At 34.2% G+C, this 137,761-nt stretch overlaps 19 protein-coding genes, 1 long non-coding RNA gene and 1 pseudogene across 33 annotated transcripts in view; 12 read left to right on the forward strand and 9 right to left on the reverse strand.

Moving 5' to 3' along the window:
- Positions 1-7,054: 7,054 nt before the first annotated feature.
- On the reverse strand, positions 7,055-8,061 carry LOC107175613 (uncharacterized). The gene has a single exon (XM_015527215.3). The coding sequence runs from the start codon at positions 7,931-7,933 to the stop codon at positions 7,337-7,339; it is 597 nt and encodes a 198-aa protein (XP_015382701.2). The 5' UTR covers positions 7,934-8,061; the 3' UTR covers positions 7,055-7,336.
- A 3,838-nt stretch (positions 8,062-11,899) lies between these two features.
- On the reverse strand, positions 11,900-13,773 carry LOC107175612 (GDSL esterase/lipase 6). The gene is made up of 4 exons (XM_015527214.2): positions 13,525-13,773; positions 13,283-13,428; positions 12,315-12,780; positions 11,900-12,198 (listed from the first exon to the last, which is right to left on the reverse strand). The coding sequence occupies exons 1-4, from the start codon at positions 13,754-13,756 to the stop codon at positions 11,954-11,956; spliced, it is 1,089 nt and encodes a 362-aa protein (XP_015382700.1). The 5' UTR covers positions 13,757-13,773; the 3' UTR covers positions 11,900-11,953.
- A 926-nt stretch (positions 13,774-14,699) lies between these two features.
- LOC102623790 (uncharacterized) lies at positions 14,700-20,717 on the forward strand. 2 transcript variants are annotated; one of them, XM_025095615.2, is made up of 13 exons: positions 14,700-14,999; positions 15,686-15,795; positions 15,887-15,997; positions 16,129-16,186; positions 16,455-16,544; positions 17,220-17,314; positions 17,590-17,643; positions 18,879-19,016; positions 19,305-19,362; positions 19,458-19,572; positions 19,924-19,993; positions 20,180-20,251; positions 20,346-20,492. In XM_025095615.2, the coding sequence occupies exons 1-13, from the start codon at positions 14,837-14,839 to the stop codon at positions 20,361-20,363; spliced, it is 1,152 nt and encodes a 383-aa protein (XP_024951383.1). In that variant the 5' UTR covers positions 14,700-14,836; the 3' UTR covers positions 20,364-20,492. The 2 variants fall into 2 exon arrangements, with proteins under 2 accessions (XP_024951383.1, XP_006468805.1); XM_006468742.4 differs by having other exon boundaries at positions 14,702-14,999; positions 20,415-20,717.
- A 5,226-nt stretch (positions 20,718-25,943) lies between these two features.
- LOC102623501 (vacuolar-sorting protein BRO1) lies at positions 25,944-32,180 on the reverse strand. Its single transcript, XM_006468741.4, has 8 exons — positions 31,315-32,180; positions 29,560-30,510; positions 29,111-29,200; positions 28,353-28,421; positions 27,857-27,997; positions 27,221-27,269; positions 26,848-26,951; positions 25,944-26,716 (listed from the first exon to the last, which is right to left on the reverse strand). Exons 1-8 carry the CDS (start codon positions 31,999-32,001, stop codon positions 26,171-26,173), a joined length of 2,637 nt encoding a protein of 878 aa, XP_006468804.1. The 5' UTR covers positions 32,002-32,180; the 3' UTR covers positions 25,944-26,170.
- Positions 32,181-32,366: 186 nt separating this feature from the next.
- LOC102623020 (CAX-interacting protein 4) lies at positions 32,367-35,390 on the forward strand. 2 transcript variants are annotated; one of them, XM_006468739.4, is made up of 3 exons: positions 32,367-32,532; positions 33,178-33,266; positions 34,073-35,390. In XM_006468739.4, the coding sequence occupies exon 3, from the start codon at positions 34,132-34,134 to the stop codon at positions 35,182-35,184; it is 1,053 nt and encodes a 350-aa protein (XP_006468802.1). In that variant the 5' UTR covers positions 32,367-32,532; positions 33,178-33,266; positions 34,073-34,131; the 3' UTR covers positions 35,185-35,390. The 2 variants fall into 2 exon arrangements, with proteins under 2 accessions (XP_006468802.1, XP_006468803.1); XM_006468740.4 differs by having other exon boundaries at positions 34,107-35,390.
- A 760-nt stretch (positions 35,391-36,150) lies between these two features.
- On the reverse strand, positions 36,151-38,998 carry LOC102622727 (fruit protein pKIWI502). The gene is made up of 5 exons (XM_006468738.4): positions 38,251-38,998; positions 37,523-37,622; positions 37,336-37,431; positions 37,166-37,246; positions 36,151-36,330 (listed from the first exon to the last, which is right to left on the reverse strand). Exons 1-5 carry the CDS (start codon positions 38,790-38,792, stop codon positions 36,268-36,270), a joined length of 882 nt encoding a protein of 293 aa, XP_006468801.1. The 5' UTR covers positions 38,793-38,998; the 3' UTR covers positions 36,151-36,267.
- Positions 38,999-39,263: 265 nt separating this feature from the next.
- On the reverse strand, positions 39,264-43,212 carry LOC102622423 (ATP synthase subunit beta, mitochondrial). The gene is made up of 9 exons (XM_006468737.4): positions 42,665-43,212; positions 42,117-42,192; positions 41,911-41,999; positions 41,629-41,746; positions 41,430-41,533; positions 41,166-41,324; positions 40,833-41,057; positions 40,432-40,743; positions 39,264-39,752 (listed from the first exon to the last, which is right to left on the reverse strand). Exons 1-9 carry the CDS (start codon positions 43,142-43,144, stop codon positions 39,639-39,641), a joined length of 1,677 nt encoding a protein of 558 aa, XP_006468800.1. The 5' UTR covers positions 43,145-43,212; the 3' UTR covers positions 39,264-39,638.
- Positions 43,213-50,184: 6,972 nt separating this feature from the next.
- LOC102621733 (histone chaperone ASF1B) lies at positions 50,185-52,807 on the forward strand. Of its 3 annotated transcripts, none has more exons than XM_006468736.4 (4): positions 50,185-50,504; positions 51,017-51,123; positions 52,078-52,193; positions 52,292-52,807. In XM_006468736.4, exons 2-4 carry the CDS (start codon positions 51,069-51,071, stop codon positions 52,637-52,639), a joined length of 519 nt encoding a protein of 172 aa, XP_006468799.1. In that variant the 5' UTR covers positions 50,185-50,504; positions 51,017-51,068; the 3' UTR covers positions 52,640-52,807. The 3 variants fall into 3 exon arrangements, with proteins under 3 accessions (XP_006468799.1, XP_006468798.1, XP_006468797.1); XM_006468735.4 differs by having other exon boundaries at positions 50,186-50,504; positions 51,012-51,123; XM_006468734.3 differs by lacking the exon at positions 51,017-51,123 and having other exon boundaries at positions 50,190-50,504.
- A 225-nt stretch (positions 52,808-53,032) lies between these two features.
- On the reverse strand, positions 53,033-56,124 carry LOC102621442 (protein DETOXIFICATION 16-like). Its single transcript, XM_006468733.4, has 8 exons — positions 55,617-56,124; positions 54,489-55,033; positions 54,314-54,400; positions 54,153-54,209; positions 53,790-54,028; positions 53,582-53,700; positions 53,410-53,496; positions 53,033-53,266 (listed from the first exon to the last, which is right to left on the reverse strand). Exons 1-8 carry the CDS (start codon positions 55,908-55,910, stop codon positions 53,201-53,203), a joined length of 1,494 nt encoding a protein of 497 aa, XP_006468796.1. The 5' UTR covers positions 55,911-56,124; the 3' UTR covers positions 53,033-53,200.
- Positions 56,125-59,353: 3,229 nt separating this feature from the next.
- On the forward strand, positions 59,354-62,265 carry LOC112496424 (protein DETOXIFICATION 12-like). Of its 3 annotated transcripts, none has more exons than XM_052435236.1 (8): positions 59,354-59,696; positions 59,990-60,534; positions 60,636-60,722; positions 60,828-60,884; positions 60,964-61,202; positions 61,301-61,506; positions 61,703-61,763; positions 61,868-62,265. In XM_052435236.1, exons 1-8 carry the CDS (start codon positions 59,430-59,432, stop codon positions 61,879-61,881), a joined length of 1,476 nt encoding a protein of 491 aa, XP_052291196.1. In that variant the 5' UTR covers positions 59,354-59,429; the 3' UTR covers positions 61,882-62,265. The 3 variants fall into 3 exon arrangements, with proteins under 3 accessions (XP_052291196.1, XP_052291197.1, XP_052291198.1); XM_052435237.1 differs by having other exon boundaries at positions 61,087-61,202; XM_052435238.1 differs by lacking the exons at positions 60,636-60,722; positions 60,828-60,884 and having other exon boundaries at positions 61,087-61,202.
- Positions 62,266-63,942: 1,677 nt separating this feature from the next.
- On the forward strand, positions 63,943-66,761 carry LOC102620679 (protein DETOXIFICATION 14-like). The gene is made up of 7 exons (XM_006468730.4): positions 63,943-64,413; positions 64,788-65,332; positions 65,456-65,542; positions 65,683-65,739; positions 65,836-66,074; positions 66,177-66,382; positions 66,499-66,761. The coding sequence occupies exons 1-7, from the start codon at positions 64,120-64,122 to the stop codon at positions 66,565-66,567; spliced, it is 1,497 nt and encodes a 498-aa protein (XP_006468793.1). The 5' UTR covers positions 63,943-64,119; the 3' UTR covers positions 66,568-66,761.
- Positions 66,762-66,915: 154 nt separating this feature from the next.
- LOC102606614 (protein DETOXIFICATION 12-like) lies at positions 66,916-68,821 on the forward strand (annotated as a pseudogene).
- Positions 68,822-76,649: 7,828 nt separating this feature from the next.
- LOC102620219 (uncharacterized) lies at positions 76,650-79,522 on the forward strand. Of its 2 annotated transcripts, none has more exons than XM_006468728.4 (4): positions 76,650-76,795; positions 76,908-77,001; positions 77,462-77,671; positions 78,678-79,522. In XM_006468728.4, the coding sequence occupies exons 1-4, from the start codon at positions 76,715-76,717 to the stop codon at positions 79,394-79,396; spliced, it is 1,104 nt and encodes a 367-aa protein (XP_006468791.1). In that variant the 5' UTR covers positions 76,650-76,714; the 3' UTR covers positions 79,397-79,522. The 2 variants fall into 2 exon arrangements, with proteins under 2 accessions (XP_006468791.1, XP_006468792.1); XM_006468729.4 differs by having other exon boundaries at positions 78,681-79,522.
- A 459-nt stretch (positions 79,523-79,981) lies between these two features.
- LOC102619941 (sec-independent protein translocase protein TATC, chloroplastic) lies at positions 79,982-84,006 on the reverse strand. Its single transcript, XM_006468727.4, has 4 exons — positions 83,577-84,006; positions 81,231-81,538; positions 80,744-81,034; positions 79,982-80,411 (listed from the first exon to the last, which is right to left on the reverse strand). The coding sequence occupies exons 1-4, from the start codon at positions 83,839-83,841 to the stop codon at positions 80,202-80,204; spliced, it is 1,074 nt and encodes a 357-aa protein (XP_006468790.1). The 5' UTR covers positions 83,842-84,006; the 3' UTR covers positions 79,982-80,201.
- A 751-nt stretch (positions 84,007-84,757) lies between these two features.
- LOC102619263 (origin of replication complex subunit 4) lies at positions 84,758-89,484 on the forward strand. 3 transcript variants are annotated; one of them, XM_052435243.1, is made up of 16 exons: positions 84,758-85,032; positions 85,186-85,252; positions 85,382-85,438; positions 85,601-85,648; positions 85,782-85,832; positions 85,921-85,964; positions 86,072-86,135; positions 86,351-86,437; positions 86,710-86,801; positions 86,879-86,960; positions 87,294-87,379; positions 87,478-87,587; positions 87,710-87,802; positions 87,886-87,950; positions 88,060-88,203; positions 88,480-89,484. In XM_052435243.1, exons 1-16 carry the CDS (start codon positions 84,920-84,922, stop codon positions 88,507-88,509), a joined length of 1,233 nt encoding a protein of 410 aa, XP_052291203.1. In that variant the 5' UTR covers positions 84,758-84,919; the 3' UTR covers positions 88,510-89,484. The 3 variants fall into 3 exon arrangements, with proteins under 3 accessions (XP_052291203.1, XP_052291204.1, XP_006468787.1); XM_006468724.4 differs by having other exon boundaries at positions 84,760-85,032; positions 85,162-85,252; XM_052435244.1 differs by lacking the exon at positions 85,782-85,832 and having other exon boundaries at positions 84,759-85,032; positions 85,162-85,252.
- On the forward strand, positions 89,265-92,239 carry LOC102618961 (pentatricopeptide repeat-containing protein At1g22960, mitochondrial). Its single transcript, XM_006468723.4, has 2 exons — positions 89,265-91,837; positions 91,932-92,239. The coding sequence occupies exon 1, from the start codon at positions 89,492-89,494 to the stop codon at positions 91,679-91,681; it is 2,190 nt and encodes a 729-aa protein (XP_006468786.1). The 5' UTR covers positions 89,265-89,491; the 3' UTR covers positions 91,682-91,837; positions 91,932-92,239.
- A 3,754-nt stretch (positions 92,240-95,993) lies between these two features.
- Positions 95,994-99,036, forward strand: LOC102618665 (palmitoyl-acyl carrier protein thioesterase, chloroplastic-like). Its single transcript, XM_006468722.4, has 6 exons — positions 95,994-96,674; positions 96,820-96,953; positions 97,099-97,212; positions 97,345-97,513; positions 98,021-98,089; positions 98,185-99,036. Exons 1-6 carry the CDS (start codon positions 96,285-96,287, stop codon positions 98,527-98,529), a joined length of 1,221 nt encoding a protein of 406 aa, XP_006468785.1. The 5' UTR covers positions 95,994-96,284; the 3' UTR covers positions 98,530-99,036.
- Positions 99,037-99,360: 324 nt separating this feature from the next.
- LOC102618383 (CDP-diacylglycerol--serine O-phosphatidyltransferase 1) lies at positions 99,361-106,019 on the reverse strand. 2 transcript variants are annotated; one of them, XM_006468721.4, is made up of 13 exons: positions 105,621-106,019; positions 103,860-104,055; positions 103,451-103,513; positions 103,280-103,339; positions 102,799-102,889; positions 102,583-102,637; positions 102,349-102,428; positions 102,087-102,203; positions 101,891-101,975; positions 101,176-101,267; positions 100,178-100,431; positions 99,972-100,060; positions 99,361-99,842 (listed from the first exon to the last, which is right to left on the reverse strand). In XM_006468721.4, the coding sequence occupies exons 2-13, from the start codon at positions 104,030-104,032 to the stop codon at positions 99,724-99,726; spliced, it is 1,278 nt and encodes a 425-aa protein (XP_006468784.1). In that variant the 5' UTR covers positions 104,033-104,055; positions 105,621-106,019; the 3' UTR covers positions 99,361-99,723. The 2 variants fall into 2 exon arrangements, with proteins under 2 accessions (XP_006468784.1, XP_024950950.1); XM_025095182.2 differs by lacking the exon at positions 105,621-106,019 and adding an exon at positions 105,428-105,553.
- A 15,554-nt stretch (positions 106,020-121,573) lies between these two features.
- LOC102617914 (mitogen-activated protein kinase kinase kinase 5-like) lies at positions 121,574-125,083 on the forward strand. 3 transcript variants are annotated; one of them, XM_052435361.1, is made up of 8 exons: positions 121,574-121,975; positions 122,077-122,164; positions 122,696-122,756; positions 122,846-123,011; positions 123,333-123,408; positions 124,064-124,123; positions 124,199-124,268; positions 124,624-125,083. In XM_052435361.1, the coding sequence occupies exons 1-8, from the start codon at positions 121,797-121,799 to the stop codon at positions 124,905-124,907; spliced, it is 984 nt and encodes a 327-aa protein (XP_052291321.1). In that variant the 5' UTR covers positions 121,574-121,796; the 3' UTR covers positions 124,908-125,083. The 3 variants fall into 3 exon arrangements, with proteins under 3 accessions (XP_052291321.1, XP_052291323.1, XP_052291322.1); XM_052435363.1 differs by having other exon boundaries at positions 121,577-121,975; positions 124,199-124,342; positions 124,624-124,770; XM_052435362.1 differs by having other exon boundaries at positions 121,578-121,975; positions 124,199-124,324; positions 124,624-124,891.
- Positions 125,084-127,736: 2,653 nt separating this feature from the next.
- LOC102617632 (DExH-box ATP-dependent RNA helicase DExH5, mitochondrial) overlaps positions 127,737-137,761 on the reverse strand; it is a 10,511-nt gene continuing 486 nt past the window's right edge. Inside the window, exons 2-19 of one of the 2 annotated variants that reach the window (XM_006468718.4) lie at positions 136,491-136,645; positions 136,310-136,397; positions 135,708-135,953; positions 134,787-134,882; positions 134,460-134,648; positions 134,189-134,348; positions 133,978-134,108; positions 132,702-132,869; positions 132,318-132,590; positions 132,014-132,208; positions 131,292-131,495; positions 131,041-131,110; positions 130,789-130,937; positions 129,901-130,206; positions 129,531-129,590; positions 129,244-129,396; positions 129,013-129,123; positions 127,737-128,808 (exon numbers count right to left, since the gene is read on the reverse strand). In XM_006468718.4, coding sequence (XP_006468781.1) covers positions 128,347-128,808; positions 129,013-129,123; positions 129,244-129,396; positions 129,531-129,590; positions 129,901-130,206; positions 130,789-130,937; positions 131,041-131,110; positions 131,292-131,495; positions 132,014-132,208; positions 132,318-132,590; positions 132,702-132,869; positions 133,978-134,108; positions 134,189-134,348; positions 134,460-134,648; positions 134,787-134,882; positions 135,708-135,953; positions 136,310-136,397; positions 136,491-136,645 — 3,216 coding nt within the window. In that variant the 3' untranslated portion in view covers positions 127,737-128,346. The remainder of the gene's footprint in view (positions 128,809-129,012; positions 129,124-129,243; positions 129,397-129,530; positions 129,591-129,900; positions 130,207-130,788; positions 130,938-131,040; positions 131,111-131,291; positions 131,496-132,013; positions 132,209-132,317; positions 132,591-132,701; positions 132,870-133,977; positions 134,109-134,188; positions 134,349-134,459; positions 134,649-134,786; positions 134,883-135,707; positions 135,954-136,309; positions 136,398-136,490; positions 136,646-137,761) is intronic. The other variant, XM_025095208.2, reaches the window with a different exon arrangement.
- The window catches only part of LOC127900399 (uncharacterized), a 544-nt gene continuing 478 nt past the window's right edge, over positions 137,696-137,761 (forward strand). Inside the window, exon 1 of the long non-coding RNA XR_008052477.1 lies at positions 137,696-137,761. This exon is cut by the window's right edge and continues 84 nt beyond it. This is a non-coding gene — a long non-coding RNA (uncharacterized LOC127900399).

The following is a 137,761-nucleotide window of genomic DNA, read 5'->3' on the forward strand; positions in this document are numbered from 1 at the left end:
TTCTATATTTGTCCCAATATTTGATTGCATATTTCATAGGCTAGCACCCAAAAACTGTTTAATAAATCAATCCTTTTCGAAATTATCGATTATTTACAAGTCAACTCAAACCGCCTCCACTTTTTAATTTTGTGTCATCTTTTTACACTTTTTTAGTAGTGATTACTGATTGGAGTCAACCTACCATGCAGCGCTGTATCTCATACAGCACATGCATGCAACCGGTACAACCGGTTTTTAACCGGATAATATAATGAAAATTATATTTTTATTTGTTTTTAATGTGAAAAAATTATGAAAAAATTTGGAAAAAAAAGAGTAAAATTTTAATTAAATAAGGAAAAAGATTGTAATAATTTAAAATTTAAAAATAGTACAAAAAATATAAACATATCACAAAATGGTTACATTCCTACTTATTTTGTCACATTCCAATATTTATAATGCATATTTCAAGTTTACTTTTCAAATTCCTATTTCTAGTAATGATTTATCTAAATTTTTGTAAGTTGTTTCAACTCATTTTCCCACTAGCTTTTGGTTCTATATTTCCACTCTTTTCATCAACTTCCATATTTTTTGATAGATATTTCAAGTTTATTTTCATATCTCTACAATTTGTTAAACTTTATCTAGTTTTTGGTAAATTATTTCGATTTATTTTTCCACCACTTTTTTGTTCTATATTCCTACTCGTTTTATTAAATTCCAACATTTTGTTTAGAAATTTCAAGTTCAATTTTTAGATCTCTATTTTCTGTTAAAATTTATCAAATTCTTGTTAAGTTATTTCAACTTTTGGGTTAACTTCTTCTACTCTTGTTTCCACTACTTTTTGGTTCTTTATTCCAATTCTTTTAATTGATTTCTAATATTTTGGTTAAATATTTCAAGTTCATTTTATAGATCTCAACTTATTGTTAAACTTTATCATATTCTTGTTAAGTTCTTCGAACTTTTAGGTTATGCTCCCCAACTCTTGTTTCCACCATTTTTTTTGTTTTATATTTCTACTCTTTTCATTGAATTTAAGTATTTTTCGTGAATGTTTCAAGTTTATTTTTTGATCCCTAATTATTGTTGGATTTATCATATTCTTGGTAACTCTTTCCGAATTTTAGGTTAACCTCTTCAACTCTTTTTTCCACCACTTTTTGGTTTTATATTCCTACTCTTTTTATTGAATTCCAACATTTTATTTGGAAATTTCAAGTTAAATTTCTAAATTCCCACTTTCAATTAAAATTTATCAAATTCTTAGTAAGTTGTTTCAATTTATTTTTCCACCGGTTATTCGTTCTATATTTCCACTCTTCTTATTGAATTCCAAATTTTTAGGTTGATTTTTCAAGTTTATTTTTTATATCTCTATATCCTGTTAGACTTTATCTAGTTATCGTTAAGTTGTTCCAACTTATTTTTCCAGCACTTTGTGGTTCAATATTTCTGCTCTTTTTATTGAATTTCAAATTTTGGGTAAATATGTCAAATTTACTTTTTAGATCCCTACTTTGCGTTAGAATTTATCAAATCTTTGTTAAGTTATTTCAACTTTTGGGTAACTTCTTCCACTCTTGTTCCCACTACTTTTTGTATTTGTATTCCAATTCTTTTAATTAATTTCTAATATTTTGGTTAAATATTTCAAGTTCATTTTATAGATCTCAACTTATTGTTAAACTTTATCATATTTTTCTTAAGTTCTTCGAACTTTTAAGTTATGCTCCTCAACTCTTGTTTTCACCATTTTTTTTGTTCTATATTTCTACTCTTTTCATTTAATTTAAGTATTTTTCGTGAATGTTTCAAGTTTATTTTTTGATCCCTAATTATTGTTGGATTTATCATATTCTTGGTAACTCTTTCCAAATTTTAGGTTAACCTCTTCAACTCTTTTTTCCACCACTTTTTGGTTTTATATTCCTACTCTTTTTATTGAATTCCCACTTTTTGTTTGGAAATTTCAAGTTTAATTTTTAGATCCCCACTTTCCATTAAAATTTATCAAATTCTTGGTAAGTTGTTTCAATTCATTTTTCCACCAGTTATTTGTTCTATATTTCCACTCTTCTTATTAAATTTCAAATTTTTAGGTTAACATTTCAAGTTTATTTTTTATATCTCTATATCCTGTTAGACTTTATCTAGTTATCGCTAAGTTATTCCAACTTATCTTTTCACAACTTTTTTGTTCAATATTTCTACTCTTTTCATTGAATTTCAAATTTTGGGTAAATATGTCAAATTTACTTTTCAGATCCCTATTTCGTGTTTGAATTTATCAAATTCATGATAAGTTATTTCAACTTTTAGGTTAACTTCTTCTACTCTTGTTCCCACAACTTTTTGGTTCTGTATTCCAACTCTTTTTATTGATTTCTAACATTTTACTTAGATATTTCAAGTTTATTTTCTAGTTCTCGACTTATTATTAAACTTTATCATATTTTTGTTAAGTTCTTCAAACTTTTAAGTTATGCTCCTCAACTCTTGTTAAACTCTAATAATGGTTTTATGTTCCTATTATTTTTATTATATTCCAACACTACCAGTACATGTTTCAGGTTCTTTTTTTTTACTAATAATAAATTACTTGTTGAAAATAACAATAATATCAATAAGGCAAATTATGGTTGACCCCTTACTATTTTAACAAATATCAATTTACCACATAATACTAAGAATTTTTTTATTGCAACCCTTCATCATTTTCAACATTTTGAGTCCATAATCTAAGTCCTTTTTTTTTTCATCTTCATTACTTCATGCAATCTTTTGAGTTTGATTGTATGTATACTTGAGCTTTTAACTTTTATACATATCTATTCTCATTGTAATCATTTTAATTAATAGCGTTTAATTATATTAAAAATAAATCTATGCATTTATTTTCATCTTTCTCTTTACTTTTCAAATTAATTGCTTTAGTTTTTCATAACGTCAACGGTAAATAAATAAATAACAAGTAAGAAGGATTGCAATTGCTATGCTTCTAAAGCTATGATGATATAAGTTAAGTTACAAAAATACTTTAATTTACAAGATTAAAGTTTAGTTAATCTATTTTAGTTGAGCATCTCTATTTTTTTTTCTGTGTGCTTGTTGGATATTACTACAGTTATTATTATTAATATCATATCCTGTGGGATTTATAATTAAATATAATAAGAATGTACATATGTCCTACGCTATTTTTGCACTCGATGGATATCATTAACATTTTGATTATGCAATTGATTTTTGCAAGTTACAAAAGAGTGATGATGTATGACAAAACTTCCACGGATAAATTTGTTGTGACCATTCAAAATCTAAAAATTCATTTTTGTAATTTGTAAATAATATTTTCATTGAGGCGGTAGTTTTACTTGCCAAAATTTTTCTATGTATAAATTTTACATAAAAAAGATATATTTTAAACTTTTGTGCTAATATAAAATTAATTTTCTACAAATATATTGATAATTTAATATAGATGAGATATATTACTTTGTAAGTATATTAATAATCACGTTGTGGGTACTAATTAATGCAGTTGTAAATCATTTGAATTAAAAACAAAATAGTTGATGTTTGAATCCATGGGAGTAAATTTAGTTGTTATTAAGCTAAATTAGCCACTTAGGCTTTAGCCCAGTGGTGAACCATTGACCTTATGGTGCGTTTACGTCATAGAATGAGAATGTGGTAGAATAGGAATGGGCTGGGAATGAGAATGAGTTGGAATGAGAATGCGATTTTAATGTTTACTCGGCAAAAATAAATGGGAATGAGAATGTGCTGAAATGTCATTGATGTATTTACTTGACAAAATAAATGGGAATGAGGAATGTGAATGAAAATCAATTTACCAAAATACTTATAGTATTAATAATTAATAAAAATAATTAATTTATCATTATTAACAATATTATCATTATTGTTGTTTTTATTATTACTATTATTATTAACATTTATTATTATTAAATTTTATTGACTTTATTATTTTAGTTATTATTAATTATTGTTATTATTATTTTTATTAATATTATCATTATTAACATTTATTATTATTATTATTAAATTTTATTAACTTTATTATTTTAATTATTATTAATTATTGTTAATATTATTTTTATTAATATTATTATTAACATTTATTATTATTTTTAATTAATATCATTTTTATATCTAGATAATGAAAATTAGATTATTATTACTATTAAATTTTATTAACTTTATTATTTTAGTTATTATTAATTATTTTTATTATTATTTTTATTAATAATAATAAAAATAATGATAAATTAATTATTTTTATTAATTATTATTTTTATCATTATTTTTATTGTTAATAATGATAATATTAATAATAAAAATAAAAATAATTAATAATAACTAAAATAATAAAGTTAATAAAATTTGATAATAATAATAATTATCATTAATGACATTTAAAATAATAATAAATTTTTGATAAATTAAAATAATAAAATTAATTGTGATTTGAATGAGGGTAATTTAGAAAATATGAAAAAATTAGAGGAATACAAAAGTAAACATATATTTCATTCACATTCCCAACCCCCGGGAATGAGATTCCCATTCCTTATTCCCAAATTGTGTGGGACCCACACATTTTATTCTCATTCCCAAATTACATTTTGCCAAGTAAATATATGTTTCATTTTTATTCCTTCATTCTCATTCCTCATTCCATGAAGTAAACACACCATTAAAGTAAAACATGACTATGAGGGCAATAATTCGAGTCCTCATAGACTCAAACTCCCTTAATTAAACATAATTATATGGAGATTATTTGTAAAATTTTTCTCCCTTACGAAATACAAGTGGAGTGGAGACACTCCTCCTCCGTGAGGGTTATTTGTCTGGGCACTTACTTCATAGAATTTAAAATGTAATAATATAAGTCTCAGTTTGTATATCTAATTGTAAATATCAGTGTAATAATCTGCTGTTATAACAGTTGTAAATATCTGTGTAATACAGTAACATGATGCTTAATCAGTTAAAAAAAACTAAATTGAAAAAATTATATTCAAATTCAATTTCTTTTACCACTAGAATAAAAGTATATAAATTAAATTTAGCGAGAATTACAGTGAAAACATATTTCATGTGGCAAAGATTATAACAAGCTTAAGACGTATAAATAAAAATGAATTTAAAAGACTATATTTCTCCCCAATGGCATAAAATGTTTTAAAAGTAAATTTAGTAAAACATACTGCTTACTATGAAAATGAATTTATATTTTTCATATTTTTAAATAATTTAATTTTTTTTGGTTGTGATATAAATTAACTTAATTTCAAAAAAATATAGATATAAATTTAAGATTGAACATATTTTATAATACTTGCACATCATTTAGTAGACAAATCATGTACCCATATAGTGAGTGCAATGTTACTCAAATAATTTAATTTAATTTAGAAATATAACTGTCATGCTTAAATTATATAACTATAAGTATAACATAATACAACATTATTCAATATTAGTTGCATTCAAATTGTAATTATCCATGTTATGTACCATTATGAATTTGATTAATGTTTAACAAAAAAATTATTATAGCAAAAAGGATTAAATAAAATAATTAATCTCACTTAAGATAGTATGAATTAATTTGCACAAGAGATTGATTATGAGTTTTATTTAAAAATATCAAATATTAGATGCTTTATATTTTTGTAATATATGAATATTTGTTTTAGAGGGTATACATAAAACATACTAATATTGGCCACTAATAATAACAACAACAACATTTGAGGGGTAATTACGATGTTTGGAATGATAATTATTTGATAGTTGGATAAATATTGTCCTCATTTTAGTAGGTAGGGATTTAAGTCCTTGAATGTGAATCGTGAGATCCTGGAATTGATTTCTTCTAAATATCTGGAAATAAATCGATTTCGTTATATGTTTAGATACTCGGATTCTAATGTAATTAAAAGTTGATAAAATTATTTTGATAGTTTTGTAAGCAAAATATCATTATATTTATTACATAATATTAAAAATAGTGCAATTAATAAATTAAATTTTTTAATTAATATATAATTATTTCCATTTATTATATTTAAATAGTATTCTCATTAGTACATAAGTTACATTTTTTAAGGCAAAATATCATTAAATTTATAATGTAATATTAAGAAAAATAATATAATTATTTTTATTTAAATATATTAGTCCAATTAATTTTATTTAATTATGTTTCTTTTAGGATATAAGTTAAATATATTAACTATATTTTCCATGAATCAAAAGAAAAAGGAAGTATTTTTTTGGTGTAAAGTTGAGGGGGTCTTTGATAATTTACTAGTTTTGAATTGATTATCTTAATATTTCCTAAAATGAGGGAGTTCTATGATAGTTTCTTTTAACATTTGCCGCTTTAAGCGATTAAAAGGAGCGAATCGGTGGCCGGTTACATCCGCATTATTAAAAAAATAATAAAGGCAGCTGCATGACATGCAGCACTGCATTACAGCCCGACCCTACTGATTGATGGCATCAATGATGCATCATCATATTTTCTGATGCAATATTTTAATGCGCACAAGTGATAATCTTTGGGGTCAATGGGGTGTACTTAAAATTATCCAATAAAGTTTGGCAAAACAAGCAAGGTAAAAGCTATGAAGGCCCAAGTCCAAAATTATAAAACGAAGCCCTCTTATATTGTCTCAAAATTATAAAAAGTGCTCAATATTTATTATCCAAGCCCACATACATGCACAATTCAGAAATCAGAACCGAATCTGAATAGCGTGGTAACTGATCTGAATAATCCATTTGACCGGATTTTTTCTTCAACAATAAATGGGGAAAAGGAGCGTCCAACAATTTTCTTGCTCAAGTCATCATATTTTTAACAAATTAGAATTGTTGGAATATGGAAAATATATGCCAGAGCCCAGAAACAAAAAGGGAGCTAGATAGAATTTTACGTGAACAAATTTTGATCGTATCAAGAGCATACGAACAAATTAAATGGAAGTAGCAAAAATGAAACAATTAAATTCAAGCCAGGCAATACACAAAATTTTCAAATTAATTAGTAGTAAAACAATTATTAAATTTAATTAGAATAGTTAACAAACATGCTCCCCAAAAACTATCAACATATTTCTAGATCACAATCTCTGTCTGTTCTTTTAATTTCTCTCTATCTACATAGATTTATCATCACATCACACCCACTACATAATTATAGTTAATTAACATTCTCTCTTGGTCGGTAAACAAATCTGAGAGAAAATACAATTAATTATCTCTCAAAATTAAAACATATAAATGGCCATCAATCATTTCATCATCACCTAGAACAAACTGGCTCTTCCTTTATAGTTTCCAACAACGGCTTCCTTGACCTACATGAAACTAATCTATACTTGAACTCCGGCACCGGAAAGTATCCTTCATGATCACCCTCCAAGCTCAATCTTGATGCTTCTTCATTATTATTATCATCATCATCAACTTTACCACCATCATTCAATCTTTCTTCCTTCTCAGCACAAGAGGCGGCGGCGGCGGCGGCGGCGGCGGCACCAGATTCCGGTGACACCCTCACAATCTGTCCACCGGATATTCTCTTGGCAGCAGAGTGCGCAGCCATGAAAAGCGAAGCCATGTCGGCTGCGGTCACCATAGAATTGACCCTCTTCATAGGGAACATAATGTAAACGTTCCCGAACTCCAGCTCCTCGTCAGCGGCGAGCGCACTGAATCTTTTTCCAATGTGAAGAGACTTGGCGTTTGTTAAGAAGAAATTGGGACACTCGAGCATCACCTCCGCAGCTTTCACGAGCTCCCGGAACTGCCTTATCTCGCCGCCGGGGAGAATGACTCTGGCCGCCTTGGGGCTCTTCATCAACGGGGTCGGTAAAGTGCACGACACGTAATTGCCCATGATGCGAACACAAACGCAGAGATATATAGAGGTAGCAAGGCTTCCTGAGAACTTGTTGAAGATTCGTTAAAATGTTTGTTGAGAAGAGAATGTGGGTGGGGGATGTTAGGGTTTATATATAAACGTAAAACGGGGGGTCAAATGGTAGGCGGAATATTTTGACGAGTTAACCAAAATAATAATAAAAGTAATAGTGTGGGAAATGATCGTGGAAGTCCTGCGGAATAAGGGGAAAAAAATAAAAAATAAAAAATAAAAAGAATATTATTCAGTGGGGAAATACCGTGGGTATCTCTAGGATTTTGTACAATCAAATATATAGATATAGTTTACATTTTGTTTTCATATAGGTCCCTTTCTTATATTTTTATTTGGTTGGCTATATGCTTTTGCGTAGATAAAGTTGTAAGCTAATTTGAATAGCATCATCAAGATCTGATGGCGTAATATATGTAGATACAAACTATAAAATTGTGAGTTAATTTTTTATGAACATTAATATTTATATATAAACATATTGATGACATACTTATTCATACGGGATGTATCTCTTTAATCAAGTTAATACGGTTTAAATCAATTATAACTAATTCACTAAGAGGATATGATTAATCATAAAGAGACATATATAATTTCTCCTATAACTCAAGAGTTACGTATGTATAAAGAGTGTGATGAACAATCATCAGTGAACTAACGACAATTCTTTTAGGATTACTTATACAAAGGCAAACAAAAGAATAATTCTCTTAGTCATGATATAAATTAATGTTTTATGCTAGAAGATAATGGAACAAATAAGTCCTTCAATAATTGAGGGGCAAAATATTTAAATTATAAGTTTTACTAACAAACTTCTAAAGGAGAATGGAGCTAATTTTTCAAAAAGTTTAATTATGGTAAATAACCTATGTAATTAAATTATACTCTGAACTTAATTATATTTTCTTTTTTCATTTAAAAGGAAGAGAGAGTATAGACGTGCAATTGAATTATTTTCTTAGAAAATAGTATCCATATTATAATCTATTAATATTAATTAGTTGTTCAAATATGTTATCCTTAAATAGTTTGAAACATAACGATCCGTTAGATAAGCTTAAGCTTAGTTGAGGGGTATATAATATTTAAATTGTTGATTTTATTGACAAGCCTATTCAAAGTGGATTTTGACCATACGGCGGGGGCATGTATGAAAAGACTACGAACCATGTCCTGACTTAGGGTTGCACGAAACCTCAGGGTCCCAGAAGTTATTGCCCGATAAGAAAATTTTAACTAGAAGCAGAAGAAGACGCGTTAGGCTTTTACTAAGAAAAGAGAGGGAAGGTGTTTGATTGTTTGTTTGTGCACTGTGTGTGTGGGTTACGCTCACGCTATGTAATCAGCTTCCATTATTCATCAATAAATAAGTTCTGGCCATTGTTGGCTGTGAATGCGCGTGGGTCCATTCCATCTACAAAAGCTATTTCGACATGATTTCCAGGTTGCTAGAAGAAATCAAAGAAAGTGTGGAATTTTCCGCTGTTTTTTTATTTATTTTCTTTTTATAAATTTTAATTTCATGGATTCAAGAAACAACGCCAGTTGGAGAGGAGAGTGAGTTGTTTTGTTTTCTTTCTTTCGAGTTATATATGCATGTGTTGATTAGAATAAAGTCAAATGTGGTGGCACCCTCGTTGCTTCTGTATTCCCCACTTGTTTCCTTTCTTTAATCCTTTTGATCGTCATGGTGTTCGCTATTATATTGAAGTTCTTTTTCTTTTTTCTTTTTTCTTTTTTTACCAAATAAAATAATACATTGAACATTAAAAAAAAAAAAAAATACTTCTATGTAAGGATAGTAATATGATTACATCTCAATTGATGTAGCATTCGATGTTAAAAAAATATATATATCTTTTTAAGAACTTAAGTTATCTTTCTAGATTATGCGGTAATTTTTTTGATATATAAATATGTCAGTGCGTTTCTAGATTTAGTTATTTAGTATTTTAATCTTAATAATGTCAACGATCTTCACTTTATCTCAACTTTCGTTGTAACAAATATATGGATGTGATTAGTAGTAACTAATAAAATAAAATACACACAAAATTGAGACATAAAATTATTTCTCAAATTGGTAGTGTACACTTGACATTTATAAAAAGGATAAGGATCATTTCTTAATTTAATCTGCCAATCACATGCATCCTTATACTTGTGGATGTGTCATTTTCAAGGAGACAACTAGATTAATTTTATAAGTGAAAATAACAAAAGAAGAGTTCAAATTCCGCTCTCACTAACTTTCGAAAAGATTAGTTAAATTTTAGGTATGATGGTGCAGTGTAGTGTGCATTAATTAAATAAATAAATAAAAAAGTATGGTGGTACCCTACCTGCTTCTCTATTGCTTGCTTGTTTGGTGATATTCCTTGTTGTTTTCATCAGGTTCGGTCGCTTATCATTTAAGGAAATCAATTTTTTTCTTATTAAAAAAAAAAGAAATCAATTTTTTTTCTTCTAATTATTACCACCCATTGTGGAAAATAAACATCGGAACCTAATTCAATAATAAAATTATAGAACGTGAAAACATTCAAACTTGTTTGTCTTAAGCACCATGAAAAAATGTATTTAAATTTTACCTAATATGTGTGATTTGTAAGTGATATGGTACCTAAATTTATTGTAATTTTTATTTAAGGTGAGATGATCATAAGTTTCTCCACCCAACAAAAACAAATTCCAGGTAAGTATATCATGTTGGCGTAAGAGTGATGTAATAATTAAAGTAAACACTAATTGCATATGACTCGCACTAAATTCATTATTACATATGTATATTAATTTCTCACAAAGTCTAGAGTAAAAAAAAAAAAGAAAAAAGAAGAAGAGCAAAGTCGTTATAAAAAATATTGACTTAGGCCTCAAACAATTCTGGAAGTTGGGTGCGTGTGCAGTACTGTGGGGGCTATTAATTGCAACAATTCAATGTGTTAGTCACTGAATAATGTGAAAAATTACCAACAATTTAGGCAGTCATTGTACCACAATCTACGCCCAAGTCTATGATACCAAAGCCAGCTAACATATTCCACAAAATTGATTCATTCGTCAACCATAAACTCTTTTGTATATTAATTTGAGGTGCGATGACGTAGAATGGTTGTGCATCATGAGCGGGATAATTTTTGGAGGGTATAAGTTGAACTATAAGTATTTATTTTCGGTGTATAATATAACATTTCGAAACTAGCGATAAGACGAACCAAACCCAGAATTAGTCGAGTTAGAAATTATGTTTCTTTCCTGATCATTTTTCAGTTTTAAGATTTTTTTTTCCTATTTCTTCTAGGATTTTTTTTTCAAGAATTCGAATTTAAACACCGTTTGTTTTCCTTTTCTTATTTAGATTAGAAGAATTTTATTATAAAATAATATCTCGGATCTGTTTATTTTGGTAAATTCGTAATATTTAAGGTTATTATATAGAAGGGCCAAAACCATAACTTTGTCAATTTAGAATCGTTTAATAAACTTCATTATTCAGAAACTTTGTTTCAACTATCTTCAGGTTTTTACATTTCCGTTTCATCATACAACGTCCTTCATAAAATTAATCATCTACATTTATTTGTATTTATATTTATGTTGAAAAATAGACAAACAAGTGAGTTTTTGTTTTAAAAACAAAATCTACATATCATATTTATACTAGATAATTGTATTATCCTATAAGTACTTAGAGATTTTATTGTCACACTTACTTAGTTAAGGTGAAGTATTTCAAATGGGATACTTTATAGCAACTATCGTTTCATCTGAGTATATTGTGTATGCTAACTCAGGTGGAAACATATTTTTCTTTTTTCCCCATTTTGATATTAGCTTACAAGAAGAATGGTTTTGTAAATTTTAAATAATTATTAATTTCCTTATTTTATTTTTATTTTTAATAAATAAAACATGGGTCTAAATTAAAAATTTTAAATAAAACTTCTTAACAAAATAAAATTGATACATTGCTCGAAATTAATGGATAGTACTCAAACTAATATTATTGGATAGAGTCTTCAAATTAACAGGCCTGATTACCGAATCCTTTCCATGCCATAAGGCCTTGGAAATGAGCTTGTAAGCATGCTCAGATGGATGAAAATAATCCCAGAACAAGAATGCATTGGGATTCTCACAAATCTTGTAACCTTCCTTCCCACACTGTACCAATCCTCCAAGAGTTCCATCACCGCAGCATGCACTTGAAACATCACTGAAACCTGTTTGCAATCACAAGCAATGAGTTATAATTAATTTACTCAAATCATTGAATTATGCAATTCTAATCCTAAATTAAGTTGCTTAGTAGCAGAAGTAAATGCTTCGATAGGATTACCATAGCGTGTTGGATTTGCTCTAAATCTCTGAACGAGGTTGTATACCCCTCCAAAAACTGCAACTGCACCAGGGTAATTAGTGGGAACATTTTGGACCAAACTCTCCAATCCCTTGTTGTAATTCTTAACCATCACATTCATTTTCCCATAGCATCGATCAACCGGTGCACCGGGCAATAGAGCCCTGGCCGGAACGCAGCCAACCGGGCCGAGTGAAAACACGGCAATGCGGCGAGCTCCAAGACTGTGAAGCTGGTCAATCAGCTTTGCCACTTCTGCTAACATTGCTTGAACATAAGCATCTGGGGCAAGTGCTGGGGTGTCAAATTGCAGGAAATAGTTAAAGATATCATTGGAGCCGGATTCGAAGAAGAAGAGCGATTGCTGGACTAGATTTTTGTCAATATGGCTTTGTTTTACTAGTGCCTGGAATTGCTGAAGCTGGTCCTGGATTGGTATCACTCCCTGTGACAAATTGAAATGAAAGTATAGATCCATTTTACTTTTCTAACTGATCAACTAACTAATTAAAAGTAATAGATGCATATGTTTGGTGATGCTAACAATTTGTTTTTCAATTCTAGCAATCTTTTTACTGCTGTTATGATGAAGCGCGCGCACAATTCTCATGATAGATACAGACTCACCAAATGCATTAATTTGTTGTATCTTTACTTCAACTAGAGGTGTACTTTATGTTAAGTGATGATTTGCCCTGTCTTCGCTTATTTCTTTTCATGGGGCAGTTAAGATAGTTATCATATATTGTACCATGGAACCACTAATAATGGACTTATATTTTGTTCGCGAAAAAGAAAAACACAGATCATAAGGGAATCTTGGTCCCAATTACAAGACAAGTTGGTTTCTTGACTATTTTAAGAAAGAGAACAAGACTTGCATGTTTAAAACTTTCTTAAAATTTACCCAACTCACCACTTCTCGATAGCAAGGTAAAGTGTCTTACCCAGTCCTTATTTGTCTCCGTAAGTACACCACTGCCAGCACTTGCAAAATTTATGCCATTTGCTGGATAATCCTTCCTACTTCCGTTTAACACAGCAATTCGTGCCTCTAGATATGGCTTTTGTAACTCAATGCCGATGAATTGTGCTGCACGTCATCGATTCAGTAAAAAGTAAACCAGTATAGCAAAAAGATCATGTAAATGGATATAGATATATACATATAAATAAATTATAAACTCACAAATAAAGTCTGCAACTGTTCTGCCATTAGTGAACCTCCCAGTGGGGTGATGAAAAAAACTGGAACCATAAGGAGGGAAATCAGCCTGAGCAGTACAGTTTTTGTTAAAGTGATTGTTTCCAGCATCGAAAATGGAGTCACCAAATGTGATGATTGCTGGGACATGGAGTGAAAAAGAGACTGAAATAAGTAAAGAACTGAAAAAGAAAAATGTCAGAGCAAGTCTCTCCATGAAGGAACAAAAAATAAGCTGCAATTATATCAAAACAGCTGCACTGGAACTGCCGGGAAGTGCAAGTTTTATTGTGGAAAGTGGAAAGATCAAGACAAAATAATGTAACAGAATGCACGAGCATGGGCATCAAGGTCCGTTTGCTTTATTTCCCCTTTATGTATCATTTTGCCGAAGAAGCAAGTTCCCATTGACATTTATGATCCCATATCGTACGTCATTTTGCACCAATCGGTGCCTTTTAGAAGGGAAAAGAAACGTAAAGTAACCAGAAATATGAACACTTTTCTATAAACTGATCCACAGTTTGTTCGAAGTACGGCAGAATGATGTACAACAGTTTAGAGTTAAATTATTTCAGGAATATTAATTTTGATTTTTGTCTTATTTAGTTCTCTTCTTATAGTCTATGCTTTTTCTTTTCTTTTAAATGATAAAAGGATAATATTATATTATGAAAAAAAAAAAATAGAACAACATAGTTTTGTGACAGTTTTTATCCCCGTTGTTATCTAAATATAATTTTTGGTTCAAATATATAATTTTTTTTTTTATTTGTGATGACTTTGGAAATAAATGAAGTAAATAGTGTGATTTGTTTTTATAATATTTTCTAGTAATAAAATACATTCTTTTCAGTCACAATTATTTTTGTAGTTAATTTTGGTACAACTTGTGAATTTAAAAAATATTTGCTTAAATTAAATAAAAAATCAGCAGTTGAATGTTGGTCTTTAGAGTTTTATATTTTCAAATATAGACATAGTTTTGGCCATTTGTATCAAATGAATCGCTGACCTTGATGAAATGACCAGAGTATCCTCATATTTGTTTTGCCACCTCATAGAGTATTTCAGTCATTTCCTGTGGTATAGAACACATCACAGCGGTTATTATTTTATTGTAATAAAGTAATAGAATAGTGTATCTTCAAATCCTACGACGTCGTTATTTTCAAGAAACGTTTGCCTACTATTCTTCTCTCGTCATTGGCCTCTGTTTGGTGTCCGCGCACAGGCACGGCGAGAGTTGGTTCTCTTCTTCCACAGTGCTCACTAAAATAAAATAAGTGACCAAGCAATGGAGAAAGTGGAAGAAGATATATGGGCAAGAGCCACGAAAGCAGCTGACGATCTTTACCATGTCAAAGAAACGTTTTTTCCAGCGAACCCAGATGACAAAGTATCCAAATTGCAAAACGAATCGGATCTCGCTCTCAGACTCCTCGATTCCGTCCCTCCCGGTACCTTTTCCACTTTCTCTTCATACCCTTTTCGATTTTTCTCTCATATTTTTTGTCACTTTTGCATTTGTTCCTGTGTCCTTTAGATAAATGAATTTAAGACTATGATTATTGGAGCTTAGTGCAATGCAAGTTATTTGTTTGATTAGAATTTGTAATTTTCTGTTGATTCTTATACATTTTAACAATTTATTTGTTTGATCAGAATTTTTTAATTTTCTGTTGATTCTTATACATTTTAGCTGTAAAATCAGTGTCCGTAGACTATGATTGAGGTGATAAGGCTTCGAATCCGCATTTTCTGTAGTGTAGAATTAGCAGCTGCAGCTGGCAAGTGTAATGAGTGGGTGATTGGTAAAAATTAGCTGCCAAAATTGGGCGTTTACCAAACATGTTAGCTACCATGCCTTCAAATTTGAGTAGAAGCACAATCATTACAAACATGCCCTTAGTGGAATTGTCGTAATTTATATTATTTTCCAGACAATTGTACTTGGTGGTCTAATTTTTGTTTTCGTAGGTTCAATCTATATTCTTTGGGTCCCAAGCAACTATTTATGTGTGGCTACTTTAGCTGCAAATTTCATCTTTGAGGATATCATGTCACATTTAGTAACAAAAATTCATTTTTGTGAAGTTTTCTTTTTCTGGTGCTCATGTGATTGCTACTGCGGATTTGTGTACAGAGCAAAGGAAGTCACCTACACAACGGGCGACATATGAGTATCTTAAAGGGAAGATATTGGATGTAGTACCTGAGTACAGGAAAGATGCTGAGGATCATCTCTCTAAAGCTGTGAGCAAGAATAGACAGTTAAAAATTCTTGTAGTTTAATTTGCTTCAATGCACTGGCTCAGATTCATGTTTCAAAGCTTTTATTCCCCAGGTGAAGCTGAATCCATCTCTTGCAGATGCTTGGCTATGCCTGGGTAGCTGCATTTGGAAGAAGGGAGATCTACCTGCAGCCAAGAACTGCTTCAATCTGGCTTTAAGCAAGGTTATATCTGAAATTAGATTGAGATTGTTTTTGACATTTCAATAATTGTTGTTGTATTCACTCCACGTGTGTTTATTTTCTGGATTCAGTTACAATAATCACTATAGATATATTTTTTTGGTCTAATATAGGGTCCAAACAAGAAGATACTTTGTCAGTTATCAATGCTTGAAAGAAGCATGGCTCAAGGCAAGAAAATTCTCTTCCTTAGCGTTATGTTGTTTTAAGTCTTTTTAGATGCTCCAGGATACAACTTTTAAAAGCTTTCTTTTCAAATTACATGTTTTTAGCATCTTGGCTCCTTCTTTTACTTATCTGTAGATAAATAAATAAATATACACATGGTCATAATAATTGAAGTATTGGATCCCATTGTTCCATATTTAATGAAAGGAAGCATGTTCTATCTTGACCTTGATTATGAACTGTGTGGCAAACATATTTCTTCTTTTTGTAGGCTCTGAGAATCAAGCAGAAATTGTCGAGGAAAGCATTCAACATGCCAAGGAGGCTATCACATTGGATGTCAAGGATGGGAATTCTTGGTGTAAGATCCTACATCAGAATTACTTTATGATTTGATCTCTTTAGTTTGTATTGATTTTTGAAATTAATTGACATAACTGATTTTGCTTTTTTTTCATTTAGTTTTAACTTCATATTTTAATAATAGTTGATGGTTAGACTATTTCTCTTCTAGCTGCATTTGGAGAAAAATATTTAGGCTTTATTTACTGTACATACATGCAGAGAGATGTGGTATTTCCACATTAAGCTTATTCTAGTTTTTCTATTATGCTTGGATTCTTGTTGAACCCACATGCTTGCATTTACCCTCAAATCTAACCATACAATATAACTTACAATCTGATTATTTTAGTGTTTGAATATGTTTCACATGCTGCATGCTGACTTTATGTGGACTTAAAAATCTAATTTGTACATCTGATGCGTTGCTGGAGTTCTTGGGTAGCTTCTAATGACAATGCTAGTTGATGATTGGTCACTTTGTTTATTGCTGCTTATGGAGAAAAGCATTTAGTTTCTGTCTATTATACTGTATTACTCGTTTTACTATTCCTCTATGATGGTTTGTTACAAATTTTTGTTCATTCTATATGCAGCATTTTTTATGCTTACATGTAAGAAACTACTTTCTAATTTTCTATTTTTTTCTTAATTTCTTCAACCTGTAACAGTATATGCATCTTCCTACTGACAGATAACCTTGGAAATGCATGCCTCACAAGTTTTTTTGTGACTGGATCTTGGGATCACAGCAAACTTCTGCAGTCTTTGAAAGCTTACCAGAATGCCGTGAGTTAGCAGAGTAGAGCTTTCCCTTCCAATACATTTTTGTATCTCTGTGGATTTCTTCAAATTATATATTTGCAATATGAATTATTATTGTTATTTATTATTACTATTTTTGTTTTATATTGTTTCATTTGTGAAGAAATCTCTTGATTAAGGGCCGCCAAGGAAGCATTTTAAAACTATCTACATTATTTAATTAGGATCATTAGTTTACCCTTCATTTTTGCAATTTAGACTTCCATTTCGTGAATTTGATTGTTGGTCATCTGTGTCAGGAGAAAGATGAGAGAATGAAGTCCAATCCAGATCTTTATTTTAACTGTGCCACTGTAAGTTCTGTTTTCCTTTCCTGTTTTCTCTACGATAAAGTTCCTTGAAACACTGAACATCAAAATGGATCCAGATCTTTGTCTTTGTTACTGTCAGATCAACTCATATTAGTGTCTTGTTTCTTATATCTATCGGATTGCTTTTTCCGTTTCCTTAAGTTACTAAAATTTGTTATGTGCTTCTCGATCCTTAGTCACGAGAATATATTAACCCCATTGGGTTGTATGCTTGTTCCTTTGCCAGTTTTCTATTTGAAATTTTCTTAAACAGCAAAAGAATTATGTAACCCTGATCTTTATTTCTGTTGATATCAGGTGTAGTTGTGGTATTATTATAGTCTTTCTCTTGTATGACTGTGTTTCCCTTCAATTCACTAAAATCTTGTTGTACACTTGTTCTACAAAACCCATTTTCATAATATAGAATCTTAATTCATTTCTTCCTTTTTTTTTTCTTTTGCTCCAATGGCGTATCACATACATGAGTTTTTCCAATTTTTTTGACATGAGGGCAGCACTTGACTGCTGAAAAGGAAGAGGAGCTGTCCTCAATCCCATGTTTCCTATAAAAAATGAGTTGTCCTCTTTAGCCTAAGGTGTGCTCTTCATATGGCCTCCTTTCTTTTGTGGCCATCAGCTGCTGACCATTGCAGATTAACTGGTTGTCAGTTGCTGAAATACTCCACAGATTTAGAGGTTAAACAAGTCCTCTGGCTTCTTGGTGTCTTTCTGAAAACCTGCAGGAACTGCTATCTAGCAGGAAAAAAGAGAATATTTCTACATATTGGTAACTCTATGTTGCCTTTTCTGTCACTTTGAATGATCTCCCATACTGTCTATTTAAGCTTCTTATCCAATTTGCAAGATAAGTCCTAGCACTCAGAAATGCTTGTGATTCTATCTTCGGTGACTCACGTTATCAGTGTAAAGATTATGCTGCAGGCATCAATCATCACAACATAGAAATATAGAACTTGTGACTTATTAGAGGCTTTGGGCATCAGCCTTAAGTAATGAGAGTGGGTGATTTTATAAATGAAAATATATCAACAGAAAAGAATGAAGGAAAAATAGTTTAAAAAAGAGTTGGATTAACTGATTGATATATATTTGTATGATATCACTGATGTGAAAATGTCATTGGATGGTGGATGTTAATCCTACCAGTTCAGAGCAAAGTACTATTTTAAAATTCATTGGTGTACATTAATTTTTCATGGACTTTCTGTTTACAGGTTAACAAGTATTTAGAGAATTACGAGAGAGCCCTCAGTGGGTTTGAAGCTTCCGCTTTAAAGGATCCTAGTCTTAATGCTACTGAGGAGGTCCAGATGATGGTTAATCTTCTTGATAAGATAGAGAACTTGTTGAAGGTAAATATATTTTGTATTATTAGTAGTTGCTGAAAACGCTTGTGCTTTTCTCTGAGGAAGACTCTATTTCGTGCAACTTCTTTTGAAAAGACAGATGTTATGAACACACTTGCACATTTGATGCTAAATCTTCACTAAATATTGAACTTTTCAGGAAGTAGTTGATTTGGACCACTTTGAAGTTATTGATACTAAATACCACTCCTAATTCATTGTCAAAATTCAAGATTGGTTGATCTAGTATAGTTTTATGCATTATTTCTTAAAGAATGCATGTGGTTTTTACAGGGCCATGCTAAAACTAAACGGGTTGCATCTTTGGCATCATCCTTGGCTGTTGTCAAGTGTAAGCTATGTTACTCTACCTTTTGTTTCAGTCTGTGATTCATTTGGAAACTTAATATGTATATTTGTTTTTTTGCATACTTGGTATTTGGTTAGTGAGTTCTTCACATAAAAGAGCTACAGTGGATTTGCTGTCAGAGGGCCTCAACAAAGCAGTTGCAGTAGTGGGAAAGGTGCTATTTTTTGTGAAGCATGAGAATGTCACTCCCCTGTGAGTAGTCTGCTGAGCAACATTTTCTTGCTATATTTACTGCACATATTAAATTTATGTCATAAAATTTGACAAATTGTTCACATTTTGAACTCCATGGAAAAATTGTATCTAGAGATACTGAGGGGTGGCAGATAGTATGCGTCTTTATTTGTTCTTTCTTTTAATAGGATTCTTGGTTGGGGCCTTAGGATGACTTTTGGGAAATAGTTGCTTCATACTTTTATTTCTTAAGCACCATCTTGCATGTAACTTTCTCATCAAAATAAGATCACCTTCTGTTCTAATTTTGTATAAGCTATCAGCATGTCGAGAGCACATCCCAACTCTTGTTTCTTGTTTCTCATGCAGGTATTTTTTGGTTTGTGATTCAAATCAAACATGCTTTGTTCTATCTGTGTATGGTATGCGAAATGATGCGGTAAGAGTTGGTTTCTTGACTATTTCATTTTTTATTCCGTCCATGAGAGGTGATCCTCTTCCTTCCTATAACCCATTTTTCGACATGAAATTTGGCAAAATTGCAAAGAAAATTCATTGTTTTCTCTTGGTCCCTCTCATGCACTTTACAAGTTCACTGATAAACAACTGAACCTTCTGGTTGCAGATTAAAGAAGGCGACTTACTAACGCTGCTGGAACCTTACTACCGTCTTGTTGATTTTTCTTGGAAAGGAAAGGTATGATCTCTTTCAAGTTTCAACTATGGATGCCTTAATGTTAGAGCGCACAAGACTGTCCAAGAAACTAATAATTCACTTGCTCTTTGTATAGATCTACCCCCAAGGATGATGATGATCAGATTCCTAACTTTTAGTTTTTATTTCTTGTAAATTTAACCAGTGTCACCAGTTCAAGTCAATTCGAGTGGATTTCTTGGAGCAAGTGCTTGTAAATGGAAAAACCCTGCCTCCTCAACTATTACTTCGATCATCGATCTATGCCCAACATAAACCATGAAAACAGTTGTTTTAAGTAGAATTTTTGTGAGTTCATCTCTAATGGGGTTTTGTTGATCTGCTCATTAATTTCTTTTGTTGTAATGTGTGTAAATAGAATAGGGATGAAAAGGAAAGGTAAATACGTGAAGGTGTGAATTTTTGCCCAAGTTGTCAAATCAAAACAGAGAATTGTACATTCTATTGATGATTTCATTGCATTGCCTCTTTCTTTTGAGTTTTAACATCGTGCATATAACCGCCCCCATAAATAAAAAGAGAATTGGGGATTACTAACTGGGGAACCAAATAGCATGCCTGACTCCCTGTGCCACACATTTTTGGTTTGATAAAAGCTTGTTTTCAGGAATGGTCAAATATTCTTTTTAAGACAATTACGTCATTTGATTATAATGACTTAATTGTATTTAATTTGGGTATAATTGACTAAAATAATAAAATTCTGTGTAACTTAACCATATTGCTTCATGATTATTTCGTCAAACAGAGTCATTTCCCAATCCTTAAATATGGGCTTTTTCTTCCTTCAATTGCTTAATTGTTATTTGCTTTGCGCTCGTCACCACTTTATCCCGCATCAAGCTTGTAAAGGCTATCGAAGGTCCCTGTTCCTGAAGCTGTCCCTGGAAAAAAAAAAATCTCCAGCTTGGAGCAAAGAATTAGCATCTGAAGGAAGGTGTAAAACAGTAAAAGCTCACACTGAATTTCTCGAAAACGTTGAAGCTTTCCTAATCTCTGAGTTTGCAATTCAATTTCAATCTCCTTTAATTTTAACGTAAAACATGCATGCGAGTGAATCGTGATACACAGACTCTCTTGGTTTCGATTTTTACATATCACTCAAAATTTATTTAAAAGTAAATTATAAATAGAAGTTATCAGGATGAAGAAAATGGGACTTTATTAGGTGATATGTAATCTTTTGAAAACTCTTTTAGTTTTCAGGTTGTTGAAGAAACATGGAAACTAGTGAGCGGAACAAAAATGTTGCTTCAATTAAATTTTATCCCATGAAAGGCCAAACTCTACCTTCTAAGTTCTGACGGGTGACTTTTTTAAAAAAATAAAAAATAAAAAATTCTTCTCTTATCTTCTCTTTACATTAACACTCTCAATCCTCATGGTAGTTTCACCTTTGAAAGCTACTTCTATAGTTTACTTTTATTCATTAGCAATCAATCACATGCCTTAGCATATTTTATAACAATGAAATCAGCAAGAAGTTTGACATAAAAACTACTGCGTACTTGACATTCAAATTCATTCAACATTGCAGATTTGGGATATTCATTTGGACACTATTCAATTTTGAAAGTCCAACGTATAATCCAAGCAATAGAACTCAGTTGCCAATCCAACCAGAACCTGAACCCCAGTAGTTAATGTTGGATCAGCACACTCTTCTCCAGATTCTCATCCCACGAATCAAGCCAAGTCAGCTGATTCTCTGGATATTCTCATCCCACAGTGCAAGCCATGTCAAATGTAATGACGTCAATCTAAGATTGTGATTGTATCAATTATTGTAATTGTATCTCCAAGACTTGAGGCATAAATTTATCCTTACTGTAAGTAGCTCCAGTGAGTATATATAAGTATTCACATCTCAATGAATAGAAATATGTCCATTTCATCACTCAATTATTTTATTTATAGAAACACAAGAGTTTCGAATCTTCTTTAATGATCACACTTCCAATGATTTCAACACTCTCTTCAAATCCCTCCCTCCTGAGAGAAACTACTTTGCCGCCAGCGTGCCGGGAGCATTCTATGGGGCCCTTATTTCCCAAGGCATCATTGCATCTGTGAATTCTTCTCATTCTGTGCGATGGCTGTCTAGTGTCCCAAATGAAGTTGAAGGTAAAGGGTCGGCTGCATGGAACAAAGGGAGGATTCTTCATGGTGGAAGCAAAGAAGCAGCTAGGGAGGCTTAAGCATGTCAGCTTTGCTAATGACACGGAGAAACTGCTGAGAACAAGAGCAATGGACCTTGTTTGTGGAGGTTTCATGGCTCTTCTCCTTCCAAGTATACCAACTGGAGCAAATCCTTCCGAATGTTCTATCATTGCAAGTTTTGAAGTTTTGTGCTCCAGCCTTATGGATCTCGTTAAGAGCGTAAGCTTATACACATTCCACATACTCTATATATATGTGTGTCCGAGCGCTTGTTATAAACTTATGGTTAATGTTATACTCACGTAGTTTCTAAGTGAAAAGAAATCTTGTGATATCATATTGACAATGTAATATTATATTACATTAATGATGAAAAATATTAAATTCAACTAACATTTAACTCATGATATGTGATGATTGGTGATCGCTAAGGATATAAACTATGTATAATTGGGTCATGCTAAGTTACATTATATGTAACTTATATCAATCAATGAGTTACATCCAGGGTGGATATGGGTTGATTTGGGTTGAGTTTTAAGTCAATCAAAACCAAACCATAAAAATTTGGGTTCAACCCAAACCAATTCAAATATTTTTAACCCAACTCAATCCAACTCATTTAAGTTTGGTTTGGGTTTGGTTTGAATTTTATAATTAAAATATTTTTATTTTAATAAATTTAATTATATCAAATTATAATAATTATTAATTAATATTAAAATACAAAAAAATGTAGTGGATAAAAATTATGAATAATGGATTTTACAATAACTTTGTTCTTAAGTATTAACAATATTACAACATAAATTCTAACAATGTCAATACAAATTAAAGTAAGATAAGATATCCAACTCAAGTATCAAAGCAATCCATCAAAATTAAATTATTTAAATTTTATAAATTTAAATCTTTTGAGAAATAAATCAAAAATTTATTAAAATTAGAAAAAAAACACCAAAATTTTAAATGCAGTAAGAAAAATTAGACATGAAATCTAATTAGGTTTAAATTTAATTAAAAAATAACAATAGAATCATATTTTATTTGTTAAAATCTTATAATTAATTACATTTTAAATTTTAGTAAGTTACAATACAAATAGGATTATAAAATTATATTAGAGGATTTCATAAAAATATTGTTTGAGTAATTTATTAAAATGTTAATTTAGTCTTTTGACTCAAGTTGAGAATGCAAAAAATTGTTATATAATAGTGTACTGTACAACCAATTGCATATGTATTTGCTCACTTCTATTATTATTATATAATAATAATTAGTAGTAGTATAGTTACTATATAATAATTATTATTAGTAGTGTAATTATTATATAATAATAATTTTGATAAAAATTTATTATTAAAATATTGATTTAGCCTTTTATTTTGTTTAATTTATTTTTCATTAATATGTTATCTTGAATCTGTTCATGACCCATAGATAAATCATACCAAAACTATTGTAAAATGGTTTCTTCCATAAAAACTCAAATTTAACCCATTTTATGATTTATCCAACCCAAAATATTTTTATTTAGTTTGGATTTGGATAAACTCATGGGTTGTGGGTTTATGCCCGCCCCTAGTTACACCCAATAATTCAAGTATAATTTAATTATTAACATGTCTTGAATTATTGGATGTAACTCTTGAATTGGCTGTAAGTTGCATAATTAATATAACTTAGCCACACCTTAATTCCTATTAGTTAAATTTTTATTGTCATTGTCAATATAAACGGTATTGCAAGCCCCACTCGGGCAAGAGTTGTCTCGATCTGATGCCATGTGGAAACTTGTAGGATTAACGCATATTAACAGCTATCTGATGAATTGATTTTAATGTGGTTTCTTTTGTGCCCGCTGCGTTAGTTTTATGTGCCTCAAACGTGTAAATGTACAGGGACTAGTGGACGAAGCTAAAGAGGAGTCATTCAATCTGCCATTCTTCTTTGCATATCCAGCACAGGTGGAGTCTTTGATGCAAAGAAATGGTTGCTTTAAACTTGAAAGAATGGAGCAATTCTTACGCCCCTGCCATGGCTGATATAACCAGAGAAAGCACCTGCAAGTTTGCAGTGCGTAAAAGAGCTGGTTTCGAAAGGGTTATTGAACAACATTTTAGACTTGGCTTGACGAGCTCTTCAATTTTCACACACAAACTTATCCAATCGGGTCTGTTTTCAGGTTCCAACTACGTTCCCATGTTTGACTTGTTTGTCTTTCTCAACCGCATTGACATTGAATAAACCTATTTGATTTTTTGGCCTCAAAGCCTCAGTTTCATGGAATTCAACCAGCATCTTTATCTTATCAACGTGCACATGTGCTAGCAGCAATCTTCCAATGGTGCTTTACCACCATTATCAATAAGTAGTTGAAATGAAAAGAATCGAAATAGGTTAGAACCCGAGAATCAAAATAAAATATTTTTATTAACCATAAAAATTAAAATTAAAATAAATTATATTACCATTAATATGTTTACTTTGTTACAGAATTGGAACAAATTATTATAAATTATTAAAATGACCTTAATTAATTATTGTCATTATTTATTATAATAATCATATCATTGTTATTATTACCCAAAATAATTAATAATAATAATAATAATAATGCATATCAATTATTATTATTATTACTACTACTATTATTAAAAAAATGCATATCAATTCATTTGCTCATTCTCATTCTTGTCTCGTCATGAGAATGAAATTTCCATATCACATTCTGAAATTTGTAGAGTTTCACTCAAATTTTTACTTATTCCTTCATGTTTTTAATAAATAAACACTATTAATAATCCTCATTCCCAAATCCTATTCCTCAATCCCACAAATAAATACACCATAACCTTATAACACGTAAATATTTGTTCGGACTATAGATGCATGCTTTGATTCATTTAACAAATTCCGCTTTCCGCACGTGGATTTTGCTGAACAAATGATACAAATAAAATCGAATTGAAGATAAAAAAAAAAAAAAATCGAATTGAAGATACTTAAAAAAAAATAAAAAAAGGAAAGCATAACAGTAACAGGCATCACAAAAGGTTGTTGGTGAATTATCGATCACCTACATGATATAGAACAACATTAAAATGTATCCTAAAAGAAGAAGAAAACAAAAGGTGGAAATAAGTTATGAACGAAAAACAATGTTATGTAAACATGAAAATAACAGAGCTAAGAAATGGAGAAACGAACCCATGAAATTGCCAAAATCATCAACATAACGTCTTCATTTCACGGTCGGTGGTAACAGCAATGTAGTAAAATATAAGTTCTTTTAAACATAGTCAAGTGTGCACCTCGTGTATTCAAAAAAAAAAAAAAAAAAGTGTGCGCCTCGTATTTCTCAACTCTTGAAGTACCCAAACAATAATAACCCCTTATTTTAGGTACTCAAATGACAAATCTACCCTAATAACAGATCAAATCATTGCTTAACAGCTTAACTTTCCAAATAACAACAACAACAACAATAATAATAATTGGACAAAATCTATACCGTCAAATAAAGGACATTATTTATTAATTAGACCAAATCTATATCAAGCATATTTCTCAATCTATAAAATCTTCAGGCTACACAGAAAACTTTGGTCCGAAATTCAACGAATGAAAATAAATACAAGCAAGATCTAACTAAATCGAATCATTCCACTGTCAGCTGGAACTAAGTACAGATTGTAAATAAACATTATATAGCAGAAAAAAATAGAAACTACCTGATCATTGCTTATAGTAGCTACTTTGGTTGGGATAAGTATATGGAGCTGGAGCGGCATAAGGAGGCCGAGGAAAAGATCCAGGTTGTTGTCCATGGGCATTGTAGTATGGGCCCCGCCATCCTGGGTAGGCAGGTTGTCCATACTCATGGCTTGGTGGGAGTGGCTGTTGTTGGGCTTGCGGAGGAGGGTAAGGAGCACCAGGCACAGGGGCTGGCTGGTAAGGATGCAACGGCTGTGGGTTGCCATAGGGGGGAGGAGGGTGACCATAACCAGGCACCATTGGCTGCTCCGGAGGTCGGTAGTAAGGAGTTTGGGGATGAGGTTGAGGTGAATTCTGGGGATCTCTTTGCTGTGGTGCACTGGTTCTCGGAGTTTGGTGAGGTTGTCCAACTGTAGGATAGCTGCCATCATACGAACCCGAGGTTTTACGATCCTGAAAATTAAGACCTGCCATCTGTCTCTGTACATCTTCAATCATTTCTCGGCACTGGATGTTTCTGGTCATCACAAAGTCACTGCATTGCTGCTTGATATTTGTGATTGCATCCTGTTTTAGCAGATATAGACATTTTAAATATCCACCATACTCATGATGGTTTCATGTAACAGCCACTCACTCTCTAAGATGGCTAAAAAGAAGTTGAATAAACGGTATGCTGCAGATGAGAAATTTCTTACCTGAAGAGTAACATAAAACTTCAACCCCTCATTAATGTTTTCTTTAATTTCTCGATACTTAGCTATGGCAGCTTGAATTTGCTTATAACACTTCTCTCGAGATGCTGAGACAGAGAAACCAGAATGAATAAAATCAAAAGAAAAGAAAATTAATAGTAGACAAAAGCACAAATGCAGCACATAAGCGGGGACAAAAAATAAATAAATAAAAAGCAGCCTCATCTATTGATCAAAATATAAAGACCACCCAAGCTTATCATTGAAACTCAGACATTTAAGAAATGGTGATGTAGTCATTTTGACCACAATGCTAAGAAACATTTCCATTCAAGCATATTTTAGACCAGTTAAACCAGAAGAAAAGGTAACCTACCTCTGTAGTCTTCAAGATTAAAGATGGCAGAGAACTCTTCATTTTGAGCCTGTCAAAGAATATAACAGAGAGCATTTATTTACATGCATTAATTCCAGAAATTAGCACTTCAAATGTGTAACAGACGGAAAGCCAAGAGAAGAACATAAGAAGTAAAGAATACCATGCAGTTGATCGAGGATGATTTAATTCTTAAGATACAAATAAAGAAGCAAAATTTCTATTGACTAAGATTACATATTTCTCTGAACAAAAAAACTACACCAGAGAAAAGCTGGCACAAGCTTTAACAGTGGTTATATATCACCTTCGCCAACCATGTGCTTTTCTTTTCCTCTTGCCTTTTCAGGCCTAATTCATATTTAAGGCACCATCTAACCACTTTACTACCTGTCCATGACCTCGGGAATTCGGTAACAAAAAGCAACTTTAATCCTTAAGTTGAAATGAATGTGACATAATAGTGACAACAGACATAATATCTTCAATTCTTAGCAAACATTTTCTAGCAGCCATTTCCTTTAAACTAGAAGGCACTGATAAACACAAAAACATCAAAAGTACAAAACTAACGAAAATATGAAGCAAAAGAGGCAAAGAAATTTTAAAAAGACAAGATAGGAGAGAGAAACAGACCTGAATTTGCATCAGCAATTGTTCCTGTGCCTCGATATTTTGGGCAATTTCTTCACAAATGTGATCATATTTTGATATCTCCTTCCTGAAGAGATCCTCATATGATCCAACAGAGGTCATCAACTTTGGTAGAATGTCATCCTGAAGCCATTTATACAAATAATAATAATAATAATAATAATAATAAGTAAATAAATAAACTAAGCCAAGTGTACACTAAGTGCAAATTCAGCAGCATAAAAATTGCCAAACAAAAGAATTCCCAAACCAGTAATAATATCCATGGTATGTTCAATTTCAACCATTCACAGGGATAAATTAGAAAGTAAAAGGAAAAAACTTCCAACATGTAAAACAGAAATAAACAAGAAGCTTAGTATCCAAATTTCAACCCAATCCGTAGTTGATAATCAACACAACTCCCACATTTATCTATAAATAGTAGATCTGATTGTATTAGTGCCTATAACATATTTATTCCATTAAACAAACAAACCTTTCTTTTCATCTCTTTGAGCATGTCTTCAAGACCTGCCCTTTGAGCACCAAGAGTCTCCAATTGCCTCTGCACAGATAAGTCGGCAATTATTAAAAATAGTACTTGCACATTGTTTTAGTGAGCATATAATTAATTCTACATTTTACCTTGCTTCTAAAGACTTAAAAAAAATTTATGATCCTAGATAGCATTAAATAAAGGAAAAAGATCCAGCTAGTAGAGATTCCATAATGCGGTAATGGATGCGTTGTAATAACAAAACCCACTCCCCCAACACCCAAATAACCCGTCCAATCATCTTTTTAGTTTTAGATTTACTCCACTTTGCCCTATAATATCACTAGGTTTAATTAGTCTATGAAGGGAAAAAGGCATAAATATGTGATGTTCACTATTGTGATGATAGGACAAATAACAGACTTCACAACAAAAACTTCAACAACCAGAAGAGAAAAGGAGGAGGGGGGGGGGTGGAGGACGAGGAAAATCAAGCATGGTCCTAAAAGTTGATCGCAGCGAACACGAGACCTAGACATCCTTCACTGATACTGGAATAAGAAAAATGGTTTCTACAATCAAGATGGATGTCTGCTATAATCAACAATTGTTTTTCTTATTTTCCTTATTTCTTCTACTCCTTTTTTTCCTTGGGAGTGAGAGATGGAGGGGAAAGCAATTAACAAAATATAAATATTGACAGGCCATAAAAGACTAACAAAAAATGCAGAAAGCTCAACATGGAAAGAAGAATTTACCAAGCTTTGCTTCAGAGCCCCAACAATAGCATCCTCAGTGGCATCCAAAGACATTATTGGCCTAGCCAAAGTAGGAAGGGCCGATTCTATCTAATAAGAGCAAAATACAGATGAGTTATAACACATGCATTACCCCCACAGGCAAGGAAAAGCGATTATTTAAATTACAAACCTAAAGAAAATTTCCAAATCGACAGGTCAACTTGAAAATAGATGATAAAGAAAAATAGCAACAAATAATGGCAAAAGCTAAAGCATATAATGTGTGAATGAGAACAAACTAAATCAACAAAATCATAGATCTCATTCACCACCATTGTAGAAAGAATCTTCATACCATGCAAATTCCATCTTATTCAGTTAACCTCTACAAAAAATGTGAAAAGCCAAGGAACCAAGAGACCTAAGAAACACATATAAACTGAAGTTAAAAGGCTGAAAACACATACGGGACGGCGATCAAGGATTGACATGAGTGCAGAATGATCTCTCACTGAACGCTCAATTCGGGCATCACTTTCGGCGGCTTGCTTTAAGTTTCCAGCAAATCTGTTTAACCTATCTTGCAAGTTCTTTGTTAGAGTGCTGGACTGTGGCCTAGTCCATCGAGTTCCAAATTGGCTTCTAAATTGAGCATCTTCTGTTGCTTCTTTCTGCAAAAGTTCCTCAGTCTGCACCAGCAATTCCTGGTTCACCCTCCTCAGATCCCTAAGTTGCTGTAGCTCAGCTTCCAAAGCAGCCGGACCACCGCTGATCTGCACTGCTTCCACTTCCTCTTTAAGATCCGCAGGAAGAGTCATATTCCCCTCCAAAGCAAGAATAGAATCTGGTAGGTCCATTTCCTTGAGCCTCACTCGGGTTAGTTCACTTCCTTGCTGCAATTTTTCAGCTTGTGTTCTGATGACATCATCAACCATTTCAGTGTACCTGGAAAGTGCTTTTGCACTACTATCTGGAACAAGACTTGCAAACATCTTCTCCTTGCTTGCATCCAGTACCTCATTCATTGCCATTGGCTTAACCATGGAAAATGCTGGCAGAGGTGGTAAGGAACTGGGAGAAGGAACCCTCATGAGGTAAACTCTATCATTTTCCTTCACAGCCCTATCAAGGTTGCGATTAAGATTGGCCTCCAACTTGGAAATTGCATCCAAAAGCTGGGCTGCAGCACCTTTAGGGGATTTCTTTGCCTCAGTTAAAGCACTAATCCCACTCTTCAACCGTGCAATTTCTTCTGCTATCTCTTCTTTCTCATGCAGCTCTAAACTATACCTATAGCAAGCCTCAGCATAGAACAGAGCAGCCTTAAGCTGCACGTGAGTTACCCAGGCCTTGTCAAAGTGATCCTTTAGTGGTGCAACAGTCAATGCCCCTAAAGCTTCCTCATAGTATAATCCAACCTGTAATAACACCCATCATTACGCAAGTTAAACAAGTGATTGCCCGTTACATTTGAGTTTAAAAAAAAAAAAAAGTTGATATGGATATATGTTCTTTTTTTTTTATTATATATTTAACACACGAACAACAGTGAGGCTTGAAACCAGGATCTAAGGATAGGAAGGCTGCTTCTTACCACTGAATCTAGATCCTTGGCCTCGCATGGATATTGTTATGATTCAAAACAATCCAAAATTTTAAAAGTAGTTCCAATGCATCTATGAATATGGTCTGCTAATCGTGGATTTTTCACAAATGATATGTATCAAGTGATCACCTAAAACACACATTTTAGAAGTTATGCACTAGAAAGTTCATAAAATCTACAATCTTAACAAAATCAAAATACAATAAGCTCAACACTACATTTAGCAGCCTTTATACAAGTTTTCACTTCTTATATCATCAAGTGTACCAACAAAATCCAGTAAAATTTCTAATCTAATCCCTAAAACTTACCCAGCCTCACTTGCATATCTTATTCCAGCTCAACAAATAGTTTCACAACCCATAGATAACACACAGCACCTCAATTACATCAATCACTAAAATGCACGTATGTTTGATTGAGAAGTTGTGAAACCACAGCTAAAGCGGAATGAAACCACTAGCTGTTCTGTACAAATAGTAGCATCCACATACATATAGCATTAAAACTTACAGAATCACTTACTCTCTAAGTGCGATTGAGTGGGCGATTGGAAAACATTAGTAGTACAAACAACAATTACAAAACATAACCTCAGCAATCGTTAAAGACTCACTTGTCTAGATATTTTAGCACAAACACCAGGCGTGCTTCCTTTAGCAATCGTATTCTCAAAAACGCACTCTTGAGCCTGTGCCAGCATCAACCTTTCCAACATTCCAGCACATTCAACACTAATATCCACAGTCGTTGAGCTCCCAACACTCGCCTTCGTCGCCGCATTATCCCTCAAATATGCAAACGCACCAGCTGCTGCAATAAACGAGTGGGACGCCAGCCGCCGCCCCTCCACCGTCGTCCGATCACACGACAACCCTATCTGACTATAAACAGCGCCCAAATTAAAAAGCACCGCCGCCTTCTCCAAATGTATGTTCTGCTGACTCGCCTTCTGCTTCTGCTTAAACGCATCGAACCACAAAAACGTGACCGTATTAATGTGGTCTTTGTCGGGGGAGATAGGGAACCGAGTTTCGATCAAGCAAAGGGCTTTAAAGTAATTTTGTAGCAAGTCGCGGCGCGTGCTCGGGGTAGGGTCGGGCACCCGCTCCACGTCAGATCGAAGTTGTTTAACGGTTTCGAGATCGTCTTCGAGATTGAAGGCCTCGCGTTCTGAGTACGTGAGAGAGATGTAATTTCGCAATGGACGGTAAAGATCGATTGATGAGGTTTTCTTCTCGTAGATTGCGAGCATGATGTTTGTTGTAGCAGCCACCGATGATGACGACGGGGATGCCGCCATGATTGCAGTGATTAACGGTGACGATCAGGAGATCAGGAGAGAATTTGATTTCTTTAAATGATTGGTGAAGTTAACGAAGGAAAACAAAGGTGACGAATTTGAGCGTATCGCGTGACGCGTATTGACCTGAGTTTTTTTTTTCCTTCTTAGCGAAGGAAAATAAAATTTACATAGCCCCACTGAGAAGACGGGTTATGTGGACTTGAGCCTTTAATGTGCTTAATGGGCTTTTATTTGGACCGATTGTCACAGACAGCCCAGGAAACGACGCCATAATGAGCGAACAACGCGATCAAGCACGTACTGGACACGCGCCAACAAGCACATGACAGCACGTCATGTGCGCGTGCAGTCTTCAGACTTCAGAAAGAAAAAGAATTTATAAATAATTTAGAAAAAATGCAATAGACGTTTCTCGAACGGAGTGTACAACCTGAAAGGAAAAGTCAGGCCCTAGTTTTTTAAGCAAGGGAGCTCTGAAATTTTGAGATCTCTCTCGCTCTTGCTCTCTCTCATAGATCTTGAGCTCAGGTATCAAGTCTTGTTTTTGTTGATCTTTTTTTTTATATATATATAATGCTTTCAGTGTGAATGTGATTTGTAATGATTGTATTTTTTAATGTTCATTGACTTTATCTAGGGTTTTTCAGTGAACAAATTTCCTACTTCTTGGGCTCTATTTTAAACATTAATTGTAGTCTATGGTTTCTTGGATCAAGGGTTGGTGGATATAGACTTTTCTAAGGGTACAAATCTTTGCTTTAGTTTGCTGTAACTGTTGTTTAATGGTAAGATATGTTTATTAGTTTGTTGGGTTTTAACTTCAGTTGCTTTAACCTCCTAGGGTTTTTCACGTTCATGGGTTTTTGAAGACAATTCTAAGTTTGTTAAAACTGTTGTATTATACAGCTGGATTTGTTACGTGATATGATTTCAATTAGTTTTAGACCATTGGGCTTGTTCTAGTTTGATTTCTGATCATGGGTTTTTACTAACAAGACTGTTGCTTTTAGTTTAATGTATGTGTGTTTTGCAAATATTTTGCTTCAATTTTTCATGACTGTTATTTTGCATTTAGATTTCCTGTATTATCAAAATTTGGTTTTAGGCATTTTCACAGGCCAGGTTTATGATTCTGATACGTGACCAAGTAATGTTTTTGTTTCTTGTTTATAGTTTTGTGAAATTGGTCTGAAAGGGACTCCTGGTTTTTGGCTTTTGAAAGCAGCCTTTTGTCTGGGTAATTTGCCACTTTTGCATATAAGGTAAGAAAGTTAAAATTAATTCTTTTTTTTTTTCTAATCATATAGTTTTATAACATCCTTGTTTTGCTATATTGGGCTAAGTAATTCTGTGAAAGTTATTGATTTGCGTGTTATATGTGAATTATTAGATGAGTGTATGTTCCTTTTGTGATTGTTATATAATGTGAAACACTTTCTTTTGTAGTGAACAATTTATAATGCCTTAATTCTTTTAGGATATACATGATCCAAATTTCTGAGTTGAAATCCATTGAGTCTTTTAAAATTTCATCCATAGATTGTAGGAGCTGGTGATTTTACTTTTTAGCACGTTCTTTACTGAAATTGACTTTTCGTGGTCTTTAAATTGGAGACTGTCCTTAACTCTAAGCTGGATTTGATCACTGAAACTTCAGGTTTGATTTAGGTGGTAGTTAAACTTGATGGTGCTTTTGGTATGTCAGAGGATCCAGTATGTTCTGAGAAAGTAAATAATGGGTACTTTAACTAAGTTGATGTAAAAGACCATCATCTACTTGTTTAATGGCTGTCTTATTTGGCTCTATTCTATGTGGGTGTAATTTGTAAATCTTTCTGTTGTCATACTCTTTGTAGGCATACCTTATAAATTGTTTTTTATTATGTACCATGGTATTGATTCATGCTTCATCGCAAGGTTGTTTCGATACTAGTAGATCATGTTTCTCCCATGTGTGTATGGAAAACTGAATACACGTGCCCCTCTTATTAATTATATGCAACTGCCTATTTTATGAAGCTCTTCTTTGATTATGGAGGAACTAACATTGTTTTTTCTCTTCTGTGAGATGTCCATTTGGCCATCATCATACCATAATGCAGGTTTTGAGCTGGTTTTTGTATATAAATGGACTGCAAGAAGTTCATCCAGTTGGTCGAGGAGAAAAAGAAGAGAGCTTTGGAGAGGAAAGAAGCCCCTTTGAAGTGGGAGCAGAAGCTAGAAGCTGCTGCGAAGGCAAAGGCTGATGCTGAAGCCAAGGCAAGGAAGTCTAAAACTGCAAAGCGTAAAAGAAGATCTGTGTCTGATTCTGGCGCTGACAGTGATAGTGAGAGCAGTGATGTGGGTAGAAGGAAAAGGAGAAGAGGCCACAAGAAGCACAAGAAGCATAACCACTCTGATTCGGGTGACAATGAGAGGAGGAAGGAGAAGAAATCAAAAAGAAAACCGAAGAAACGATCCTCTAGCTCAAGTGATGATAGCAGTGACGAATATGAGTGGGATTCCAAAGAAGAGAGGAGGAGGAGGAGGAAGAAGCGAAACCACAGAAGATACAGACATCATGATTCAAGGTCTGCTTCTGATGCTTCTGATTCTTCAAGTGATGATTCTGATGATAGTAGAGTTAAAAGAAGTCATGCAAAGCATCACAATCGTAATTGGCAGTCAGAATCAAGTGGTTCAGATTCTTCAAGTGAAGATGATGATGGTAGAATTCGAAGAACTCATGCAAGCCAATTCAAACGCCATCACTGTTCAGAGTCTAGTGCTTCAGATTCTTTAACCAATGAGGATGCTGGTGCAGGGAGAAGGAAAACCCATAAAAAGCACCCGAAACATCCAGGGCGAACACACAGTGAAGATTCAGAAACTGATGATTCCGGTGGCCACAGACACAATCGGAGGAGCCGGTCTCTAGGAAAGTCTTCTGATGATAATCATGATCAAGCAGGTGGAAGAACAAGACACAGAAGCAGCCACCACTATCACCATCACAAGCATAAGCTCAATCACATGGTTGACAGAAACTGGCAACTTCACTCTGATGAGCAAAAAATTGAGCACCATGAGTCAGATGGTGAGAAAAATAATCTGCTTCAAAATTCTTCAGAGCTCAACGGGAAGCACAAAAATGAGCAAGTGCACAAGAACGGATCTGAGAACAGAAACGATGCTCAATGAACTTCAGAATGGGTAAGGCATGTGAGCAATGAAAACATTTCTTGGCAATTTTTTTTCTTTATATTTTAGTGACCTTGTGGTTGGTGGGAGATTTTAAGACCTTGATTCGGACTTGTATTTGTGATTGATTCTTGAACTTCGTGGAGGCTCATGAGTTGCGTTGTGCTCTAAAAATTCACTTTCAAGACTACTTTCATGTTTTCACAGATATGATTGTCCTCCATTTCTCTCTCGCACTCGTTAATTTTACTACATATCCTGTACTAAGGCTAGTATGTAATAATGATTGTGACCTTGTTTGACATTCATTAATTAATGTCTGGTCACTGGAGGAACAAATGATACAGTTTCTGAAGACGAATTGTATTAGAAAGATGCTCTGTGTCTTGAGCACGCTCCCAAACACTGATAAAGATTTATAGGATTGATAAAAACTAATGAGACTTTTGAGTTCGCAGGAGCACGTTTGGCATCTTCAAGGATTGATAAAAGCTTATCCTTTCATTCAATGCTTTCAGCTGGCTCTAATCTCAGATGCATTCGCCGTATGTAAAAGGAATTCAAGAAATGATCAGGTCCCGTGGAGAAAGAGTTCGGGATTATGAAATAACTTTTGAGTGTAACAAAAGGCAACTCCAATTCATCTGGGGAAGTGCTCTCGAGTAACCATAGAATGATGCTACAGTTACTAATCTGTGCCCCAATACTAGATGCAAAACGATGTGAAATCATATCGAAGTGAGAAGTCAATTAGTTCGTTATCTAATCATTCAAAAAACAAATCTTGAACAAATACCATGTCATGGATAAGACTACTCTTTCAACAAAAATGATCATGTCACTGAAACTCTGAAAGCGAATACCTTGGAGTTTTTAAGTTATGAAAAAATGTCGGGTGCCTGTTTTACACGTGTAAACCCACACATTTGCATATAATCCTATTAGTTTGTTTTTTGATACTCAAAATTTCAAAACTGGTTTTATTTGCTGAGAGAAAATTGATCCTCAGCAGTGGGATAAAAGAATCACTACAATTTCTGCTCAACAATAATACAACAATACAAGGACCCCATGTGAATTTTTTCAGAAGTTCTTCAGTATCTTCTCGCTCGAGACTCCTTCCGCTAATACAATTGAAGTTACTTCCTGCAAAATAAGTGGACAGCTCATATGTTACTTATTGCAATCCTCATGCTTACATGGAGGAAGGATGAAATCATTTTCAGAAATAGAATTCCATGATTAATTAAAAATGTGGAATTGACTTCTAGCCGCCATATGCCACAACTGGCCTGTCAGTAGGAATAATCAAATCCATGTCCTTCCTGTGGTAATTTTCTATCCCATAGAAGGGAGATCCCACCAAAGAGTTGGATTAGTAACCACTTGTTTTCTTTCCATTCCAATCCTATCCCAACAAAAAGCTCAGTCTAATACCATCCTCTAGTGAAGGCTAAATTTAGACCTGGCAATGTCCGCCTATCATAGACTGAAATAAATATCAAGAGCTTATTATTTTAACTCTACAAACAGCTTCATGCACATTAATGCAATTCTTTAGGTATATTCAGAACCACTTCAATAACAAAGGCAAAAACAGCAGTACATCATCAAGAGGTACGAGTGAAAGAAACATATAAACATGTGGCAATGTTATTAAGCAGAATTTGTTATCGTAGACAGAGCTGAATAAAGAAAGAGAAATCAAGAAGCTGACACAGTATTTAATGAGTTATTGAGCATACAATATGAATCAGTTAATCCTCATCACCGAAAGTAGGAAACTTTTCCAAGGATTCTGAATTATGTATAGGAAGTTGTACATTGTAACAAACTTAAAGACTAATACTCACATAATGGTTCACATAAACGGTTGTTCCTATCTTCATATCAAAATTCAACGTACACCAGAAAAAGAGCAGCTACCCTCAGGAATTATATTTTAAAATGCTGAAAATTCCAAACAAAAACAATAGCATACCTCAGCCATCTGTTTTTGTCCACAAAGCACAACACCGGTACCTTGGGGGTTAAAAATCTTCTTAGCCCTAGAAAAAGCAGCCTGCCAAACCACGAGATCAGAAGCAGATAATTTTAAATGGCAGGCATAAATCAACATAAAGTTTACACAAGCAGAGCATAAGAATGTACCTGTACATAGCCAGTTTCACCAGACCAATTACCATCTGGTTGCGATAACACTGGTACAATCTTAACACCAGAAGATTCCCATTCTTTAAACTTATCCTATAAAAATTAACAAACACAATTTCAACTTCAATAAAATTTTCTTGTTTTGCAAATACGGAAATAAAATTTTAACACGTGGTAAACAAACCTGATAAGCCATTCTCTTAAGATTTCTAGCCCCATAATAGAGTCTTACGTCGGATCTCTCCTTTGAACTAAATCCTGACTCTATAAGAGACCGTATTGGACTGCACAAAACAGAAAATTAAGTCAAATCAACAGCCGCTGGGGAATGGATCACTAGCCATCATGTATTAAGTGGGTGACTAGCTGGTATACATAAGCTTCCAAGTAAAACTGCGTATTTACGGAACATTTAGTTGTTATGTTTCAAAACTATGCAAAGCACAAAAGTTTCAAACATACCCTCAGAGTGCTTTCACAATGCTTTTGTGTAAAAAAAGTGCTTTTGAATTAAGCTGTAGCAAAAAGCATCAGAAAGCGTCTTTGGCTTTGTCCAAGACCACTTCATATTCTATAATCAAAACTACTTTCCAATACAGCACTTATGAAGTGCTTCAATAAAAACATTCTAAATGCTTTCATGATCTCCAAAGAGCACTTCCATCTACTGCAGCCAAAAATTGACAAAATCCAAAAACGTTTCTTTGCAGGCAAATACCAGCTTCTTCAAATAGAACCCGCTAGGAGATGCTTTAGTTGGAAGCACAGAAGCAGTTCCTTGAGAAACACATTAACTACTTTTGAGAAACGCAACATCACCTTTCTTCAATCCACATAAACAAGGCTAAAACAAGAACGTGAACTAATAAAAGTATATTTAAATTCAAAGAAATTTGAAATATAGATTCTCACCTGATTCCCGATCCGGTAGCAAAAATCAAAACCGTAGGATACTCATCCGGCGGCTGGATTCGATCGACATCGAATCCTCTCCCCATAACTTGACTTATCTCAACAACATCACCTTTCTTCAATCCACACAAAACCTCGGCCGTCGAGCCAGCCACGCTCTTCACAAGGAACTCAAACGCGCCACTCGCAGAAGCAAAAGACGGCGGAGAAGCAACAGCAAGGAAAGTAGGCTTTCCCACGTCAGCAACACGGAGCTGAAGGTATTGACCCGCACGTGTGTGGGAAGACCCGATGTCGGGTGCGTCGGAGATGTCGATAGATATGTGGAAGAGCGACTCAGCAGCGGGAGAGATCTCGACGAGCGGGGCGGGTGTCCAGACAGTGGTGTCTTGGCGTACGGCGGCGGCGGCGAGGGTGGCGAGGTGGCGTCGTTGGGGTTTTAGGTTAAGTAATGAAATGCGGCGTAGGATAGACATGGGAGGGAAGGTTTGGCTAACGTGTGCATGGGGCAAGGAGGGTGATGGAGAGAGAGCAAGGGCCATGTTTGGTTTTAGAGAGAGAGTATATGTCAGTCAGTGTTTGTTGGCGCAGACTAGAGAATGCCGGCGCTAAAGGTGGTCGGGCTCGTGATGAGGTGGCGCTTCATCTGAGGCATCGATGTGAAATTCGGGGGACGGTTGGACGACTTCCACGTGTCATAATGGATGAAGGATCCTGCATTGGCGGAGATAAGTAGTGAAAGCTTTTGGGATTGATCCGCCGTACGATAAACTTTTATAGGTTAATTACTTAATTATGACCATTGAAATTTTTTCGTTTTCTCTTTTCTTTCCTTAATTGCTCATTATCAAACAGCTCATTATCAAACCTCCACAACTTTGCTGTTCTTGCTTATAAACAAATAAATAAATAAGACTCAGATGGGCTTGTTACCACTTCGGTATAGAGAATGGCATACCCACTTTTTAGCCGTTCAGAAAGCGGCTTGAGACTAAAAAATACAAGGAAAGACGTAAATAAGGCCAGTAAATTGCCCATTCAAAATCAAAGGCACATTAGTCAGATGTATTTTCGGTTAAAATGAAAAGAAAAGCATCTGATATTCTCTGAAAAATTGGCAAAAGAAATATACACGTCCGCATTCTTTTTTTTTTCCCTTATTAAATAACAAGAAAAAAGCAGACTTTAGCAGGAAAGGCCCCAGTTCTGTTCCTATTTCACACTTTGCAATAACATTAAAACAGAAATAGAAGCTTCTGGCACATTTGGTCTCAAAAAATGAACATCCCGACGCCGGCGTGGCCAGCACCACCTAAATTATTGATTTTCGCAGTAATCAAGCTAAAAGCATTGAAAAGGAACAGGGAAGAGACGAGCATGAGATTTGATTAGGCAGCTGATTCCTTGGCAATCTTCTCGGCCTTGGCAATGACCTCCTCGATGCCTCCAACCATGTAAAATGACTGTTCTGGAAGGTCATCATATTTTCCATCCAACACTCCCTGTTCAAAGCAACAATATTAATTTGAATCAAGATCATACATAATGAGATCAAATTATGCACAAAAGAGTCCTAGTGAATCATTGAGGCTTTTTTTTACAAAGGCCAAAATGAAATGGTACTATGTTTCATCGCAATTATCTACAATCAATAACTCAGATTCTTGAGGGCTAAACAATTTGTTCTCACATACTGATACAAAATTCAAACAGTAATATAATTAACAAAATTTGAGTCATCCTTGAATCCTAACAAGAAGATCAAAGTGCAAATTACCAAAAACCATTTGTGCAAGTTGTCACAATACTACATTTACACCGTACGTGAATCCACACAACAATTAAGTGAATTCACCCTCCCACCAGCCTTCAACATGCTAAAACCAGTTTTGCTTACTACATAAAATATTCAGGTGCAGAAAAATTATCTTTTCACGAAGCTTGGCTAACTATTTGCTTGGAAAAATGGTTCATAACTGGAGCTCCAAATAATTGATTGGACCAGGGATACTTTTCAGGAGGAAGGACTATGCAAACCGTGCAACATTAAAAGAATATCAATGATTACTGTACACGAGTATACTCATATAAAACATTGACGTGATGTTTACGATTATCTATGCACATGCATGCTTGTGTATTTGTGGAAGCATGTGAGAGTTCAAAGATAAAGAAAGGTACCTGGAAACTGGCAATGCTCTCCTTCAACTCCACATACTTGCCAGGGGCACCCGTGAAAACTTCTGCCACATGGAAAGGCTGGCTCAAGAACCTTTGGATCTTACGTGCTCGAGCAACAGTCAACTTGTCATCTTCACTAAGCTCATCCATACCCAAAATGGCAATAATATCTTGCAGATTCTTGTAGTTCTGAAGAACCTTCTGCACACCACGAGCAGTGTTGTAGTGTTCCTCGCCCAAAATGTGCGGAGAAAGCATACGGGATGTGGAATCCAGAGGATCGACAGCAGGATATATACCAAGCTCAGAGATCTGTCAACAAAAAAGAAATCAAATAAATTGTCAGATGTTATTAGCGACAATGTTTAAAGATACATCAAACCAGATGTATCCATCCTTACTTGACGCGACAACACAGTCGTGGCATCCAAGTGAGCAAAGGTGGTAGCGGGAGCTGGATCTGTCAAGTCATCAGCAGGGACATAAATAGCTTGTACAGAAGTGATGGAACCTTTCTTAGTGGTTGTGATACGCTCCTGGAGGCCTCCAAGATCCGTAGCCAACGTTGGTTGGTAACCAACAGCAGATGGGATACGACCAAGCAAAGCAGACACCTCTGAGTTAGCCTGCAGGTAGACAGAAGAAAGAAGAGCACAAAACATTTACAACAACAGCAACATGGAATGCACAATATTGGTGCCACAAAATCTCTATCATAAAAGTATAAAACTCACTTGGGTGAAACGGAAAATGTTGTCGATGAAGAGCAGCACATCTTGCCCCTCAGCATCACGGAAGTGCTCGGCAACAGTAAGCCCAGTCAGACCCACACGAGCACGAGCACCAGGTGGCTCATTCATTTGACCATAGACAAGTGCACATTTGCTGTCAGCCTGATATAACAAAACAATAAGAAACACCAGGATGTAGAAATTTAGCACATAAGTGCAGCAAACAAAGTAGAAACTGGAATTAAAATGTTAACAGCATATCATGACCTGCTTGTCCCCTAGCTTAATAACACCACTCTCAATCATTTCCCTGTACAAGTCATTACCCTCACGAGTACGCTCTCCAACACCAGCAAAAACTGAGAAACCACCTGAACAAAGAAAACAAGAAACATTCAATAAAACAAGGAGAGGAATTGGCATGCAAACAAGAAGAGCCATCGGCATTTTTTTTTTTTAAACAAACCATGAGCCTTTGCAACATTGTTAATAAGTTCCATAATAAGCACAGTTTTTCCTACACCAGCACCACCAAAAAGCCCAATCTTCCCTCCTCTTTGGTATGGAGCAAGGAGATCAACGACCTGTAGGGGAAAAAAATTACAAATTGAGTAAATTTGAGTCCAATGTCATTATCTTTCTATATTTGACAAAAAAGGAAAGCATAAACTTTGTTCTTTTAAGAACTGCGACTAAGATACAATCATCCAATTGCATTCACCAGATATAATTGAAATAGATTAAGTACCTTGATGCCAGTGACTAGAATCTGTTGTTCAGTTGCCTGTTCAACGAATGCTGGAGCCTCTCTGTGGATGGGCAAGTAATGTTCAGTTTCTGTTGGAATATTTAACAGAAGTGTTAGAAAATTTCATTACTTACACCAGCAGTACAACTGGGAAAAAAATTTAAAAAAACACTGATCAAGTAGTTACAGGTTCTCCAGAATCTTACTGAGATCGCCTTTCTCATCAATAGGCTCTCCAATGACATTCATAATACGACCCAGAGTAACTCTCCCCACAGGTACCTAAAGCACATGTATAGAGCCATTTAGAAAACAAAATAGTCAAAATACAACATACTATTGCAAAACAAAACCCAATAAACTACTTAGTGCCTAAAGAAAAATAGTAAACACACTATTACCCCTACAATATATGACATGAACCCTAACATTTTTAAACTCATTAAACACACGCGGTCCTTCACATTAAATTTTCTTTTTTACTTCAGATACACAAAAACCAAAAGAAAAAAGAAAATTCACTTTCAAACGCCCTACAAAAATTCATTATCACACCACAATAACCCAGCAACCAGTTCAAAAAATAAAAATGCAACATAACTCAGATCTAATTCGACAACAGTCAACAGAAACACCAGCATTTCACAACAAACAATTATAGATTCGATCTATTTGACATTTCACATATAAAGTTCCGATTCTTTTTCAAACTTCAGAGCTAAAGATAGGATTTTGATCAAAGAGGTTCAATTACAGTGATTGGAGAGCCAGTATTGAGCACGCGCTGGCCACGAACCAACCCTTCAGTTCCATCCATAGCAATAGTCCTAACAACACCCTCACCCATGTGCTGAGCCACCTCAAGCACTAACCGAACCGAGTGATCTACCACTTCAAGCGCGGTCAAAATCGGAGGCAACCCCTCGTCAAATCTGACATCAACGACGGCACCGATGACCTGACAAACCTGACCGATCGAGCCCTTTCCAGTAAACTCATCGGTGATTTTACCACCGCCGCCTTTCTTTACATCCGACTTCGGAGTCTGTGCCGGTGGGGCAGTGGCGGCTGCTGAGGTCGCGTACTCTGAGACGCGCGAGAGGAGGTGCCCATAAGGAGACGCGCGGCGCGTGGAGGCAGGAGAGAACACAGATGAGTTAGAAAACGAAGATTTGGAGGGAGATCGGCGGACAGATGAGCGAAGGAGAGATGATAGGAGTCTACGTGAAGCCATTGGTCAGGGCTTCAATGTTGAGAGAATGAGAATAGTGTGAGTTAGGGTTTGATGCTAAAGTCTACTAAAGCTCACTTTATATCGCTGGTTCTGTAATTTTCAATTTTATTTTTTTGGGGGTTTTTCCTTTTTTACTGTTACGTGGCTTAATTGAGAATATTCTGAAATTTCGTTCAATGATTTTACTTTCGCGTGTGCTAATTTACAGCCTTAACAGGAACCTTGATGACGTGAAAGCAATGTAGTGCCCTGTCAGGTGGTTGCTCACTCCGTTCCTCTAAATGGGGTAACGATAAGTCAACGATGTTTTGTTCTATCTATGGACTTTTTTAAATAAAAAGAATTAAATTGATTTTGTCTAATAAAAAAATATAGGGTTATTTTTATTCATTTTGAAGTGGTCATAACAGGGATGACAATGGTATCTATAAATCCATAAATTCATCCAAACTCGTTTATTGTAGGTAATGTTATGGGTTGTGAGTGAGTTTAGTATTATAAATTGAAATCTCGTGTTGCGAGTGGATTTGGTATTAGCCAAATATCTGGCTGATACACAATTTATAACTTTTTAAAAATATTTTAATTTAATTTTAATAAAAAAAATTTAAATCTTAAAATATATAAAGTAAATAATGTAAAATGCAAACGTATGTACAAGTTATAACATGCATAAGTTCTAACATACTTTAACTTAATGCATTGATTATTTCATTATTATAATTTTGTTCTTCGAATTAGTATTTAAAAAGTATTATTCTTTAGAAAATATTAATTTTAATTATTATTGTAAGAATCGTGTTGGATGGGTGCTAATGGCTGTGAATGAAACGAAAATCTTCTTTTAGAGCTTATGTTGAATGATAAAATAAAATGATAACTGTTATTTTTAGATACTAGTTTATGATTTTTTTTGTAATGGATTTGTGTATTTTATACTTAAATTTGAGAATTTTTGTTAGATTGATGTTGAAGTTTTAATTTTCCATTTAATTTTGGTTAAATTTAGAATTGAGTATGTTATGTGTAATTTTAGATTATTATTATAAATTTACATTTTAAACATTTGTGATTTTAAATGTGGAAATCCGTAAAAATACCTTAGGACCCATTGCAAGTTTAGTAATTGTCAAAACCCGTAACTGGTGAGTTTTTTTAAAAAAAATTAAAATCCACAGCGGGCTACGAGTGAGTTTGATAATTTAAATTTTGTACCAAACCCACTCAAGTGGTGCCCATTTAGAAATGACCAACGGGTCGTGCTGCGCCGGCCTAGCCCATCAAGGCAAGGACCATGCGTGCGCGTGCTCGTGCTCGTGTTATACTGTGCCTACTATGTGTTTCGTGTCGTGCCGTGCTTACTTAATTTTGTTTGCTTAGGCTCGGCCTGACACAAGTGTCGTGCCTAAGAAAAAAAACGCAATAAGTTTTTTCTTTTTTTAAAATTTTTTAAGAGCGCATGTCAAGTTGTTAGTGTATTTTTTTCAAGTTTATATACTTTTTTTAAGTCTATCCCTTTATTCCAAATTAATAAAATTCAAAATTCAAAACTTAAGTCCATATTCAATAATAATAAAATAAAATAATATTAATTACTAAGTTTGACCTTATATTATTATAATTTTTTTTAATACTCAACAGTAAAAAAAATTCTTAAGGGTTAACTTAATTGTTAAGTTGGACTTATATAAAGTCATAGATCATAATTCACAATAATAGTAATGCATATTTATAAAATCATGATATTTATAATTTTATTCATTAAAATCATGATATCAATTGTTTATTTAATAAATTATAAAGATAAATCAATTATAGTATTTTTTAAACTAAGAATTAAATGAATTTAAAAAATTCAATTTCAAATTATTTGTAAAATCATAAAATTTTAAATTTACTTTCATTAAAAAATAAAATTGTGCTTATTGCGAGCTTTTTCATCGTGCAGTGTTTAGCCCATCTCTAATCGTGCCGTACTTTTAAAGCCCGCATGCCTAAAATTCTAAGCCCTAGCCCAGCCCACGTGCGTGTCGTGTCGTGCCACGTACCCCACCAAAACATGCTCGTGTCGTGTTGTGTCGTGCCCGTACTGCTCTATATGTTGTCCGACCTGTTGGGCATCTCTATGCCCATTGTCATCCCTAGGTCATACACCCAGGTAATATTATGAGAAAAAAATATATGTGAATACACAAAATTTACCTAAAAGATGAAATAAAATGTAGAGACGACCACCATAATATATTTTTATTGGTATAAAAGTAATTAAATTGAAATGTACTATAACATGATTATATAATGGAATTAAAGGGAAATTTTGATTTATATATCACACATATATTCGTTATTATTTTATAGGTAAAATGGTAATAACATCAACTATTTGTGAATATATTTTTTAAAAACCTATATCTAGAAAGATCATTGTATTTCATCATGTCGTTCCTTCTTAATGAGTCTTTCACCTCATTCCTCCAAATGAGGCTTGAACTCGACCTTAGCTCTAGGAAAACTACACTTTTACCAATTGAGCTAGACCTTCACTTCATTTGTGAACATATATATTTGAGGTAAGTTTTGTGAATTGTGAAAAATAATTAAATATAGTAGAATTTATTTTGACTTACTTATCATTTCAAATGCATGAATACATATAGCATGTGTAGTTTGAATGAATAAGAAAAAAGGAGATGAGAGTAAAAGTAGAGAGGAAAAAAAAAAAAAAAAGGAAAGAGAACGAATTCCGTGGTGAACCAAGTAATGAAATTGAGATTAATCTTTTTTTATTTTTTATTTTATCTCTTCTTCTGTCATTTTCATTCCTCTCTTCTCTTATTTCTTCCAACCACACATTGAGTAAATTCCTTTATTCTCTTTGTACTGACACAACACATTCTTATATATAAGGTGTTTTATTGATTGATTCAATAAACATTCATAAATGTTAATTTATATTCTAAATAAAGGAAAATGTAAGAAAGTCTAAAAATAAATAGATAAGGATTGGGGGTGATATGCTTATTCGAAGGAGGGAATACTCGATAGTTTTTTGGATAGGGCCAAAGAAATTACAGGAGCTCTCGAGCTCTATTCAGTCTTTCTTTTCAAACCCCATCGACTAGATTCATCGTTATTATTAAAAGTTAAAATAAATCACCCAAAAAACAAAACATAACAAAACAACTTGAATTGCTTAAGAAAATAAAAAATATAACAAATTAATAAGATTGAATACTAAATTTTAATGACTTTGATATTTATTAGTTAAACTGTTGATATTTGTGCATATTTAACATATAATCAATGGGAGATCCAAAAAAACATTTTTTGATTTCTGAATGTGAAAGCATAGCACAATGAAATTATGTTGCTTTCAATTCAATTAGAGACGGAGGATAATCTCCCGGAAAATCCTCATACTACTATATGCTTATGGTCAAAGGATAATCATAATAAAAGAAAATTCCCTCATATTACATTGTAAAAGCTCACTGCTCCTTTCTGTTATTTTTCACTCTGCGTATGACCATTAAGTGTCTTTCATATAAACACACTTAATGTATCTAAATTAGATGTGTGATATGTGTGTGACTTCATAATTCTTAAAGTTCAATTAGACTTTTAATGGTCATATGAAACTCTATGTAAAAGAAGCTTCTATATTGTTCTTTATGTTGGACCGGTCTAGCTCATCATGGGTGCCAATTCCAACATGAACAATATCGTATTATTACATACAATGGTACAATAATAACCACATCTACACGTTGATGTGAATATAAAAACTACTGATATTGTTACATTTGTGTGGTCGAGAAATGTTACAATATTGGGATTCTCTCTTTTTTTTGTTGTAAATTATAAGAGAAGCAGTAAGCAAAACTACAATTCCACCAGCATAAAAATGTGTTTAAATGATATATATATAATCATACTTTAAATTGGAATAATAGTCATGTGGTCATAAAAATTATGATCCTAATTTAGCCTAGTTGTAAATAAGAATGAACTCCATATTGTGATAATTTATACTTTTTCTTGATCTCATCTTAAGAAAGTTGAATTTGCATAGTCATAATTATTTATATATTGCAAAAATATGGGTTATGTTACATTAATGGTTTAAGATGAAATAAAAATATTTTCTAAAATTAACTGAGATGATGATTTATATTTTAGAGTTGTTATCACATATCTGAACTTGGCAACTTGCGAGTATGTAATCACTTACCAACATAAACACTATTTGTTGAAACCAAAATATTTTTAGTCTATTTATTAATTAATTATTAATATAGTACGTACACATTTTACCTCTATATCATTTGCATTGAGGTTCACAAAGTCAAAATAATAATTATACTAATCACACCTTTATTAAGTTTTTTTTTTTTGAGAAGACACTTTTATTAAGTTATAACATCTTTATAGCAATAAAATTAATTGTTTTCAATATTATGACTATAAAAAAGTTTTATTGTATTAAGAGCATAAGTAGAGCTTTTAACACACCTCTAAAATCCTTAAAACACCCATTTTAAATTTTATTTCATAAAATACCCTCTTTAATTTATAAAATACAAATCCATATATTAAGATTAATCATATTTCCATAAAATTAACTCCAAATAAATAGCTTTTAAAAGTTTTATTTATAAAATACATATAAATCCTGAAATTTTAAATTATAATCTTCTGATTAGATAGTTTTGTATTTCCATAAGTTTCAACTCTTCTATTTTTTTTAAATATTTTTTTATTAAAATATAAATATAAATATAGCATACTTTTCTTTTAATTTTTAACTTATCTCTATTTGAGAGGATGTCAATAGAAGATCAAAATCTCCATAATTAAAAGAAAAAAGTATCGCCTAGGCATTATCCGAAACCAAAACATATTTCGTGCTAGTGATAACAAATTTTGTAAGTTAATTTATTTGGAATTTGATGTAGAATTATTAATTATTCAATTTTTTTAATAGATCAATTGTAGAAAGTTTTTGGATAGATAAACTTGTTCACCACCGTAGTAACTAGCAATATGCCATATCACTTTGCTGTGTCTGTATCGTACCTCAATGGCTCAACGTAATAGATAATTCAATATCATTAATATAAATATTTGAAATATTTAACTTATCTAAATTACTAATATAAAATCTTAGTTCAATAAATCCAGCTCTATCAAAAGGGAAATTGCAAATCCCCTCAAATAAAGTAAGAAACGCTTATACTCAAATTTAAATGGCCATGACATTTACCCCCTTTAAATTAAGAAACATCACAGTTAATTACACTTCCCCCCTTATGAACAAAAGTTGATACATTCTGTTGAATTATAATAAAAAATCTATAATGAATATCATAAAAAGTCCATATTACCCTATTTATTTTAAGTTGGTTTATAAACTGTAAATATCTATTAAAATGAAATATTTTTATGTGCTATGACAATATTGTCCCTAATAAGTTAAGTTAATTACCTAATTTATGTATTTATTAAATTGGACAAGACAATATTTGAAGTTTGGTAAATATTATTTTATGTGTTATTTATGAGAGAATGCATTGTCTTACGAGAGAAATAAAATTAATGTATAATCCATGATATGACGAAAGTGGAATGAAATGAAGATTTTATCTGAAAATTCAATATACAAATAGCTTATGTTTATGCTAAAATTATAAATTAATTCATCAACCACAAGATTGTCATATCACAATGAGTTTTTTCAAGCTAATAGATGTTTATGGTTTATAAAATAATTTAAATTGATTGGGGATAATATAAACATTTTATTATAATTAACATAACATATGACTCACGTTAATGTAAGTGGGTTAAGTGTGGCATTTTTAAATTTAATTGGGAAGTGTCTGCAAATTTCCCATCAAAATGATTACTAAGATAGGGATGTCAATGTGGCAGATATGAGTTGGATCTACTCTTCTCCATATCTAGACCCATATTTGGATCCATAATAAAAATTAAGATCCGTATATACTCTAGATCCGTCATGAATCCATATTTTTCGCTCCATATCCAGATCCGAAAAAGAAATAAATATCTATATCTGCTCCAAATTAAAAAAAAATTAAAATCTAAATTTGCTCTAGATCCGTCATGAATTCTAGAACTTAGCAATAAAAAAGTAATAATTTTTTAGAATGAAAATTGAAGGCTAAAATATATTGATAACAAATAAATTATATAATTTTTCTCAAAAATATAATAAATATTGTAACTTATACTTTTATACCAAAATAACAAATAAGAAAGATAATAAAATATCATTCAAAAGTAATTGTAGGAGTAAGATCAGTCTAATATTCTATTGTCTTCTTCATCGTCCTAATATCCACGACACACCCACAATTATTCCTACAACATTAGATAATGACATATAAATTAAATATGATTTATATTTAGTGTTTTATTATTTTTATTATGGTCATATTTGACTAATATATTCCTTAAAAATTATTTGGCCAATATAGTAAAATAAATTGCCATGTTGTATTACTTGGCTTGCAGTTTGAATATTGCATGTACATGCTTTGGGGCTGACTGACCTTTAAATTTACAAAACTAACCTTTAAGTTTTAAAATTTTAAATGCATGGTAAATACCACTAATATGTTATGAGCAAAATTTATTATTATTATAATTCCACAATTGTTAAGTAACTTTTAAAATAAAATAAAATAAAAAATGGGTGGATGTGGATATGGATTTATATATTAAGATAGATCCAAATCTGCTCCAGATCCGTCTTAAATCCATATATTGATATCTAAATTCGATACAAATTCATTTTAAACCGACCTAAATTCGATCTGATTAAATTTGGATCACGTAGATTTTGGGTCAAATCCAATCCATTGACATCTATACTAAGATGGATCTTTGTTATCATTTAAAATAATTTCACTACAATGTTTGCATCAAATGTTAAAATCTCCCGCCATCTCGCAATTTCCTTTCCCTCCACACCGCCCACCGGCTACAGCCGGTAACCACTCCAATATAACCATTCTTCAAACGAGCAAACAAACGAACACTTCCTCGACAAATCAACCGTCCTTTGCACCGCCATTTCCCAGTCACCGTTTCTCCTCCTCGAAGACTCTATTTCGCCTTTCGCCTCTAGCCTCTAGGGTTTCTGATTTCTTCGATGAAGGATATCGAATCCAGGAATAGAGCCAATCAATCCACGGAATCATCAGAATCCTGTTCTAACTCAAGACTATGAGCGCCGTAAATATCACAAACGTCACCGTTTTAGATAACCCTGCTGCGTTTCTCAATCCGTTTCAGTTCGAAATCTCGTACGAGTGTTTGACCCCTCTTAAAGACGGTAATTTTATCAAAATCCCTCCATTTTTTAAATAGTTTTCGATCATTTTTGGATTTTGCAGTTTGAACTTGAGCTTCAGGACTAGGGTTTTGTAAACAGTAACTTATTTGATTCAATTGGTGCATTCCCTATCTAATTTTATTATGCAGATGAATTTATAAGTAGGGGTCGAACCAGTCTTAAGTCTAACCGATTATATTAGAGTCTCTATAACAAGATGTACGATTGAATTTCCATGAAATCATAGTTGATTTGTTGGAAGTACAAGTTATAATGAATATTGGATAGTACTAGTTAATTTGTTGGTTCGTTATAGAATTTCTCTTTGGATAATTCAATTCCTACAAATTGTATAAATGATATTCTTACTGAAATTACCTATGTGCTGAAAGCAATTTGAAATTGCATGTAAATTCTTGAGGCATATATATGGTGTGATTTTGACATTTAGCAACACTAGGTGGACTTCCTTGCATTCTCATATTTGGTTTTGTTTTTTATTCTTAGGAAAGAAAGGAAACTTAAAGTTTATGTGCCAACAGTGATTAAATTGTTCATTTGTCCATGTTGGCTCAAGCATGCGATCAAGCTGGAAAGAAGCTCTATCACATTGAAAATGGTTCTATTTTTTCCATTTTTGATTGCTAATTGCTGCACTTGGTGGATAAATCATTGTTTTCTTGTTGGTTAGACTCTAGTATAGTAAAAGATGGTATCATAAGTATTTTGTAAATGCCTGGGTCTGAAATTTAGTATATTACATTTGCCCATCCCTGAGGTAGTTCTGTGTTTGTTTGGTAGAACATATATGAAACCTGGATTTTCAGAACATACATGCAACCTAGATTGTCAGTAATCAGAAACAATGAGAAAATAATTCTGCTTTTCACCTGCTACTGTTATGGATTGTTCATTCAAGGAGACATATGATTAAAGGTGTAGTCTTATCTTTTGATAAATATTTATTAAATGTCTGGAATTGTGAACATAATTACTAGATTGAATTGCTTTATTTCATAATGGCATGAAATTTATCAGAACTTGCTCATTTAAGGAGTTAGTCATCGAAAAGGTTTTTGATACAATAAGCTGACCTTTGGAAGTCTTTTTGTTAGCTGCTAATGAGATGTTTGGAGAGGATGGACTGGCAGCAAATCCCTGTCCAATTCAGAAAATTATTATTGAGATAAAAGGATCAGAACCATTGAGGGTAATAATTGTTCTAAATAGCAGTTATAAGGATTCAGATGGACTATTTAATTCGGACTCTTTTCATATCATTGCAATATGCCTTTAGCTGTGTTTCTTGGATTTTTATACCAATTTTCTATATAAAGGGTATATGTATCTACCTAATGAAAAAGTCACTTATTAATTATGAATTTTATGCTTAGTATTGTAATGGTGTGTCTATCAATATGGGGCAACCTCATTTTACGTAAGAATTTTCATGCTTTAATCTGTAAACTGTCCTAACATCTTCTGTACTCAACTTGAAGCAACTCTGGAACCAATCTTGTTTGCTAGAATATTGCTTTTGTGATAACACCCTATCATAAACCCTTTGTTACAGACTTGGAATGGAAACTCATTTATGTGGGATCTGCTGAGGATGAGACTTATGATCAACTGCTAGAAAGTGTGCTTGTTGGTCCTGTTAATGTTGGTAACTACCGTTTTGTCTTACAGGTAATTTGATGAGTCTTGTTGATGTTCTTAAATATTCTTTCAGCATTAATCTGCATAATGGACTCATATTAACTTACTTCTTGTTGGCCTTGTAACAGGCAGACCCTCCGGACCCATCAAAAATCCGTGAAGAGGATATAATTGGTGTCACTGTACTGCTTTTAACATGTTCTTATATAGGACAGGAATTTGTTCGAGTGGGGTATTACGTGAACAATGATTATGATGACGAGCAGCTAAGAGAGGAGCCTCCTCCAAAGGTTTTGATAGATAGAGTTCAAAGAAACATATTAGCTGACAAGCCTAGAGTCACAAAGTTCCCAATCAATTTTCATCCTGAGAACAATGAGCATGGAGAGGACAGTCCACCTGATCAAGCTACTGAAACAAATGAGAATGGAGAAGAACAACTTCCTTCACCAGATCATCCTTCTCATGAGCAGTAGTGAGCATGGTGACCTAGAAAGGTTTGTTTTTGAGATTTCAAAAATACACCATCTGAGAAGCTCGGCTGTAACAGAAAATACTGTAAAGTTCTGATTGAATTGTGTTGTAACATCTTGTGCTCTTGGATTGATAAACTGCTAATGGAAAATTAAAAATTTTTGTGCTCATCTTATTTGGGTGTGATCATCATTAGCACATTAGTTTTTCTTTTTCTCTAACTTAAACTGGAAAAAGGAAAACCGAAACAGCCTGAGGATCAGACAACTCTGTAACTGCAGTTTCTTGAAGGAAATATCTGCCCCATCTTTTGCATTGGGATTTTTTTCTTGCAAGTTGCTAGATGGTTTGATAGGCAGAATAGAACAATGTGTATCTGCTAAATAGTTGTCATGTAGGCTGCAAAGTAAATCACAGGAAACTGATATTATGCACAAAATCAATTGCCATATTGTGTACACACCAGGTTTCTGAGATTCAATTATCTCTCATTGTTTTGCTTTCCTTTTACTGAAAATGCATTCTTTCTAGCTTAAACTGATTTTCTTAATTTGCTGCAAAATTCAACTCTTCATTGCCATGTTGGTAAGACGGTCAGTTCTTTGAGCTCTATGCATGGCATTTGTTGCCTGTAAGAAGGGAAGACAGCATTCAATCAAAATGAGTTTTTAACTTCTTACTGATCTTTTTATGATCAAATTGAGAAATGCCCTGCTTGAATATGTTTACATTTAGTTTTACTAGTTAGCTTGAGCTAAGAAAATTGACTTACTTCATGATCCCAGTTGGTCGTGGCAATTACTGTAACAAGTGCAATAATTTGAATAGAAAGTCCACATATTATTCCCATCCAAAGTCCCTGCTTATGACAAAGGAAAACTTTTAGCAGTAAGCGAGTCATTTGTGTGTGAGATACAGAGAGATACAGAGAAATAGATGCCCACCATGCCTCCAATATGCAAGAAAAAGGCAAACAGCACTGCCGAAGGAATTCCCACAGCATAATAAGCTCCAAGATTGATATAGGCACAAAGATTTTGCCATCCACATCCTCTGGCAGCCCCTAGTTAAGAAATCAACAGATTTTTATCATAATTATATTGACCATCCAGTGCAGAATTGAATTTACTTCTGATCGTAAGAGATTACAACCAGAAAGCATGCACTGGAACCCATCCAAGAAGTCAGATAATGCAAGCAGAGGCATCATTTTTGCGATGTATTTGATCACTTCTTCTTCATTGCTGTAGAGTTTTCCCCAAACATTGCGTACCAAAATTGTTGTTATTCCAACTGTTGCACCTTCTGTAATGGCTATCATGATCATGACTCGGAGAGCCAATCGTGCACCTTTTGAGTTCCCTGCTCCTAATTCATTGGATACTCTTGTACTTTAAAACAGCAGAACAGATGGTTATGTTGGAAAAAGAAGATGCACAATTCTGATTACAGGGGAAGGAAGAAGTGATGATGTTATCAAAAAGGAGAATGTGTTAGTAACACCGTATTACTGACCTTATGGCACCACCAAGACCAACAGAGATCATGTAGACCATCCAGCATGTGTTAAGGCTGTGAAAGTGAACCATTAATAAAATTTGTGAGAAATTTCATTGGATTAATCTGTTTTCTGTTTTTCATTGAATGAATGCGACAATCAACGAATCAATGGATACCTTATCGATAACACAGATGTCTCTAGCTTCGGATTTGGAAGAAGACCGGATAGAAGAACAACCATCTCAAACGACCAATACTCCAAGCTGCTTCCCGAGAACAGGCAGTGTTACCAAAGGCAAAATGGAAATCATTTCCAAATTAATTATAGTTAAGAGAAAAGAGGTTAGTTACCATATCATAATAGCAGAAGGAAGAGCAAGCTTTATAAAGCTTATAATATCATGCAGTGCTTCTGCTGAAAAACCTGTCCATGTTTTGATACAAGCCTGAGAGAACTTTATGTACATTGCCAAGAAAAACACGTTAACCCAATTGGAAATGGTAATTGACAAGGCAGCTCCTTTGCTCTCCAGGCCAGATTTGAAAACCAGAACCCAGCAAACAAGAATGTGTAACAAAGCTGTGATTGCTGAGCAGATCATCATGGGAAAAACATTGTTCTGGGTTTGTAAAAACCTGTTTAGACATTGAAGGATGCCATAGGCAAAAAGGCTAGGAATCATCCAGCGATTGTAAGTTCCTGCTCCAGTAGATATTTCGTGATCTTGGCCTAGAGCTATGAGAATGTTGCTTGTGTAGAACCATATTATTGCAAGTGGAATGCTTACTGCTAGAAGAGTTAGCATTGCTCTCTGTGTGTGAATACCAAGCATACGGTATTGCTTGGCTCCAAAAGCTTGTCCACACAGTGTCTCCAAAGCGCTTCCCATCCCCAGCTACATGGTGAAATATTTTGAAACAAAAAGTTAGTTTAGAAGCGCTTCAATGCGAAGTGATTCTAGTCATCAAAGAGTGTTATTAAATTCTGCAAAGGATTATAAAAGATGGGGATACGTGTGCAAGGCAAGGTATTATTGAGACCAATTATTTATTTATAGGTGTATTTCCAAGAGCTTTTGATAACATCAAAAAGTGGTCTCGTACTTTGTGCGATGAAAAGTGCATATTTGTGGTATTCAGCTGGAATAGAGAAATTAATATTTAGAATTATAAGCATAGGTTTGAGTGTTTTTCTAGGAACTGATGTTGCCCGATAGTTTTTAAATTTTTACGCACAACCGATTTCCTTAAAAGCACTTTCAAATATAGGATAAAAATAGCTTTCTATATAAGCACTTCTGACATATTTTTGGTCGGTGTATATAATTGCGGAACTTTATTATATATCGTAACCACGGATTATCAGAATTCAGAACTTACAAATGCCCAAGTATTTTGCAAGGCTATCAAACTCACGATCACAGCAAAGACACCAATTTCCAATAAATTTTTGAAGAGAAACAAGAAAGCCCCACTTACCAGAACACTGAAACCAGAAACTGAAGCAAAGGAAGATGCTATTGAAGCACTGGATAAAGCCAGCTCTCCGAGGTGACCAACAAACATAATTGATATCACTTGTAAGCAATACTGCAGCAAACTTACTGCAATAAGAGGCCCTGCCAGCCATAGTTGCTTCGTTGCCTCTTCAATAACATTTGCACTACTACAAATACTTTGCCGTTGAGATGTTTCCCCATCAAATTCATGGCCTCTTTCATTGCTAAGAATAAGGGGAGATTGAAGACTCGACTTTTGATCTCCTCTTTCCATTTTAGCTGCTTGGTTTTATGGTTCATTTAGCATAGACCATTTCTACCACATAAAAGAATAGTCGCTTCATACGCTGTATACTAATCATATAATTAGCTCTGCTTGCGTATTGCATTCAATTTAATTTATAAGACGACAAAAATACGTCACAATCGAGAAAATACTTTGGCAAACAGTGGGTTCCCACAAATTTGTCTCTGTTTGCTCCATGATAATATAAAAAAACTGCAGACGGTCAATGGTGGATGATCTGAGAGAGGATGTCGAAGCAAGAAAATTTGTTGGGTTTTCAAAAATCTAAAATAAAAAATCATACAAATTGAATCCATTTGATTTTGATGAATCTGATCACATGCGTGGTGGTATTTTCTCACTATGGGGAGCGGTGTCAGCATGCGTGCATTAATATTCCTCTCATGGAGATACTGCATCTATTTTGACTGATAATCAATGTGACTACCTAATTGGCCCCTCCATTTGACTTTCAAATAATAGACACGTGACATCATTTTCTCAATGGTCGCTGGCAAGAGCATGTACTTTTATCATCTTAAATGTCGGATTGAGACATGACACCAACTTTTGTACTAAATTTAGGTGCAGCGTGAGCAGCCTCATGGCCCGAATTTAAATAAACGAGAGCGCACCATGCCAGTCTATCGTACAATTACAACTCGTGTGAATTGTGATACATACCAAGTTTCTCTTAGGGATGGTAAAAATTCTCACGGAGACGAGTATTTTTGGAGTTTTTCTCATTCGGGGGGATATGGGAATAATTTTATACCTAATTTCTTATTCGGGGAGGGAATAAAAAAATTTTTTTACCCAATTTTTTATTCGGAGAGGAGACGGGGATGAGGTGGAATCTCCATCCCCTACTCATTTTCCCATTTTAATTTTTAATTTTATTTTATTTTTTTTAAATTACTAGTAAATAAATAATAAAATTTAAATTATAAAATTATAAATATTGATAAAAATAAAAAATATCAAAATATTTATATTATTAAACTTTTAGGCCTAATTAACTAATTAAAGTCCTAAATTTTTATTTAGGACATTAAAAAGACCAAGTAGATTCTATTAGCCAAATATTTTTTTTAAATTTTAATATTCTTTAAATATTTTAAACTTAAATCTATTTTTTTATTTATTTTTAGATGTTATAATTGCCCACAGCGAATCACAATTTTAATATCTAATCTAATCTAATATTTACTTTTGATTTGCTCCGATTTAACTATTGTGTTGTAAAGGGAATAATCCACATTTATAAAGTGTCCACGCCACCATTGAAAAAGTTAATTTTGAATCTAAATTCGATTTTATTTGTAACAATTTTGTATTAAACTATTAATTTGTTCATGATAGTTTGTAAAAGAAGTTTGTATTCCTTGCATATTGCGTTACTTACTAATTTAATGTATGTGACTTTTGTAATAGATATTAATGTAAGATATATTTCGAACTTTACTTTTATTTTAATATGATTAACTCAAAATTGAAAAAAAAAATGTATTAGTTATTCGGGGATCGGGAACCCTCGGGGATCCCCTGTTATTATTCGGGGAGGGGATGAGGATTCTCTCAAGTAATTCTGACGGGGACGGGGAGGGGACGGGGACATACGCAAAATATCGGGGATGGATACGGGGAGATCGGTCCCCTCCCCTCCCCTCCCCATTGCCATCCCTAAGTTTCTCTTATGATAAATGCTTCTTTCGAGTAAGATATGTGTGAAAGTGATTGCTCCTTAACATATAAGAATATTAAAAGGATTAGATTATGTTGAAATCGCTCTAAGGTAGAGAGATAGAGCATTCTTTCATAACTATATAATTAAAATTATAATGAATTTTTTTATTATTTATCAGTTTGTGTGAATGATTGAGAATTGTACTATAACGTACATCAGCTCCAATATAGCCATAGTCATATTAAAATATCCTTAAATCTCAATCATATAAAAATTTAATACGTGGTAAAAATATATTAAAAAATTTCATTCCAAATTTGATAGGAGAATTCTAATTTGTTTCACTCTTTTAATTTAATAGCTATTTATAACTAACTAGCAAGCACGAGCTATTTATACATTAATACATAAGATTTTTCAATAATGGTAAGTATTTTGTTTTCTTTATATTTTTGTCATCTTTTATATTTGCTACCATATTATTAATAATAATCTACCAATCAATTATTGCAATAGTGTGAGGGAGTTGTACCTTTGACTCGAAAACTACCGTCATTAGTGGTGGCTATGATGCTGTGATGGAGATGATGGGGGCTGTGATAGACGATATAGGGGATGAGAACGATAATATAATCTAGGCAATGGTAAGTTTTTTTTTGGACAACACCACTAGTTGTTCTAGATTTGATTGGTTTGTTTTAAAAGTAATTTGGTCCAAATCGAGAGGATAAGGCTATAGGAGATTGTTAATTTCTTTTTTACTAAAATCAATATATACCATCTATTTTCTTACAGTTTTTATAATAGCCAAAAAGTCATGACGCCAAAAATTTAAAGGAAAAGAGGGTGGATAAGTAATTTGTTTGATAATTTGTCTTGATAATTTGTTTGATAATTTATCTTGATAATTTAAAGGAAAAGATAAATGGTAAATATTGATTTAAGTAAGAAGAAATTGACAATCTCCTATAGTCTATTATAATAAAAAAATTTGTTATATGCTTACATTTTAATAAATATTTTTATGAAAATGACTAGACATGTAAATTTTCCATATCTTTTTCTGCTCATCCAAATAAACAAATAACAAGAGATACAAAATATAATAAAAACTTTCCGTATTTGTTTTCCCTTCATTTTCTATCTTTTTCTCCACGTCATAATTTGTCGAGCAAAAATGGAAAGCACGACCAAGCCATATGCATCAGCATTAATTCGGAGGTAAGAGTAACGAGTGGGTTGAGTGAGGACCACTAATTAACATCATGAGACATAGATAGCATTTAACATTTATAACTTTTAATTATTTGTTAGTCGTTTAGCCATGTGGACTTTTATGTGTTAATTAAGAGATTTTTGGATTTGTATGTATCACGTATCATAATTAAATGTGAAAAGAACAAAATCGAAATTTTACAGATGATGAAGGTTCCTGTATCAGATAGTGTCTTTTTTTTTTTTTCACCTTTTAAAGAAACATATATTAATAATAAAGAGACGTATTTCATTCAATTATACGTTAAATTATCGATTGAAATTAATTAATTTACTGGTGTTACTAACCGCGTTTTTGTGGTGTATGTAGGGCAAATTTTACACAGCTGAAAACATATACGTATAATATTCTCCTGAAAACTTTATGAGACTCACTTACTTTACCATTTTAACATTTTAGCCCCGGAAACTTCATATATCTGATGTTTTGCCCCCCGGGCTACAACTCCCCTATATAAATCCGAAGACCTGGAAGACGACCGAACCTGAACAAGTCTCCCTCTTAAGTCTTCGCAAATTTTACAGAGAGAGAGAGAGGGGCGGCCATGAGAGGCAACGAAACAGAAAAGAATATGGAAGAGAGTTTATTAATACCAAAAGAGAGTTTATCCTCATCATCTACAACATGGGGTGTGTTGAGTGGAGAAGTGAAAAAGCAGGGTTACATAGCAGCACCAATGGTGGCTGTCACTTTATCACAGTACCTGCTTCAAGTTGTTTCCATGATGATGGTTGGTCATCTTGGTCAACTTGCTCTTTCTAGCACCGCCATGGCCATCTCTCTGGCTAGCGTCACTGGCTTCAGTGTCCTTGTAAGTCCTATAATCCATACATAGTTATATACAATATCAAGATCGTGACACAAGAGGATTTGTCTCTTTTGTTTTGTTTGTTTTGTTTATTCTTTCTTTTGATGGGTATTCGCGTTATTGCACGTGGGATTTAAACAAATAGATATGCCAAATTTCTGATGTTAAAATGAAAAACATACAATTAACTAATACCCTGTTTGTGAAAATGCCCTTAATTTTTAATGGACTTGAAATGCTTTTTGTTTTTTTATTCCACAGCTATTTTGAATTGTGTAATATTTACTTTGAAACAGTTAGGAATGGCAAGTGCACTGGAAACATTATGTGGGCAAGCGTATGGAGCTCAGCAATATCAACGAATTGGAACTCAAACTTACACTGCAATATTTTGTTTATTCTTAGTTTGCTTTCCACTTTCCTTTCTATGGATTTACGCGGGAAAACTGCTAGTTTTGATAGGCCAAGACCCCCTGATTTCACATGAAGTAGGCAAGTTTATGATCTGGCTTCTTCCAGCTCTGTTCGCTTATGCAACAATGCAGCCGCTTATTCGATATTTTCAGTCTCAAAGTTTGATCATTCCCATGTTCTTAAGCTCCTGTGCTGCTCTTTGTTTGCATATTCCCATCTGTTGGAGTTTGGTATACAAGTCTGGACTAGGGAACCTCGGAGGAGCATTGGCAATTGGTATATCGAATTGGTTGAATGTAACTTTCTTGGCAATTTACATGAAGTTCTCCACTGCTTGTGCAGAATCCAGGGTTCCAATTTCAATGGAGTTGTTCCAAGGAATTGGAGAGTTCTTCCACTTTGCTATCCCTTCTGCAGTAATGATTTGGTATGCTAATTATCTTCTATAGTTTCGTGTTCCCTTCTCATAGATATCGTAGACACATCATAAATTCAGATGCTTTTTTTTTTTTTTATTTAATTTTGCAGCCTAGAATGGTGGTCATTTGAATTGCTCATTTTAATGTCAGGGCTTTTGCCTAACCCACAGCTTGAAACTTCAGTCCTATCTGTATGGTATGTTGACATAGACTGTATCTGAAAGTTCTATAAAGAAAAGCACCTATCAAAGGAATTAGAATTTCTTTTTACTGCTCATTATTTGTCAACTTCTTTGAGCAGTCTCAATACTATTCAAACCCTGTATGCAATCCCATACGGACTTGGTGCTGCAGTGAGGTTTGTTCTCAACAGTCATTTAAATAATAATTATTTTATATCAACTAATTAGCAGATTAACCATTATCTCCTTCTATAGTACTAGAGTTTCAAATGAACTAGGAGCTGGAAATGTGCAAAAAACCCGTGTAGCTGTGTATGCTGTGGTTTTTATGGCAGTTACTGAGACTATGGTAGTAAGTGCAACTCTCTTTGCTAGCAGGCGTGTTTTTGGTTACGTTTTCAGCAATGAGAAACAAGTTGTGGATTATGTCACAACCATGGCTCCTCTGGTTTGTTTGTCTGTCATCATGGATAGCTTACAAGGAGTCTTTTCAGGTTAAATTAACATCTTCAACTCTGTCAATTGCTAATTAGTTCTCTCTAAATATAAATAAATTTTTTCAGGTTCATAAATTCTTTTTATTATTTTTAAGGTGTTGCAAGAGGATGTGGGTGGCAGAATATAGCTGCTTTTGTGAATCTTGGGGCTTTTTATTTGTGTGGAATCCCAACTGCTGCCATTTTGGGTTTCTGGTTAAAGTTTAGAGGAAGGGGGCTATGGATTGGGATACAAGCTGGTGCTTTCACACAAACACTTCTGCTTGGCATCATAACAACATGTACAAATTGGGAAAAACAGGTCTGTTTCTCCACATTTAATCCCTTAAAAATTAGAGAAGATTATTGGACTATGTATGTAAATATGTAATAATTTGATATTCAATTAACAAAAATGCAAAATCTTTTGAAAATTTGCTTTTGCAAGAATTATTACCATTTTCTAGCTTGTTAATCGTTATGAGTTTTGTGTTTCTAAGGGGTTTCTCATATTGCAGGCAAGTAAAGCAAGGGAAAGAATATCAAAGGGAAGATCTTTAGCAGATAATAGAGTAGTATGTGAGTAAGCAGAGTCAATCAATGAGCTGATATTTAAATTTTCCAGTTGAAAGAGCTAATTATTGCTTGAGAAAATGAGCTGATCTTATGTCAATTGATGGAAGGTTCTTCAATCTGATGTAAGCACGGCACGTCATGGAAGTCTGTTTCTAGCGAAAAGAAAAAATTTAACAGCTTCTTAGGATTGCAGCACCTGGTGATTTCAGCATTTCCAGTATGAATGAATTATTAAATAGACGTGCTGCAAAAATGAATATAGATATAATTAAGTAAGAGAAAATGTTTGAATGTTATTATTGAAACTTTTTCGAGTGATTGCAGAGATAATTTTCTTTGTATTGAAACTTTCAACATCTGAAAGTTTAGGGAAATATTAAAAGGAAAAAAAATCTTAAATTTTTATGTCATTTTAGCAAAATTGAATTGTGATTATGCACCAAAATGTAACGTGGCCTGTGGCCTCTGGTTAATACACAATGTGATACTCCCATGTATTTTGTAATCTGGATGCAAGCTATTAGTCTTTTTAAATTTATAATCTTTGATCATTTTTAACGTAAACAGCACCTTTCATTGTGGCAGTGGAATATAGAGAGATTTGCACTCTGATTTTTGACTACAAAAGTAATGTGACACATATCTTTCTTTCAGCACTTCTTCAGGAGGATAAAATAGAGACAGTGTTGTCTTTTTCCTGAAGCAATTGCATGTGCATGAATTGTTGTTGTCTGTTAATCTGCTGCCACCAAACAACTAACGCTGGGTGTTACTGGGGTGTTTCTTTTTTTTAAAAAAATAAAAATAAAAATTAGACACTCAAATAAATCCCATAACTAAAGTGTTTCTATCACATTAGATAGGTCTACGGTTTGATTTTACATTTATATCATATATACCGAGTGTTTTTTATTCTTTTATTTATTGTATATGAAATTCTCAAAATCATGCTTAATCTCGAGCAATTGTAACACCCTAGGTGAATTCTACATTTACAAAGTACGGAAAATATATTGGGTTTATAAGGGTGATCCACTCCTTAATTGGCAAAATGCGTTTTGGATTTATTAGGCGCCCCAAAAACAAAGTCACAGATAATATCTTGCATGGATAATATCTTTGCAGATCTGGGTTGGGTTACGACAGATGGTATTAGAGCTGAGTCCCTTAGGGGGTGCTCTTGAGCAAGCTGAGTCCTTTAGGGGGGTGCTCAGTGCTCTTGAGTGATAGTGGGGCAAACCTCAGCAAGGACCCTGAATTTCAGGGTGTATGAGCGCCTCAGAAACAAAATCGTGTAGGTCTTGTTTAAGTCCAAAGCTGACAATGTCTTCCCAGACCTGACAAGATATTGTTCGCTTTGAATCTTAATAAGGCCCGCACGACATCACCCCTTATAAACCTCGCATCTCTTCGGTTAATGTGGGGATTCGCCTAGAATACTATAGCAACAATATCTATAATCAGTATACAGGTCAAAAGTGAAAAAAAAAAATATATATATAAATGAAAGGAACTGTTATAGACTATTCCTGTTGCATGCTTTTCGGAGGGATTGCATTGTCCGCAGGATCACAGCATTTGGACTTTGCTTATGATTCAATGGTATTTAGAATTTGGTTTCATCTGAGATCATATATAGCTTGATTCTGATATCTTATTTTGGAGGGGTTCAGATAAACTGAAGATGTTTGATGTTCCAGCGCAAAGGGGGATTGCTGCAGATGCTATATATAATTCTGTAGAGATTTTTTTTTTTTAATTTTCTTTTTAATTTTGTTTTTTAATTTTTTTTAAGCGATGTATTCATGTACTGTCATCTTTCTATCTTTGCTTAAACCCAATTGCCCATGATGGAATTTCTTTTCAAGTTTTGTAATCTTTTTCCTTTTTGTTCAATAAAATATAGATGATGCTCTACCATTTAAAAGATAAAGAAAATAAAGAATCTGTTACAGTCTGCAAATACAAAACAATTATGGAGAAAGAGGAAAATTTTGACGTATGTGAACTGAGTTTATCATCTTCTAGTAAATGGCTAACCAATGCCAAAAAACAAGTTTGAAAAAAGATAACGTGTTGAAACAATCTGTCTAGGGAACGTGACTAGTGTCCGATACTGATGCCTTGAGTTGTGTAGGAGAAATTTTTTTTTTTTTTTATTTGTCTTTACTATAATTTTCTGTTCATAGACAAGTAAAATAGTTTCAGTAAATAAATAATATTGAGGCCCGACAAATCTAAACAAAATAATTTTCCAACATCTAAGCTAAGTTCATGATATGACATAAACTCTTGCACATCTCGCTTTAAAATCTCCCTAAATACTGCAGATTTTAATTCAGTGAGAGATAAGGAGGAAATGGATAAGGGTTTGTTGGGTAAAGATGAAGTGGAGAGTAGAGAAGATTTAACTGTCTTGTTGGCTAAAGATGAAGTAGAGTGCGAAGAAGATTTAACTGTCGTTATGGCTGATGTATACATTGACGAAGTGAAGAGGCTTGGTTCTATAGCAGGACCGATGGTGGCCGTGAACTTATCACAGTACTTTTTGCAAGTTATTTCGGTAATGATGGTCGGTCACCTTGGTGAACTATTTCTCTCGAGCACCGCCATAGCTATCTCTTTCAGTGCTGTTACGGGCTTCAGTCTTCTTGTAAGTGTTTCCATTTTTAAATTTTTACGAGTTTCATAAGTTGTCATTAATTTAGCGAACATCGTATGGTTAATCCTATCTTTTCTTCTGCTTTTTCTGAGGTGACTTGAATTTAATTCTACGCTTTGGAAGTCATGTGACAGCATATGCAACAAAGATTTAAACGTTTAATTCGATTGAATTAGTTGCAATTTAAGTGTAATAGTGCTTTAGATTATTGTACTTCTTACTCCAAGCTTCATGTAGTTATAGAATAGTAGCCCGTCCAATCTGTCGGTCAAGGTGAAGCCATAATATTGTTAGAATCATCAATACGATGGGCAAATCTTCTCAGACAGCTGAAGTAAATTCTTTGATATGTTTATGACTAACAGTTTGGAATGTCGACTGCAATGGAAACTTTGTCTGGCCAAGCTTATGGAGCTCAACAATATCGAAAACTTGGAACCCAAATGCACACTGCAATGTTTTGTCTACTTCTTGCCTGTCTTCCTGTGTCTCTTTTGTGGGCTAACATGGGGAAACTTCTTATTTTAATGGGCCAAGACCCTGCAATTTCAAGTGAAGCAGGTAAATTCACAGTATGGCTTATTCCTGCACTCTTTGGTTATGGAACTCTTCAGCCACTTGTTCGATATCTTCAAGTGCAGAGTTTGGTCACTCCAATGCTCATAAGCTCTTGTGCCACTGTTTTCTTCCACATAATTATCTGTTGGGCCTTGGTGTTGAAGTTTGAGCTAAATAACATTGGAGCAGCTTTAGCAATTGGCACGTCATACTGGCTGAATGTGCTATTACTCGGACTATACATGACGTTCTCTTCGGCCTGTGCTCAAACCCGCGTACAGGTATCTATGGAGCTATTCCAAGGAATCAAAGAGTTCTTTCTTCTTGCCATTCCTTCAGCATTTATGGTTTGGTAACTTCTTTTCCTCTTCTTATTTTTTTGCATGCTTCTGATGAAAAAGTTAATGATTTGTATAGTAATTATATTTCTGGGTATGATCTTCATTAATGCCAATTGTCATGTTAATGACTGCAGCCTTGAATGGTGGTCTTTTGAGTTTCTAACCTTGCTGTCTGGACTTTTACCAAATCCAGAGCTCGAAGCCTCGGTTCTGTCAGTGTGGTATGTTCCTATTAGTATTTCACCCGGAACGATTTGATAATCAAAAGAAAAGTGGAAATGGTGTGTAATTTTCTATCTTCATGTCCTTGTAGCTAGACTGCTGATTTTATTGATCTTTTCCTTTTCATTTTGTTAAACAGTCTGGCCACCATCACAACACTCTTTACAATACCAGACGGTCTAGGTGCAGCTGCAAGGTTTGCTCCAACAAACAAAAACTCACCGAATGCATAATGTACTTCATTGTTCACGTTTCTCATCATTAGTCTTTCTTTCTGCCCCATGTTCTATAGCACAAGAGTCTCAAATGCATTAGGAGCTGGGAATCCAAAAGCAGCTATAATAGCTGTCCGCGCTGTGCTATTTCTTACGGTCTTAGAGACAGTTATAGTAAGCTCGATCCTCTATGCTAGCCGGCATGTGTTTGGATACATTTTCAGCAATGACCATGAAGTCGTGGATTATGTCACATCCATGGCTCCTTTAATATGTCTATGTGTTATCTTAAATGGATTACAAGCAGTCCTTTCAGGTCATTTCTTGTTCTTCCCCAAAAGCTGCAGTAAACTCTTTATTATTATTGGATTTGCATTGGGAATTCTTGAGCAATTTCATGAGTGTTTCTTGCAAACAGGTATTGCTAGAGGGTGTGGATGGCAGAATTTGGGGGCTTATGCTAACCTCACAGCTTACTATCTTTTTGGGATTCCAGTTGCTGCAGCTTTGGGCTTTTGGTTGAAAATGAGAGGAGAGGGACTTTGGATCGGGATACAATTTGGTGCTTTCGTGCAAATCGTTTTACTCTTTCTCATAACAAGTTGTCAGAATTGGAAGAAACAGGTTTGTTTCCCCAATCCAAATTTCTCTATAAGCCTATGATCTTGGTCTAATTCTAGAATATCATTTGGCATCATCCATTAACTATTCATAATATCATTTTCTGTTTTTGATTGCAGGCAAGTAAGGCAAGAGAAAGGATATTTGAGGGAAGATCTTCACAAGGAGAAGAGAATTTTATGAGCTAGTTTCTATGACGTAGTTGTAGAAGATTATTAATCATTGATCTTTTCCATTTTATGAAAGGACTAAGATTAGCGGCTTTTTCCATTCCTCTTGGCAATGAAGACTTGGTGCTATGGTAGTGTGTATAGTTTAATTAAGAACTGCACAATTTAGAATTGAGTTTGAAGCTAAAGGAATGTGTACATCGATGTGATGACATCATATCTCTGCTGAAAAAGAGTTTTCATTGGCGATAAACAAGTTGCAGTGCATAGTGACCACAGAATGGTTCGTTAAGAAAGCTGGTAATGCAATAAGATGACATGGTGCTGTAGGGTGGTTGGCTTTTTGGCACCTTTATTTATTGTTCATTTAGGAATTTAATCGCACATACACGATCAGTGGATTCTCTTTTATATGCAAATATACGGAGAAGAGAAGTGAATTTTATGCGTTTCATCGAAAATACTACATGCAAAAGAATTATTAATTGCACTAAATAAGAGATTTACAAATGATGCAAAGCTTATATCTTTTTCCCTTAGTTCTCCCATCTTTCGAAATCTTGATCTTTTCAACCTTCTTTGTCTCTCTTGTTTTACTCTCTTTATATCATCTGTCAACAGGCCAGTCTTGTTTTTAACTAAAGTTGCCATTTGTTCCTAAAAGAACGGTGAATAGTACGCTTAATGGTTTATTTATGGGCTCAGTGTTGAGGTGTTTTGATTTTTAATCTATAGTTGTGGAATGAAGCCAGTAGCTGTGGGCATTTTCCAAACATTTTAGGTTTTTCCCTTCCAAATATGTGGTTGGTGTATCAATGGCAGTTTGGAATATCTACCGCGCTAGAAACACTAAATATCCAAGCATACAGAGTTCATGCAATATCAAAAGCTTGGAATTCAAACTTACAGAGCTCTTCTCTCTCTCTCTCTCTCTCTCTTCTTCGCTTGTTTTTCTCTTTCTCTCATGTGGGTACATGGGTAAAATACTCATTTTTATGGGCCAATACCCTCAAATTTCAGAAGAAGCTGGTGAATTCTCAATGTGGCTTGTTCCTGCCTCTTCGGTTATCCAGCTGTTCAATCGCTTGTTCGGTTATTTCAAACACAATGTTTGATCTTTCCCTTTTGCTTACAAGCTCCTGTGTCACTCTTTGTTTTCGTATAATTCTCTGTTGGGTTCTTGTATTGAAGTCTGGATTGGCTAAACTTGGAGCAGCATTATCAGTCAGCTTGTCATATTGGACACATGCACTTTTACTTGGATGATACATGAAGTACTCTTCCAGCTGTTCAGAAGCCTGTGGCCCCGTATCTAAGGAGCTATTCCAAGGAATTTGGACAGGTCTTTCGCCTAGCTATTCCTTCTGCTTTTACGATTTGGTAATTTTCTTTTCCTTTCTTCCTTATGAAGTCGTGGAAAATAGTTCGTTTTATCATTTGCTTTACTTTGATGCACCCTTTCCTTTTGATAATAAAGCTTTGAATGGTGGTTTTTGAGTTTCTCACCATCCTTTCCGGGCTCCTTCCAAATCCAAAGCTCGAAACTTCAGTTTTGTCTGTATGGTATGTTCTCTCTAGCTTCGAGATTAATAACTCCTAAAAGGGAAATGATAAGTTGAACAATTCATCACCTTTACAATTAACATTTTTGACTAATTTTTAACAGCTTAGCAACTATCTCAAATCTATTTACAATACCAGATGGACTTGGCACTGCAGCAAGGTTTGCTTCAACATACATGTACAAATATGATGTATATATATCTCATGCATAACGTCCCTATTTCTGCATGGTTTATTAGATGATTATTTTTGTTTTCGCCTTTCCGCTATTTAGCAATAGAGTCTCAAACGGAGCTGGGAACTCAGAAACAGCTCACATAGCTGTCAGAGTTGTGATGCTTCTTCAGTCTGAGAGTATATTCTAGTTAGCCCATCCCTGTTTTCGGATTTCGGTAATGAGAAGGAAGTTGTGGATCATGGAACAACAATGGCTCCTTTGGTGTGTCTCTTAGTCATATTGGAGAGCTTAAAATGTGTACTATCAGGTCAGTTCTCTTCTTGCTCTCCCCTCTCTTGTTTATGGTGACTGATGTTCATCAGACACATTAATATTTAGGACAGTGTAATATATCTGTAATTTCCTTCAAAATCCTAGCCAGGTGTTGCTAGGGGTTGTGGATGGCAAGACTTTAGGGCTTATGTCTATCTGGCCGCGTCCTATCTCTGTGGCATTCCAGTTGCTGCTGCATTGGGTTGGGTTTCTGGTTAAAGTCGAGAGGACCAGGCATTTGGATTGGAGGAATACAAGCTGGCGCTCTTTTGCAAACAATTTTGCTCTCTATCATAACAAGTCGTACGAATTGGGAAAAACAGATCCACCTGCAGCCTTTAATCACTATAAAAAAGTTAATGTATTATCACATTCAGTTGCAAATCCAACATCTGATATTTTGAAGCCGTTAGTAGACTCTAGTTGTGATTTGATTATATTTTTTACAATTTAAGCAATCATAGTAAAGAATGCAGTGTGGCTATGGTAGAGCTTGCTCCACCAATAGAGCATTAATGATGACCGTTAAATTGTAACAGTAAGTATATAATTAATATTTATTTTTATAATCGTACGATTGTCGATAATGCTCTACAATGAAACAATTTCAACATAACTGGACCTTCTTAATAATATACTTAAATTGATTGATTTTCTAAGTGTTTATATTACGACTAACTTTAATTCATTCTATCAAATTTAATTTTACTTTTTTATGATTACTAATTTTTAGATCTAAATAATCTAATCTCAGAAAATTCATAAACTATTGAGAATTTGTTTAGTCTTCTAACCTATTTCTAAACTTTAAAGCTATATTTTCATAATGATCTAATAATTTTAATTCTCAGTAAGTTTTTATAAATTGACTTTTAGTTTTTTAGTAAGTTTTGCTGACTATTGCTAGTATGAGGAATATGCTTAAATTGATTTTCCAAGTGTTCCATATTGCAACTGACTTTAATTCTTTCCATCAAATTTAATTTTACTTTCCTATGATTGTTAATTTTTAAATCTAAATAATCTAATATCTGAAAATTCATACACTATTGTGAATTTCTTAAGTTTCTAGCCGATTTCTAATTTTTTAAAGCTATATTTTTGTAATAATCTAATAATTTTAATTCTCTATTGTAATTATGTAAATTTAATTTTCTATATTCTAATATAGATAATTTTGAAAGTGTGTAATATTAAACACTTATTTTTCTTTCTATTTTGGATCTAACAGATATGCACATGGGAATAATATTAAAAAAAAATTAGCAATTTGCCAATGGAGATCGTGTTTAAAAAGAAACTTTCAGAAAATCAGCAGAAATTTTAACCGAGTTCCTAATATTTTTGTCAAAAACAAAAACTTATTTTTAAAAACTATTTTCTTCAAAAACTTTTTTCCAATTTTCTAATTTTGTTTTAGCTCTCGAAACTCTTTTTGCTTTGGTGTTTTTTTCATTACTTTTTGGGACTCCTCTTTTATTTAAATAACTTTCTACATTAGGGGATTCAATTATTGGTTCTTTTATTGGTCTGTTACTACTTTTTACTATTTCTAGTTTTATGTCATGTACTCATGTTCTCATACTAATAAAACCATTTTTCAAAATGTTGTATAATCTATATAGATGATATTCTTGTTTTTAGTTAAAATAGATTTATGCGTATAATCCATTTACATAAAAAATATTAGATTGTTTTAAGAGTAATAATATTGTAATTTCTAAAAAGAAAATAGAATTACTAAAACAAAAATAGAATTTTTAGGACTAACAATAGATAAAGGAATGATAGAATTACAACCACACATAGTTAGTAAAATATTTGAATTCCTAGACAAGATAGAAGATACTAGAAAATTACAGAAATTTTTAGGCCTATTAAATTATAGTATAAAATTTATCTCAAATCTTAGTACACTAATAAGACCTTTATCTAATAAGTAAAAACTGACAAAATATTTTAATAGTGATGATATAAAATTAATACAAAAATTAAAAGGAATTGTTAGAAACCTTAAACCATTAGGTAACCATTAGTGTTACCTAGAGATGGCAAAAGTCCGAGTCGGGTCCGAGTTTGGGGCTGCTCGAGACCGACCCGGATGTCACACGTAGCTACCCGGACCCGCACTGTGCCTGGAATTTTTCTATACGGGCCAGGCACATGCCCGGCACTATCCGGGCACAAGTTTTTTTCCGGGTTTTCTCTACCCGAATTTTCAAAGGTGGAAGCACTGGAAAAAAAAATGCAACCAAAACAATTGTTTACTTCTAAGTTCTAACAAACCGTAACAGTCCAAAACCAAAACATCTTAACTATAGGCAAACATCTAATAGAATTATTAAAATTAAAAAAGGAAAAAAAACATAGGAATCTCAGTTCTTATACATTTTGTATGCATTTAGTAAGCACACACACATAGACCATCTATGCATAACCTTCTTCTAGCCCACCTGTGGATGTCACAGAGAAGAGACATTTTTTGGAGCTTGGAGTGCTCCAATTATTTTGTGAAGGTCCAATTGTAAGCCTAAATATTGAATCTATGAGTCCATATAATTGAAGGCTGGTTGCGACTTTTGAGTACAAATCAAGAGAGAGTGAAGTGTGAATTTCTGCACGGCCCATAACTTCATCCACATAGCTATCCACTTCTTTGCAGTGAAAAGTTCCTTAATCCTGGCGCTAATGTTGGGCATCATTTTGATTTTTCAAGCCCTTTTAGAACACTTATTGATTTAGGAAAATTAGTTCATGGTGCTTACGATGTGAGCAATTGCTCTTTTCGGTGTCTTGATGGTTGATAACAGAGACTTTCAACCTCGCTGCCTCAGGTAAGCTTGATGGGAGGACCAGAGGTCATACAAAAAATAAAAGCTTTCTTCTCTCAGTAAAAGCATGCACATTTTTCTGTAAGTGGGGAAGAGGCCGCGCGGTCAACACTGCATCGGTGAAGATGGGTGGTGGCTGTTGGTAGAGAGACGGAGGGAGGTGCCGATTTTGAGACTTGTCGCGATTTAGGGTTGGCCGGTTGGGTTTGGGGGAAATTGGGCAAAGCAAAATGCATTTTTGTTTTTATATTTTTGTTTTTTTTTTACTTAATAAAAAAGCGGGCACGGGTCCGGGTTCCGGGTTCTTGGTGTTGTGATCGGACTTGTGCCCGGAAACAGCCAGGCATTGAGAATCAATGCCTGGATCCGCTTTTTCCATGCATCCGGTTCGGGTTTTACCCGGGTCCGATCCGAATCCGGTCCGAATGGGCTTTTTTGCCATCTCTAGTGTTACATATAGATAATTATTATAAAATTATACATGCGAATGCAAGTAGTTTAGACGGGTAGGAATATTAATACAAAAGTCTGATAAGGATAGTTTTAAAGAAAGATGGGAAAATCCATAGACAACAAGCCACTTGAGTGGGATAAATCGAGAGTCATATCAACTCAATATAAATAAAAATAATAGTCAGCTTCCATAGATATAGACCTCCACTTTTTGTAACAGAAATTCTTTGGGCACGTAATAAGTTTAGTCTGGAAGAGCAAATTAAACACTAGACTAGCAATGTAATTGGTAGATTGTTTTATTGCCACATTACGAATTCAAAGAGTATAAATTGCTAACTAAAGATGCAGTCCAAAAAATTTATTCTGAACGCACCCTTCCAGAAGTGCCCTTCATTATCAGAACTAAGCATACGAAATTAGTTGAGCACTATGCTAAGGAATTCAAAGAAGAAATAAAAAGCTCAGAAAGAACAACGAGAATTGGCTCAATGAGAAGTAGAATGGTGGGACGAATTAAGAGACGAAGAAAGGGATAGCAAAATGGATCTTTATAAAAATTATCAAGATTATCAATTGTGAAAATATTACATGAACTAAATCAACCCATCTATAGAAAGCTTCAATTTCACATGTTTTAGAAAAAAAGATTTCAATGCTTGGATATAAAATAATCCTTACATAGAAATATTATAACGTGTTTTAAAAATTGTAAATCTAGAAGAAATAAAAATTAGTACAGATAAGCATGGCAATTTGATCCGACTAACCCAACCCTAATTTTTTGGGCTTTGACTCGAATATTAGAGCTTCGGGTTCAAGTTTGGGCCAAAATTTTTAAGCTCGATCAAATTTCAGGTCAGGGTCGGGCTTAAGCCGACCTGGCCTTATATTTAAAAAAAAAAAAAACAAAATGGTTGTGGAATTGAATTGTGTGCGGAATAAATGATTGTGGAATTAAATCATGTGTTTTAAATTTAATTGCATTGAGTGTTTTTAGTGTTGGATCGTGGAATTGAATTGTAGAAAATCATTCCTATTGATTTTGTTGTTTTGTGAATTATTTTGTATATTTTGCATATTGTGTTGTGAATTATTTTGAGTTAGAAAATTTGTTTCTTTTATTTTATGTTCATGGTATTGTGACTAGAAATAGAACAAAAATTGTAAAGTAACATAAATGAAATTGGGATGTGGTCATAAAATTACAAGATATTGACAAAATAGTGCAGCCTCAGATTTGTTAATCCTAAAAACAAATTTATGGTCGGGTCACTGTGGCCTGAATTGGATTGGGCCCGACCCGACCCGACGCACAAATGATAGGGCTTTCCTTCGGGTTGGACTTTTAATTTCATTACACTTATTATTATTTTTTATTTCTAAATGTAACGGAGATGTGTGGTCCACTAAAAGTTTTATATCTCCTAATCTCTCTTCTATTAAATTATTGAAGAGTGAGTGTTCTGTACTTAGGAATGGCAATGATCGGGTCGGGCTCGTGATGCTTTGATTGATATTGCAGGTGAGTAAAGCAAGAAAGAGGATATTTGAGGGAACATTTTCGCCAGTGGATGGTTAAACGCAAGTGACGGGAAGAATTTTGACAATCTAGTTTTGTTATATTACAGTTGAGAAGGAAAAATGCAGCTTATACAAAAAGGATTCAACGGCGTTTTTTCTCATTTTCTTTTTTCCATTCTCCTTCCATTCTATTTGTGTATGGGGTACATAATAATGCGGTAATAGCTTCGTTCTTTGACTCTTTCGTTTCCTATTTTGTCTATTAGAGGCTTGTAAATGATATCATAAGTCCAACAAAATAGGATGCGGTTCTCTTCCATCCTATAAGGCTACAACCCAATTTTTTTTTTTCTCCTGAAATTTGGCAAAACCACAAATTAAAAGTCATACCTCTGCATGCTGATTAAATAAGGAGACCAGCTAACACTTCTAGAACCTTAACTGGTACCGTCCTGTCCAAAGAACTCATGATTTGCTCTTTATTATAGTAGAAAATTTTTATTTGTGAGTTAAGCTGTAATGGGGTTTTGTTGATTTTCTCATTAATTTCTTTTTTGCAATGTGTGTAATTAGAATGCGGGATGAGAAGGAAATTAAAATACATGAAAGTGCCTCGAAGTTCAATGTTCCATCAAGTTAAACACGAATGTGTTTGATGGGCTTGTCAAACAATCAAAGTGTTTGTGGAAATGCATCGGAGAAACAATTTAGGCGGGAATGGGACTGATCACTTTTAAATATTGAACGTTACAACATATCAAGCCCATCAGAACCGATCATCAAAGAGTACAAGGTTCATGATGAAACAAATGGTTGATTACTTGAATGGTTGTCGGGAAAATTCTCAGACACATTAAAGATAAGGGTGATGGTGAAAACATTAAGACAAACTGCACCAACAGTTTGTTACACTATCTTTGTGTTTATCATGTGATTTAACGTCAAGCCTTAGATTCTACACTTAACTAATAACTAATGGCAAATCCCTTATACCTAGTATTATATCGGCTCGTTTGGTATGTTAGATTGAATTGAATAATACTGGATTATATATAATATTATGTTGTGTTTGGTGCAATATTAGATTGAATTATCAATAATCATGTCTTGTGTTTAGTATGTCATGAGATTAATTAGTGACTAATAATATGTATTATATATTAATTTATCAAAATTATCTTTGATTTATTTTAAAATGACATGCAATATAATCTAACTTAAATCAATAAGTAGTGGTAAATTTATTAAAAAAAATGCTAAATATTCCCTTTTTTTTTATATTTAACATGTTATAGTTTTTAAACTTATATTTTACTAACTAATATCATCATAAGCATAAGAAGAATATCATCAACAAATACAAGAAGAATATCAATCCATAAATGAAAAAAAAATACATAGCTTTGTCACTAGCTATATATATGAAAATATTACACATCATTAACATTAAAAGAAACAATTTCCATACTTGCTATTTCCACATTTCCCGGAAAACATTACCCTTAAAAAATTGATTTGTATACATGAAAATCAACAGAAACTAAGAAACACTCAAGTACCATACAAAATTGAAAAATTCATTCTATTAAATAAAAAATAAAGAGATAGAAAAGATATTTAACAAAAATTGATTTTTTGTGTCAAGATTTGAGAAGTCTTATTGCATAAACAGAGGAAATCATGGCGATGAGGAAGAAAGATTTCAGGAAGTCTTAGCACAATGGAGAGAGAAAAAGAAGTTAGGGATTTTTCTTTCTTTAATCCCATGAACAGTTGAGGATAAAATTTTAATTTACAAAATGTAATGAAATTTTGCCACTCTTAGGGATTAAGTAGTGGGCTCATTATTGTTATTTTACCCCAACTTCTTTTACACCAAACGTAATATAATGATTATTCTACAATAAAATTATTCAATCCCATGATATATAACTAAATCCTAAGGGGCTTTAAAGTCAATGTGATTTAACATCAACTCATTCTATTATGAAGGAAAATTTGTGCTGGAAAGCAGTTCTATAGTGGGTTGAAACGCAGTAGCCTATATAGTATAAACCCATAGAGAGTAGACTAATAACGCACCTTAGATAACATAACAAGGGGTATTGACGATTGAGATTTGAGAAGAGTTTCCTCAACTTATTTCCTGTTCTAGACATCTAGGTGTTATTCCCCATATATACTCTCAGCTGCTACATAAAAAGTACTTGATAGCATGAACTAATAATTCATAGAACCTCGTCTACACGTATAATATTGCGGTAGTGATAAAGCAGGTTTTGCCAGGGAAAATATGTGTTCTCTCTGCTTTAATAACAGTGCATACCACTTTGATCATTTTGTGGAGGGCAAGGATGACTGTCAGTCCAAGGATGCATGTTCTAGGTCAGTAAGGGCAAAGGTGTATAGGCCCCTGCATAGCTAAACATATGTCTCCCTCAAACATTATAAGTTGGCCGCATAGAACCATTAAGTTCTTTTGTCTGAGGCCGCCAGGGTTTAGTTCCTATTTTCTCTCGCCATTTGAAAAGAGTCTGGCTGTGCACTTACATATATGCTCTAAGAATTAATTGGTCATGCCTCATAATGATTATATGGGTTCTCCTGACAAACAATAAAACCGAGCCGTATTGCTTGTACATACCCCCAAATTGAATGTTTATTGTATAATGAATGAATAAAACATATTATTTTAAAACATAATATAATAATGAAAGATTACACCCAAAATTTTCTTCAGTCGCATTCTTGATCCGTCGCCTGAGACACTTTTTGAGATTTTAACTTTTAGCTAATTTAGCCACTTGGGCTTTAGCACAGTGGTGAACCATTACTTTTTAAATTAAGCATGACTTTGAGGGCAATGATTCGAGTCTTCATGGACTCAAAAAATCTCCCTCAATTAAGCTTAATTGTGTGAAGATATTTGTAAAGCCTTTTTTCCTTGCAGAATGCGAGTGGAGGAGAGTTATCTCTCCTCAGTGAGGGTTATTTGTCTAGGCATGTACTTAATATAATTAAATGTGATAATATAAGTTTCGGTTATATATTTGATTATAAATATCAGTGTATTAATCTGCTGTTATAACAGTTGTAAATATCTATGTAATACAGTAATATGATGCTTAATTAGTTAAAAAAAAAAACCTTTAGCTAACTCACTAACTGAGGGCATTCATGTCTTTTCTCCTTAATATTTTTATAACTCTTCCCCCTTGTTTAAAATATCCAAATTTGCACTTCATTCTCCTATTTTCTCAAATTACGCAGCAAGCCGCCGATTGGTTCACACGGGGGACGAAAGATGGGAAGAAAAGAGAGAGAGAAAGAGCAACTGATACGAACTCTTAATAATCACCTTAATAACATCCATGAGACATTACAGGTTCTGCATCTATGAACTTCCTTACGCGTTTCTGTATGTACAATTTTTCATGTTCATATCTAAACGTGAGATTTTGTGCATCTACTTTTTTTTTTTTTTAATATTCACGTAGGTATTGAATCAAACAGCAGCTTCATCACTTGAAAAAGTGAGCTGGAACGATGTTATACAGATGGGTGAACAAGTCTCTAAGAAAGCCACTGTTGGTACTGCAATTCTTATCACACTTGGATTTGGTTTTCGCTTTTTTGTATAACCCCCCATTGAATGTTTATTGCATATTTTCAACTTCTTATGCAACATTGATATTCTGAACGAAAAATTCAAATTTGTGCGATTCCCATGCCTTCTTTTTTCATTTTTTTTTAATTTTCTAAAAAGTATAAAAATTTTAACTTTTAACTCTGACTTTGGGTCTGTTTGTAAGTACTATTGTTCTTTTGCTTAATTTTGAAAGCATTATAGAAGTGTCCGGCATTCCACGAAGCCGCCACACTTAAATCCTAATCATAACCTAAGTTATGGACTTTGTTTCTGCCAGTATGGACGCTTAAAAATTTGAAGCTTTAATTTTTCTGCTATGTATTTTTATCAAGTTTTCTTTGTTTCTTGGTTGTGTGGATTGATATCAAGGGTCCAAGTGATTGATTGACTCTGTTGTTCTAGTTGGGATGCTTTGGACTGGGGAAACACCAGAAGCTAAAGCAATTGAGGAGAACATGGCAGAGTACTTTAATATGCTGCAGGGCTTCGTATTACTTTCTCATGGGAGTACAGTTGGTGCTGGGCCTACTCTCTCATTAAGTATTCACGCATCAGTGAAACAAGTCGTTGATTCTAGCTTTAAGTTGATGATGGAATCCATCACTTTATACGGTAACCCACACCCATCCTCTATCTAAACCCCTCTTGTATACACCTGAAGATAGTTATATCCACTCCATCAGTATATGCTAAATTAAGTGACAGCTTTATTTTTCACTTTAAACTGGTTTCTTCATGCAATGTTATAGCCTTCAAAGTATCTCTTAGTTTTTTCATTTCTGACTGGAAGCATGATGCATTTATAAGATAGTGGGGCCACATTTGAAAAGCTGCTTTGCTCATGGTAGTTATAAGTGACATCTGAGCTTATTTCCCTGACTGATAGACACCTCACCATGGTAATAGAGTAAGAAGAGATGTTTGCTATTTATTTTTCCATCACACTAAGAGTAATTGTAATGAGTGTGAAAGCAATTTGTATGTTTGAAAACTGCAAAAGGATTGCATTTCTAGGTATGCTGCATGATTGTGGAAAGTTTTAGGAAATGAATGATCTCCATGTTGAATAATGACATGAATGTGTATTCAATACTAGGTGTCAGTGTGCTAACATGGGCAAAGAGGACAATTTAAGTTAATTTTCGGTGCAGTGGCCGCTAAAAGTTTAGTTATTTTGTGGTTGGTAAGAATTCAGGGGAATTGTTATTCCATCACAACCCCTACTGGTTTTCCTATGCTTGTATTTATTAGTTTGTTATTTATTCAAGGATAAATGATTTTGATCATCCCTGATATGTATTGCAACTGGTTTTTGGACTTGCATAACTTTCTTCAAAAATGGGTACATTTGATACTTGAGGGAGTAAATTTATGAATTGAATCATGTAAAATTTTCAATACAGACTGATACTTTTTTAAGAGTTACGGAAACCACTCTGTTGTTGACATATATAGGCTGGTTGTGCATAAATCCATATTTGATTGTGTTTTCTATAATCATTGTAATGTACAAGCCATTTAAACAAACTAGTTTTTTATGCTTTTATTATTATTATTATTTTCATTTGCTCTTCCATCAAACCTAACACAAACTAGACTTCATAAATAATTTTACAAGCAGGATCCGACAATAAAGATAAAGAACACTTGATGCCACAGTACGTTGGTGCGGTATGGGAAGCATGTTCTGCCCTTAAGAAGACCCCTGCCACCAATATCACAGCAATTGGACGGGCTATGACACAAGTTGCAGTTTCCATGAAGGATGTTCTTCGTGAGATGAAGGAACTGAAGCCTAGTTCCTCTGACCAGAACAATGAAGCTTCTCATGATGACTCTGCTAAAGCTGACAGTGAGCATCAAGAGGATGATAATTCCAGTTTGGATGAGTTAGGCAACGACTTATCATCAGAAGAGATGAAAGTAGCTCAATTAGCAATTGGGATTGTGTCTGATATGCTTGTAGTCATAAAGGAATTAATCCGCACAATCACAGGTTTGCTTAAACATGAAAATCCAGATGATGGTGGTAAATTTGTGGATACTTTGGAAAGATTATTGAAGTTGTGTCAAGGAATTGGTGTACAGATTGATGAACTTGGAGCCTCTCTTTACCCCCCTCAGGAGCTTTCTGTAATTAAGGCAGCATCAGTGAAAATATTAAGCATGACTGATGAACTGCAGAAGGAAGTAGAGAGTTTTAATAGCTCTTCAGAAGCATTCATTCACGCATGTAATGGTTTGAGGAGTTCGCTGAAACAAATGGACTCTGAAGTTGATTGTTTCAATACAACTGATTTGGAGGCCAAACTTCAGAATGTTGCTATAAGCAATTAGAGAGAAACGATTGCAGTGTGTAATGTAAAATCAATCACCTGTTGCAGTGTCGTGTTATTTCTTGTCGCAACATTTGATGTTGTCAAATCTAGCAAGGAAACAATACAAGGTTTCTGTTCCGCCTTCTGGACTTGATGCATACTTGTTGGATGTATTTTGGTCATGGTTTATCTTGGGACATCAAAGAAAAAAACGAGATTCGTCAATAAACTGCCAGAAGGGGATCACTATTATAAAGATCAGGTTTCAAGTTTTGTGTTAAGAGTTTTCAAGTGTTTTAACTCGTGTTAAAGAGATTCTAAGATTTCAAGATTTCAACTTTCAAATTGGAGTTTTTAAGTTGTGTTGGGTTTGTGAGCTCACTTGCATATGATCCAATCCCACCTAGAAAAGAGATGAATAGACTCTGAAGGGAGCAGTTTGTGGCTTGTAATAAACTGCAGCAAAGTTTTGTTATTATATGTTGCTGAATTTGACAAGGCCAAATCTAGTAATTAAAGACTGTCGATGGACTTGATTCAAATACTTCATGGTCTTTCTTGTATCCTGCTTTGTTTAGCGGAAAATCAATAGGTATACAGACAATTAAATTTCAATCACATCACTGTCATTGCATCTATAGATAAAACACATACAATTATGGTACAAATCACATAGATAATTGATGTGGATGATACTCCTTTCCTTTGTTAAGTTGTTACTTCTATGTTACATTTTCTGAGAATATACAAGAGTCATGCGCGCCCTTCAAATGTGCGGGCCGCTGCAAACAAATTGGTTGAACTGAAAGCAGTGGAAAAATCACTTAACGTCCCGTAAGCTTAACCATCCATGCACCACCAAAATAAAGACCGAGAAGCGGTGCTGCTAGAAGCATCTGAGTAACAGGATCAGTTGACGGTGTAAGTACAGCAGCCGCAATGACTGCCCCAACCACAACATATCGCCAGATCGATAACATTTGGTCACTTGTCACTAACCCAACTTGTCCCAACAGAAGTTGTATAACTGGAACCTGTAAGAGTCAAATGATATGTTAAATCATATTTCCTATGGACAGTCTGAAATGGACAAAGACTAAGAAATAAGATGTTCACAGGCAAAATAATGCAGGAAGCTTGTATTGAATAGTTCTTCAACTTCCAGGGTCATCCCAGGGCTGAGATTCATTATAACAAACTTGAATATAAATTTCAACTGGAATTTAAAGGGTATGAACTACAGTCACAAAGTCTGACAGGGAGTTCAGTATATAAATATGATTTGCAACCCATATAATTGCTAATTAATAGGAAAACTTGACATCCTTTATTTTAGAAGAAATGAGCTTGCAAAGAGAATCTTCACCTGGAAAGACAAGCCTGTGCTGAACATGAGCACAAGTACAAACTCAAAGTATTGATCAATGGACCACAAAGACTCCACAACCCCTTCAGCATAATTAACAAAGAAATTTAAGGCCGCTGGAGTTAGAACCCAGTAGGAGAAGGCAATTCCAGCATAGAAAAGTACTGAAGAGCCTAAAACGATTGGCCCCAAGAACCTTCTCTCTGCTCTTGTAAGACCTGGGAGAACAAAGGCTATTATCTCATAGAGAATTACCGGGCTTCCCAAAAGAAGACCACAATATCCGGACACCTGCAGTACGCCACAAGATATTGTGTTTAACAGCCAATTAATTTATTTCCAAAAGGAAGTCAAACAGTTTAAGATTACAGGCACAGTATAATGTATTAAATTAAAATGTTACATTAATTACATAGGTATATTGTATTGTGACTAAAGCATGTAATATGGAAGATGTTGAAGAAAAAGATATATCATTTAGATTTACCTTTAAAGTTGTAAAGAAAAATTCTCCAGGAGCTAACTGCAGAAATCGTACACCCTCTGATTTAACAGGAGCTTCAAGAAACATTATCAGCTCCTTGGAATATGCAAAGCATCCCAAGATAGCAGCTCCAACTGCTAAAACTGACACGAATATTCTCTGGCGCAGCTCTTCTAGATGATCAAATATACTCATTTCTTTATCATCTGGGAGTAGCTCTTTATCAGGGTACAGAAAATTATAAAGAGGACTTTCCACACCATCTTGGTTTAGATTTTCCAGTGTTTCATCTCTTGGAATATCAGTCACATCTAAGTTTTCAATCATAAAAGTGATGTCAGAATCTGACCTAGTTCACATAGCAATATATTTCCTGAAATGAAAATAATGAAAACTACATAAGAAAATTACTTGCATGTCAGAAATACACAACTAGAAGTTAAGATTTTATACTAGCATGTAAGAAGGAACAAAGTGTTTCATATGTAAAATTCCAACTATGGTAAACACCCAAAATAATTCGGTATCAACAATAATTCCTAAAGGAAAAATTAGTTGTCACAGACACTCCCAGAGCATAAAGAACGTCAGCACGCTTAGTTCTAACAAACGGAACCCTTACTGCTCTATGTTCACGTAAATGCTGGATGATATGGATCACATATTAAGAGGTTTGGAGAAATTGGAATATATTTGCTGTAGTCAGTCCAACGAATACAATTAATTCTAAGAACTCAAAACACATCTCATGTTTGCACAACCATTACTTTTCAAGTAACTAGCAAAATGATGTGAATTGTCATATGTGCCCAACCAAGTTGAAAAGCCATCCCTGAGAAGACAAAGTGATTTCTATCATATGTGCTGGGAGCACACTTTTCGTATTGCTTACTCTAGTGGTTCCAACGGGCATAAAAAGAGAAAGAACTTTTATATATATATATTCCACAATCTCTTTCCAGCCACCCATAATCATACACCTTCAAGGAGCCATAAGCAATATATAAAGGAACTAACCGTAATAAATGATCCACTCCGTCTTGCTTCCAAACTTTTGCTGCCACCTATTTTATATCAACCAAAATGACCCACATTTTTCAGTTCATGCTCACTTTAGCACTTTAGCCTTGGTTAAACTAAGCTCTTTCATGGCTATATCGGCATGTTGTTTTGACGTTCGAAAGATCTACAAAGTAAAACATTCTGACATTCTTAAGATGATTGGAAAATGACTCAAGCACACTTCATGGTCCTACCTTGGTCAGTCAAGTAACTCTTCTTTAAAACAACTCTTAACTTGGATGCACCAATACATCCACCTAACTTCACCACTCAAAGGAGGTTGCATCTATCTCCTCCTCATAGTCATTGGACATATTATCACTGAAAATGTCACCATGGCTTTGTACCTTGATGCAGAAAAGGAAATAGGGATTTAGGACTACCTTGTCTTCACCCAAAGCAAGTGGATACCACACCTGCCCAAGTCAAGCATGCCCTGAATCTTGTTCCCACCTTCTTCCATGCTCAAGTCAGATCATTCAATAACACTGCTATATCTTGTCAGAAATCTCAATTAACAATGGAATTCAATTGACATTGACAGTTGATTTTTCTTTTCTTAATAGTCAACCCCAGATTCAGCTAATATGCTAATTCCTGGCTCAAACTTATCACTATCTATTTAAAAGCAACCAAGTTCATATTCCCATTGTTATATGAAAAAGAAGGGGACCTTACTTTACCAATACTAGTTCATAAAGCATATGTGATGGACATTGCACGTGAAGTACATGATCAATTCACCCAGAAGGACCAATTCTTCTCTATCCTGCAACAAAAGATCTCTGCTGCACATCTTTGGTAGGCATTTACTCAACCCTCATTTCAAACAGCTAATCAACCTTTTTTTTCATTTGATAGTACTAAACCTACCAATACGATTCCAATGGCACTGGCAAGAATAATAAATCTGAATACATGCAACCTACTATTAGTTCATGAGCAAGACTCTCTTTAATACAACTGTTCCAAGCTATTCAAAACTTTTATTCGTAAGAGCTTTTACACATGAGTACCTACTTGAGAAGGTTATCATGTCTTTCAGCAATTTTATCTATTTGAAAATTTTCATCACAAGCTGATATTTGAGCTACTCAAAATAAAACTACTAACAATAAAACAGAAACTGAAAGCTAAATTTCCAACAAACAAATAAATAAGTAAATAAGAGCCAAGCTTACTAAAAACAGCTACATATTATCTAAGATTCGAGATCATAAAATAAAAAAATAATAGTGATAATAGAGCAAATTTTTTTTAAAAAAATAAAATGGTTTTTAATCTTACCAGGTCTATCTTCAACAGCAGAGCCGACACCACCACTAGAATCTGATTCAGGCTGATTATCCCTCGCATCATCACCGTCAAACGCAGCAAAACAAATGAGTGCATCTTCAAACCTCCTCCTGCTCCGCGAAACGCCGAATCTCAGCTTCGAACTACTGTTAACTTTCACACTTTTCATTCGGTTTCTGATTGGCTCGTGTCGTTTAGAGAAGCAGCCGTAGCTTAGCCGCAAGTGAGCCATGAGTGCCGTGCTCGTGCTTCCCATTTTCTCGTCTAATTTTCCTTTTCTGTTGTTTTTCTGAAAATTGAACTAAACAACGTCTGAAAGTTGGTTCGTTTGAACCAAACTATGAAGCGCTATTATATCAGTTTCACTGAATGAACGGTTGGCTGCTATCGCATTTTTGCGATATTTGCAAATTGGAACTAGAGAGGGGGGCGGGGCTCATTTTAGCTGGATACGCGGCGCTTTTCTATTGGAGGCCGCTCGCACATTGGGTTTTGTCTTTTTCGATTTTGATTTAATGTTTATTATAAAATATGCTTAAGATTAAAGATGAACTAAGTCGACATTCCACCAATTGGAAGAGACAGGATACTCATAAATTAGAAAAAAAAAAAAAAACTAACTTGCCCTCATGAAAATGAATTTTTAATTAGTAGCAAATATAAAATATATGTGTTTGTTGTTTGTGTGATATCAAAAAAAAAAAAAAAATCTTATTTATATGACGACGACATTTCTACGAGAACACAACAGTTAATTCAAAGTCTTGCAAAAGTTGCGTCTTTAATTTGCAAATGGAAAAATCTACATATATAGTATATTCGTACTATTTGTAATTTTAAAAATATATTCAAACTTAAATTTTGAAAAATATTCTCTCATAGTTTGAATCTAATTTTTTTTTTATTCGCACCATTTTATAAAATTAACTTAAATATTGGAGAATGAGTGACTGAAGATGAATTTAAAAATAAAATATTATAATTTTTAAATTATAATTGTTGTTGTTGTGAAGTAAAATAATACGAATAAAATTTTTTATTATCAAATATTTTAATAATTAAATTTTGACAATCTAATTAACTCACCACACTCCTAAATAAACTATGAGCGGTGAGTAATAAACTAATAACAACATAATTTTTTTTAATAATTAAAAGAAAGGATGAGATTAATAATCCCACAGTCATCCTTACACATGTCATATAAGCCCTACCGTACCCTCCACTCTCTCTCTTAATTCCCGCCATTTCTCTAAACCGAAGTGGCTCAGCGCCCCTCTTCGCCGAACAAAAAAAAAAACACAAACGCAACTGCACAGGCTTACAAAATCAAAATGGGAAAAGAAAATCCAGCGGCAGAGAAAGCATCAAATCTGCTCCGAAGCAGGCTCTGTGACCCTAATTTTGTTGTCAAGCACCTCTCCGACTCTCCCGACAGCAATTACAGGTGCGATTTCTCCTTCACTTCTTTCCATTATGAAAAAGGCAAACTTTAAAACTTAAAACATTGTTATCATTGTTGTACGATTTGATATATGAGAAGAAGAACATTATTTAAAAAAAATAAAATTTGCAGTAAGTTGAAGTTTTTAGTATCCAGTTCGGTGACCGAGGCTTGCAACAACTCCATTTTGCTTCTTGGTCCTCGCGGCTCTGGCAAGATTGCGGTAATAATTTAATTTTGTTAAATTATTATTTCAGCTTTATTGTGGATTTTTTTAAATAGATTACTGGTTTTATTTTTCATTTTTACATCATCATCATCATCATCATTATGGCATCTATTTTGATTATAGGTTTTGGAGCTCATTCTCACAGATTTGTTGTTAGAATATCCTGATACAATATCTGTGGTATGTTTTTTCTTTACTTTCGGTTTCCTTTTTTTCTTAATATTTGATTTTTGTGTAGAATTATATTTATTATTTATGGCATATGGAAGCAAAATAGTTGTTGATAATGATTCTTGAAATTGTCCATTTTGATCTTATTTTTCGTTGGTCATGATGTTGCAGATCAAATTGAATGGGCTTTTGCACAGTGATGACTGTTGTGCATTCAAGGTAAGATATCCAAATGGTCCTTCTCATTTTTCACTCAATGAGTTGTATTTTGCATTCCCAAATGGTGCTGGTTATACCCTGCTTGCTATGCTACTGTTTCACTTATTCCTTTTCATGGTTATTGCTCATTCAGGAAATCGCTAGACAGTTATGCATGGAGCATCAATTGTTGTTCTCTAAAATGGTAGCAAGGATAATTAATTTGAGGTCATTCTCATGCATCTTTGACCAAAAATCTCAAATTTCTTGATGTTTTGAGTTGATTTTTGCAGGCATCATTTGATGATAACTCCCAGTTCATGATAGAAATGTTACGGTGAGTGTATTAATTTGCTTAATGTTCTCTTCTACCCCTTTCAAGTATAGTTTAATTCATGCCCAATCTTTTCAAAATGTTAATGAATTGTGTTCTCTGCCTGTCAGGGAGTGTGGGTTAGCACATAAAACAATTATATTTGTACTTGATGAGTTTGACCTTTTTGCTCAGGTTTGAATCTATGATCCTTTTTTCAATCTCTTTCTAATTGGTGGTTGTATGTCATGATCAATCGTTGGGTTCTTAGTAAAATTGATGATGAACCATATAGTTCACCTTTTATTAAAATAGTACTCATGTAGAACATTTCAAATTATTATAGTAATAGTTTGATCTTGGAATCTCAGATCATGTCATTTCACTTTTCACAATCTTTTACTTTGCAGGGAAAACAACGATTACTTTATAGCCTGTTAGATGCGATGCAATCAGTAACATCTCAAGCTGTTGTCATCGGTGTGAGTTGCAGACTGGTATGACCGTTTAAAGTTTCTTCTATTTTGTCTTCATTACCAACTAGACGCTTTTGTATTCTAGTTCTTCATGTTATGAATTCAAAGTTTGTAATGGCAAATGGAAGCCCTTGTCTGAATTCTTACCATTGGACTGGACCAATTATCACTTAATAAGTCATAGAACTACTGGCTGACCTGTCAGTCTGGATCTAATGTATGCCAAAGCCATATGTGATATTATGACTAATTATTAGTGAAGAATCATGTATAATGAGGGACATATCATGCAGGATGCTGACCAACTTTTGGAAAAAAGAGTAAGATCACGCTTTTCACATAGAAAGCTGTTATTTCTTCCTCCATCCAAGGAAGATATGCAAAGGTATATTATCAATTTACTGACACAACCACTCTAGCTTCTGATTATGGTTACTTACCATTAGTTTTGTTGCGACACAGATTGTTGGAACACATTTTGTCTTTGCCAGTCGACTCAAGCCTTCCTCATGCCTATGCTGTTGAATTCAACAAAAAGATTAAAGTATCCTGCTTTCAAAAGTCTCTTAAGAAAGTACAGCATAATGCAGTCATTTAGGAAGTTTAATTTGTTTTCACCAACATAGATGTAACTCACATGTGAACATATTTAACACACAGAAATCTGTTACATGACTTGTGGACAAAGGAATTCCATTTTTAAAGAGGTTGAATTCCTCAAATCACTATATTTTCATTACTGTCAAATGGGTGAAATTTTGATTAACATTCTGTTTCTTTGCAAGGTTAGTTATTTATGCATCACAAGTTTAGATAATAGATTATTTTCATACATGTCAAAGAATTGGTTCTGTCAGAAGCCCTTCACATTTTACAGAATATTTTAGCAGATGGGAGATTCAAAGAAATTGTTAATACTCTAGTGAATTTAGATTCCACAGTCAACCACTTATTGAGATTTCTGTAAGTTCCTCTTCGTGCATCTGGAAGCATAGAATGTTGTATGAATGGATAGTGATTTTCATTTTTGGTTTTCTGATGAACTTACTGTTTGACATTAGATTTCTTGCTGTTTCATACATGGATTTGGAATCTGGCTTCCTGTCATTTGAGAACTTCAAGACTGCACTGTCGAATTCTCACAGACAGCCAAAATTGGAATGTATAAAAGGTCCGAGGATCTATGTACCATTTCTCTATTATTTGTGTAAATGTGTTCACGATAGTTCCTCTGGGTGTTTGAAGTTGGACATACTAAAGTTACATTAATGCACATTTCAACTGTTCTAGCAGATTGCTCCATATTAGAGCTCTATATTTTGGTATGCATGAAGAGACTGGAAGTCAAAGAGCAAAACTCATACAACTTCAATTCTGTGATGAAAGGTAACACTCAGATTTTGTTGTGTTAGTTTTGTATTACCTTTATCGAAGTATGTTATGAGTTAGAAGTCTTGCATCTGTTGCAGAGTACAAAAGCATCCATGATTCCTTCCAGACATCTGATTATTATTCACGAAATGTGTGCTTGCGGGTGTGTATTGCTTTCCCTTAAAATGATTATTGTATTTAATATTATACTGAATCTATACCCAAATTATCCAACAGCATGGTTTGACTATTTCTTGCTCCAACTTATGCAGGCATTTGAACACCTCCTACAACGTGAATTAATTTGTTTCACAGACAACAGAGGATACAGTCAGTCTGTTGAATTTCGTCCAGTGAAACTTCTAATATCTTCTATTGAACTACATCAGGGACTGAAATCATATTGTTCGTGTCCTGTAAGTTATTCTCACAGCAACGTATGTCTGTTGGTACACAAGTTCAGATGATTTCATGCTTATTCTAGTAACTTGCATTTTCTTTATAGTTAAACTAATAATCCATGGATTGATCCAGAAAATGATTTTAGACCTCATAAAAACCGTATTTGCTTCCATTTCTTGCAAATTTTTGTTTCTGTGCTTCTTGATCGTACATTGGCCCTCTAGCACTTGCGTTAAAGGTATCTGTTAAAGTTGTTGATCCAGGGCATCATTTTAATCGTTAACTGGCAGGTTATTCTTCTTAAACTAGTGGAGCGTTGAAATCAAATATGCTGAGGAGCATCCTTCAGAGCCAAGTTGCTGTTTCATGTGTATGAAAAGAGGAAATCTGGATTCTACCTCTGCTGTTTTCTTTCAGTGCAAGTCTAGCAAATTTCCCGGAGGAGATTTTCATTTCTATCCAGTTTCTGTTGCGAATAAGATTTGCCCTTACATAGTGGTTTTTGTTTCTCCCTCTTGTTGTTTAATGTTTGTTGTTCCTATAAATGCATCTTTGTCTATAGTCATTAAACTCTGTAGCTTATTTTCGAGTCCATTCTCCCTCTTGAGATTTTCAAAAAGTACATTTAAGTATAGTATTTGTAAACGGAACTTTTATTTCATAATTCATACCCATCCCTCTACTTTAAAAATAAAATAAAATAAAATAAAACACTTCTATTTCATAGATAGAGTTCTTAAATAAGCAACTTATCAATTTTACAAAGAATTCATTTTAGATTGATAAACGAGATGTTCAAAGTAGTCAAAGTGATTCCAACGAGCATTAATAATAAGATTTTTAATACTTGTTAATAAATCAAAAGAAATTCTAGATTTGAAAACCAGTTCTTTACAATTATTTTTAAAAAAGTTTTTAATTTAATTATTCTTTAAATTAAAAAAGAAAGGTTTCAATATCCAAGCTTGTCAAATCCGGGCAACGGAAGCTAACTATCGGGTCGGGTTTCAACCCAAGGCGCTGCTTCCTGTTTGGACAAACGGTGCCTAAATGCTCAACATCTCTGAAAATAAACCTCTCTTGTTGCGGCAGCTCACTTCTAAAACCCCGACTCTCTCTCAGAGCTTCGCCGCAATGATTCAGACCCTGTCTTCGAAACCCAAAACCCACGTGGCTTATCATTCTTCATATCTTGTACTATCCCTATCAATCCTTACCTATCACTAAAACTTCAAAAAAAAAAAGATAAATAAAAAAGCTTGCTCAAAATTTTCAACAGACTTATGTATTTTCATCTACTCAATGACCCTCTGTATAAGAGCTTCAAAAGCTTTGTCCGCACATTCGTATCACTATTTTTATCTCAAGAAGGTACGTTTTTTCTTCCCCTTTTGTTTCTCTGTCCATACCTATCCATCAATTAGTGAAAGCAATAACAAAGATTCAGTCTTGAACCCTGAGAGTGAGAGCTATTATAAAGAACTGATTATTAGTACTGTTGAGGAAAAGCCCTGGGCTTTTTGCAATAACAGGTGGGTTTCAGATCATTTTCAGGCTGTAGTTTCTGATCCTGAGTTGCTTGTTAGAGTTTTGAATAGGATTAGGGAGAAACCTAGGATTGCGTTGAGATTCTTTAGATGGGTAGAGACTCAACCGGGTGTTAAACGTGACGAATTTGTGTTTTGCACGATTCTTGAGATTCTTATTGAGAGTGGTTTGTTGAGGTCTGCTTATTGGGTTGTAGAGACTGTTGTTTGTGTTAATATGCATGGAATTCTTGATGTGTTGATTGGTGGGGGTTTAAGTTCGTGTGTTTCGATCAAGATTCTTGATCTTTTGTTGTTGATTTATACTAAGAAGTCGATGGTTGAGCAATGCTTGTTGGTTTTTAATAAGATGTTGAGAAATGGGTTGTTGCCTGATGTTAAGAATTGTAATAGGATTATTAAGGTTCTTCGAGATAATGGTTTTTCAGTTAAAGCTAGGGAAGTTTATAGGATGATGGGTGAGTTTGGGATCAAGCCAAGTATTGTCACATATAATACGATGTTGGATTCATTCTGTAAGGAAGGTGAAATGCAAGAAGCATTGGAGCTCTTATGGGAGATGCAAGGGAGAGGGTGTTCTCCAAATGGTGTTACTTATAATGTGTTGATTACTGGGTTTTCGAGAAATGGGGAATTGGAGCAGGCTCGGGGACTTATCAGGGACATGTTGAAATTGGGATTAAAAGTGTCAGCACATTCATATAACCCTATAATCTGTGGGTATTCTGAAAAAGGTCTTCTTGTTGAGGCATTAAACCTTGAGGAAGAGATGGTAACTAGAGGAGTTGCTCCAACACTGGCAACTTATAACATATTAATATATGGCCTTTGCAAGTGGGGAAGAGTGAGTGATGCTAGACATCGGTTTTTTGAGATGTTGAGAAAGAATGTGATTCCAGATATTATTTCATACAACACACTTTTATATGGTTATTGTAGGTCGGGAAACATAGGGGAGGCATTTCTGCTATTTGACGAGTTAAGGTCTAGGAATCTAGTTCCTACTGTTGTTACCTACAATACACTTATAGATGGTCTTTGTCGATATGGGGACCTAGAGGTTGCTCAGCAGCTCAAAGAAAATATGATCAACCAAGGGATTCTCCCTGATGTAATTACTTATACAATTATGGTAAATGGATCTTGCAAAATGGGAAATTTATCAATGGCAAGGGAATTTTTCAATGAGATGTTGCGTAAGGGCTTGCAGCCAGACCGCTTTGCATACACAACTCAAATAGCAGGCGAACTGAAACTTGGTGACACATCAGAGGCATACCGCTTACAAGAAGAAATGCTAGCTAAGGGCTTTCCTCCAGATCTGATCACCTATAATGTTTTGGTGCATGGGCTCTGTAAATTGGGCAGTTTGGAAGAAGCCAATGAATTGTTGCGGAAGATGGTTGGGGATGGTTTTATTCCAGATCACATAACATATACCAGCATCATCCATGCTTCCCTAGAAATGGGTGATCTCAGGAGAGGCAGAGATTTATTCAACAATATGCTGAGAAAAGGCTTATCTCCAACTCTGGTGACTTACACTGTATTGATTCATGCTCATGCCGCTAGGGGAAGATTGGAACTGGCATTTATGTATTTCTCAGAGATGCAGGTGAAGGGAATTCGACCAAATGTTATCACCTATAATGCACTCATAAATGGTCTTTGTAGACTGAGGAGAATAGATCAGGCTTATGGACTTTTTATTGATATGGAAGAAGAAGGAATACTTCCTAATAAGTATACCTACACTATATTAATAAATGAGAACTGCAATGCAGGCAATTGGCAAGAGGCTTTGAGACTGTATAAAGAAATGCTAGATAGAGAAATTGAGCCAGATTACTGCACACACAGTGCACTGTTGTTGAAGCAACTAGATAAAGACTATAAAGTTCACGCAGTTGAATACCTGGAGAGTTTAACTCTAGGTGCCGAATAAATCAGCCAATGCAAAGACTTAAAAACACCATTGAAAAATTTTTGGTGATTCTCAGTGATTCATGAGCGGGTGCCATCCTTGTTTCTCAAGGGATCTGTCTCATCCAATTGTAAAGTTAATCGATTGGCCACTATGTAAATTCTTACAATTCCTCAAGTAAGAATCTCTTTCTTCAATAGTTCTCCATGGAATATTTTTCTATTTATATTTCTTGATGTGATACTTGACACATCTTATTAATGGTTTACAGGGCGAAATTTTGGGGACTTACGGGATTAAGAAGCAACACATTTTTTATTCATAGCTGGATGCTACCAAGTAATATTTTAGACCAATTGACAGATTAGTCATAGTCAACAGGTATACAGCTGAAATTCAAACCTGTATTGAATGTTCTGAATAAATTTCTGATACATATTGTATTGATTAATTCTTTAAAATTCTTTTGAGAGAATAAAAAGGAAGGGAATGTTTACTTCTTTCCTCATGATCTCAACAGATAATAGTTTGTACTCCAAGCAAAAGTTTCAATATAAGTTCCACTTCTTCTCTGGTTTCTATATAAAACTTACAAAGAAGATTGTGCACTGATATTATAATTATAATTTTTTTTTCTGACTACTTGATTTCATGATGAACATAAAACATGCCAGTGCTTTTGTTCCTTTAGGGAATGAGTCTGCGGTGTGTTTTTTGTTATGTTGTTGGGGGAAGTATTTATTTTGTATGGTGAAATGTTATGAGCATTATACCTTTGTTAGTCCATGCATCTCATGCCTTTTCGTGTGAGTGAGTCATGTTCGTTGGTCTTTCTCTTGCCTTATGCAGCATGGCCAGTGTTCTAGGTTTCACTTGAATGTGCTTTTTGTTAACTTGTCCTCAGAGTGCCGGATGTTGCTACCTCTAGCATCTTCTGTTATGTTCACAACCTGTTACATTTTTTCATCATATTCTTTGTTATCATTTCTCAGTGTTTACATTATCAATTTTTTATTCTTTTTCATTGAATATGCCAGACTATTTGGCCTTTTATGACAGTCTTTATGTCGTGGTCAGTGTATTAAGACAACTAAGCTCTCTGTCTAGTTGTTTCGTTTGGAATTAATGTTACTGTCTTGTCAATTATTACTATGTGAAGTGTAAAATGCCTTTCTCTTAGGAACCTCTTATTGTATTTATATTTAGGTTTATCTTGACAAATCGAAAAAGAATCTGACTGAGAAGTTTATTATCTGCCCGTATAATGAGAAGACATCAAATTGCCACTTCACTTTTTTATGCATAACTTATTTTCTTCACATCAATAAGGGTGATGAGTCGTAAAATGCTCAAGGGTGGACTATATTAAAGGTACTTTCAGTATTTATGTTGCTAGAACGCAATTAAGGATGTTTAAGATGTAGTATGAGAAGAGCTTGAAAGCAAACTTGTAGATTTTTTATCCTTCAGGATGTGTAGGCACTGGTTTTCACATTCAGAAGAATATTGGGAGATTTAGTAAGGTGTTGTAGGGTGGTCTGTGTTGTATGTAGTTAGGAAGTTGATATCAGAAGCAGCAAAACATTGATGAAGTCCTCATTGTAAATTAGAATTTGAATTCTGCCCTTGGAATATTCTGCATTTCATCTTGAAGGTGGACGCCAAGAAGGCTGTAATTGTCATTACATTGTAACCGAAGTTCTCATTACCTGGCTACTCTCTTGCAACTATACAAGGCTGTGGAAATTCTCTAAAGTAATTCTGTCTCTTTCTTCTATGTTTTCAATAGTATCCTTAGACTTAATTTCATATCTTGTTTTCGTCTCTCTTGTTCTCTTCATCTCATTAACACTTTTCTTTTGGTCTATGGGCACATATTAATGTCCATTAAAGCTATCATTTCAATTCAACAGATGACTTGCACACACAATGTTACATGCAGGCTTTGCACCGGCAGTATATTCGTTTCTTTGGATATACTAGTACTAGTGCTACATACCGTTACTATAATAATCATCCTTATGTACATATTCATCTTCACCAATTTTACGCACAAGTCATAAATGGACCAAATTGATCTACTATCCACAAACTAGTAATTTTTGTTATGTTATTACTTGCAAACTTAGTTGCAATAGTTGTTTTGCCTGCCGTTTTCATTGTATTTATGGGACATTTCAATTGTTGTTATGAAATGATGTCGAGAAGGTCTTAATTGATATTGAGTTGTTATAATTTTTAAATTGAATAATAATTTTGATAAAATTAATAAAGATATAATAATTTTTTTATTATATTGACTTAAGTTTCAAGTTATAGCAGTTAGTTCTTACTAAATATTTTAGTACAGTAACTTTTAAATTACAGCTATTCAATCTCAATTTCAAACAAGACTTAAGTAGTCTTGTTTTTATTTTTTATTACTTTTAAAAATTTTATTTTTTTATTATTTGTCTAGTACTGTAGCTTCTAGTCTTGTTTTATTTTATATGCTTACCTAAATATAATAATGAGTGCATTATTATATCTAGGTGAGAAGTTTGATTTCGGCATCTCGCTGAATAACCATTGTTTAAAGCTTGAAATTCTAGTTGAAATCGACGGTGCTTAATTGCAACTTGAGGCTAAGCACACTTTGGTTGGTGGAGGCGCCTTAAAAAGCCTTCACTTACAGGTGCAACTTCCTGTTAGAAACCACCCCCATTAAATTAATGGTGTGATATTATATGTATCAAACAAATTTTCGGATTTCAATCATATCGAGAATGTACATATAACTTCCAAGTTAGATTACATCATTGAATACGTCATAATTTATTTTTCGAATAAACAACCAATTGTCACCCAAGTTTTTTGGCAGTATTTAATATAAGAATCCATCAGGAGAGTAGATGAATAATAATCCCACAATATTCATTTTAAAGAAAGTAACATTCAACAGCATTTTACATAAAGTATTAAAAGAACCCACTTTTTAGACTATGGAAACGTGAATAACAATGGTTTGGTGTTCAACATAGCAATCATCGACCGTAGGTTAGCCACTTTAAAGGATGGTAAAATCAATTCTTGGCTTTAATTACTTTCAGAAAACACCTGAAGCACGTACTCGTCCCGTTTTGTTATATTTTATTATTAACTGTCTATAAAAGTAGGGAATTGTCAAGAACATAGTAGTGGCCCTAGTGGATCTAGTATCTCTCATATAAGCCCGTCACTTGTGCAAAGATTCAAAGCTGCCTCATTCTTTTGGCTATTTAATAACTTGATAATGTTGGACATGCATGGGATGGAATTACCTGCACATATTAGATTGTTTCTCTAGTAATTTTGGTTTGAAACATTGGTCATATTTCACTGTGCTTTTACGATTAAACTGTTTAGACGAGATGGGCTCAGTCATATTATAGCATAGCTCAAATGTTCACCTAAAATTTGACAATTTGCACCAAAATCATCGAGAGAGGAGAGGAACCTCTCAAATCTTGTGGGAGCAAGCCGCGAGCCTACATTTGGAATGAAAAATACCCTATAACTTACTATCCATTATTTTTGTCTTTGTAGGGAAGAGATTGTAGTTTTTGTCTTTATATCTCTAATTAGGGACAACAAGTTTAGATTCTTATATTACAAAACACACACCGACAATCTATAGATAATCATAATTTCGAGTTATTAATTTTGGAGAACATCAGTTAAAAGGTTTAAACACTTTCACCTTTATTGCTATTTCATTTTTCTCTTATGTGTTCATGAAATATTTAGTATTTTTCGTATTTTTCTCATTCTTCACTATCAATAAAACTAGTAAGATGTTCCAATCCTTCCAATACGTATTTTGCTTTAGTATCCGTGTTGCTTGAGTCGAATGAATGAAATTTCTCTCTTGATCTGAATTAGTATCTTAACAAATAAATGAATTTTAAGTAAGTACCTCAAAATTAGGCCATTCAAATTAAGAAAGAATCCTAATTGTTATAAAAGTACGGATATTGTTATTTGTTTTTCTATGTCTTGGAGATTTATCTATACTTTCCTAATTCTATGCTTTCTTAAGTATACAAAACACAATAATAGTTGTTAAGATAAAGAATCTAGATGACAAAAGAAACTCTTGAGAAAAGGGTAACTTGTTCTTGTAGCTATCACAGTAATAAATCATGTTTATTTTGTTGTTTAATGTTGCAATAAGAAACTCTCAATCTAAGATGAATAGTCTTCGAAGAGTTTGTTTGTTCCAACTAAAAAACAAAGAAGGAAAAATTATACCTATTCGAAAATATTTAGCCAGGTTCTAGGAGTATGAATGCCAATGAAACAACCCCATCATCAAACCCTTTGATTTTTACACTCCCAAATATGACAAAAAGAAACTAACCCTTGGTCAATTCTGGCCCGACGATTTATACTAAGATACTACAATTAAAATGTGTTGCACAAAAACACCTGCTTTCTGCAACAACCAAAGACCCTCTTGATTGTATACAAAATCCTCCGAGAAGTTCCCTAAGTTCAAAAACGTTTCTTTGAGAAATCCGTCCAGTATAGCCACTATAAAACCATTTCCATTTCCTTTTATCAGTTTCAAACTTTTCAAATCTACAGAAGAAAATAAAGAGTTGTTATGGCTGCTGCTGCTGTTTTTTCTTATAGAATCTTCTGTCCCATAAGATGTTCTGCAGCTAGCAATAACCATGATCCCAATAAGCAGAAGCTGAACAATATCAGTTATAGTGGGAATTCAACTAGAAGCACAAAGGTTGATTTGCATAGCCAAACAACGGGAGTGGCAAGCACTTTTGTTGCTTCTGTTGCTGCTGAAAAGGAAGGCTGCCGCATCAATGAAGTGCAAATTCGACAAAATATCCCTACAAAGAAGCAGTTTGTCGATCCTTATCGACATGGTCTAATCATCGAGGGAGGTGTTGGCTACAGACAGACCGTTGTTGTTCGATCATATGAAGTTGGCCCTGACAAAACAGCTACACTGGAGAGCATTCTTAATCTATTTCAGGTAATAAACTAAGCTAAAACTCTAATGCTAATTCAATCCCAATATGCACAGCTTTCACCAAAAAGAGAGCTCTGAAAGCTTGGGATTATGTTCATAAACTTTTGGAGATTGTGTGTGTTCTTAGGAACTGCTTCTGAGTTTGCAGGAAACTGCATTGAATCATGTATGGATGTCCGGTCTTCTCAGCAATGGTTTCGGAGCCACACATGGAATGATGAGAAACAATCTGATCTGGGTTGTCTCCAGAATGCAAGTTGAAATTGATCACTACCCAATCTGGTAAGTAAAACTTAAGTAATTTTATAGATGAAACTGAACCTAAATTCATATTTTGGATTTATGGTTTTGTTGGTTCTTACTCAGTTCAAAGAAAATCTCTTCCAAGCATGGACTTATTATAACCAGCTAACGAAATAACTTGCAGGGGAGAGGTTGTTGAAATTGACACATGGGTTGGAGCTTCAGGGAAGAATGGAATGCGACGAGACTGGCTGATCCGAAGCCAGGCCACAGGGCACATTTTTGCCCGTGCTACCAGGTATATCATGTATGCTTTGGAAGAGCTTTTATAAAAAGCCTTTCTGACCAAAAACCATAAACATTAATAATGTTAGCCGTTATTCAGTTAAACAATAATTTTTATACTGAAAGGCACTTGAACATGAAACAGCACATGGGTGATGATGAACCAGCAAACAAGACGCCTCTCAAAAATCCCTGCAGAAGTGAGGGCAGAGATTTCACCCTGGTTTATTGACAAGCAAGCAATCATAGAAGATGTGCCAGAGAAGATCTCCAAGTTGGATGACACAGCAAAATATGTCAACTCTGATTTGAAGGTAAATAAACATCAAACCAAACGTCTGATATGTTTGCAACTGTTGTGTTCCAGTTTTATTTATTTATTTATTTGAACACTCATATCCATATTATATTGTGAAGGCTACTTATATTTATAATTAAAAATCTACGAGGACTATCCTAGATCACAACTCAGATTTCAACCCTCATGGAGGGACATTTACTTCATCTAACAGAAGTGGAAGAGATTTCTAACTCCGCCCCATTATAATTACGGGAAGGAATTTTAGAATCCCCAAGAACAGACTCAAACTGTTGCCCTCAGCAGGCCAGAGGCCGACTGATGTGTTTCAATTTAACTTTAAAAGCAGAACGGCCAAATTGTCCCGCAAGCACCCATTTTTTTTGGTAGATAATGCTTGCTACCTATTGACAGACTTATCATACCGAAAAGCTATTAATTCTATCTCACAAGAACCATAAATAAAAAAGCAACTTCACCAACTATAGAAGCAAATACTAACAATGAAAATTTAACTTTGCAGCCTAAGAGGAGTGATTTGGACATGAACCACCACGTCAACAATGTCAAGTATGTCAAATGGATGCTCGAGGTACATCATACATAATATTTCCTATCTTAAACTCAACTCAGTTCAACTTTCTTTTCTATTTTTCGCTGACTAATTATCACTTGTTACATCTTCAGACAATTCCGGACCGAATTTTGGAGTCTAATCAACTGTCTGGTATAACACTAGAATACAGAAGGGAATGTGGAGGTTCAGATGTAGTTCAATCACTTTGCCAACCAGATGAAGATGGAATTCTGAAAGATGGAGTGAAACAAGATACTGCCAGTATCAGGCTACTAAATGGATTTTCTCTGGCATCCGAAATCGTCGATGGCGGTGGGCTTATTGCGTCCTTCGAAAAAGGGCCATTAAGATTTACACATCTCCTGCAAGCCAAAGGGGAGACTCAAAATGAAGAGATTGTTAGGGGAAGAACCACCTGGAAGAAGAAGCCGTCTTCAATGCCATTTTCAACTTAATATTATATTAAAATAATTTTAAAAGGGATTAAGCAAAGCGGATTTTCCCGGAAAAGCAGTGAGAAATCCTAGAATCCGATATCAAATGCCCTGGAAAAATTAAACAAGTTGCAGGGTGTGTTATTGGAATTTGCTTTCTCCTCAGAATTTTTATGTATTTCTGCTGCCCCTGAATGGAGCTGGAAGACAAGGGTGCCGGAAACACAAGACGAGTCGTGGATGGTGCAGCCAATGAAATTAAAATAAGTGGTGTGAATATTTTGTGTGGTGATAATTGTGAGAACTGAGAAATACCTCTAAATATGAGGAAATTCCTGGTGATTACCTATGACTGATGGTTCAGTTCAGTGTCTGTGTCCTCTCAGTTTGTACTATAGAAATTATTTTGTGGAAATAATGAGTAATTCAGTACAATGTAATTTGATGTAATCATAATGCATTCTTAAAAATGTTGATAACGAATTTCCCCAAAAATTGGGCGTTATGGAGAGGATGTGTTATTAACCATTCGAAATCACATAGAGCTATCTTCGAAATATCAAGACTGGAAAATGGAGAGTTCGGGGTTCCCATTTTTTTGCCCCTTATGGTTAATATTTTAGTAATAGTAATAATTTGTTACGATAAATTGATAAAAGCTTAGTCAATGGGTAAATTAATTTTTAAAGCAAGGAATAGAAAAAGCTTACTACAAACACCGTCCTTTTTCTAGAAAAAGCTGAGGGACGTTGATGTTATTACCCAAGCATAAAGTGCACTGGGATGAATCATCATATGAAAATCGGATAACAACGTTGCCACAATTCTTCTCCATCTTGACACAGAGGAAAATGAATAATTGAAATGAACTAAATTGAACTGGAAGATAAACCAATATATAAAAAGATTCATAACTGAAAATCGCTGAAGCTCTCCCGATTTGGCAAAATGAAAAAAAGTTACAAAAAAAAAAAAATTGCCAATTTAGAATTTGGTAATATTGGCATTCTATAGCTGAAAGGCCTTGATATTAAGATGCATTTCCCACTACCTATCAAAAAAGAATTTAATACTCTGCTCAAAAAAACTGTGATCCGCTAACCTAAGGGAATAAGCATTTACAATTTATAAAGAGAGAAGTATTTACAAACTCAATGAATACCCCCATAGGAGCTGGAGCAAGGAATCAAAGAATGATGTACCGAAATGCCAAAATCATCGTCTCTTTCTTTGCAAGCTTTTGTAAGACCAAATGATGAGGAATGCTACGAGACAGAATCCAACACACAACCAGAAAATTACCAACCATAAAGGCATAGGGTTAGGATACAGGCCTGTTAGAAAAACAAAAATCCTTTTTCAGCAACTCAGAATTACAAGTATGGTTGAAGGAACAAAAAGAAAAAATTTAGCCGACCAAGATGAAATTTTGATAACATTGGATGATAAAGAGATAAATATACCGTGTCCAAACTTGATGCAAATGAGGAGTTCAATTATGCAGATAGCAAGGGAAAGCCAACAAAATGCACCGACCTTTTTCACTGGTTTTCTGAAAAATGAGTGAACAACACTTAATCAGTACTACATTTCACATTCAAAATCATCAGTGCTGACAATCTAGCATAGAAGTATCATTCAAACAGAAGCACGATGGGCAAGAGATTACCGATCTTGGAGGTACGAATTGTACTCACGAATTGTTGGTATTGCAATTAGCCACCACAAGATCAACCTATAAATGATCACAGGGTTTCGAGGAGGAACCCAAAGACAAAACTTTAGGAAGAATGTGTTGAGCTCGACAGTCAAGAAGATGATGCAAAGAGTGAGAACTTGGATGAACCGCCATGGACCAAGCAATGGGTGCCACTCATCCTTGTCCCATTGTGCCGGTGTAAACTGCCCCAATGTCCGTTTAAACTGACAAGAAAACATTATATGATCAGTTACCCTAAAAAAAAAAAAACTGCACAAGCTAACATAACACAGCAACAATTTTTGACGATATAATTTCTGTTTTAGCAATAAGAATACTAGTAAGAAGCAATCAAGATAAGGGGAAAAAAAATAGTTCAACTATTAAGGATCGAGGGCTTCAAAATAAGTATCAAGTCATGGCTTTTATTTCATTTTATAAATCAGGTTTTTGCATCAAATAACAGACTACCTACATACAGAGTTGAGGAGCCAGATCTGTTGAATCACAATGCAAATGACACCAACAAACAGAGAGGGAAAGGAACTTCTTAAAATCAGTGAGGAAAAAAAAAAAACCAACACTTGGTGCCATATCAACAGTCATTAAAATTCATTTGCTATTACTCCATATATCAAGGCGCAGAAATTTAACTTATTGAACATAGGTAAAACAAGCATCGGGTTCACTTATCTAATACTAACAAGCACAGACCAAGAGGAAATTTGTTTCAATACATAATGCAGCGATACTCGTGATACTCCGATAAAACATAATGCAGTGGTACTTGGATACCAAGTTTAAAAGTTAATCGGCTATAGTGAAAAGTATCTTAAAATTAAGCTCAGGGGAAAATTTCTGACGTTTCACATAGTTGGGATCACAATTGGAAACCATAAGTTTGTGTCTATTAATAATAATGATGCTAATAAAAAAGAGTAATCTAATATTATAAGTTCAAAACATACTTTTCCAATGATATTAGGCTGGCGGCTTATACCAACCCACTCATATGTTTTCCCATCAAAATACCTAACTGTATGCATTCCTGCCCAAATACCTGCAGAAGTATCAAATGAAATTTGATTATTGGATGCAATAACAATCCAAAATCTTCCCCAAAAAATAGTAAATAAATATAAGGATAACCATGAATGGTAATGAACAAGAATAGATGGTCCAGGGAAATAAGACTAGCAAACAGATACAACATACAAGAAACACCAGGCAATTAAAGTCTCTATCCAACCAAACTTAAATGTACTCCAAAGAGCTATCTGAAACACAGACCATTATCCAGCAAAGCCTTGTCGACCTACATGTCAGCCTAAAAGACTTCAGCCAACTAAAAGATTAAGGCTTCCATAATTTCAGGACCAGGATAATTTACAAATTTATCATCAAAGGTAGCTGAAATTAAAACTTATTGACAGTAGTAATTGTTAACATGAGTCCAAGGGGCAATACATGAAATAATTAAATTCTTATTCTGCAACATCCTTAATCCTTTTAAGTTATTGTCTTCACCAACCACCAAAATGATAGACCAGTCTATTCCCTATGTGACATGTAACTCCTATATTTTCCTTCAAAGAAAGTTAAACACAGCACATAAACTAGCATGCAACAACTGAACATTGACAAGTAATATTCTTAAAACAGAATGGTGCAGCACAATCTCACCAAACCAATTGCAGATTAAAATGTCCAAAATTATACTGTCCCACCAGCACTCATTGAAGTTCGGCAACATGTGGCGGAAAGTAAGCTGAAAAATGCCAACACTAAAGTTAATTAGCAGAAACAAATGATGAGCTTAACATCATACATAATACAGCACAAGCTGAACAGAACAAACTATATAAGGTCAACATACTACCTCCATCAACTCAAATCCAATTGATAGCAGCCACAGAAGAGGCTGATTACGGATCAATATAGCCTTGCCCCACCATCCAAAGATATGAGCTAGAACAAATTCATCAAATAATGTTTCCTAGAAGAATTAATTAAATCAGAAGTCTACAGTGAACATGGAATAGAGTAAACCAGTCCCCCACCCCCCCCCCCTCCCCCCCAAAAAAAAAATATCACAATAAAAATAATAATGAGGTAGACAGATGTGAAAGAAGAATTCATACATAAACATTCTTAAACCTGCTTGTGGGATTTTCATGCACATATATGCGACAATCAGCACCATATGACCTCTCAGGAAGTTCTACATTAAGTCAAGCAAAAAACGATTATAAAGCTTATAGAAGCAATAAATGAGCCTAGAAACACGAGAATCAACAGTTCCGCTGCGTCAAAGGCATTACACTTGTAATATAGAAATTAAAAAACGAAAGAGCCATTTTGGAAGTGAGTGTTACCAACACCAAGGTCAGGATGAAGAAACTTCATAAACTGACGAGCATCATCACGCTTCTGGAAAAGAACAAAAGCTACAATCAATAATCATCCATTCCAACTTAAAAACCAGACAAGCAACATTGAAATTATTATAGTTAAAAAACATGTGCTTGCATATACAGACACGCATAGGAAAAGACAACAACAAATGACCATTAAAAAAAAAAGAGAAAAACCTGGAAAAGCAAAAATGTGAGAGCAACAAGATATACAACAGCCATTCCGTGAACTAATCGCCAAATTGCAGGGTGAGGCCTAATAAGGACCCTGAAAGCAAATATTATTTTCAAAAGTCAGTACAAATAGATATAAGTTTCCAAGAATCAATAGAGTCGCTGCCATTACAAACTCTAGCAAGTATTGCACGTCTACTTGGTGATCGGATGCTACTCAAAAGGACACCCAAATTCACAAATCCACCAATTTGACACTAATAGAGTCCACCAAGCACTAATGCACATCCACCACCCTTTTTATGAGATGGGAAAAGCCAAATTATTAATCCACTAATGCTAGTATATATCCCAAATCCACTAACACTCTAATTTAAAAAATCATATTATTTCAAGTCTCAGAAAAACCTAAGTATAATCTCAACAGATTCGAAGATGAACTGTTCAAAATATCAATTGATGGTATTCAAATATAACAACTCACGTAGAAGGTGCCTGCAACAAGCAGTAAGTGAGGAAAACAGCAATCATCGCCCATATACCCCTACACGAAACAGTTAAAATTAGCCATTTAGTATACTACACATAGTAAAAATTGCATTTAAAAGAAATTTTTTTTATCAAAGGACATCATAATATACAAAGAGGAACAAACCTTTTGACAGATGTAACAACATCTCCAGAATCGCTTTGAGGATCTAGGGCTCCACTTGCCCAACTGGTGATCACATCCAAAGAAAACAATAAGCATGGTGTCTAAGTAAAAGAGAGGTGAAAGATGTGAGTATAGAGCAATAATTAAAAAGACCTCTCATCCTTTAAAATTTTATATAATTATGAAAGTAACACGAATTTAAACAAAGAAACTTAATTGAAATTGCCACTTTCATCATTGTTCCTTTATTATGTGATAGTAATACAATAAGATAAAACTCAACAAACGGTATAGTAATAAAACATCTTCAAATTATAAAACATCATTAACAACTGAAAAAGGAAATGCATAATAGGTCCGGTATATTTCATATCATTAGCACAAACTATTTATTGGGAATCACACTCACATCAGAAAGCAAGCACCAATAAGCAAGAATGAAATGGTCCGAGGCTTGTATGCCCATGCTGTCCATGGGTCTAACTCGTCACTACCACTTGATGTATCGGTATCACCATTTTCTTGAACAACATGATCCTTTCTCCTTACTCCCCTATGGCCGTTCGGCTCATTGCCTCGCATGTTTAAGAGAAGCAAATCGATCGCTGCAAATCAGGGAAGAACATCAAATCAGGTAACTTGCACAATGAACAAAAGCAGTTCTTAAGTTGCCACCTCTCACCCCAAATGAAGGACAGACCTATTTTGGAAGATGATGCTTAACAAAATAATGAAAATGGTTACAGTTTATTAAAAAAAATTAAAAAGGAATTGCAAAAATTGTGGTGATAGCATTGATGTTTTATCTCATGGCAGTATTTGAGATAAAAGGTTTTCACTTCAAATTATATGTGGAGACAATAAATCAAAGTGTGTAAAATGCATGGGCATCCACTGTGAGATCACTTCAACTGTTAGCAACAAAACAATATCAGCGCAACCTAATGATTTCCCAATAAGGAGACAGTTACTCCATTCCAGTCCGAATGGATGCGACTCCACTTCATATGAGCTCCCAATAAGCAATAATTACATTGACAATCTTGCAAAATTCTTCAAATTCAGAGGACTCTTAACTACCTATTATTTAACTAAAAGCAGCTTCAATCAACATGCCCAATGTAAAGGTCTGATATTTACAACAGTTTCAAAGACAAATTATCATTACACACGTTAATACTAACTTTAGCGGCCTAACTCATGGGAAATATTCAAACAACTACCGGCAAAAACTGGAGTGCCAAGTCATTTACACTTAATTACAAATTTAGAGAATCAAAAAATAAAAGCTGAAAAATTCAATGACCTACATGATTTTATTAGAACCCCACATGCTTCCTATAGCTTTACAATGACAAAATGAAACCCACACGCATAATTATCAATGTGCAAAACCAACCTTACAACGCACGATAACTACACACCTAATTCCACATTTTGTGGTCGAAAATGAATTCATTTTCTCTTCTGAGAGAAAATAAATTAAAACGCAATATCAACCAAACAAAGAAATAGAAAAAAGAAAAATCCCAATCCCAGCAAAACAACCCATCATAGATGCATGTTTGTACACAAAGAAAGCAATTAACATCGCATGCAGTGAGGATCAAACAAGCAGTAAACTTTGATCACCGTCATCATCATGTAACTGCGGAACCGTAAACACCGTACAACAAAGTTCTATGGAAACAAGAGTTACAAAACGCACCGCTTTTGGAACAACTAATATTTAATAAATATAATAAAATTTGAATTGAGACGATCTGGAGTCGAACGTACAGAAATAAATAAATAAATAAATAAAAACCATAAAAAATAAATCTCATACCAGGCTTTAAAATAAAAAAGAATCATTGATTGCATGTAATGTAAAAGAAAGCCTGAAAAATCAGATAAAATACTGAAAAAGGAAAGCTTTTTTTTTCTTTTGTCAGCAATATAAATACAAAATTTTGCGCTGGGAAAACAATTACGTACATTGAACCGAATCAGAGACGAAGACGAAAACGACGAATACGTATCTACTCAATACGTTTATACATTTATATAAGTAATTTTTAGATAATATCGAAAATTATTCAGAACAAGCGAAGAGAGAGAGAGAAAGAGAGAGAGAGAGAAATGGATGAAAAGAAAAACGGCGAAGTGTTGAGAACGTAATAATACTTACGTAGCCCTAGCCGTACGATGGAAGTGGAGGATGGGAAGAGATCGTAGCCGCCCGATCACTTTGAGTTGGAGTTGAGTCGAGTTAAATTTATAATAACATGAAGAATGAGAGAGTGAAAAAGAGGGAGAGATAACGAGAAGTTCTTAAGTTTAGGGAGTGTTTGGGGGCAGGAAAAAAAAAGTGGTTTTTTAAAAAAGTTGAAAATCTGAATCAGAGAAGTATTAGTTGTTGTTATTGCAGTGATTAAAAAGTAAGATAGTTTTTTTCATTTTTCTCTTTTCCTTAATTTAAGAGCTGCTGCTGCTGCTGAAACTGAACGCTGCAAACGGCAAAAAGGCTATGGAAAGGAAAACGAGAGAGAGAGAGAGAGGAAATGTTAGGATGGTTTATGTACGACGGTCAAAGGGAGAATTGAAGATGCTTTTAGGTACGTTTGTTGATGATGGTGGAATTTCGAAATGACGAAAATGGCCCTCGCGGCACCTGGTATAATTTTCGGGGCAAATGCTGCGTTGGGATGAATTTACGTGGTTGTCCCTACGTGGCGGTTATTATTTATTACGTAAGCTTAATTCCGAGGGAAATTTACGGATTTGCCCCTTGGGTTTGAAAAGACGGATTTTGGTGTTCGAATGATTAGATTTAGGGAAATTAAAAGAAGAGAAGACGAGAGATTTGGAAGGATACGTTTTCCCATCTTTTGGATTTTTTTATTAATACTTAATCAAAAGGAAGTGCTTTCAAAAGTAATCAAACTTTGAATTGAGTTTTATTATTACAAAAATGATGGAAGTGCTTTTCAAAAGTAATCAAACTTTGAAATGAGTTTCTTACAAAAAGATATTCTCTCAACCTTTTTTTCTTTGCTGTGGGATTTTAAATTGGTAGAAGGGGAAGGAATTTTCATTTGGCCTTTTTCATTTTTGTCGTTTAACATAATATATATATCTTTAGATTGGGTAGATGGATAAATTATGATGAATCACATAATTACTAAATGGCATCAATATGTAAAGATTCTTTTTTAAGTCAAAACTATCTCGTAGGGATTTGGTGTCAAATTTTTTTACGAGACTTATAATTATGTGAGTGATTAGTTTGCGCTTATTGATAAAAAGGAAAAGTGAGAGATAAAATTGAATTGCGATGATGATATATTCAAACTGATCGATATATTGGATCACAATATATTAATTATGTGAATGATATATTTTTTTAATTATCAGCGAGAAAAAAATCAATCAACCTATTTAAATTGATCGATGAGAGATAAAATTTGATCGCTCCATTCTTATAAGTCTATGAGAGAGACATAACACAATCAATCCATCCGCTTCTACCAAAATGATCGGAAAATATTAAGAGAGAATAATCTTTCATCTATTAAACAGCATCGTATAATTTCATTCAAGAAACATTGGTGATAAATAAGAAACACAATCTGGTTTCTTAATCTCTTAACTGACTAATGATCCCAAAAGGAAGCACCACTATAGTATTCATAATAATACACGAGAAAAATTACATTCTAACTGTCTATCGAAAGGGGAGCTCAATAAATATTTGTGAAGAAAGAGACGTGCATTGAATGCCAAACAAATATACTTTGGTGTACTAGCTGCAGCTGGGGAGATGGCAAAGTCAAAATACAGGTCAGGTCAAGGGAAGCAAAAGCGAGAGTGACGATATTGAACATGAGGAATCGAAATTGGTGCGTTCCAATTTACAAAATCAAAAGGCTAAAAGGGACAAGTCGAAAGGGATAGTGGGCGACAGAAGAGAAATAGGGCGAGAATAAAGAGATATTTTTTTTTTTACTTTGAGGGGCACCCTTAAGTTTTAGAAATAATAATAACAATAATTGTTTATTTAAAGTCCGAGATGATGAGGTGGAAGGGACCACGGACAGGCAGTCAAGCATCAAACGTTTCTCCTTTTATCCATTTACTTTTTTGTTGGAATAAGTTTGTAAACTTTATTTTTGTTTTGGTCAATATATATCTTCAATAAGGAATCAAATAATGGATCTTTTAATTTGGTGGGGAACTTGAGTAGGGAATCGAATAACGGATCTTTTAGTTTGGTGGGAAAAATTATATGAATATGTATGCATCAATTCAAATACATATCAACAAGAGTTGGATTGATCATTGATGTATGATGATGGATTTAGATGTATCAAACGAAATTTCATTCATAAATAAGTTCAAATTCAATCAATTATTTCGAATATGCCCAAAAAAAAAAAAAAGAGTAGAATGAAATACAATAGAATCAATTCTATCTTTGCTGAACTTTTATATAATACATTTGCATACAAACGAATGAAGACGTTAGAATAATTTTGTCGTTATATATTTAAAAGCTTCCTTATTACACCTTTTTAAATGATCGCATTAAAAAAAAATTACTCTTAGATACATGAAAATCATTATAGTTTTCATATAATTTAACATAATCAATCGAAATTTCAGAATCAATTTTTCCCCCTTAATGAAAAGGAATAGTAGAAATGCTTTATAGTACTATACATTCACAAAACAAAAGTGAATAAATGCCTTATAGTACTATAAATTCACAAAAGTTCCGGATGCATTTGTTGATAAAAATATGCGAAAGGAATCAAATGACAAGTAGGGCAACCAACGTTGGGATTTTGAGGGCACCAGCAGCAAAATACAAATAGCTCAAAAGCCACCCTCAACATGAATTGCCAACAAAGGGACAGTAGTCATCGACCCATGAAATCTCAGCCTCAATTAGTGTTATGTGTGTTGCTCATAAATAAATATTTACAACTCCTTTTTTATTAAACAGGAATATTGTTTTCATGATTCCAAAATACAATTAAATTTTTAGGGAATTTTTTTCTTATATTCTTAATTAATTATTATTTTTGGTTGGTACATTTTCTTATTTTAATTTCTCTCTCTCTCTCTTTCTTTATCTCTATAGGGAACAGTACCCACGTGGAGTTCTGATTAATGTTTATTTGTAGGGTTACCAAGTGAATAAACGGATGAAAATAAGTTTTTTTTTTTTTAAAAAAAACGGCAATTCAGAAACTCGACCGAAGTGCTGTTGGTCCAGCTAGAAGAATGAAAATATTGAGTTGGTTTGATGATGTCCGATGTGGGCTGCTAATAATTATGAGCCAGCGGCTCCACCCCTGAGTCAGAGTCCTTTGTGTACAGTACAAATACGCTGATGGAGATTTCTCCCTTCAACCACTGAAAGCTTTTTGAATTAAATCTAATTGATTGATGATCACATCAATCATTTGTGGGTTACTTTTTAATCGATAATACACACCAGAAAAAAGAAAAAGGTTTAATGATTATTTATTTATGTCTTCGGAGAGTCTCATCTCCAAGGCATGTTGAAAATTATTATTACGTTAGGTTTTTGTGTTGTGCTCCTTTTAAGTGGCTTTTACTGTTTTAGTTTGAAAAGTCAATAATTTAATTTGATGTAATATTTTTTTTTCCCAATAATTGAATGGGTAAATCATTTCTCTTTTCACGTGAGGTAAAAGTTCAAGTTGAATCAAACTTTGTGTACACGTTGGTAAGAGATGAATCAATTATACAGAATGGAAGCTAAACTACTTTAAATCACTTCATTAAATAGGAAGTAACTACTTGGGCAATGTAGAATTTGATGTGGTAAAGCTTGACTGACTCGAACCCACTCAAAAACTTCCCCACCGTAATCAAAAGTACCACATCAATTTAATGAAGTGACCGAGCCATTCAATCAATTACTTCATCTCAAGGACAATCTTCCCCACATGCCCCAAGTCCTCAAAAAATAAAAATTAGAAACCCAACAAAACATGGCTCTCCCAACTTTAGTTTTTTTGGCTTATTAACTTGGCCTCAGACTCACAAACTAACACATAACACACCATGTGGTCCAATGAGGGCCTCCCCCCACCTTTGGCAAAAATTGCTAACAATCTACACATTAAACCTAAAAAAAAAAAAAAAAAATTAAAGGAGCCCCCCCTAACATTAGTGCCAATTCCAAGTGAACATATCAAAGATTTAGAACTTAGGTCAATTCAAACTGGCACACGGTGGTCCGACACACCAACAACAGTACAATGGGACGACGAGGACTTAATCGTCGTGACACGGTTGGTCTCACATTGTGTCATTTTTTTAGGGCATTAACGCTGAGTCTCAATCTTGGTCCAACATTAATAGGGTCGGTTGTTGCAACAAAGTACAATATTTTGTGAAGATGATAAAATTCCAGACAATAACACATAATGGGCATTTGATTTCTGACTTCAAATTTCTGTCTAATACCCAACAGGAGAGTATTTTATATTTAATTTAATTTAATGAAGGTTCAAAAGCCTTTTACAAAGAATTTTTTTTTTAAATTAAAAACGGAATCTGGGCACGAAAGGAGCCTACTTGCACAGCCTGTCTCGTATCTACATGGCGAGATTCCACTCTTTTCAATATTAATTTTCCCTATAAAAATTGGACTGAACCCCAACACCAGAATCGATGTTGCATCGTATTTGAATTATAAAAGTAAGAAAATTGGTCACATGACTTGAAATTTATGGTCACGATACTTGGTGATATAATAATATATGGTCAATAGGGGAACAATTCTGTGATTTGATGCAGAGAGTTTGTTTATTTTTTATTAAATGGGTTCTTATAGTATAGGACAAAATTTGCCCTTGGCAAAGGAGAGACATATTAAAAGACGTTAAAATAAAAGGTGTTTTGATCTACAAATTTAATTAGTAGCCATTCACATGTACAAAGTCAACTTAAGTCACGGATATGAACAAACCCCTCATCTTTTCGTTTTAAAAAAAAAAAAAAATTTCAGTCGGTTGAGATTTATAATTAAAAGTACATACTGATCTTACATGTTCTTAGTTTCTTGACAATGACTTCCCCAATTTTATTAATTTTACTGTTTCAGGCAAATAATAATAAAGGTTTCCCAGGAGATCATTATCAACTTATAAAATAAATAGAGCACCCAGGTATTTAAAATAGCTCTCAATTTTCTTTATCAAGGTGTGAAATTTAGAGGCAATGGGTTAGTTGAACCCAAGTTAACTAAATCTGTAGTCTTGAGCCCATGCCCAAGAAATATGCAGATGCTTCGTCTGTTCAAGGCCCACATAGATTCAGCGCTTGATGCTCTGTCCAACACAAGAAACATGGACAAACATTGGCTCAAGAGAAATGTTTCAAGTTATAATTACTGATGAACTAGAACTACTGCGAACTCTTGCAACGAGTGATGTTCTACTTCTTTGGATCGAAGATATGCCTTCTCTAGTCCTCTCAACAGAGATGGCAAAAAGGCCCTTGGAACGATTGACCCGACTATAATTCTTAGGGTTTTCGTCCGAATTTGAGGGATCAAGGGTTCGGCTACGACTTAAGAAATTAAGTCCGATTACATCGCATAAGAGTTAAGACCTTATTAAAAAAGCCTTGACCTGACCCTTGACCCACAAATTAATTTTTAAAATTAGAAAATATAACACTTAAAAATTAAAACACACACCATACATGCGGTCACAACTCACTCCACTAAAATTTGTCTTTATTTTATATTAATTTAGCATTTTACATTTGATTTATTTACTTGTTAATTTGGCTAGATTGTTACATATTGTATTGTTGTTAAAGCTAAATAAAAAGTAATTTATTAAATTTCTTATAACAAAATTCAACATAAAAATGGAATGATAATAATATAATATTTATTAATAAAGAATGAAGAATTAGAGTTTAAATGTAATTTGTCATTCAACATGTGAGTCCAAGGAAAGTTTGTTTTTCATTTCATCATAAACCTCTATTGTGCGTGGAATGCAAAATCAAGCGTACCAAATAATCAAAGAAAAATAAAGGACATAAAAATTTTACGTGATTCGGCAATTCTGCCTACGCCCACTGGAGCAAAAGAAAATAATTGTATTACTAACAATTATTAAAGTACAAAGTTTGAGTAAAGAAACCTCACTTCCAAAAACTCAAATACACCTAGTAGTCTCACACACACTTGAAAGGAAAACCTCTCAATTGCTCACACTCTCCAATTGCTCAATTTTAACAATTTTTCACTTGAATTGTTTCTCTCAAATGTTTGGGATGCTATACAAATGGAAAAAATCCCTCTATTTATAGGAAGCCTTTTGCACTATTACATATTCGGTGCCCACCTAAAATTTGGCCAATTTTGCCAAATTGTCAAACTTGTGGAATTGTCAAATTATCACATGCTTCACCAACTCATTTGGCTTCAATTTTCACGGTTCTAACTACATGCTTAATCAAAATTTCTAATATTTCAGCTAGAAGATCACATGTGTTGACTTTTTAACAATTTTTCACCTCGGCGAAAATTTGCCCAAATTCTGAGCCAATTACCAATGAACTATCATCCCAAAGTGGCTGCATTTCTGTGACTTCCTATGTATCCATAATATGTAATCAAGCCAACCGTAGTTCAAAATTCTCCAAACTCAAGGCATTCGAAGAATTTGAATTAGTTTCAAAGCAATATTTAAACTTAATTCCAAAAATCACCTTTGTCAACATATCTGATGGATTATCTTTGGTATCGATCTTTCTCAACAACACAACACCGCTCTCGATAACTTTCCTCACATAATGATATTTCACATCTATGTGTTTTGTCTGAGCATGATATGTTTGATTCTTCGCCAGGAATATCGCGCTTTGGTTATCACAGAAGACCTCAATGTTCACCTGGATTACTCTCAAATCACCTAACAAGCCTTTTAACTAGATAACTTCCTTTACAGCTTCAGTAGCTGCCATGTACTCTGCTTTCGTAGGGAAAAGAACAATTATCAACTGTAGAATCGACCTCTAATTAATCGGACCTCCACCCAATGTGAATACGTAGCCTGTTGTTGATCTTCACTTGTCAAGGTCTCCAGCGAAATAAGAATCACAATACCCAACGCATTGTTGACCATAATCCTTCTTGAACAATAGCCCAACATCAACTGTTCTGTATAGATATCAGAGAATTAACTTCACTACAAGCCAATGATTTTTACTCGGATTATGCATGTATCGACTAACCATACTCACAGCTTGAGATATATCGGACCTTGTGCACACCATAGCATATATAAGACTACCTACAACACTAGCATATGGAACACGAGCCACGTAATCGCGCTCCTCTTGAGATGTAAGACATGAAGAAGAGCTTAATTTAAAATGAGGAGCCATAAGAGTAGAAGCGGGTTTGGTTTTGTCATCTATACCAAACCTTTCTAGGACTTTCCTCAAATAAAATTTTTGAGTCAACTATACGTTTCCATCCTTTTTGTCTCTACGAATTTCCATCATAAGTATTCTTTGTGCATTATCTAAGTCTTTCATATCAAACTCAGAAGTCAGCTGTTTCTTTAATCTTTTCTCACTTCTGTTCTTTGAAACTATAAGCATATCGTCGACATAGAGTAACAGATAGATGAAACCTTCATCTTGTAGTCTTTTAAAGTAAACACTGTGATCATGTTCACTTCTGGTGAATTTATGATCTTATATGAATTGATCAAATCTTTTGTACCACTGCTTTGGTGATTGTTTCAGTCTGTACAAAAATTTAATCAATCTGCACACATGATTCTCCTTTCCAGCAACTTTGAAACCACAAGGCTGAGTCATATAGATTTCCTCCTCCAAATCTCCATGCAAGAATGTCATCTTGACATCCAATTGAGACAACTCTAATTCATATTCAGCTACCAAGGCAAATATGATGCGAATGAAAGTATGCTTTACAACTGGAGAAAATACTTCATTATAATCAATATCTTCCTTCTGAGTAAAGCCTTTTACTACGAGCATTACCTTGTATCGAGAAGTTGTTTGATTTCGAGAACCATGTTTTTTAGTGTAGATCCATTTATTGCCAATAGTCATTTTCCTCATAAGTAACTTCACAAGTTCTCAAGTCTGATTTTAATGAAGAGACTTCATTTCTTCTTCCATGACTAACTTCCATTGATCACTTTCAGTATTGCGTAATGCTCACTGAAAGTGTTGGGGATGTCATCATCAACAACTGGAAGTTCATAAACTACCACCATATCTTTAGTAAGCCATCGGGGTTTCTTTATTACTCTTTTTGGTTTTTTTATTGATATACTATTTTGTTATCTTCTACATCTTCAATTGTTTCTTTCTCTTGTGGGACATCAATAGAAATAACTTTTTCTTCAACTCTTAGGGTCACTTTCAAAGTTAAACTCCTTTATGATATAGAACTAACTGGTACATATGGAGTTACATCAAACTCTACTCGCTACAATATCTCATTGGTCTTGTTCTCCACCTGCTGAGAACTTGAAGCTTTCAACGTAGAAACTTCATCAAAAGTGATATCTTTGTTATACACAAATTTTTTATCTTCGAGATCCCAAAGCTTGAAACCTTGAACTTCACATTTAAATCCCATAAAGATAGCTTTTCTTGCATGAAGATTGAGCTTAACATTCTTTACATGATAATCAGCTGGACACCCAAACACACGAATGGAGTCATAGTCTTGTGCATGCTTTCCAGACCACATTTCTATAGGAGTTTTATCTCTAATTACAGCAGAAGGTGACTGGTTTATTAAGTGACTTGCATAGCTCACAGCTTTAGCCCAAATTTTTTTTTATCTAAACCATCATTAGATAACATACATCGTACTTTCTCCAGTAAAATACGATTCATACTCTCAACTACACCATTCTGTTGCGGAGTATGTTTCACGGTAAAATGTCTTTTTATACTCTCATTTTGGCATACTTGCAAGAATGGATCAGAAGTATATTCATTCCCATTATCATAACGTAATACTTTGATTTTTCTGCCAGTTTAAATCTTTACCAGTTTCTTTCATTTTACAAAAATCTCTAGAACCTCATCTTTTACTTGCATGGTGTACACCCACACACGACTAGATAAATCATCAACAAATGTAACAAAATGATGGCTTTCACCAATTGATGCAGTCTTAGTTGGTCCCCATACATCACTATGAATATATTCAAGGATTTCACGAGTATCGTGATTAGCCATACCAAATTTGACCATTGTTTTCTTGCCTATTACACAATGCTCACAGAACTTTTATTTACAGGTTTTGGTACCTTTTAAGAGTCAATACTTCATCAAAGTTTGCAAAGACTTCTCTTCAGCATGTCTCAGTCGTTCATGCCATAGCTTGGTGGTGTCACTGTGCGCCTCAGCAACATTTGCTTCATCAGTTGTACCTCCCTTCTAATAGTACAGATTGTGACGCCGAATCCCTTGTAAAATCACCATAACTCTATGTGTAAACTTCATTGTGCCATTGTTGTGCAAATTTTATTGAACTCGCAAGTGCACGAATCTATTATAGTATAGATCAATGGTGACGAGTGTCGATCCCACGAGGAGGTGGATTTTAATTGTGTGTAGAATTAATTTTGTAAATGGGTGATTGGATTTGTGGTGGAAATGATTTGGAATATGCTAAATCTTAAAATAAATTGGCGCGAATAAATTCTAAAATTGGAATTGAAATGGCGAGAATAAATTGAAGAGAAATCTATTGAAATGACGTACTTGGGTATCTGGATCCGTATCAACATGCATCATGGGCTAAATAATCCTTATTAATGCCAATTAAATCATGAGGGGGGAATCCACACCTCATGAACCACGCTCTAATCAATATAGTGCTAAGTGCTTATCGTGCCAAATAATAATAACCTTGTACTAGAGGGTCGGTAAAACCAAGGCAGTACTAGACAAGATTAGTATTATTTGTCGATGAGAAGTCAAAACATCCACAAAAACTAGAGGGGAGGAGAAAATAAATTTACCAAATAAAGCCCATGACACATGTTGAGACTTCACCTTCAACCCAATCTTGAAAGAAAATTAGCCACTCATAATTGAACTAGGGGTAAAATGAGAATTTATTAAAATAGGTAGAAAATACAAGATGGAGAAGGAATTACAGAAAATGGATCCCAAAAATGGATTCAGAGATATCAAATTAGGAGGGGGAGACCCCCTTTTTATAGATACATTGAGTAAATTGTGGCCATCAGATTAAAAACAGTTTGGACGCTCAGGATTACGCCACGTCATCAGTCAACAGTACGCGTGAATAGTACGCGGTTTGACCACGCGGATGAACAGTAACACGGTTTGACCCGGGTGAACAGTGACGCGGTTTGGTTGAAAATAATCTTGTGTAATGCATGTACCGTACGCGAGATTTTTGGTCCACTGATATGCTGCCACGTCATCAATCAACAGTACATAAGAATTTTAGTCCAACAGGATCGTGACACCTCATCAGTCAATGCCACATCATCGATCCGTCTATGTAAACAGTGTCGTGAATAGTAACGTAGACAGTACCGTATATGTGAATAATACCGTACATGTGAACAGTGTCATTTTTCCTTTTATGCTCCTCCTAAGGTTTTCGACCGTCCTGAGTTCAAAAGTGATGTCCGTTTTGCCATTTGATCTCTCGTTTATTGTGAAATGACTATAATGCCCCTGAAATACATAAAATACTTAATTAAAATAAAACACACATAAAAGTAAAGGTTGTTAGTAAGATTTGAAATATAAAATGACGGTTTTCTCCTTTATAAATATGTATTTTCTAACACTCAACAGCCATCTTCGATGGTAACCTTATAACATTTTGCTTCTAGAGCACCTACAAAAATTAAATTTTTCTTTAAAACTGGAACATATCTAACTTCTTTTAGTTCTCTGACTATTCCGTGAAACATTTTGAGTCAAATTGTTCTTATCCCCATTGTGCGACTAGGTTGATCATTCCTCATCATAACTGCACCAGATTCCAAATTACAAAAATCCATAAAGCATTCCTTAATAAGACACAAATGATAGGTTGCTATAGTATCAAGTATTCACTCGCTCGAACTAGCCACATACGCTGCAAGCATAATACTTAGTGAATAATCAGAGTCTTCATTTTTACGTGCCATGTTTGCTGCTTGATAATTCTATGAAATGAGAGTTATCATAGTATTTTTTAGGCTTAAATCAAGACTACTAAGAGAGTAATTTATGTGTTTTAAGTGCATTTTAGTGATAGTTTGTATTACATCTATCTTAGTTTAAATTTTATGAAGTTTGTGTGATTTTTGGACAATTGTATGCCTAAAACATGTGCGTAATTATAAGTAATTGGAAACCTGAATTTTATGGAAAGAATGTTGTTGTAATGGACTTATGAAAAGTACAAACGAAAATAGATGCAGGAGACTTGAAGCAAGGTTGAAACAATGTAAATGCTGTAGCAATTCTCGAGCAGTAACGGAAGAATTTGGACAAGATACTCAGAATATTGCAATATGCAGTTTCCAAATCTGATGACGCACAGCCTAAAGTTTCCAGTGGCCCTAATTTGCGAATATAAAAAGGAGGCGTCCATGACAAGTAGAGGAGGGTCGTCAAATAAGATTAAAAACAGAGAAAAAACAATAAAGAGACAGAATTCCCACGGAAGATTCAAGACTGCATCCATCCAAGACAGTTGCAGAATCAATTTGAACTCGTTCTTTCTTATTCTTTTCTTGTTTATGTGTTATTCATCGGTCATAGAGATGTATTTGACTGCTAGAACTTGGTTGTTTGTTTACTTTTTACAAATTATGAACTAAGTTTATTTGTGGTTGAGTGTTAAACTATCTTTATAGTTAATTGACTGAATATAGGTGTTTCTGTATATTTGCTATAGCATGTTGCTTTAATAATAATTATTTACATTCATTGTTTCGGTTGACCACTCATTTAATGGTACAAGTTAAGAAAGAGCCACAAAAGAGCCTATTTTAGTGGAACATATTAGATTGAATTTCTTAAATTGAGTTTAACTTGAGTCCTAAAAGGGTCGTGTTTAATATAAGATTAGTGTTGAACTAGATGAAAGAATTTACCTTATAGGGTAAAGAGAAACTAAGTGTGTAATGTTATATCTTATGTTAACATAACAACTAGTCATTATTAGGTTGCATGAAGGTATAAAATATCCAACAGGCGACAGCTGAAGATACAACTGGTTTCTGCCCAATGCTGTAGTAAATATTGTAGCAACTGAGCTTAACATGAATAAAACAGTCAGCACCAAAAAAAAAGTTTAATCACTCAACCACTTCATTCTAAGTGAATTTACTTTCATGTTTAGTGTGCAACTTTCATTTATTACATTTTTAATCATTGTGATTTATCTTACTTAGTCTAGTAGATGAATTAGCTACATTAATTTAATTGAGAACATAAATTGCATTGTGAAATTGCTGTAGCAATTCTGATAGTATCAATCCCTGTGGAGACGATCTTGGATACTCATCATTATATTATTTGATATGATCCTTATATTATGAGTAATGATACAGCTACAAACTCTTGTACAAAATAATTTTGTACAAACTGACATGACATTAATTCATTGGTTGAATGAAAATATAAATTAATAAAAACAAATCATGTGGGTCAAGTAATATTTAATTCAACCAATCTTATCATGCCACATCAGTGTGTACAAAATAAGTTTGTACAAGAGTTTGTGGATGTATCATTACTCTTATATTATTTGATGTGTACACTTGCACATTTATACTACTAGCATTTGCATTTAATCCAACACTACTGCTGGCTTATTCTCATCATTTTTTTTAGCTTTTGGACAATTTTTCCTCCAATGACCCTTTTCATGACAAAAGGCACACTCATCTCGAGTTATATTTCTGCTTCTCGATTTGGACCGAGAATTCTTTCCACCACACATCTTATTTTCTCCAACATCCTTTCTCTGGTTAACAAAGCTTCATACGATGTTCTTTCGGAATTTTTATCAATATTCCGAATTTTTAAATTGGTCGATGCTGTGCAGACATCTTTGAAGATGATCACGCTTTTTCCATATATCAAGGTAGTCACAAAATGGCTATATTCATCTGGCAATAAGTGTAACATAATCATAATCTTGACTTCATCCTTAATATCTTCATCGAGATTCTTCGAATGAGCAAGTAACTTTTCAAATCTTGAGAAATGATCGTGCATTGACACCTCAAGCTTCATTCGAAGGCCATATATCTGGCTCATTGTATGAAGGCAATTTTTAAGACTTTTCAGTAGGTACTCCTCCTCCAATATACCTCACAAAGTCATCGCACACACCTCATCTTTCACCAAGTATTTCACCTCATTGGTCAAACATGATCTAATCTGACCGCATGCTTTTTCGTTCATATGATCCTAAGTTTCTTCGTCATACAAAAGTCTTTTATTTTTCAGAACAATATCGAAATCGATTTGAATAAGGGCATCTATAACTTCACGCCTCTACATGCCGAAGTTGATTTTCCCATCAAAATTTTCAACATCGATCTTTTAGCGTCCTATAACAAGTGTTGAACGACGATTTGACAAATCCCGCCTCCCACCTGAAGTGTCTCATGAAATAGTCTGGGTAGATCCCTCCCCAATTTTGGAAGTTTCACATGTTATCATTTTCTCAATGAACTATTTCCACTTGAAAAACAATCTTTATAATATTTATTTCGTGTGAATAAATGCACCAATAAAGTTTTCAAGAGAATGGAGGAGTCACAACGGTCCCACTTAAAATTCAGACTCTTTAGGCTCTTATCGGGTTATTTTTACATACTTCCCCTGAGGTTTCACCTAATATCAGTTTAATAGAAAGTATCTCCGTATTTTTATATCCCTCCCCTACAGTTAGTATAAAATTATGTATAACATTAGTACACAAGGCTAAAATCGTAAAAGCTCATTTAAAATTCAAAAAAACTAAAAAAATTCACTGTACTAATATGGGTAATTGCGAAAATGAGAGCAGCATCACTTCATTATCCGGTCCAAATCATTAACAAAAAAATAATGCCTTCACAAAAGTACAAAAAATAATGCCTTCACAATTCAGCCTTGGTGGCCACTTCCTCGCTGATCCGATCACCCCTCTCGGTGATTCCTTCATGCCGCACCATGTCTCACCGTTGCAACCCACGATTTCGTTCCCCTAATTCCCAATTTCACAAAACAAAACAACCCTTAAAAGCTACATCCTTTCTCATCCAGCCATTCCTCTCGATTCGGCAGTTCCTCCACGCCTCTCCACCTATGCACAGCTCGATGTCGTTGCAAATGACTTCAGCTCCTGACTCTGTGTGTGTGTGTGTGTCAAATCCTCGTCGCTTGGTAGGTAATCCTCTACTAGTGCTGGTGGGTGGGCTGGTACGGATTCAACTGCCTCTTATATAGTATCTTCTTCTTCAGTGAGCTATAGATTGAGGATGTTGATTGCTTAGGTGTGCTCGCTGGAATCTAATGAATCTAATGGTTGGTTGGATTGACGACAAAGATGGCTAGCTTAGCGGTGACGAACGAGTAGTAGAGCTTCTAATTTGGAGGCTGGGTGCAACGTTGCCGTGGTGAATCAAGAGCAGAGGAAGGTTGGGTTTTAATTTGGCTAGCAATTGCTGGCAAGTTAGACGCTGGAACTGACGAGGGAGTGGTGATGGTGGGAGATGGCATTGGTAATGGCATGGGGCTTTTTTTAAAAAATAAATGGTTTCTTTCCAAGTTAAACGACAAAAGCTCTTCCTATGTTTTTCTTTTCTTTTTTTTTTCAATTTATTTGTTATTTTTAGTTAATGCTTTAATTTGAGAGCTACGGTTTGAGTCCATTGATTTGAGTTGTTTTTTAGAACTAATTGGGATAGCAAATTAGATTTTGAGAGGAATCTTTTATTCTTTCAAATGGCTTTTTGATTTGTGATTGGATTTGCAAGAAAATTTGTAGATTTTGAGTCGATAGATAGAACAAATTAAAGAGATTGATAAAATACTATCTTGGGATAAAATTGTTTTTGTTCGTGTCTGTACAAAATCTACCTTGAGCAATAGGACAATATGCAATTAAAGTGATCCCAAGTTCATCACAGGCAGTCTTCACACCATTCTCTTCTGGTTTTCTGTATATGAGGCTATAGTTCACTTGGTTTGAAGCTAATGGAATTCCTGTCTTTTTAAGCTTTTCGTAAGCATTGCGAAGTCGTTTCTCTGAATCAAAGTACCATATCAAATTATAAATTTATGATATTTCTTTGCGTTAAGGGAGGAAAAGAAATTCTAGTTGCATGAAGCAAAATATTAGAGACTATTATAACCCATAGCACAGCGAAGAAAACAAGAATTAAATCGGTGGCATATGTTCATTCAGCAGAAGAAAGGGTATTTTCGTCCTCTTGTTAGTCCACTAACGGTCAACTGACGGAAATACTAACTGCAGGGGAGGGATGTAAAAATACGGAGATACTTTCTATTAAACTGATATTAGGTGAAACCTCAGGGGAGGTATGTAAAAATAACCCGGCTCTTATCGCCTTGTTGACGAAACTTTCATAAACATGTATAAATACACACTACTTACAATATATTATCTCCTAAGTACTAGTGACTATCTCCACCATATTCATAAATAGTATCGTATATGTGAACAATATTATATCCCCCAAGTACGAACCATCAGCTCTGATACCACTTGTTGTGCGCAGAATGCAGAATTAAGTGCACTAAATAATCATAGAAAATAAAAAACAAAAAAATTTTATGTGGTTCGACAATTTTGCCTGTCTATAAGAGTAAGAGAAAATAATTATATTACTAACAATTATTAAAATACAATATTTGAGTCAAAAACTCTCATTTCTTAAAATCTAAATACACCCGGTACTCTCACACACACTTTAAAAAAAACCTCTTAATTACTCACACTCTTTAATTACTCATTTTCAACAATTCTTCACTTAAATTATTTTTCTTAAATGTTTGGAATGCTATACAAATGAAAAAACGCCCTTTATTCGGTGCCCGTCTAAAATTTGGCCAATTTTATCAAACTGTCAAAGTTATCGTGAAATTGTCAAATTATCACATGCTTCACCAACTCATTTGGCTTCAATTTCCATGGTTCCAGCCACATGCTCCATCGAAATTTGTAATATTTCAGCAAGAATATCACGCGTGTTGACTTTTCAGCAATCTCTTCCACAGAATTCGCAGGAGTTGCTTGAAAGTAATCATCATCTCAATGCCCCATCCATTGCCCCTTCCACCTGGAGCTTTATCACCACCTAAATCATCTGCAACATCAGCCGTTATGTCTCACATAACGGAAAAGACAAGTGCATCCTCTAAGAAAAGTCAATGGCAGAAAGGTGAACTTATTGGACGTGGTACATTTGGGAGTGTTTATATTGGAACAAACCGGTATGCAACTATATGCTGAAATTTGCTAGTTGTTTCTTGTAATTTTTCAGTGAACATTATTATTGTTATTAGTCTTTTTTTTTTTTTTGGGGTGTTAACAGGGAGACTGGAGCTTCATGTGCAATAAAGGAAGTTGATATTATTCTTGATGACCCCAAATCTGCCGAATGCATAAAGCAATTGGAGCAGGTTATTATTATCTGCATCCTGTCAATCAGTTTATTACAGCATAGTTCTGTTATTTCACCTAATGAGGAAACCTGCAAATTTGACCCAGATGATTATATTGAAATTGATTTGTTAGGGCATTTAATTTCAGGAATATGGGGTTGGAACTTGCGACTTTCTTTTACAAGTTATGGTCCCAATGGTTGATTGTTTGAAAACTTTTCGCTTTTGCTTCCAACGATAAAAGATAAAGCCAGAACATGGAATAATGGCATATCATAGCAAAAAGTTGGAACCTCCTAGTTCAGCCTCCCTTTTTCCTACCAGTTATTAAGATGCCTTTTCACTGCCATCTGCAAAAATACCTATAATCATGCTGATATATTGTTTCATTTGAAGTTTCAATTGTTGTTCGTTACTACTTCAATTTTTTGCATTAAGAATACACAAGATGCCATGTGTCCTTAGATTGCTTAGACATTCTATTATAGATTCAGAAAATTTCCATTGCTTTCAAAATTTACTGCTATAATGACTCATTCTTGCTTGCAGGAAATTAAACTTCTCCATCATTTGAAGCATGAAAATATAGTGCAGTATTATGGAAGTGAAGTGGTATATGCCTTTCCATGGTATAGCTAGATGTGACCGCATTTGCTTTTGTGCATATTTGTGTAACTAAGAGACTGTTGTTTCCATTTCTGGTTGATGATCACCTCTATATATATCTGGAATATGTCCATCCTGGCTCAATTAATAGATACGTCCGTGAACATTGCGGAGATATTACAGAAAGTATAGTTTGCAATTTCACCCGTCAAATTCTCAATGGGTTGGCCTACCTGCATAGCACCAACACCATTCACAGGTGACAATTTTACTTGAGATGGAGTAGAGAGTTATATTGTGATTCCACTTCTTTATTAATGTCAGTTATTGTAATTTGTAAGTGCTGTGAAATTTTTACACAGAATCTTATAAAAAGGAACCCTAGAATTGTCAGTGGTCCTGTATTCAGAAAAACTAAAATGATTGTATACGTAACCATTAGATGTACCTGCTGGTTGAATTTTAAACATTGTTGAAGAAGTGGCACTTTTTTCATTCACAAAGATTATTATTATTATTATTTTTTAATTTTTTTATGCCTATACAAATAATAACTAATATAGGAAATTCTGATCTATAGGGATATTAAAGGTGCAAATTTGCTAGTTGATGCATCTGGTGTTGTTAAGCTTGCAGATTTTGGGATAGGAAAACATGTGAGTTTTCAGATCCTTCAAATACTTGCATGCATAATTTGAGTATGCTTCTCCAATTTCTTCTTGTGGATGGTGTATGTTGTTATATTTCCATAGTGCAACAGTGCTTGTAAAAGAGCTCCTTCTTTTAGTGTGCGAATACAGTTCATCCAAAACTTTTCCATTCTTTGGCCAGATTCTCTTGACTAATTGACCAGTAACTTCTAATATGTATGTATTAAAAATAAATGAATAATGTCTTTTGAGAAAATTAGTTGACGGGTGCTTCTAGGAGGATGGATCTGAAATGAATTTTGTTCCTATTTTAAGAAATCTTCTTTCCTTCAAGTAATTGTTGACAATGGTTCTTCATCAAGCATCCCTTAAACAAATCCCCTAAAAAAAAAGGAAAATTTTCTGTGCTGACATTGGATTGGTAAGCACGAACCAAGTCTTACATGGTTTATCAAGGTTATTATTAGCATCTAGAAATTTGATTATACCAAAAACTAAGATTTTTGAATTTTGATCCAGTGCCTCGGTGTTTTACGGTATGTGCTATACTATGCAACTATAGTTTTTTTTTTTTTTTGGCTCTAGTAATGTCACCTGTATGGTTCTATTCACTTCAGAACCTCAGTAACTTATTTATTTTCAATTTACTTGTTGTATTAAGCTTACAGGACTCTCCTATGAATTGTCACTGAAGGGCAGCCCATATTGGATGGCTCCAGAGGTACATCCACTGCACCAATTTGTAATTTAAAAAAACCCTTTTTTTAATTTTTATTCACACTTATTACTATTGCAGGTCATGCAGGCTGATATTCAAAAGGATGGAAATCATAGGGTTGCTTTACTTGCTGATATATGGAGCTTAGGTTGTACTGTCATTGAGATGCTTACTGGTAAACCTCCTTGGAGTGAGTTTGAAGGGGTGAGTCCTTGATTAAACGTAAAATTCTTCTCTATTTAAGCTATTTTAAAATACTCACCATTTTTATGGTTCAATATAAACTTAAAACACTTTAAATTTACCAGCCAAGTTTTGATGCTTGTATTAGCAAATTTGTTGAAGTTACTTTTCATGTTTGTACCAATGTTTGCCATTATTTCTTGAAGAAAGAATTAGGCATCATAACATAACTTTTCAACTCTTCGCTTGTTTTCTTTGTAAGGTTTGCACATTCATTTTCTCTATTAATCTCTTTATCTGTCTCATCTTCAATTTTCCAGCCTCAAGCTATGTTCAAGGTCTTGAACAGCACCCCACCTATACCAGAAATGTTATCTTCCGAGGGGAAGGATTTTCTTCGACATTGCCTTCGCAGAAATCCTGTAGAGCGGCCATCAGCTTGTATGCTACTGGAGCATCCTTTTATACGAAATGCAAATTATCAAAATTATTAGAAGCTCAAGTGAATCAAACTTTGTATGTACGTACGTTAGTAAGAGCTAATCAATTACAGTATATTGAATGGAAGCTAAACTACTTTATTTTAAATCACTTCATTAAATAGGAAGAACTACTTGGCAATGTAGAATTTGATGTGGCGAGCTTGACTCGAACCCACTCAAAGACTTGCAACCGTAATCGAAGTACCATATCAGTTTAATGAAGTGACCGAGCCATTCAATCAATTACTTCATCTCAAGGACAATCTTCCCCACATGCCCCAACTCCTAAAAAAAAAAAAAAAAAATTGAAATCCAACAAAAACATGACTCTCTCTCCCAACTTTAATTTTTTGGTCTATTAACTTGGCATGAGACACACAATCTAACATATAACACACTGTGTGGTCCAATGAGGGCCTCCATGGCGAAAGGAGCATACCTACACGGCCTGTCTCGTATCGACATGGCGAGATCCCACTCTTTTCAATATTAATTTTACCTATAAAAAATTGGACTAGACCCCAACACCAGGATCGATCTTGCATCATATTTGAATTACAAAAGTATGAAAATTGGTCACGTGACTTGAAATTTATGGTCAGAATACTTGGTGATATAATAATATAGGTCAATAAGGGAACAATTCTGTGGTTAGATTCAGAGATTTTGTTTATTTTTTATTAAATGGGTTCTTATGGTATAGGACAAAATTTTCCCTTGGCAAAGAAGAAACATATTAAAAGACGTTAAAATAAAAGGCGTTTTGATCTACAAATATAATAGTTGCCATTCACATGTACAAAGTCAACTTAAGTCATGGATTTTTATTTTTATTTTTTTGAGTTTTTTGAGTCGGTTGAGATTTATAATTAAAAGTACATACTGATCTTGCATGTTCTTAGTTTCTTGACGATGATTTCCCCAATTTTTATTAATTTTACTGTTTCAGGCAAATAATAATAAAGGTTTCACATGAGATCATTATCAACTTATAAAATAAATTGAGCACCCAGGCATTTAAAATGACTCTCAATTTACTTCATCAATGTGTGAATTTTGGAGGCAATGGGTTAGTGGAACCCAAGTCAAGTCCAATTTGAGGTGAAGCCCAAGTGAACCAAATCTGTAGTCTTGAGCCCATGCCCAAGACATATGCACATGCTCCGTCTGTTCAAGGCCCACATAGATTCATCGCTTCATGCACTGTCTAACACAGGAAACATTGACAAACATTGGCTCAAGAGAAATGTTTCAAGTTATAATTACTGATGAACTAGAACTGCTACGAACTCCTGTAACCAGTGATGTCTACTTCTATGACTATGGATCGAAGATACGCCTTCTCTCGGTCTTCTCATCAGAGATGGCAAAAAGGCCCTTGGAACGATTGATCCATCTGCAATTTTTAGGGTTTTAGTCTAAATTTAAGGGATCAAGGGTTCGGCTACGGCTTAAGAAATTAAGTTTGATTACATTTGCGTTAGAGTGAAGACCTTACCAAAAAGTCTTGACCCCTAAATTAATTTTTAAAATTAGAAAATATAACACTTAAAAATTAAAACACACACCATACACTTGGTCACGACTCACTCCACTAAAATTTATCTTTATTTTATATTAATTTATCATTTTGCATTTGATGTTTATACTTGGTAATTTGGCTAGATTGTTAGAGCATCTCCAAAAGTCTATATAAATTTTACTCTTCAAATTCTTATTTGCTTACCTATGTGGCAAATAAAAGGGTGAAAAAATATGATATTCTCCAAAAGACTTTTCAAATAGAAAAAAGTTAATATTATTTTAATCATATAATTAATTTTTTAAAGGAAAAGTCAATAGCAATTAAAGCACTTCTCTCTCTTTCTTCAATGAAAAGTAATAAAATATAAATTGAAGAGGGAGAAATTAACTCTTCAAATTTGAAGAGGGAGAATTAATTCTTATTTGAAGAATTTTAATTGAAGTGTCTTTTGGAGCTTTAAATATTGATGTGGCTCTTCAAATAAGTAATAAAATCTTATTTGAAGAGTCTTTTAGTGATGCTCTTACATATTATGTTGTTGTTAAAGCTAAATAAAAAGTAATTTATTAAATTCCTTATGTTTTTGGAGCTTTAAATATTGATGTGGCTCTTCAAATAAGTAATAAAATCTTATTTGAAGAGTCTTTTAGTGATGCTCTTACATATTATGTTGTTGTTAAAGCTAAATAAAAAGTAATTTATTAAATTCCTTATAACAAAATTCAACATAAAAATGGAATGTTAATAATATAATATTTATTAATAAAGAATTAAGAATTAGAGTCCTATTTTAAAAGTATCTACAAATTGGAGAAAAAAAAATTATGGTCGAGCTAATCTTTTAAGGGTTAAACCCTTCGTTTTAATCATAGAGTCGAATTAAGACTTAGCCGAGCTTGACCTGACCCATCATAATTATTATAATTTTTTACCTTGTAATTTCTTTTCTTTGTCTCCTACTATGGTAGTATATGAATCCATAATCTGAATACAAATGATACCTACTTTTCCATTTTAGTTATAAACGAAGATAGAGGCCGAGATTGTAACAGCTTATACCTCTCTTTTACTCATTGCATATTTGGCCACCTTATGATTTTTTTTTTTTAAAAAAAAGGTTTGAAGCCGAGTTGTCATCTTTGATAAAAGAAACAAAACTGAAACACCAGAAGACTTCCAAATTTCCACTGCGAAATTATTAACTTTGATTTGATATATAATTTCCTGAACCGCGTTTCATACACGATACATGATTATGGTCTCAATGATTTGTCTCCAACACAACCTGCTTCCTCTCCAATATGTTAAATAGTTTTTGAGATTTTCTATGACACAACAGTACGACCAACCCCACAATATGTATATTTTACACAACCTGTTTCATCTCCAATATATTCTACTTCTGATACATCTATCAGCACTCAGCTTGAATATTCAATCACTGTTTTAATGAAGCTTTGATGTATTCAATTACAAAGACTCAAATTTATTCTTGTTGATGAGGTAAGATAACATATTCCTAAGAAGTACAGTAATTGCTATCATATGCTAGAAGAAGACATTCTACCACAACTATGTACAGGCCTGCGATGATTCAAGTAACATATACACAGTAATCAAAATGACATGCAATCTCAAAATAAGGTAAAAATTCCTGTGTCCAAGCAGCAACTACATCAACTGTCAATACACATACAGCTACTTGCTAGCAAATCATCCACCCCATAAGCAAAAGCATGGAGAGGACAAAAGTAGATCAATCCTCGCTTCACCAAGTCCCAAGTCTTGAGGCACACATAGCTGAAGTCAATCACTTCGACATTGAACATTTGCTTATGGACACGACAATATGTTGATATGAGATTCAGTTCCTCCAAAGCAAATGCTGCCCAGCCATCTCTTTTTCCCTTTATAAAGAGAGAGTTAGACACCTGAGGCCGCGGGATCACAATCAGGTGTCCAGTCAACTTCCGGGTAATCAGCTGTTCTCATTGCTTTCTCAAGGAGCCCTCCATTACAGACTTGAGCGTGCTAAACTAGGAATGATCCTTCTTACTTCTCTTTAGCAATATCGACATGTGATTTATACATTCCTCGCTTGTTTTGATCCCACCCATTATCCACTGCAAAGCCTCAGCCGCTGCATCTTTTTCTGCATTCTTCTTGTTGTTGCAAGGTTGCCCCATAATTTCCATTCCATTAAACTCCACGGTGGATCTGAACTGGCCATTCTTCAATTGTTTTGTTCTGTAGCTAGGTGCAGCATATCCTGCTCTTGTGAGCAGTGTTTGGAGCTGACTCTTAGAATTATCACCCCCAGGTCCGCTTTCAGTCCTTGAAATGAAAGCAGGCTGTGCCCCCACAACTGAGGGCTTGGAGGGCTTAAACACCTGGTGACCAAATATAAATCTGCCCTCACACTGATCCTCGGCAACTAGCAATCGCAATGCAGCCAGGAGGTCTTCATGGGTATGTATGTTCAATCTGGGATTCAGCAACTGGCCATCACCAGCGTCATTTAAAACAGTTAGACAGGATAGAAATTACCCAGACACAAGCAGAGAAGTTCACGTGCAAGTAAGCAGATATCACTTGCAATTAGTCCACAAGAAGCAATGAATATGAAGCTAATATAAACAAAAACAAAAGCATCCAATCCAACCAGTTCAGTAGCAACTAGATTCCATTCTCGGTTCACTTACTTTGTTCTGTATCAGCTCATCAAGTTCTCTCCTTATGCATTGATACATGTCAGCAACCGAGGGGTTCATGAAGAATTCCAAATATCCTCCCATCATTTTCAAGTGCCCATCCTATCAAGACGTGGTAAGAATCCACATATACATTGAAACTAAAATATAATAAGCACAGACAAGTAGCAACTATATGACAAAATAAGGGATTAACCAACTTGACAGAAGAGAAGAACTTACGATTTCTCCTTGCGATATGCTTCCACCAAATAGAAGCAGTACTGAATCAGAGACAGCTGTAGAATCCTTAAGGAAAACAGAGTTCACTTTCATCTTCTCGTTGAAAACCAGCCATGGATAGGGGATTTCAGATTCCCGAGCATTGACTGAATTCTGCAAAAATGAAATGAAAATGCAATTGAATCAAGAGAAAACAAAGCCGAAAACCTAACAAATACATCAATATACTTGATTTGCAAGTCAAGATTGCAAGCAAATAAAATTATTACTTGAGCAAATAGACTTACAGAATATAGAAACACTTGACCATCCTCCATGGTTTTCAGTGAACTTGACTTTCCATTTTGCTGCATTAGCAATTATCTTAGTACTCGTGAAATTACATAACTAAACTACTGATATCATACTTCTCAGCCGATTAGAGCCAAAAGAACAGCAAATTAAGCGGTGCCTGGAGCAACCACATGGTCAAAACTGTCTTTAATTCCTTTTATCCGGCTATCTTAAATCAACTTTTCATTTTGAATATAACATGTGGGCATATACAATATAAAACGAAATTTCTCCTTGATTAGAAAATAGCAATTGGATCGTGAATTAGCAGATTCAAAGAAATCTAAAGTAGAAAACATGCATATTTGAAAGCAACTGACTCACCACAATAGAGGAAATCCCAGGATATAAACCATAACAAATAACTGCTCGAATGAAGCGTTCATCACGACCCCAGGCATTGCAGATAGATGTGTCACAATCAACGAGCCCAGTATCCTTGAGCAAAGAGAGGAACTCTTTTCGAAGAGAATCAATAACTTTCATCGACGGTGCTGATAAAAAGTTTTTCCAACAGTATTCGTATCCAGCCAGGCCTCTTTCAGCATCTTTCCATCCTTCAAAGGCCCGAACAAGTGCAAGATGGTCACTGTAATCATGTGAAAACTGAGATTTTGCAGCCTCTGCAAGCTGCAATGAAGGAAAAAAAAAAGAAATATTAAATGTGATTATAGCCAGAGAATACTTCCACCAGGGGAGTTGTAGTTATGATTCCACTCAATAGGCAAAAAATGCTTTAAGAATTTTGATCAATATTCACATTGCTTGTTAACCCCAAGCAAGTAGTAACTGTATAGATCTTTTAGTTATCTTTTGGGGGGTTCTTACTCCGAGCATAGTCATTCCTTAGTCACATAATTAGGCAGACAACTATAGATATTATCCATAACATTAAGAAAGTAACATGACCCATCTACTCTGATTATCCAAAAACAACATGGAACAGCAAACTTGGAAGGCTATTACTCATCACTCATTATACATAGGCCTCGAGCATTTAGATGGAGTATATGCTATGATATTGTGCTAAACATTTAACAGCAAAGTCTTAGCTTAAGCAAACTCCCAAAAACTCTAACCTCAATTCAATTTTCTGAAAGCTCTCCTTTAGTTATGAACAAACGCCCCTTAAAATCTCTCTGTTTAGTCTCGTGGAGAAACACATGCAACCTTGATCCAAAACCAAACGTATAAAATGAGATGATCACTTACATCCTTCTTGTCCATTGGTGCTAAGAAAGGATCTCTGACACTAAGCCCAGCAACGATGGTTAAAACTGGTTCCAGGCAATTGAAGATAGCACCCAATATGAGCATCTTTCCAAGTTTAGGCTCCATTGGAAGCATAGCCAAATATTGTCCTGTCACATTACATGGTCAATATGATACAACATACTCAAGAAACATAATGCACTTTTATGAGTTACCAACATAAAATTTTCATGAAGACGACCATTAGCCTACCCAGAACAGTCAACTCTTCATTGTGGTCCAGTGCCCCAATGATTTTTAAATATTCAATAGCATTTTGAACCTACAGGGAAATTTTAATTAAAAATATTGTAAAATGGGGTAGAAGTGCAAAATTTTCAGAAGCAAGGTCAAAGAGAGTGAAACAAACATATGCATTATATATTTTCTCCAAGGAAAACAAAAATACCTAAGTATAGCACACGCAAGCATGCATAAGAAATATGTGTCAAATTGACCCTTACTGCTAGTAATTCAGGCGACTGAAGAGCCCTGGATAGGAACTCAGCGATAGTCCCAAGTCTTAAACTTTTAATTTGCAAACAAAGAGACTGCAAAGGTGTCCTCAAAATTTCTGGAAGCTGATATTCAGCAAAAGCATCGTATACACATCTAGGGTAGAGACGGTAACATTCTCCAGGTTGCACACGGCCAGCCCTTCCTCTTCTCTGCATAATACAGAAACATAAACAAATCTATCATTGAACTTAATGGAGCCAAATAGGAAGCAGCAAGTAGTCAAAATCATAGAAAAGGACCATATATGAAGCTGACTACTAAATACTTAGAAAACCACACTATAAAACCATTAGCCAGCTGCAATAACTTTCCTTCCTCGTACTCCAGAATTACCTTTTGGCTTAATGCATATAGGCAATCAAAAAGGGTTAATACAACTCCAGAACCTCATGTCTGCCATTTTAGACTATCATCTAGCAGAGTTCCTCCTAAAATAGTGGAATTTTACAGTCTGGTTACTTTAAAACATAAATTGCTGTTCTAAAACCTTACCTTAATAAAAAATTATCTATTCCCTAAGCCTGAGAAAAAACAATTCAACAGAAGAGATACTAGGCAAAACATAGACAAAGGAATAGCAATAAACCATATATCAAAGCAAATGAAAATAAACGTTACAAGATGGAGACAAAAAAGTTTGAATAGAAATATAGAATAAAGACCTTACTTGTTGAGCAGAAACCTTAGAAATCCAGGAAGGAAGCAGACAAGAAGTGTTATTCAGTGCATCGTAGGATGTCTCCTTTGCTTTCCCACAGTCGATGACGAAAACAACATCGTTAATGGTGATACTTGTCTCTGCTATGTTAGTAGCAAGGACTATTTTCCTCACTCCACTTTCAGGTTCATCAAATATTAACCTCTGCAACAATTCCAGATATATCTTCTTAAAAGGAGTTCTTTTCAGTAGGAGAGCAAAAGGCCAAATAGGGCAATGAACTAGACAATTAATTGATGAAAAAAATGCTCACCTGCTCTGAACTAGCCATGGAACCATGGCAAGTAAGCAACAAAACTCGGGTTGGATCTCCTAAGATACGATTAGCTTGTAGCTTATCATTCAGTGAATTTATGTCATCCCAACCAGTCATAAAAACTAGAACAGCACCAGGCCTTTCTTTCTCGCATATATAGCATAAAACATATTCTATCAGATTAAAACCAATACAATCAGGATTCCAACATGACAAAGACTCCCGTGTCTGAGAGCTATACTCATTGAAGTTAGCTGCTTTGAGCGTATCCTGATTGCATAATAAGAAAAGGAAAAAGAAACAAAAATAAATAAATAAATAAAATGAGGAAATCATAAAACATTGAATGCATAAATGGCAGCCATACAAATCTTTCCATACCTCAACAGCAGAGGCAATTTGGCTCTTCCTCTTTCTCGGTGCTTGTTTGCTCATTTTCCACATTTTTTCTTGACCGTAATCATCAATTTGATTGTATGGGGTCAATCTGTAACCAGTCATGTCCAAAATGTCTTCCAGAAAATGAGTTCTGACTGGGTATGTGAAACCCTAAATTAGACCAAAAAAGAATTGTTATTACATCAGGTTTTACATTCTGATAGAAACCCCAACAGAAAATTGAACTATCATTCCATTTACCCAATAGGCTACACTTATGTTATATTCATACTCAATATCTATAATTGTATCACATGTATGCAATGGAAACGAAAAAAACAAAAATCCATGCATAAAATGTTCAATGAACAAAACAACTTGCACTAGAACATAAAGTTGTTTTCCTCACTTCCAAAGGAAACCAACCAGATTCATCACAGATTGAGTTGATATTATGAATAAATCTATGATTGTCATTTCATGTTGAGATAAAATTTCTTCTGTAGTCAATGCCAGATATTCCACCACAGAAGATGTCCTGAAAAGCAGCTGAATAGCTGAACAGCTCATAAATTTCTTTTCTAGATTCCACTTGGATACTGCAAGGACCAGGCCTCAGCCACCTGACCTACAGATTATAGTCAATGGGTTCTCTATGGTAACAAAAGCACATAATCTTATGGGTGCCAAAAAGAAGAAACTAAGCACAATTCCCGGGATGAGCCACTAATATTTAGACAGCTTAGATAACTAGCGAAAATAGCAGCTACAAAAACAATCCTGTAAACACTGATATTCAGACTCCACAAAACCATTCCTTAACATCATCACATTCAGTCATTTTTTTATAAAACCAACCAAAATGAAAACAAAGAGCCAGGTAAAGGGACAATCACAAGGAGTAGACGGTATAACACAACGGTGACAAAACCAAATCTTTGGAACTGACATGCTAAAGAGAACAGCAAATGAGATGAACAATTACCATATATCACATCAGTCACTGAAAGGCATCAATGGCAAGCATCAAGCAACCAGAACATCAGTTCCTTCCATCAGGACCAATAGTTATTTTACAAGTACTAGCTGACTGAAATTCAACCTTATGCGTATCATGAATGCCACTATTAATCATAGGGTCAATAATATGAACCCAGAGATGCACAAGAAGAACAAGAAAGTAATTTTCACTTGTATATGTCAACACATGTGCACTCAAGCAGCATGGACAAAGCGATTAAATAAAAAAAAAAATACCACTCGGCCATTTTAACTTTACCGGAATGTTTATTACTGTAGCCCCACCAAAGTAGGATGAGAAAAGCTCTGCATCTAGTGTTGCACTCATCAGAACCAACCTTAGTTCTGGGCGACGAGAGAGAAGATCTTTAAGGACAATGAGCAGAAAATCTGGCATCAAATGTGCATTTCTGTCAGAAATCACAATCCTTCATCCCCAAAATAAAACCTCAAGTTAGTCAACACTTTACCCTCATTCATTCCCCGTTCATGAACCTCATCGACAATAACATGAGTTACACCTTTCAAATTTCTGTCAACCAGCAACCTTCTCAACAATATGCCTGTGGTGCAAAAGAGAAGGCGAGTATCCCTTCCTTTCATACCTTCCAACCGAACTTTATACCCAACCTTTGAACAACAGATGAACTCAATTTACTTCAAATATGTCACAAAACTTTGCTAACAAAGACAAAAATTTGATCAAGTATGTTAGGAAATGTATTTGAGACAAGAACTCACAGATTCACCCAGTTTCTCGCCTCTCTCTGAAGCAACTCTCTCAGAAACAGACATAGCAGAAATACGTCTTGGTTGTGTACATATGATACTACAAACAGCACCCCGTACAGACGTGATTTCAGATTCTAGAATGAATTGAGGAACTTGTGTGGTCTTGCCACAGCCAGTTTCACCGGATATAATAACAACCTGTAAAATACATATTTCATAACTTATTTGACAAACAAAGAAGAAAAAAGCAAGCCGTACTTGTTTCAAATATAAGGTTTCAAGAATTTGGATTGTGGACACGTAACAACTATGAAAAACAGCAAAATTCTCACACACCTGATTTTGTGAAATGGCTGCCAATAGTCTGTTCTTCTCTTTATAAGCAGGGAGATTCCTACGAAATTCAAGCATCTTTCTACCATCCGGTGACTCCTATAATAAATGAAAAGATAGTAATAATTCTTTCAAGCCGGTATACAACCACACAAGACAAAAAATAATCACTTGAATGGTTTAGGAACTAATAACAATATCCAAACAGAGTCATACTTTTGGTAAATATTTTATGAATCCAAAAACAACCTGGTAAGTCAGACACCAAACCTGACTGAATAACTTCATGAACTTGGGTCTAAATATGATATGGACAACACAAAATTATGAATAAAGTTGAGGACAGTTAATTTTGATTATCCCATTCATCTACAAATCTATCAACTAAACCCATAACTTGCATATTGCCAACAAAACCAATATGGCTAGAACGCCAATTGCTCTAGAAACTGTACTAAAAGTCAACTTTTGCAATGGAGGACAACCATTTAAATAGGTACTCTGAGAAAGCATAAGTCTCATTAGGATTATGTAAAGCAAACCAAGGTGCAACCTAAGATCTTAAAAAACTTTACACGCTCAATCCATTAGAAAACAAAATACATCCAAAACAATGAATATTATGCATGGACCTACCAAGTCAGAAAGTACCGTAAAAGAGGGGCCTTGTTTTATAAATTAAAATAATATTTTGACATACGTATTATGGTTTATTACTGTGGCAAGAGGCCCAAGATTAAGGGCACCTAATCAACTAGATTTCTTTCTTTTTTCCTGCTGTCAGATAGAAAGAATCTGTAGAAAATGCTTACCTTTGAATTAGGAAACCAAAACATCAATATCAATATTAATAAAGACACTAAATAAATAAACGCAATTAGAAACAGAGGGGACAGGCAAAAGTTCCAGATTTGTATGAGTAACCTGCCAAGAGTGCTGCTGATCATGCAGTTGCAAACTTCTGCGCCACAGAATTTTATCCATGACAGACTTACTGGATGCAAGTGGCTCTGGTTGTTCAAAAAGACCATCCTCAGTAGCAAGGCTACTGCTACTGCTTGACCTCGAGACAGAAAAGTCTGAAAGGCTTTTTTTGGTCTTCGACTTTTGAGAGAGGTACTTCCTAAGATAGGAATCAACCCGTCTAAGCAAACCCATAGGTACAATCACCTGTCAAAGCATGAAAGCTTCAATATTGCCTTGGCAACATGCATGTAAAGGAACTCAAAATCTTGGATCAGACTGCCAATGGTGAATAATAATAATCATAAATGCGAAACAAATAAGGGGGAAAAAGAAAGGAAAACTACTTGCAACCCGGATTAGTCAAACTGCAAAATATTGTCCAGTGGAAACATGGACCGGTAAGAAACAGTAACATTCAGGTGGCAGAAAGGAGGATAAAATTTTTTTAAAAAAAAATAAAATCCATTCAAGTTAAATCAAAGCTCAACAGTGGATTGCAAACTAAAACTATATATGAGGAGAAAAAGACAGAAATTAAGTGAAAATTTACATGAAAGTACCTCTCTCTGCGGACGTCTATCATCCAAGTCAAATCTGTAGTTTGGCAAAGGGACCTTACTAAAGACAACAACTTTTGCATAAAGATGGCTGCCAAAAGTAATAATATTGGATAAAGATCCCAATTCAAAACAAATGATTATACATTGATCAAAAGGCCTACAGCAATGAAGCAGAAAATACCTGTACAAACCCATGCTGCTAGCCAAAGCTGAGATTTGCTCAAAGTCACGTCTATCCTTTTTCTCCCTTGAAATCAATTCTTGCTTCTCCTTGTCATATAAAAGCAGGGTTAACTTCTGTTTCCAATCCTCCACATTATCATAAGGAGAAGAACCCTGAAAAACAAAGTAAAAAGGAGACACTAACTATAAATGAATCACAAAAACACATAAGAACATGTATGTTTTTTAATGTGCACACAAGCACAACCAATAGATAGAAAAAGCAATCAAGCTAGTAAAGATTATGGAAATGACCAAAATAACAAGATTCAAGGGCAACTTGCAACTGAGAATAAACTCCACCGGTTGATAGAAATAAAAAAATAAGATTGGGAAATTGTGAATAGCCGTGATGATGAATTAAGGGGGCAATAAAAACAGAAAACAACAAAGATTAGAAATTTGAATGGATAACATAAACTGCTGGCAGCTAAATCAAAAACAGTGTCAGTAGTTAAACAGTGGCTGGTGGTTGTGTCGTAAATGCAGCTTAGAAATCTTTCAAGGATTAAACAAAATAATGTAATTGTACTTTTAGAATTTCATTTCATTCATTATCACAATAATTGTAAATGGTTTGTGATAATATTCCTAATAAAAGGCATGTTCCCAAGAAATTCACAACGAAAGCAGTAAAATTCCAACTCTATGAGAATCAGATTGCAATAGATGTGGCAAATATCATAAATTTTCCACACTCCAAAGAAAAAACATATCACTAGATTATGATAACTCAATAACTCTCAGTTTTGTAAAATAACAAAGAACTTTCACCTTTGATCGTAATTCTACTACTACTACATATGGTATAGAGAAGGAACTGCATTTATGGGAATACACTACATTACAATCTTCAACAAACAAACAACAAAAATACTCTTACATGTTCACAAATAGTCAATAGCTAAAGCTATTAATCCAACAATGATAAAAAGAATGAGGTGTGGCGTCTTTTGATTTTGAGAAATGTAATCACCAGCTAAAGCATCAGTGGGCAAGTGATTGTTAAACATTAGCTTGCAATTAAAAATCTTAGCTGCCGTCATTTAAAAATTAAGCATTTTTGGTTTCAAGAGCAACGTCTTGCTTTGAAAATAAAACAAACTACTCCAAACAGAGAGAGAAATTAAAAGCTAGTTAAACTTAATCAACCTGACACAAACGGGAATTTCTTTTTACAAAACTAGCACCACTTCATAAATTTTCCTAGAACTCGGTAAAATTTCAATC

This window comes from Citrus sinensis, chromosome 2 (genome assembly GCF_022201045.2).
Source record: "Citrus sinensis cultivar Valencia sweet orange chromosome 2, DVS_A1.0, whole genome shotgun sequence".
NCBI classification, from domain to species: domain Eukaryota; kingdom Viridiplantae; phylum Streptophyta; class Magnoliopsida; order Sapindales; family Rutaceae; genus Citrus; species Citrus sinensis.

Bases quoted from the DNA above. Each gene is read 5' to 3' on its own strand.
- LOC107175613 (XM_015527215.3), bottom strand. From the start codon at position 7,933: ATGGGCAATTACGTGTCGTGCACTTTACCGACCCCGTTGATGAAGAGC.
- LOC107175612 (XM_015527214.2), bottom strand. From the start codon at position 13,756: ATGGAGAGACTTGCTCTGACATTTTTCTTTTTCAGTTCTTTACTTATT. The intron at 13,429-13,524 runs GTGAGTTTATAA...GATGACGTGCAG, and splicing joins AACAGTTGCAGACTTTATTT to CACAATTCATCGGCATTGAG. The intron at 12,781-13,282 runs GTAAGACACTTT...AATTTGTCACAG, and splicing joins CGGAGACAAATAAGGACTGG to GGAGTGATACCAATCCAGGA.
- LOC102623790 (XM_006468742.4), top strand. From the start codon at position 14,837: ATGGAGAAAGTGGAAGAAGATATATGGGCAAGAGCCACGAAAGCAGCT. The intron at 16,545-17,219 runs GTAAGATCCTAC...TCCTACTGACAG, and splicing joins CAAGGATGGGAATTCTTGGT to ATAACCTTGGAAATGCATGC. The intron at 17,644-18,878 runs GTAAGTTCTGTT...TTCTGTTTACAG, and splicing joins TTTATTTTAACTGTGCCACT to GTTAACAAGTATTTAGAGAA.
- LOC102623501 (XM_006468741.4), bottom strand. From the start codon at position 32,001: ATGGCGGCATCCCCGTCGTCATCATCGGTGGCTGCTACAACAAACATC. The intron at 29,201-29,559 runs GTATGTGTTTTC...TGCTCTTATTAG, and splicing joins CAATCCTTGATCGCCGTCCC to ATAGAATCGGCCCTTCCTAC. The intron at 27,998-28,352 runs GTTTGTTTGTTT...AAATGGCTTCAG, and splicing joins TCAAAGAGATGAAAAGAAAG to GATGACATTCTACCAAAGTT.
- LOC102623020 (XM_006468739.4), top strand. From the start codon at position 34,132: ATGGACTGCAAGAAGTTCATCCAGTTGGTCGAGGAGAAAAAGAAGAGA.
- LOC102622727 (XM_006468738.4), bottom strand. From the start codon at position 38,792: ATGGCCCTTGCTCTCTCTCCATCACCCTCCTTGCCCCATGCACACGTT. The intron at 37,623-38,250 runs GTGAGAATCTAT...TGTTTTGTGCAG, and splicing joins GCTACCGGATCGGGAATCAG to TCCAATACGGTCTCTTATAG. The intron at 37,247-37,335 runs GTACATTCTTAT...GTGGTTTGGCAG, and splicing joins GTGAAACTGGCTATGTACAG to GCTGCTTTTTCTAGGGCTAA.
- LOC102622423 (XM_006468737.4), bottom strand. From the start codon at position 43,144: ATGGCTTCACGTAGACTCCTATCATCTCTCCTTCGCTCATCTGTCCGC. The intron at 42,193-42,664 runs GTAATTGAACCT...CATGTGCTTTAG, and splicing joins ATACTGGCTCTCCAATCACT to GTACCTGTGGGGAGAGTTAC. The intron at 41,325-41,429 runs GTCATGATATGC...TTGTTATATCAG, and splicing joins TTAAGCTAGGGGACAAGCAG to GCTGACAGCAAATGTGCACT.
- LOC102621733 (XM_006468734.3), top strand. From the start codon at position 50,396: ATGAGCGCCGTAAATATCACAAACGTCACCGTTTTAGATAACCCTGCT. The intron at 50,505-52,077 runs GTAATTTTATCA...CCTTTGTTACAG, and splicing joins TTTGACCCCTCTTAAAGACG to ACTTGGAATGGAAACTCATT. The intron at 52,194-52,291 runs GTAATTTGATGA...GCCTTGTAACAG, and splicing joins ACTACCGTTTTGTCTTACAG to GCAGACCCTCCGGACCCATC.
- LOC102621442 (XM_006468733.4), bottom strand. From the start codon at position 55,910: ATGGAAAGAGGAGATCAAAAGTCGAGTCTTCAATCTCCCCTTATTCTT. The intron at 54,210-54,313 runs GTATCCATTGAT...TCACTTTCACAG, and splicing joins ACATCTGTGTTATCGATAAG to CCTTAACACATGCTGGATGG. The intron at 53,497-53,581 runs GTGGGCATCTAT...TGTCATAAGCAG, and splicing joins TCTTGCATATTGGAGGCATG to GGACTTTGGATGGGAATAAT.
- LOC112496424 (XM_052435236.1), top strand. From the start codon at position 59,430: ATGAGAGGCAACGAAACAGAAAAGAATATGGAAGAGAGTTTATTAATA. The intron at 59,697-59,989 runs GTAAGTCCTATA...ACTTTGAAACAG, and splicing joins TCACTGGCTTCAGTGTCCTT to TTAGGAATGGCAAGTGCACT. The intron at 61,203-61,300 runs GTTAAATTAACA...ATTATTTTTAAG, and splicing joins CTTACAAGGAGTCTTTTCAG to GTGTTGCAAGAGGATGTGGG.
- LOC102620679 (XM_006468730.4), top strand. From the start codon at position 64,120: ATGGATAAGGGTTTGTTGGGTAAAGATGAAGTGGAGAGTAGAGAAGAT. The intron at 64,414-64,787 runs GTAAGTGTTTCC...TATGACTAACAG, and splicing joins TTACGGGCTTCAGTCTTCTT to TTTGGAATGTCGACTGCAAT. The intron at 66,383-66,498 runs GTTTGTTTCCCC...TTTTGATTGCAG, and splicing joins GTCAGAATTGGAAGAAACAG to GCAAGTAAGGCAAGAGAAAG.
- LOC102620219 (XM_006468728.4), top strand. From the start codon at position 76,715: ATGGGAAGAAAAGAGAGAGAGAAAGAGCAACTGATACGAACTCTTAAT. The intron at 76,796-76,907 runs GTTCTGCATCTA...ATATTCACGTAG, and splicing joins ACATCCATGAGACATTACAG to GTATTGAATCAAACAGCAGC. The intron at 77,672-78,677 runs GTAACCCACACC...TAATTTTACAAG, and splicing joins GGAATCCATCACTTTATACG to CAGGATCCGACAATAAAGAT.
- LOC102619941 (XM_006468727.4), bottom strand. From the start codon at position 83,841: ATGGGAAGCACGAGCACGGCACTCATGGCTCACTTGCGGCTAAGCTAC. The intron at 81,539-83,576 runs GTAAGATTAAAA...TTGAAAACTTAG, and splicing joins TGCTGTTGAAGATAGACCTG to ATGTGACTGATATTCCAAGA. The intron at 81,035-81,230 runs GTAAATCTAAAT...GGCGTACTGCAG, and splicing joins TTTTCTTTACAACTTTAAAG to GTGTCCGGATATTGTGGTCT.
- LOC102619263 (XM_006468724.4), top strand. From the start codon at position 84,920: ATGGGAAAAGAAAATCCAGCGGCAGAGAAAGCATCAAATCTGCTCCGA. The intron at 85,439-85,600 runs GTATGTTTTTTC...ATGATGTTGCAG, and splicing joins ATCCTGATACAATATCTGTG to ATCAAATTGAATGGGCTTTT. The intron at 87,380-87,477 runs GTAAGTTCCTCT...GTTTGACATTAG, and splicing joins AACCACTTATTGAGATTTCT to ATTTCTTGCTGTTTCATACA.
- LOC102618961 (XM_006468723.4), top strand. From the start codon at position 89,492: ATGACCCTCTGTATAAGAGCTTCAAAAGCTTTGTCCGCACATTCGTAT.
- LOC102618665 (XM_006468722.4), top strand. From the start codon at position 96,285: ATGGCTGCTGCTGCTGTTTTTTCTTATAGAATCTTCTGTCCCATAAGA. The intron at 96,675-96,819 runs GTAATAAACTAA...CTGAGTTTGCAG, and splicing joins GCATTCTTAATCTATTTCAG to GAAACTGCATTGAATCATGT. The intron at 97,514-98,020 runs GTAAATAAACAT...TTAACTTTGCAG, and splicing joins ATGTCAACTCTGATTTGAAG to CCTAAGAGGAGTGATTTGGA.
- LOC102618383 (XM_006468721.4), bottom strand. From the start codon at position 104,032: ATGCGAGGCAATGAGCCGAACGGCCATAGGGGAGTAAGGAGAAAGGAT. The intron at 102,429-102,582 runs GTAACACTCACT...GACTTAATGTAG, and splicing joins TCATCCTGACCTTGGTGTTG to AACTTCCTGAGAGGTCATAT. The intron at 100,432-101,175 runs GTATGTTTTGAA...TTTTCTTGTCAG, and splicing joins AGCCTAATATCATTGGAAAA to TTTAAACGGACATTGGGGCA.
- LOC102617914 (XM_052435361.1), top strand. From the start codon at position 121,797: ATGCCCCATCCATTGCCCCTTCCACCTGGAGCTTTATCACCACCTAAA. The intron at 122,165-122,695 runs GTTATTATTATC...TCTTGCTTGCAG, and splicing joins GCATAAAGCAATTGGAGCAG to GAAATTAAACTTCTCCATCA. The intron at 123,409-124,063 runs GTGAGTTTTCAG...TGTTGTATTAAG, and splicing joins ATTTTGGGATAGGAAAACAT to CTTACAGGACTCTCCTATGA.